Genomic DNA, 144179 nt, shown 5'->3' with positions numbered 1-144179 from the left:
GAAAGGGTAGCGTAGCCAGCTCATTTTAAAAATAAATTGCCATTTATGAAGATAACTATGAATGGATCAAATTCATCGACTCAAACAGTAAAATAGCCCTAATTAGTCCGCCAGTCAAAAAAATAGTTCCAAGTCACTTTTTTATCTTCCCACTTTGGGCAAAGGGAGTTCAGTAGTTACCATTTCTAGAATCAGTGTTAGATTTTGAATCCTATTTCATACAGTTTTGTCAATCAGCAACATCAAATTGAAAAAAATTTGAATGGGTTGGGTCGAACGAATATCTTGAGCCCTCCTGATGTAATTAGGCTCATGGCACCTATATTATATGACCTATGAATTTTATTTTATTGAATAGCTACTTTGCTATTCTTTCATATCTGTACACTCACACTAGCACAAAGAAATGCATTGAAAATGCCTATTTTCTATGCAATGATCCATTTTAATGTATCACTCATACATGTTATATTGACTATATGGATGCATACATATCCTGCCTGCATACAGCCCAGCAGTGAATGTAATGACAATGGGTCCCTAGTAATTGTAAAATAAAGGTGTTTGTAAATTTTGTGTAGATATCAGGATAACAGAACTGCCTCAATCAAAATTACCAGATATACATGAGATTGAATGAGGAAACAATAAAAGTATAAGAACATACTACTTTAGTACATTTGCATTTGACCTATTATTTCAAAATTTTCCTAGGGCTATTGCCTCTCAGATGTAAGAAGGAAGAGATACATAAATATAGATAGAAGAGAGAGAAAAAAAGAGAGATAGAAAGAGAGAGAGAAAGAAAGTTAATTACATAGATGGCATGGCTTATAAAGAGGGGGGGGGGTAGACTGAGATTGGAGCACACAGCCACCCCCCCCATCCCTCCTTAGTTGTGCACTATTAGCCCTTTGATACCTACCTTACTCTGTGCCTTTTTTCTAAATACCTTCTTGAAGGTACCACTCTAGTTCTCTTCAGTAAATTAGTTCTCAAAGCTCCTCTCTACCCCCTTCCTTTTACATGAGCAATTTGTAAAGGTCTCTCTAATATTAAGTATGTGATGTACACTAACACAAACCAATGATGAATCAGAACAAAAAGAGGCATAGACGCTCTATACATTGACCAGTCTACATATAGGCTTACATATACACAGACCTACTAACTTTAGCTGATATGGTCTTGCTAGCCATTAAATCAATTCTTTGCACCTCTTGATGACTAAACATATTGATATCAGTGAGAAATTGTTTGCTACTGAAGAGTTTGGCCAGGAATTCCACCCACTACTAGGGATTTCCCATATTACTTAGATTATATGACCTATGAATTTTATTTTATTGAATAGCTACTTTGCTATTCTTTCATATCTGTACACTCACACTAGCACAAAGAAATGCATTGAAAATGCCTATTTTCTATGCAATGATCCATTTTAATGTATCACTCATACATGTTATATTGACTATATGGATGCATACATATCCTGCCTGCATACAGCCCAGCAGTGAATGTAATGACAATGGGTCCCTAGTAATTGTAAAATAAAGGTGTTTGTAAATTTTGTGTAGATATCAGGATAACAGAACTGCCTCAATCAAAATTACCAGATATACATGAGATTGAATGAGGAAACAATAAAAGTATAAGAACATACTACTTTAGTACATTTGCATTTGACCTATTATTTCAAAATTTTCCTAGGGCTATTGCCTCTCAGATGTAAGAAGGAAGAGATACATAAATATAGATAGAAGAGAGAAAAAAAGAGAGATAGAAAGAGAGAGAGAAAGAAAGTTAATTACATAGATGGCATGGCTTATAAAGAGGGGGGGGGGGTAGACTGAGATTGGAGCACACAGCCACCCCCCCCCCCCATCCCTCCTTAGTTGTGCACTATTAGCCCTTTGATACCTACCTTACTCTGTGCCTTTTTTCTAAATACCTTCTTGAAGGTACCACTCTAGTTCTCTTCAGTAAATTAGTTCTCAAAGCTCCTCTCTACCCCCTTCCTTTTACATGAGCAATTTGTAAAGGTCTCTCTAATATTAAGTATGTGATGTACACTAACACAAACCAATGATGAATCAGAACAAAAAGAGGCATAGACGCTCTATACATTGACCAGTCTACATATAGGCTTACATATACACAGACCTACTAACTTTAGCTGATATGGTCTTGCTAGCCATTAAATCAATTCTTTGCACCTCTTGATGACTAAACATATTGATATCAGTGAGAAATTGTTTGCTACTGAAGAGTTTGGCCAGGAATTCCACCCACTACTAGGGATTTCCCATATTACTTAGAGGTATCACGCGCGTAAAACATTCCCCATAGACTTGTGTGTTAAAATGGCACTTTTGAAAAATTCATAAAAAATAAATGTGAAATTAGAGGGTGGAATGTTTACTACCATTGGATAGGATATATATCTGGCTTTCCATATCTGACCAGGAAAGGGTAGCGTAGCCAGCTCATTTTAAAAATAAATTGCCATTTATGAAGATAACTATGAATGGATCAAATTCATCGACTCAAACAGTAAAATAGCCCTAATTAGTCCGCCAGTCAAAAAAATAGTTCCAAGTCACTTTTTTATCTTCCCACTTTGGGCAAAGGGAGTTCAGTAGTTACCATTTCTAGAATCAGTGTTAGATTTTGAATCCTATTTCATACAGTTTTGTCAATCAGCAACATCAAATTGAAAAAAATTTGAATGGGTTGGGTCGAACGAATATCTTGAGCCCTCCTGATGTAATTAGGCTCATGGCACCTATATTATATGACCTATGAATTTTATTTTATTGAATAGCTACTTTGCTATTCTTTCATATCTGTACACTCACACTAGCACAAAGAAATGCATTGAAAATGCCTATTTTCTATGCAATGATCCATTTTAATGTATCACTCATACATGTTATATTGACTATATGGATGCATACATATCCTGCCTGCATACAGCCCAGCAGTGAATGTAATGACAATGGGTCCCTAGTAATTGTAAAATAAAGGTGTTTGTAAATTTTGTGTAGATATCAGGATAACAGAACTGCCTCAATCAAAATTACCAGATATACATGAGATTGAATGAGGAAACAATAAAAGTATAAGAACATACTACTTTAGTACATTTGCATTTGACCTATTATTTCAAAATTTTCCTAGGGCTATTGCCTCTCAGATGTAAGAAGGAAGAGATACATAAATATAGATAGAAGAGAGAAAAAAAGAGAGATAGAAAGAGAGAGAGAAAGAAAGTTAATTACATAGATGGCATGGCTTATAAAGAGGGGGGGGGGTAGACTGAGATTGGAGCACACAGCCACCCCCCCCCATCCCTCCTTAGTTGTGCACTATTAGCCCTTTGATACCTACCTTACTCTGTGCCTTTTTTCTAAATACCTTCTTGAAGGTACCACTCTAGTTCTCTTCAGTAAATTAGTTCTCAAAGCTCCTCTCTACCCCCTTCCTTTTACATGAGCAATTTGTAAAGGTCTCTCTAATATTAAGTATGTGATGTACACTAACACAAACCAATGATGAATCAGAACAAAAAGAGGCATAGACGCTCTATACATTGACCAGTCTACATATAGGCTTACATATACACAGACCTACTAACTTTAGCTGATATGGTCTTGCTAGCCATTAAATCAATTCTTTGCACCTCTTGATGACTAAACATATTGATATCAGTGAGAAATTGTTTGCTACTGAAGAGTTTGGCCAGGAATTCCACCCACTACTAGGGATTTCCCATATTACTTAGATTATATGACCTATGAATTTTATTTTATTGAATAGCTACTTTGCTATTCTTTCATATCTGTACACTCACACTAGCACAAAGAAATGCATTGAAAATGCCTATTTTCTATGCAATGATCCATTTTAATGTATCACTCATACATGTTATATTGACTATATGGATGCATACATATCCTGCCTGCATACAGCCCAGCAGTGAATGTAATGACAATGGGTCCCTAGTAATTGTAAAATAAAGGTGTTTGTAAATTTTGTGTAGATATCAGGATAACAGAACTGCCTCAATCAAAATTACCAGATATACATGAGATTGAATGAGGAAACAATAAAAGTATAAGAACATACTACTTTAGTACATTTGCATTTGACCTATTATTTCAAAATTTTCCTAGGGCTATTGCCTCTCAGATGTAAGAAGGAAGAGATACATAAATATAGATAGAAGAGAGAGAAAAAAAGAGAGATAGAAAGAGAGAGAGAAAGAAAGTTAATTACATAGATGGCATGGCTTATAAAGAGGGGGGGGGGGTAGACTGAGATTGGAGCACACAGCCACCCCCCCCCCCCCATCCCTCCTTAGTTGTGCACTATTAGCCCTTTGATACCTACCTTACTCTGTGCCTTTTTTTCTAAATACCTTCTTGAAGGTACCACTCTAGTTCTCTTCAGTAAATTAGTTCTCAAAGCTCCTCTCTACCCCCTTCCTTTTACATGAGCAATTTGTAAAGGTCTCTCTAATATTAAGTATGTGATGTACACTAACACAAACCAATGATGAATCAGAACAAAAAGAGGCATAGACGCTCTATACATTGACCAGTCTACATATAGGCTTACATATACACAGACCTACTAACTTTAGCTGATATGGTCTTGCTAGCCATTAAATCAATTCTTTGCACCTCTTGATGACTAAACATATTGATATCAGTGAGAAATTGTTTGCTACTGAAGAGTTTGGCCAGGAATTCCACCCACTACTAGGGATTTCCCATATTACTTAGAGGTATCACGCGCGTAAAACATTCCCCATAGACTTGTGTGTTAAAATGGCACTTTTGAAAAATTCATAAAAAATAAATGTGAAATTAGAGGGTGGAATGTTTACTACCATTGGATAGGATATATATCTGGCTTTCCATATCTGACCAGGAAAGGGTAGCGTAGCCAGCTCATTTTAAAAATAAATTGCCATTTATGAAGATAACTATGAATGGATCAAATTCATCGACTCAAACAGTAAAATAGCCCTAATTAGTCCGCCAGTCAAAAAAATAGTTCCAAGTCACTTTTTTATCTTCCCACTTTGGGCAAAGGGAGTTCAGTAGTTACCATTTCTAGAATCAGTGTTAGATTTTGAATCCTATTTCATACAGTTTTGTCAATCAGCAACATCAAATTGAAAAAAATTTGAATGGGTTGGGTCGAACGAATATCTTGAGCCCTCCTGATGTAATTAGGCTCATGGCACCTATATTATATGACCTATGAATTTTATTTTATTGAATAGCTACTTTGCTATTCTTTCATATCTGTACACTCACACTAGCACAAAGAAATGCATTGAAAATGCCTATTTTCTATGCAATGATCCATTTTAATGTATCACTCATACATGTTATATTGACTATATGGATGCATACATATCCTGCCTGCATACAGCCCAGCAGTGAATGTAATGACAATGGGTCCCTAGTAATTGTAAAATAAAGGTGTTTGTAAATTTTGTGTAGATATCAGGATAACAGAACTGCCTCAATCAAAATTACCAGATATACATGAGATTGAATGAGGAAACAATAAAAGTATAAGAACATACTACTTTAGTACATTTGCATTTGACCTATTATTTCAAAATTTTCCTAGGGCTATTGCCTCTCAGATGTAAGAAGGAAGAGATACATAAATATAGATAGAAGAGAGAGAAAAAAAGAGAGATAGAAAGAGAGAGAGAAAGAAAGTTAATTACATAGATGGCATGGCTTATAAAGAGGGGGGGGGGGTAGACTGAGATTGGAGCACACAGCCACCCCCCCCCATCCCTCCTTAGTTGTGCACTATTAGCCCTTTGATACCTACCTTACTCTGTGCCTTTTTTCTAAATACCTTCTTGAAGGTACCACTCTAGTTCTCTTCAGTAAATTAGTTCTCAAAGCTCCTCTCTACCCCCTTCCTTTTACATGAGCAATTTGTAAAGGTCTCTCTAATATTAAGTATGTGATGTACACTAACACAAACCAATGATGAATCAGAACAAAAAGAGGCATAGACGCTCTATACATTGACCAGTCTACATATAGGCTTACATATACACAGACCTACTAACTTTAGCTGATATGGTCTTGCTAGCCATTAAATCAATTCTTTGCACCTCTTGATGACTAAACATATTGATATCAGTGAGAAATTGTTTGCTACTGAAGAGTTTGGCCAGGAATTCCACCCACTACTAGGGATTTCCCATATTACTTAGATTATATGACCTATGAATTTTATTTTATTGAATAGCTACTTTGCTATTCTTTCATATCTGTACACTCACACTAGCACAAAGAAATGCATTGAAAATGCCTATTTTCTATGCAATGATCCATTTTAATGTATCACTCATACATGTTATATTGACTATATGGATGCATACATATCCTGCCTGCATACAGCCCAGCAGTGAATGTAATGACAATGGGTCCCTAGTAATTGTAAAATAAAGGTGTTTGTAAATTTTGTGTAGATATCAGGATAACAGAACTGCCTCAATCAAAATTACCAGATATACATGAGATTGAATGAGGAAACAATAAAAGTATAAGAACATACTACTTTAGTACATTTGCATTTGACCTATTATTTCAAAATTTTCCTAGGGCTATTGCCTCTCAGATGTAAGAAGGAAGAGATACATAAATATAGATAGAAGAGAGAGAAAAAAAGAGAGATAGAAAGAGAGAGAGAAAGAAAGTTAATTACATAGATGGCATGGCTTATAAAGAGGGGGGGGGGGTAGACTGAGATTGGAGCACACAGCCACCCCCCCCCCATCCCTCCTTAGTTGTGCACTATTAGCCCTTTGATACCTACCTTACTCTGTGCCTTTTTTTCTAAATACCTTCTTGAAGGTACCACTCTAGTTCTCTTCAGTAAATTAGTTCTCAAAGCTCCTCTCTACCCCCTTCCTTTTACATGAGCAATTTGTAAAGGTCTCTCTAATATTAAGTATGTGATGTACACTAACACAAACCAATGATGAATCAGAACAAAAAGAGGCATAGACGCTCTATACATTGACCAGTCTACATATAGGCTTACATATACACAGACCTACTAACTTTAGCTGATATGGTCTTGCTAGCCATTAAATCAATTCTTTGCACCTCTTGATGACTAAACATATTGATATCAGTGAGAAATTGTTTGCTACTGAAGAGTTTGGCCAGGAATTCCACCCACTACTAGGGATTTCCCATATTACTTAGAGGTATCACGCGCGTAAAACATTCCCCATAGACTTGTGTGTTAAAATGGCACTTTTGAAAAATTCATAAAAAATAAATGTGAAATTAGAGGGTGGAATGTTTACTACCATTGGATAGGATATATATCTGGCTTTCCATATCTGACCAGGAAAGGGTAGCGTAGCCAGCTCATTTTAAAAATAAATTGCCATTTATGAAGATAACTATGAATGGATCAAATTCATCGACTCAAACAGTAAAATAGCCCTAATTAGTCCGCCAGTCAAAAAAATAGTTCCAAGTCACTTTTTTATCTTCCCACTTTGGGCAAAGGGAGTTCAGTAGTTACCATTTCTAGAATCAGTGTTAGATTTTGAATCCTATTTCATACAGTTTTGTCAATCAGCAACATCAAATTGAAAAAAATTTGAATGGGTTGGGTCGAACGAATATCTTGAGCCCTCCTGATGTAATTAGGCTCATGGCACCTATATTATATGACCTATGAATTTTATTTTATTGAATAGCTACTTTGCTATTCTTTCATATCTGTACACTCACACTAGCACAAAGAAATGCATTGAAAATGCCTATTTTCTATGCAATGATCCATTTTAATGTATCACTCATACATGTTATATTGACTATATGGATGCATACATATCCTGCCTGCATACAGCCCAGCAGTGAATGTAATGACAATGGGTCCCTAGTAATTGTAAAATAAAGGTGTTTGTAAATTTTGTGTAGATATCAGGATAACAGAACTGCCTCAATCAAAATTACCAGATATACATGAGATTGAATGAGGAAACAATAAAAGTATAAGAACATACTACTTTAGTACATTTGCATTTGACCTATTATTTCAAAATTTTCCTAGGGCTATTGCCTCTCAGATGTAAGAAGGAAGAGATACATAAATATAGATAGAAGAGAGAGAAAAAAAGAGAGATAGAAAGAGAGAGAGAAAGAAAGTTAATTACATAGATGGCATGGCTTATAAAGAGGGGGGGGGGGGTAGACTGAGATTGGAGCACACAGCCACCCCCCCCCCATCCCTCCTTAGTTGTGCACTATTAGCCCTTTGATACCTACCTTACTCTGTGCCTTTTTTCTAAATACCTTCTTGAAGGTACCACTCTAGTTCTCTTCAGTAAATTAGTTCTCAAAGCTCCTCTCTACCCCCTTCCTTTTACATGAGCAATTTGTAAAGGTCTCTCTAATATTAAGTATGTGATGTACACTAACACAAACCAATGATGAATCAGAACAAAAAGAGGCATAGACGCTCTATACATTGACCAGTCTACATATAGGCTTACATATACACAGACCTACTAACTTTAGCTGATATGGTCTTGCTAGCCATTAAATCAATTCTTTGCACCTCTTGATGACTAAACATATTGATATCAGTGAGAAATTGTTTGCTACTGAAGAGTTTGGCCAGGAATTCCACCCACTACTAGGGATTTCCCATATTACTTAGATTATATGACCTATGAATTTTATTTTATTGAATAGCTACTTTGCTATTCTTTCATATCTGTACACTCACACTAGCACAAAGAAATGCATTGAAAATGCCTATTTTCTATGCAATGATCCATTTTAATGTATCACTCATACATGTTATATTGACTATATGGATGCATACATATCCTGCCTGCATACAGCCCAGCAGTGAATGTAATGACAATGGGTCCCTAGTAATTGTAAAATAAAGGTGTTTGTAAATTTTGTGTAGATATCAGGATAACAGAACTGCCTCAATCAAAATTACCAGATATACATGAGATTGAATGAGGAAACAATAAAAGTATAAGAACATACTACTTTAGTACATTTGCATTTGACCTATTATTTCAAAATTTTCCTAGGGCTATTGCCTCTCAGATGTAAGAAGGAAGAGATACATAAATATAGATAGAAGAGAGAGAAAAAAAGAGAGATAGAAAGAGAGAGAGAAAGAAAGTTAATTACATAGATGGCATGGCTTATAAAGAGGGGGGGGGGTAGACTGAGATTGGAGCACACAGCCACCCCCCCCCCCCATCCCTCCTTAGTTGTGCACTATTAGCCCTTTGATACCTACCTTACTCTGTGCCTTTTTTCTAAATACCTTCTTGAAGGTACCACTCTAGTTCTCTTCAGTAAATTAGTTCTCAAAGCTCCTCTCTACCCCCTTCCTTTTACATGAGCAATTTGTAAAGGTCTCTCTAATATTAAGTATGTGATGTACACTAACACAAACCAATGATGAATCAGAACAAAAAGAGGCATAGACGCTCTATACATTGACCAGTCTACATATAGGCTTACATATACACAGACCTACTAACTTTAGCTGATATGGTCTTGCTAGCCATTAAATCAATTCTTTGCACCTCTTGATGACTAAACATATTGATATCAGTGAGAAATTGTTTGCTACTGAAGAGTTTGGCCAGGAATTCCACCCACTACTAGGGATTTCCCATATTACTTAGAGGTATCACGCGCGTAAAACATTCCCCATAGACTTGTGTGTTAAAATGGCACTTTTGAAAAATTCATAAAAAATAAATGTGAAATTAGAGGGTGGAATGTTTACTACCATTGGATAGGATATATATCTGGCTTTCCATATCTGACCAGGAAAGGGTAGCGTAGCCAGCTCATTTTAAAAATAAATTGCCATTTATGAAGATAACTATGAATGGATCAAATTCATCGACTCAAACAGTAAAATAGCCCTAATTAGTCCGCCAGTCAAAAAAATAGTTCCAAGTCACTTTTTTATCTTCCCACTTTGGGCAAAGGGAGTTCAGTAGTTACCATTTCTAGAATCAGTGTTAGATTTTGAATCCTATTTCATACAGTTTTGTCAATCAGCAACATCAAATTGAAAAAAATTTGAATGGGTTGGGTCGAACGAATATCTTGAGCCCTCCTGATGTAATTAGGCTCATGGCACCTATATTATATGACCTATGAATTTTATTTTATTGAATAGCTACTTTGCTATTCTTTCATATCTGTACACTCACACTAGCACAAAGAAATGCATTGAAAATGCCTATTTTCTATGCAATGATCCATTTTAATGTATCACTCATACATGTTATATTGACTATATGGATGCATACATATCCTGCCTGCATACAGCCCAGCAGTGAATGTAATGACAATGGGTCCCTAGTAATTGTAAAATAAAGGTGTTTGTAAATTTTGTGTAGATATCAGGATAACAGAACTGCCTCAATCAAAATTACCAGATATACATGAGATTGAATGAGGAAACAATAAAAGTATAAGAACATACTACTTTAGTACATTTGCATTTGACCTATTATTTCAAAATTTTCCTAGGGCTATTGCCTCTCAGATGTAAGAAGGAAGAGATACATAAATATAGATAGAAGAGAGAGAAAAAAAGAGAGATAGAAAGAGAGAGAGAAAGAAAGTTAATTACATAGATGGCATGGCTTATAAAGAGGGGGGGGGTAGACTGAGATTGGAGCACACAGCCACCCCCCCCCCATCCCTCCTTAGTTGTGCACTATTAGCCCTTTGATACCTACCTTACTCTGTGCCTTTTTTCTAAATACCTTCTTGAAGGTACCACTCTAGTTCTCTTCAGTAAATTAGTTCTCAAAGCTCCTCTCTACCCCCTTCCTTTTACATGAGCAATTTGTAAAGGTCTCTCTAATATTAAGTATGTGATGTACACTAACACAAACCAATGATGAATCAGAACAAAAAGAGGCATAGACGCTCTATACATTGACCAGTCTACATATAGGCTTACATATACACAGACCTACTAACTTTAGCTGATATGGTCTTGCTAGCCATTAAATCAATTCTTTGCACCTCTTGATGACTAAACATATTGATATCAGTGAGAAATTGTTTGCTACTGAAGAGTTTGGCCAGGAATTCCACCCACTACTAGGGATTTCCCATATTACTTAGATTATATGACCTATGAATTTTATTTTATTGAATAGCTACTTTGCTATTCTTTCATATCTGTACACTCACACTAGCACAAAGAAATGCATTGAAAATGCCTATTTTCTATGCAATGATCCATTTTAATGTATCACTCATACATGTTATATTGACTATATGGATGCATACATATCCTGCCTGCATACAGCCCAGCAGTGAATGTAATGACAATGGGTCCCTAGTAATTGTAAAATAAAGGTGTTTGTAAATTTTGTGTAGATATCAGGATAACAGAACTGCCTCAATCAAAATTACCAGATATACATGAGATTGAATGAGGAAACAATAAAAGTATAAGAACATACTACTTTAGTACATTTGCATTTGACCTATTATTTCAAAATTTTCCTAGGGCTATTGCCTCTCAGATGTAAGAAGGAAGAGATACATAAATATAGATAGAAGAGAGAGAAAAAAAGAGAGATAGAAAGAGAGAGAGAAAGAAAGTTAATTACATAGATGGCATGGCTTATAAAGAGGGGGGGGGGGTAGACTGAGATTGGAGCACACAGCCACCCCCCCCCCCCCCCCATCCCTCCTTAGTTGTGCACTATTAGCCCTTTGATACCTACCTTACTCTGTGCCTTTTTTCTAAATACCTTCTTGAAGGTACCACTCTAGTTCTCTTCAGTAAATTAGTTCTCAAAGCTCCTCTCTACCCCCTTCCTTTTACATGAGCAATTTGTAAAGGTCTCTCTAATATTAAGTATGTGATGTACACTAACACAAACCAATGATGAATCAGAACAAAAAGAGGCATAGACGCTCTATACATTGACCAGTCTACATATAGGCTTACATATACACAGACCTACTAACTTTAGCTGATATGGTCTTGCTAGCCATTAAATCAATTCTTTGCACCTCTTGATGACTAAACATATTGATATCAGTGAGAAATTGTTTGCTACTGAAGAGTTTGGCCAGGAATTCCACCCACTACTAGGGATTTCCCATATTACTTAGAGGTATCACGCGCGTAAAACATTCCCCATAGACTTGTGTGTTAAAATGGCACTTTTGAAAAATTCATAAAAAATAAATGTGAAATTAGAGGGTGGAATGTTTACTACCATTGGATAGGATATATATCTGGCTTTCCATATCTGACCAGGAAAGGGTAGCGTAGCCAGCTCATTTTAAAAATAAATTGCCATTTATGAAGATAACTATGAATGGATCAAATTCATCGACTCAAACAGTAAAATAGCCCTAATTAGTCCGCCAGTCAAAAAAATAGTTCCAAGTCACTTTTTTATCTTCCCACTTTGGGCAAAGGGAGTTCAGTAGTTACCATTTCTAGAATCAGTGTTAGATTTTGAATCCTATTTCATACAGTTTTGTCAATCAGCAACATCAAATTGAAAAAAATTTGAATGGGTTGGGTCGAACGAATATCTTGAGCCCTCCTGATGTAATTAGGCTCATGGCACCTATATTATATGACCTATGAATTTTATTTTATTGAATAGCTACTTTGCTATTCTTTCATATCTGTACACTCACACTAGCACAAAGAAATGCATTGAAAATGCCTATTTTCTATGCAATGATCCATTTTAATGTATCACTCATACATGTTATATTGACTATATGGATGCATACATATCCTGCCTGCATACAGCCCAGCAGTGAATGTAATGACAATGGGTCCCTAGTAATTGTAAAATAAAGGTGTTTGTAAATTTTGTGTAGATATCAGGATAACAGAACTGCCTCAATCAAAATTACCAGATATACATGAGATTGAATGAGGAAACAATAAAAGTATAAGAACATACTACTTTAGTACATTTGCATTTGACCTATTATTTCAAAATTTTCCTAGGGCTATTGCCTCTCAGATGTAAGAAGGAAGAGATACATAAATATAGATAGAAGAGAGAAAAAAAGAGAGATAGAAAGAGAGAGAGAAAGAAAGTTAATTACATAGATGGCATGGCTTATAAAGAGGGGGGGGGGGTAGACTGAGATTGGAGCACACAGCCACCCCCCCCCCCCATCCCTCCTTAGTTGTGCACTATTAGCCCTTTGATACCTACCTTACTCTGTGCCTTTTTTCTAAATACCTTCTTGAAGGTACCACTCTAGTTCTCTTCAGTAAATTAGTTCTCAAAGCTCCTCTCTACCCCCTTCCTTTTACATGAGCAATTTGTAAAGGTCTCTCTAATATTAAGTATGTGATGTACACTAACACAAACCAATGATGAATCAGAACAAAAAGAGGCATAGACGCTCTATACATTGACCAGTCTACATATAGGCTTACATATACACAGACCTACTAACTTTAGCTGATATGGTCTTGCTAGCCATTAAATCAATTCTTTGCACCTCTTGATGACTAAACATATTGATATCAGTGAGAAATTGTTTGCTACTGAAGAGTTTGGCCAGGAATTCCACCCACTACTAGGGATTTCCCATATTACTTAGAGGTATCACGCGCGTAAAACATTCCCCATAGACTTGTGTGTTAAAATGGCACTTTTGAAAAATTCATAAAAAATAAATGTGAAATTAGAGGGTGGAATGTTTACTACCATTGGATAGGATATATATCTGGCTTTCCATATCTGACCAGGAAAGGGTAGCGTAGCCAGCTCATTTTAAAAATAAATTGCCATTTATGAAGATAACTATGAATGGATCAAATTCATCGACTCAAACAGTAAAATAGCCCTAATTAGTCCGCCAGTCAAAAAAATAGTTCCAAGTCACTTTTTTATCTTCCCACTTTGGGCAAAGGGAGTTCAGTAGTTACCATTTCTAGAATCAGTGTTAGATTTTGAATCCTATTTCATACAGTTTTGTCAATCAGCAACATCAAATTGAAAAAAATTTGAATGGGTTGGGTCGAACGAATATCTTGAGCCCTCCTGATGTAATTAGGCTCATGGCACCTATATTATATGACCTATGAATTTTATTTTATTGAATAGCTACTTTGCTATTCTTTCATATCTGTACACTCACACTAGCACAAAGAAATGCATTGAAAATGCCTATTTTCTATGCAATGATCCATTTTAATGTATCACTCATACATGTTATATTGACTATATGGATGCATACATATCCTGCCTGCATACAGCCCAGCAGTGAATGTAATGACAATGGGTCCCTAGTAATTGTAAAATAAAGGTGTTTGTAAATTTTGTGTAGATATCAGGATAACAGAACTGCCTCAATCAAAATTACCAGATATACATGAGATTGAATGAGGAAACAATAAAAGTATAAGAACATACTACTTTAGTACATTTGCATTTGACCTATTATTTCAAAATTTTCCTAGGGCTATTGCCTCTCAGATGTAAGAAGGAAGAGATACATAAATATAGATAGAAGAGAGAAAAAAAGAGAGATAGAAAGAGAGAGAGAAAGAAAGTTAATTACATAGATGGCATGGCTTATAAAGAGGGGGGGGGGGTAGACTGAGATTGGAGCACACAGCCACCCCCCCCCCATCCCTCCTTAGTTGTGCACTATTAGCCCTTTGATACCTACCTTACTCTGTGCCTTTTTTCTAAATACCTTCTTGAAGGTACCACTCTAGTTCTCTTCAGTAAATTAGTTCTCAAAGCTCCTCTCTACCCCCTTCCTTTTACATGAGCAATTTGTAAAGGTCTCTCTAATATTAAGTATGTGATGTACACTAACACAAACCAATGATGAATCAGAACAAAAAGAGGCATAGACGCTCTATACATTGACCAGTCTACATATAGGCTTACATATACACAGACCTACTAACTTTAGCTGATATGGTCTTGCTAGCCATTAAATCAATTCTTTGCACCTCTTGATGACTAAACATATTGATATCAGTGAGAAATTGTTTGCTACTGAAGAGTTTGGCCAGGAATTCCACCCACTACTAGGGATTTCCCATATTACTTAGATTATATGACCTATGAATTTTATTTTATTGAATAGCTACTTTGCTATTCTTTCATATCTGTACACTCACACTAGCACAAAGAAATGCATTGAAAATGCCTATTTTCTATGCAATGATCCATTTTAATGTATCACTCATACATGTTATATTGACTATATGGATGCATACATATCCTGCCTGCATACAGCCCAGCAGTGAATGTAATGACAATGGGTCCCTAGTAATTGTAAAATAAAGGTGTTTGTAAATTTTGTGTAGATATCAGGATAACAGAACTGCCTCAATCAAAATTACCAGATATACATGAGATTGAATGAGGAAACAATAAAAGTATAAGAACATACTACTTTAGTACATTTGCATTTGACCTATTATTTCAAAATTTTCCTAGGGCTATTGCCTCTCAGATGTAAGAAGGAAGAGATACATAAATATAGATAGAAGAGAGAAAAAAAGAGAGATAGAAAGAGAGAGAGAAAGAAAGTTAATTACATAGATGGCATGGCTTATAAAGAGGGGGGGGTAGACTGAGATTGGAGCACACAGCCACCCCCCCCCCCCCATCCCTCCTTAGTTGTGCACTATTAGCCCTTTGATACCTACCTTACTCTGTGCCTTTTTTCTAAATACCTTCTTGAAGGTACCACTCTAGTTCTCTTCAGTAAATTAGTTCTCAAAGCTCCTCTCTACCCCCTTCCTTTTACATGAGCAATTTGTAAAGGTCTCTCTAATATTAAGTATGTGATGTACACTAACACAAACCAATGATGAATCAGAACAAAAAGAGGCATAGACGCTCTATACATTGACCAGTCTACATATAGGCTTACATATACACAGACCTACTAACTTTAGCTGATATGGTCTTGCTAGCCATTAAATCAATTCTTTGCACCTCTTGATGACTAAACATATTGATATCAGTGAGAAATTGTTTGCTACTGAAGAGTTTGGCCAGGAATTCCACCCACTACTAGGGATTTCCCATATTACTTAGAGGTATCACGCGCGTAAAACATTCCCCATAGACTTGTGTGTTAAAATGGCACTTTTGAAAAATTCATAAAAAATAAATGTGAAATTAGAGGGTGGAATGTTTACTACCATTGGATAGGATATATATCTGGCTTTCCATATCTGACCAGGAAAGGGTAGCGTAGCCAGCTCATTTTAAAAATAAATTGCCATTTATGAAGATAACTATGAATGGATCAAATTCATCGACTCAAACAGTAAAATAGCCCTAATTAGTCCGCCAGTCAAAAAAATAGTTCCAAGTCACTTTTTTATCTTCCCACTTTGGGCAAAGGGAGTTCAGTAGTTACCATTTCTAGAATCAGTGTTAGATTTTGAATCCTATTTCATACAGTTTTGTCAATCAGCAACATCAAATTGAAAAAAATTTGAATGGGTTGGGTCGAACGAATATCTTGAGCCCTCCTGATGTAATTAGGCTCATGGCACCTATATTATATGACCTATGAATTTTATTTTATTGAATAGCTACTTTGCTATTCTTTCATATCTGTACACTCACACTAGCACAAAGAAATGCATTGAAAATGCCTATTTTCTATGCAATGATCCATTTTAATGTATCACTCATACATGTTATATTGACTATATGGATGCATACATATCCTGCCTGCATACAGCCCAGCAGTGAATGTAATGACAATGGGTCCCTAGTAATTGTAAAATAAAGGTGTTTGTAAATTTTGTGTAGATATCAGGATAACAGAACTGCCTCAATCAAAATTACCAGATATACATGAGATTGAATGAGGAAACAATAAAAGTATAAGAACATACTACTTTAGTACATTTGCATTTGACCTATTATTTCAAAATTTTCCTAGGGCTATTGCCTCTCAGATGTAAGAAGGAAGAGATACATAAATATAGATAGAAGAGAGAGAAAAAAAGAGAGATAGAAAGAGAGAGAGAAAGAAAGTTAATTACATAGATGGCATGGCTTATAAAGAGGGGGGGGGGGTAGACTGAGATTGGAGCACACAGCCACCCCCCCCCCCCATCCCTCCTTAGTTGTGCACTATTAGCCCTTTGATACCTACCTTACTCTGTGCCTTTTTTCTAAATACCTTCTTGAAGGTACCACTCTAGTTCTCTTCAGTAAATTAGTTCTCAAAGCTCCTCTCTACCCCCTTCCTTTTACATGAGCAATTTGTAAAGGTCTCTCTAATATTAAGTATGTGATGTACACTAACACAAACCAATGATGAATCAGAACAAAAAGAGGCATAGACGCTCTATACATTGACCAGTCTACATATAGGCTTACATATACACAGACCTACTAACTTTAGCTGATATGGTCTTGCTAGCCATTAAATCAATTCTTTGCACCTCTTGATGACTAAACATATTGATATCAGTGAGAAATTGTTTGCTACTGAAGAGTTTGGCCAGGAATTCCACCCACTACTAGGGATTTCCCATATTACTTAGAGGTATCACGCGCGTAAAACATTCCCCATAGACTTGTGTGTTAAAATGGCACTTTTGAAAAATTCATAAAAAATAAATGTGAAATTAGAGGGTGGAATGTTTACTACCATTGGATAGGATATATATCTGGCTTTCCATATCTGACCAGGAAAGGGTAGCGTAGCCAGCTCATTTTAAAAATAAATTGCCATTTATGAAGATAACTATGAATGGATCAAATTCATCGACTCAAACAGTAAAATAGCCCTAATTAGTCCGCCAGTCAAAAAAATAGTTCCAAGTCACTTTTTTATCTTCCCACTTTGGGCAAAGGGAGTTCAGTAGTTACCATTTCTAGAATCAGTGTTAGATTTTGAATCCTATTTCATACAGTTTTGTCAATCAGCAACATCAAATTGAAAAAAATTTGAATGGGTTGGGTCGAACGAATATCTTGAGCCCTCCTGATGTAATTAGGCTCATGGCACCTATATTATATGACCTATGAATTTTATTTTATTGAATAGCTACTTTGCTATTCTTTCATATCTGTACACTCACACTAGCACAAAGAAATGCATTGAAAATGCCTATTTTCTATGCAATGATCCATTTTAATGTATCACTCATACATGTTATATTGACTATATGGATGCATACATATCCTGCCTGCATACAGCCCAGCAGTGAATGTAATGACAATGGGTCCCTAGTAATTGTAAAATAAAGGTGTTTGTAAATTTTGTGTAGATATCAGGATAACAGAACTGCCTCAATCAAAATTACCAGATATACATGAGATTGAATGAGGAAACAATAAAAGTATAAGAACATACTACTTTAGTACATTTGCATTTGACCTATTATTTCAAAATTTTCCTAGGGCTATTGCCTCTCAGATGTAAGAAGGAAGAGATACATAAATATAGATAGAAGAGAGAGAAAAAAAGAGAGATAGAAAGAGAGAGAGAAAGAAAGTTAATTACATAGATGGCATGGCTTATAAAGAGGGGGGGGGGGTAGACTGAGATTGGAGCACACAGCCACCCCCCCCCCCCCCATCCCTCCTTAGTTGTGCACTATTAGCCCTTTGATACCTACCTTACTCTGTGCCTTTTTTCTAAATACCTTCTTGAAGGTACCACTCTAGTTCTCTTCAGTAAATTAGTTCTCAAAGCTCCTCTCTACCCCCTTCCTTTTACATGAGCAATTTGTAAAGGTCTCTCTAATATTAAGTATGTGATGTACACTAACACAAACCAATGATGAATCAGAACAAAAAGAGGCATAGACGCTCTATACATTGACCAGTCTACATATAGGCTTACATATACACAGACCTACTAACTTTAGCTGATATGGTCTTGCTAGCCATTAAATCAATTCTTTGCACCTCTTGATGACTAAACATATTGATATCAGTGAGAAATTGTTTGCTACTGAAGAGTTTGGCCAGGAATTCCACCCACTACTAGGGATTTCCCATATTACTTAGAGGTATCACGCGCGTAAAACATTCCCCATAGACTTGTGTGTTAAAATGGCACTTTTGAAAAATTCATAAAAAATAAATGTGAAATTAGAGGGTGGAATGTTTACTACCATTGGATAGGATATATATCTGGCTTTCCATATCTGACCAGGAAAGGGTAGCGTAGCCAGCTCATTTTAAAAATAAATTGCCATTTATGAAGATAACTATGAATGGATCAAATTCATCGACTCAAACAGTAAAATAGCCCTAATTAGTCCGCCAGTCAAAAAAATAGTTCCAAGTCACTTTTTTATCTTCCCACTTTGGGCAAAGGGAGTTCAGTAGTTACCATTTCTAGAATCAGTGTTAGATTTTGAATCCTATTTCATACAGTTTTGTCAATCAGCAACATCAAATTGAAAAAAATTTGAATGGGTTGGGTCGAACGAATATCTTGAGCCCTCCTGATGTAATTAGGCTCATGGCACCTATATTATATGACCTATGAATTTTATTTTATTGAATAGCTACTTTGCTATTCTTTCATATCTGTACACTCACACTAGCACAAAGAAATGCATTGAAAATGCCTATTTTCTATGCAATGATCCATTTTAATGTATCACTCATACATGTTATATTGACTATATGGATGCATACATATCCTGCCTGCATACAGCCCAGCAGTGAATGTAATGACAATGGGTCCCTAGTAATTGTAAAATAAAGGTGTTTGTAAATTTTGTGTAGATATCAGGATAACAGAACTGCCTCAATCAAAATTACCAGATATACATGAGATTGAATGAGGAAACAATAAAAGTATAAGAACATACTACTTTAGTACATTTGCATTTGACCTATTATTTCAAAATTTTCCTAGGGCTATTGCCTCTCAGATGTAAGAAGGAAGAGATACATAAATATAGATAGAAGAGAGAAAAAAAGAGAGATAGAAAGAGAGAGAGAAAGAAAGTTAATTACATAGATGGCATGGCTTATAAAGAGGGGGGGGGGTAGACTGAGATTGGAGCACACAGCCACCCCCCCCCCCCCATCCCTCCTTAGTTGTGCACTATTAGCCCTTTGATACCTACCTTACTCTGTGCCTTTTTTCTAAATACCTTCTTGAAGGTACCACTCTAGTTCTCTTCAGTAAATTAGTTCTCAAAGCTCCTCTCTACCCCCTTCCTTTTACATGAGCAATTTGTAAAGGTCTCTCTAATATTAAGTATGTGATGTACACTAACACAAACCAATGATGAATCAGAACAAAAAGAGGCATAGACGCTCTATACATTGACCAGTCTACATATAGGCTTACATATACACAGACCTACTAACTTTAGCTGATATGGTCTTGCTAGCCATTAAATCAATTCTTTGCACCTCTTGATGACTAAACATATTGATATCAGTGAGAAATTGTTTGCTACTGAAGAGTTTGGCCAGGAATTCCACCCACTACTAGGGATTTCCCATATTACTTAGAGGTATCACGCGCGTAAAACATTCCCCATAGACTTGTGTGTTAAAATGGCACTTTTGAAAAATTCATAAAAAATAAATGTGAAATTAGAGGGTGGAATGTTTACTACCATTGGATAGGATATATATCTGGCTTTCCATATCTGACCAGGAAAGGGTAGCGTAGCCAGCTCATTTTAAAAATAAATTGCCATTTATGAAGATAACTATGAATGGATCAAATTCATCGACTCAAACAGTAAAATAGCCCTAATTAGTCCGCCAGTCAAAAAAATAGTTCCAAGTCACTTTTTTATCTTCCCACTTTGGGCAAAGGGAGTTCAGTAGTTACCATTTCTAGAATCAGTGTTAGATTTTGAATCCTATTTCATACAGTTTTGTCAATCAGCAACATCAAATTGAAAAAAATTTGAATGGGTTGGGTCGAACGAATATCTTGAGCCCTCCTGATGTAATTAGGCTCATGGCACCTATATTATATGACCTATGAATTTTATTTTATTGAATAGCTACTTTGCTATTCTTTCATATCTGTACACTCACACTAGCACAAAGAAATGCATTGAAAATGCCTATTTTCTATGCAATGATCCATTTTAATGTATCACTCATACATGTTATATTGACTATATGGATGCATACATATCCTGCCTGCATACAGCCCAGCAGTGAATGTAATGACAATGGGTCCCTAGTAATTGTAAAATAAAGGTGTTTGTAAATTTTGTGTAGATATCAGGATAACAGAACTGCCTCAATCAAAATTACCAGATATACATGAGATTGAATGAGGAAACAATAAAAGTATAAGAACATACTACTTTAGTACATTTGCATTTGACCTATTATTTCAAAATTTTCCTAGGGCTATTGCCTCTCAGATGTAAGAAGGAAGAGATACATAAATATAGATAGAAGAGAGAGAAAAAAAGAGAGATAGAAAGAGAGAGAGAAAGAAAGTTAATTACATAGATGGCATGGCTTATAAAGAGGGGGGGGGTAGACTGAGATTGGAGCACACAGCCACCCCCCCCCCCCCCATCCCTCCTTAGTTGTGCACTATTAGCCCTTTGATACCTACCTTACTCTGTGCCTTTTTTCTAAATACCTTCTTGAAGGTACCACTCTAGTTCTCTTCAGTAAATTAGTTCTCAAAGCTCCTCTCTACCCCCTTCCTTTTACATGAGCAATTTGTAAAGGTCTCTCTAATATTAAGTATGTGATGTACACTAACACAAACCAATGATGAATCAGAACAAAAAGAGGCATAGACGCTCTATACATTGACCAGTCTACATATAGGCTTACATATACACAGACCTACTAACTTTAGCTGATATGGTCTTGCTAGCCATTAAATCAATTCTTTGCACCTCTTGATGACTAAACATATTGATATCAGTGAGAAATTGTTTGCTACTGAAGAGTTTGGCCAGGAATTCCACCCACTACTAGGGATTTCCCATATTACTTAGAGGTATCACGCGCGTAAAACATTCCCCATAGACTTGTGTGTTAAAATGGCACTTTTGAAAAATTCATAAAAAATAAATGTGAAATTAGAGGGTGGAATGTTTACTACCATTGGATAGGATATATATCTGGCTTTCCATATCTGACCAGGAAAGGGTAGCGTAGCCAGCTCATTTTAAAAATAAATTGCCATTTATGAAGATAACTATGAATGGATCAAATTCATCGACTCAAACAGTAAAATAGCCCTAATTAGTCCGCCAGTCAAAAAAATAGTTCCAAGTCACTTTTTTATCTTCCCACTTTGGGCAAAGGGAGTTCAGTAGTTACCATTTCTAGAATCAGTGTTAGATTTTGAATCCTATTTCATACAGTTTTGTCAATCAGCAACATCAAATTGAAAAAAATTTGAATGGGTTGGGTCGAACGAATATCTTGAGCCCTCCTGATGTAATTAGGCTCATGGCACCTATATTATATGACCTATGAATTTTATTTTATTGAATAGCTACTTTGCTATTCTTTCATATCTGTACACTCACACTAGCACAAAGAAATGCATTGAAAATGCCTATTTTCTATGCAATGATCCATTTTAATGTATCACTCATACATGTTATATTGACTATATGGATGCATACATATCCTGCCTGCATACAGCCCAGCAGTGAATGTAATGACAATGGGTCCCTAGTAATTGTAAAATAAAGGTGTTTGTAAATTTTGTGTAGATATCAGGATAACAGAACTGCCTCAATCAAAATTACCAGATATACATGAGATTGAATGAGGAAACAATAAAAGTATAAGAACATACTACTTTAGTACATTTGCATTTGACCTATTATTTCAAAATTTTCCTAGGGCTATTGCCTCTCAGATGTAAGAAGGAAGAGATACATAAATATAGATAGAAGAGAGAGAAAAAAAGAGAGATAGAAAGAGAGAGAGAAAGAAAGTTAATTACATAGATGGCATGGCTTATAAAGAGGGGGGGGGGTAGACTGAGATTGGAGCACACAGCCACCCCCCCCCCCCCCCATCCCTCCTTAGTTGTGCACTATTAGCCCTTTGATACCTACCTTACTCTGTGCCTTTTTTCTAAATACCTTCTTGAAGGTACCACTCTAGTTCTCTTCAGTAAATTAGTTCTCAAAGCTCCTCTCTACCCCCTTCCTTTTACATGAGCAATTTGTAAAGGTCTCTCTAATATTAAGTATGTGATGTACACTAACACAAACCAATGATGAATCAGAACAAAAAGAGGCATAGACGCTCTATACATTGACCAGTCTACATATAGGCTTACATATACACAGACCTACTAACTTTAGCTGATATGGTCTTGCTAGCCATTAAATCAATTCTTTGCACCTCTTGATGACTAAACATATTGATATCAGTGAGAAATTGTTTGCTACTGAAGAGTTTGGCCAGGAATTCCACCCACTACTAGGGATTTCCCATATTACTTAGAGGTATCACGCGCGTAAAACATTCCCCATAGACTTGTGTGTTAAAATGGCACTTTTGAAAAATTCATAAAAAATAAATGTGAAATTAGAGGGTGGAATGTTTACTACCATTGGATAGGATATATATCTGGCTTTCCATATCTGACCAGGAAAGGGTAGCGTAGCCAGCTCATTTTAAAAATAAATTGCCATTTATGAAGATAACTATGAATGGATCAAATTCATCGACTCAAACAGTAAAATAGCCCTAATTAGTCCGCCAGTCAAAAAAATAGTTCCAAGTCACTTTTTTATCTTCCCACTTTGGGCAAAGGGAGTTCAGTAGTTACCATTTCTAGAATCAGTGTTAGATTTTGAATCCTATTTCATACAGTTTTGTCAATCAGCAACATCAAATTGAAAAAAATTTGAATGGGTTGGGTCGAACGAATATCTTGAGCCCTCCTGATGTAATTAGGCTCATGGCACCTATATTATATGACCTATGAATTTTATTTTATTGAATAGCTACTTTGCTATTCTTTCATATCTGTACACTCACACTAGCACAAAGAAATGCATTGAAAATGCCTATTTTCTATGCAATGATCCATTTTAATGTATCACTCATACATGTTATATTGACTATATGGATGCATACATATCCTGCCTGCATACAGCCCAGCAGTGAATGTAATGACAATGGGTCCCTAGTAATTGTAAAATAAAGGTGTTTGTAAATTTTGTGTAGATATCAGGATAACAGAACTGCCTCAATCAAAATTACCAGATATACATGAGATTGAATGAGGAAACAATAAAAGTATAAGAACATACTACTTTAGTACATTTGCATTTGACCTATTATTTCAAAATTTTCCTAGGGCTATTGCCTCTCAGATGTAAGAAGGAAGAGATACATAAATATAGATAGAAGAGAGAGAAAAAAAGAGAGATAGAAAGAGAGAGAGAAAGAAAGTTAATTACATAGATGGCATGGCTTATAAAGAGGGGGGGGGGTAGACTGAGATTGGAGCACACAGCCACCCCCCCCCCCCCCATCCCTCCTTAGTTGTGCACTATTAGCCCTTTGATACCTACCTTACTCTGTGCCTTTTTTCTAAATACCTTCTTGAAGGTACCACTCTAGTTCTCTTCAGTAAATTAGTTCTCAAAGCTCCTCTCTACCCCCTTCCTTTTACATGAGCAATTTGTAAAGGTCTCTCTAATATTAAGTATGTGATGTACACTAACACAAACCAATGATGAATCAGAACAAAAAGAGGCATAGACGCTCTATACATTGACCAGTCTACATATAGGCTTACATATACACAGACCTACTAACTTTAGCTGATATGGTCTTGCTAGCCATTAAATCAATTCTTTGCACCTCTTGATGACTAAACATATTGATATCAGTGAGAAATTGTTTGCTACTGAAGAGTTTGGCCAGGAATTCCACCCACTACTAGGGATTTCCCATATTACTTAGAGGTATCACGCGCGTAAAACATTCCCCATAGACTTGTGTGTTAAAATGGCACTTTTGAAAAATTCATAAAAAATAAATGTGAAATTAGAGGGTGGAATGTTTACTACCATTGGATAGGATATATATCTGGCTTTCCATATCTGACCAGGAAAGGGTAGCGTAGCCAGCTCATTTTAAAAATAAATTGCCATTTATGAAGATAACTATGAATGGATCAAATTCATCGACTCAAACAGTAAAATAGCCCTAATTAGTCCGCCAGTCAAAAAAATAGTTCCAAGTCACTTTTTTATCTTCCCACTTTGGGCAAAGGGAGTTCAGTAGTTACCATTTCTAGAATCAGTGTTAGATTTTGAATCCTATTTCATACAGTTTTGTCAATCAGCAACATCAAATTGAAAAAAATTTGAATGGGTTGGGTCGAACGAATATCTTGAGCCCTCCTGATGTAATTAGGCTCATGGCACCTATATTATATGACCTATGAATTTTATTTTATTGAATAGCTACTTTGCTATTCTTTCATATCTGTACACTCACACTAGCACAAAGAAATGCATTGAAAATGCCTATTTTCTATGCAATGATCCATTTTAATGTATCACTCATACATGTTATATTGACTATATGGATGCATACATATCCTGCCTGCATACAGCCCAGCAGTGAATGTAATGACAATGGGTCCCTAGTAATTGTAAAATAAAGGTGTTTGTAAATTTTGTGTAGATATCAGGATAACAGAACTGCCTCAATCAAAATTACCAGATATACATGAGATTGAATGAGGAAACAATAAAAGTATAAGAACATACTACTTTAGTACATTTGCATTTGACCTATTATTTCAAAATTTTCCTAGGGCTATTGCCTCTCAGATGTAAGAAGGAAGAGATACATAAATATAGATAGAAGAGAGAAAAAAAGAGAGATAGAAAGAGAGAGAGAAAGAAAGTTAATTACATAGATGGCATGGCTTATAAAGAGGGGGGGGGGTAGACTGAGATTGGAGCACACAGCCACCCCCCCCCCCCCCATCCCTCCTTAGTTGTGCACTATTAGCCCTTTGATACCTACCTTACTCTGTGCCTTTTTTCTAAATACCTTCTTGAAGGTACCACTCTAGTTCTCTTCAGTAAATTAGTTCTCAAAGCTCCTCTCTACCCCCTTCCTTTTACATGAGCAATTTGTAAAGGTCTCTCTAATATTAAGTATGTGATGTACACTAACACAAACCAATGATGAATCAGAACAAAAAGAGGCATAGACGCTCTATACATTGACCAGTCTACATATAGGCTTACATATACACAGACCTACTAACTTTAGCTGATATGGTCTTGCTAGCCATTAAATCAATTCTTTGCACCTCTTGATGACTAAACATATTGATATCAGTGAGAAATTGTTTGCTACTGAAGAGTTTGGCCAGGAATTCCACCCACTACTAGGGATTTCCCATATTACTTAGAGGTATCACGCGCGTAAAACATTCCCCATAGACTTGTGTGTTAAAATGGCACTTTTGAAAAATTCATAAAAAATAAATGTGAAATTAGAGGGTGGAATGTTTACTACCATTGGATAGGATATATATCTGGCTTTCCATATCTGACCAGGAAAGGGTAGCGTAGCCAGCTCATTTTAAAAATAAATTGCCATTTATGAAGATAACTATGAATGGATCAAATTCATCGACTCAAACAGTAAAATAGCCCTAATTAGTCCGCCAGTCAAAAAAATAGTTCCAAGTCACTTTTTTATCTTCCCACTTTGGGCAAAGGGAGTTCAGTAGTTACCATTTCTAGAATCAGTGTTAGATTTTGAATCCTATTTCATACAGTTTTGTCAATCAGCAACATCAAATTGAAAAAAATTTGAATGGGTTGGGTCGAACGAATATCTTGAGCCCTCCTGATGTAATTAGGCTCATGGCACCTATATTATATGACCTATGAATTTTATTTTATTGAATAGCTACTTTGCTATTCTTTCATATCTGTACACTCACACTAGCACAAAGAAATGCATTGAAAATGCCTATTTTCTATGCAATGATCCATTTTAATGTATCACTCATACATGTTATATTGACTATATGGATGCATACATATCCTGCCTGCATACAGCCCAGCAGTGAATGTAATGACAATGGGTCCCTAGTAATTGTAAAATAAAGGTGTTTGTAAATTTTGTGTAGATATCAGGATAACAGAACTGCCTCAATCAAAATTACCAGATATACATGAGATTGAATGAGGAAACAATAAAAGTATAAGAACATACTACTTTAGTACATTTGCATTTGACCTATTATTTCAAAATTTTCCTAGGGCTATTGCCTCTCAGATGTAAGAAGGAAGAGATACATAAATATAGATAGAAGAGAGAGAAAAAAAGAGAGATAGAAAGAGAGAGAGAAAGAAAGTTAATTACATAGATGGCATGGCTTATAAAGAGGGGGGGGGGTAGACTGAGATTGGAGCACACAGCCACCCCCCCCCCCCCCATCCCTCCTTAGTTGTGCACTATTAGCCCTTTGATACCTACCTTACTCTGTGCCTTTTTTCTAAATACCTTCTTGAAGGTACCACTCTAGTTCTCTTCAGTAAATTAGTTCTCAAAGCTCCTCTCTACCCCCTTCCTTTTACATGAGCAATTTGTAAAGGTCTCTCTAATATTAAGTATGTGATGTACACTAACACAAACCAATGATGAATCAGAACAAAAAGAGGCATAGACGCTCTATACATTGACCAGTCTACATATAGGCTTACATATACACAGACCTACTAACTTTAGCTGATATGGTCTTGCTAGCCATTAAATCAATTCTTTGCACCTCTTGATGACTAAACATATTGATATCAGTGAGAAATTGTTTGCTACTGAAGAGTTTGGCCAGGAATTCCACCCACTACTAGGGATTTCCCATATTACTTAGAGGTATCACGCGCGTAAAACATTCCCCATAGACTTGTGTGTTAAAATGGCACTTTTGAAAAATTCATAAAAAATAAATGTGAAATTAGAGGGTGGAATGTTTACTACCATTGGATAGGATATATATCTGGCTTTCCATATCTGACCAGGAAAGGGTAGCGTAGCCAGCTCATTTTAAAAATAAATTGCCATTTATGAAGATAACTATGAATGGATCAAATTCATCGACTCAAACAGTAAAATAGCCCTAATTAGTCCGCCAGTCAAAAAAATAGTTCCAAGTCACTTTTTTATCTTCCCACTTTGGGCAAAGGGAGTTCAGTAGTTACCATTTCTAGAATCAGTGTTAGATTTTGAATCCTATTTCATACAGTTTTGTCAATCAGCAACATCAAATTGAAAAAAATTTGAATGGGTTGGGTCGAACGAATATCTTGAGCCCTCCTGATGTAATTAGGCTCATGGCACCTATATTATATGACCTATGAATTTTATTTTATTGAATAGCTACTTTGCTATTCTTTCATATCTGTACACTCACACTAGCACAAAGAAATGCATTGAAAATGCCTATTTTCTATGCAATGATCCATTTTAATGTATCACTCATACATGTTATATTGACTATATGGATGCATACATATCCTGCCTGCATACAGCCCAGCAGTGAATGTAATGACAATGGGTCCCTAGTAATTGTAAAATAAAGGTGTTTGTAAATTTTGTGTAGATATCAGGATAACAGAACTGCCTCAATCAAAATTACCAGATATACATGAGATTGAATGAGGAAACAATAAAAGTATAAGAACATACTACTTTAGTACATTTGCATTTGACCTATTATTTCAAAATTTTCCTAGGGCTATTGCCTCTCAGATGTAAGAAGGAAGAGATACATAAATATAGATAGAAGAGAGAGAAAAAAAGAGAGATAGAAAGAGAGAGAGAAAGAAAGTTAATTACATAGATGGCATGGCTTATAAAGAGGGGGGGGGTAGACTGAGATTGGAGCACACAGCCACCCCCCCCCCCCCCATCCCTCCTTAGTTGTGCACTATTAGCCCTTTGATACCTACCTTACTCTGTGCCTTTTTTCTAAATACCTTCTTGAAGGTACCACTCTAGTTCTCTTCAGTAAATTAGTTCTCAAAGCTCCTCTCTACCCCCTTCCTTTTACATGAGCAATTTGTAAAGGTCTCTCTAATATTAAGTATGTGATGTACACTAACACAAACCAATGATGAATCAGAACAAAAAGAGGCATAGACGCTCTATACATTGACCAGTCTACATATAGGCTTACATATACACAGACCTACTAACTTTAGCTGATATGGTCTTGCTAGCCATTAAATCAATTCTTTGCACCTCTTGATGACTAAACATATTGATATCAGTGAGAAATTGTTTGCTACTGAAGAGTTTGGCCAGGAATTCCACCCACTACTAGGGATTTCCCATATTACTTAGAGGTATCACGCGCGTAAAACATTCCCCATAGACTTGTGTGTTAAAATGGCACTTTTGAAAAATTCATAAAAAATAAATGTGAAATTAGAGGGTGGAATGTTTACTACCATTGGATAGGATATATATCTGGCTTTCCATATCTGACCAGGAAAGGGTAGCGTAGCCAGCTCATTTTAAAAATAAATTGCCATTTATGAAGATAACTATGAATGGATCAAATTCATCGACTCAAACAGTAAAATAGCCCTAATTAGTCCGCCAGTCAAAAAAATAGTTCCAAGTCACTTTTTTATCTTCCCACTTTGGGCAAAGGGAGTTCAGTAGTTACCATTTCTAGAATCAGTGTTAGATTTTGAATCCTATTTCATACAGTTTTGTCAATCAGCAACATCAAATTGAAAAAAATTTGAATGGGTTGGGTCGAACGAATATCTTGAGCCCTCCTGATGTAATTAGGCTCATGGCACCTATATTATATGACCTATGAATTTTATTTTATTGAATAGCTACTTTGCTATTCTTTCATATCTGTACACTCACACTAGCACAAAGAAATGCATTGAAAATGCCTATTTTCTATGCAATGATCCATTTTAATGTATCACTCATACATGTTATATTGACTATATGGATGCATACATATCCTGCCTGCATACAGCCCAGCAGTGAATGTAATGACAATGGGTCCCTAGTAATTGTAAAATAAAGGTGTTTGTAAATTTTGTGTAGATATCAGGATAACAGAACTGCCTCAATCAAAATTACCAGATATACATGAGATTGAATGAGGAAACAATAAAAGTATAAGAACATACTACTTTAGTACATTTGCATTTGACCTATTATTTCAAAATTTTCCTAGGGCTATTGCCTCTCAGATGTAAGAAGGAAGAGATACATAAATATAGATAGAAGAGAGAGAAAAAAAGAGAGATAGAAAGAGAGAGAGAAAGAAAGTTAATTACATAGATGGCATGGCTTATAAAGAGGGGGGGGGGTAGACTGAGATTGGAGCACACAGCCACCCCCCCCCCCCCCCATCCCTCCTTAGTTGTGCACTATTAGCCCTTTGATACCTACCTTACTCTGTGCCTTTTTTCTAAATACCTTCTTGAAGGTACCACTCTAGTTCTCTTCAGTAAATTAGTTCTCAAAGCTCCTCTCTACCCCCTTCCTTTTACATGAGCAATTTGTAAAGGTCTCTCTAATATTAAGTATGTGATGTACACTAACACAAACCAATGATGAATCAGAACAAAAAGAGGCATAGACGCTCTATACATTGACCAGTCTACATATAGGCTTACATATACACAGACCTACTAACTTTAGCTGATATGGTCTTGCTAGCCATTAAATCAATTCTTTGCACCTCTTGATGACTAAACATATTGATATCAGTGAGAAATTGTTTGCTACTGAAGAGTTTGGCCAGGAATTCCACCCACTACTAGGGATTTCCCATATTACTTAGAGGTATCACGCGCGTAAAACATTCCCCATAGACTTGTGTGTTAAAATGGCACTTTTGAAAAATTCATAAAAAATAAATGTGAAATTAGAGGGTGGAATGTTTACTACCATTGGATAGGATATATATCTGGCTTTCCATATCTGACCAGGAAAGGGTAGCGTAGCCAGCTCATTTTAAAAATAAATTGCCATTTATGAAGATAACTATGAATGGATCAAATTCATCGACTCAAACAGTAAAATAGCCCTAATTAGTCCGCCAGTCAAAAAAATAGTTCCAAGTCACTTTTTTATCTTCCCACTTTGGGCAAAGGGAGTTCAGTAGTTACCATTTCTAGAATCAGTGTTAGATTTTGAATCCTATTTCATACAGTTTTGTCAATCAGCAACATCAAATTGAAAAAAATTTGAATGGGTTGGGTCGAACGAATATCTTGAGCCCTCCTGATGTAATTAGGCTCATGGCACCTATATTATATGACCTATGAATTTTATTTTATTGAATAGCTACTTTGCTATTCTTTCATATCTGTACACTCACACTAGCACAAAGAAATGCATTGAAAATGCCTATTTTCTATGCAATGATCCATTTTAATGTATCACTCATACATGTTATATTGACTATATGGATGCATACATATCCTGCCTGCATACAGCCCAGCAGTGAATGTAATGACAATGGGTCCCTAGTAATTGTAAAATAAAGGTGTTTGTAAATTTTGTGTAGATATCAGGATAACAGAACTGCCTCAATCAAAATTACCAGATATACATGAGATTGAATGAGGAAACAATAAAAGTATAAGAACATACTACTTTAGTACATTTGCATTTGACCTATTATTTCAAAATTTTCCTAGGGCTATTGCCTCTCAGATGTAAGAAGGAAGAGATACATAAATATAGATAGAAGAGAGAGAAAAAAAGAGAGATAGAAAGAGAGAGAGAAAGAAAGTTAATTACATAGATGGCATGGCTTATAAAGAGGGGGGGGGGTAGACTGAGATTGGAGCACACAGCCACCCCCCCCCCCCCCATCCCTCCTTAGTTGTGCACTATTAGCCCTTTGATACCTACCTTACTCTGTGCCTTTTTTCTAAATACCTTCTTGAAGGTACCACTCTAGTTCTCTTCAGTAAATTAGTTCTCAAAGCTCCTCTCTACCCCCTTCCTTTTACATGAGCAATTTGTAAAGGTCTCTCTAATATTAAGTATGTGATGTACACTAACACAAACCAATGATGAATCAGAACAAAAAGAGGCATAGACGCTCTATACATTGACCAGTCTACATATAGGCTTACATATACACAGACCTACTAACTTTAGCTGATATGGTCTTGCTAGCCATTAAATCAATTCTTTGCACCTCTTGATGACTAAACATATTGATATCAGTGAGAAATTGTTTGCTACTGAAGAGTTTGGCCAGGAATTCCACCCACTACTAGGGATTTCCCATATTACTTAGAGGTATCACGCGCGTAAAACATTCCCCATAGACTTGTGTGTTAAAATGGCACTTTTGAAAAATTCATAAAAAATAAATGTGAAATTAGAGGGTGGAATGTTTACTACCATTGGATAGGATATATATCTGGCTTTCCATATCTGACCAGGAAAGGGTAGCGTAGCCAGCTCATTTTAAAAATAAATTGCCATTTATGAAGATAACTATGAATGGATCAAATTCATCGACTCAAACAGTAAAATAGCCCTAATTAGTCCGCCAGTCAAAAAAATAGTTCCAAGTCACTTTTTTATCTTCCCACTTTGGGCAAAGGGAGTTCAGTAGTTACCATTTCTAGAATCAGTGTTAGATTTTGAATCCTATTTCATACAGTTTTGTCAATCAGCAACATCAAATTGAAAAAAATTTGAATGGGTTGGGTCGAACGAATATCTTGAGCCCTCCTGATGTAATTAGGCTCATGGCACCTATATTATATGACCTATGAATTTTATTTTATTGAATAGCTACTTTGCTATTCTTTCATATCTGTACACTCACACTAGCACAAAGAAATGCATTGAAAATGCCTATTTTCTATGCAATGATCCATTTTAATGTATCACTCATACATGTTATATTGACTATATGGATGCATACATATCCTGCCTGCATACAGCCCAGCAGTGAATGTAATGACAATGGGTCCCTAGTAATTGTAAAATAAAGGTGTTTGTAAATTTTGTGTAGATATCAGGATAACAGAACTGCCTCAATCAAAATTACCAGATATACATGAGATTGAATGAGGAAACAATAAAAGTATAAGAACATACTACTTTAGTACATTTGCATTTGACCTATTATTTCAAAATTTTCCTAGGGCTATTGCCTCTCAGATGTAAGAAGGAAGAGATACATAAATATAGATAGAAGAGAGAAAAAAAGAGAGATAGAAAGAGAGAGAGAAAGAAAGTTAATTACATAGATGGCATGGCTTATAAAGAGGGGGGGGGTAGACTGAGATTGGAGCACACAGCCACCCCCCCCCCCCCATCCCTCCTTAGTTGTGCACTATTAGCCCTTTGATACCTACCTTACTCTGTGCCTTTTTTCTAAATACCTTCTTGAAGGTACCACTCTAGTTCTCTTCAGTAAATTAGTTCTCAAAGCTCCTCTCTACCCCCTTCCTTTTACATGAGCAATTTGTAAAGGTCTCTCTAATATTAAGTATGTGATGTACACTAACACAAACCAATGATGAATCAGAACAAAAAGAGGCATAGACGCTCTATACATTGACCAGTCTACATATAGGCTTACATATACACAGACCTACTAACTTTAGCTGATATGGTCTTGCTAGCCATTAAATCAATTCTTTGCACCTCTTGATGACTAAACATATTGATATCAGTGAGAAATTGTTTGCTACTGAAGAGTTTGGCCAGGAATTCCACCCACTACTAGGGATTTCCCATATTACTTAGAGGTATCACGCGCGTAAAACATTCCCCATAGACTTGTGTGTTAAAATGGCACTTTTGAAAAATTCATAAAAAATAAATGTGAAATTAGAGGGTGGAATGTTTACTACCATTGGATAGGATATATATCTGGCTTTCCATATCTGACCAGGAAAGGGTAGCGTAGCCAGCTCATTTTAAAAATAAATTGCCATTTATGAAGATAACTATGAATGGATCAAATTCATCGACTCAAACAGTAAAATAGCCCTAATTAGTCCGCCAGTCAAAAAAATAGTTCCAAGTCACTTTTTTATCTTCCCACTTTGGGCAAAGGGAGTTCAGTAGTTACCATTTCTAGAATCAGTGTTAGATTTTGAATCCTATTTCATACAGTTTTGTCAATCAGCAACATCAAATTGAAAAAAATTTGAATGGGTTGGGTCGAACGAATATCTTGAGCCCTCCTGATGTAATTAGGCTCATGGCACCTATATTATATGACCTATGAATTTTATTTTATTGAATAGCTACTTTGCTATTCTTTCATATCTGTACACTCACACTAGCACAAAGAAATGCATTGAAAATGCCTATTTTCTATGCAATGATCCATTTTAATGTATCACTCATACATGTTATATTGACTATATGGATGCATACATATCCTGCCTGCATACAGCCCAGCAGTGAATGTAATGACAATGGGTCCCTAGTAATTGTAAAATAAAGGTGTTTGTAAATTTTGTGTAGATATCAGGATAACAGAACTGCCTCAATCAAAATTACCAGATATACATGAGATTGAATGAGGAAACAATAAAAGTATAAGAACATACTACTTTAGTACATTTGCATTTGACCTATTATTTCAAAATTTTCCTAGGGCTATTGCCTCTCAGATGTAAGAAGGAAGAGATACATAAATATAGATAGAAGAGAGAGAAAAAAAGAGAGATAGAAAGAGAGAGAGAAAGAAAGTTAATTACATAGATGGCATGGCTTATAAAGAGGGGGGGGGGTAGACTGAGATTGGAGCACACAGCCACCCCCCCCCCCCCCATCCCTCCTTAGTTGTGCACTATTAGCCCTTTGATACCTACCTTACTCTGTGCCTTTTTTCTAAATACCTTCTTGAAGGTACCACTCTAGTTCTCTTCAGTAAATTAGTTCTCAAAGCTCCTCTCTACCCCCTTCCTTTTACATGAGCAATTTGTAAAGGTCTCTCTAATATTAAGTATGTGATGTACACTAACACAAACCAATGATGAATCAGAACAAAAAGAGGCATAGACGCTCTATACATTGACCAGTCTACATATAGGCTTACATATACACAGACCTACTAACTTTAGCTGATATGGTCTTGCTAGCCATTAAATCAATTCTTTGCACCTCTTGATGACTAAACATATTGATATCAGTGAGAAATTGTTTGCTACTGAAGAGTTTGGCCAGGAATTCCACCCACTACTAGGGATTTCCCATATTACTTAGAGGTATCACGCGCGTAAAACATTCCCCATAGACTTGTGTGTTAAAATGGCACTTTTGAAAAATTCATAAAAAATAAATGTGAAATTAGAGGGTGGAATGTTTACTACCATTGGATAGGATATATATCTGGCTTTCCATATCTGACCAGGAAAGGGTAGCGTAGCCAGCTCATTTTAAAAATAAATTGCCATTTATGAAGATAACTATGAATGGATCAAATTCATCGACTCAAACAGTAAAATAGCCCTAATTAGTCCGCCAGTCAAAAAAATAGTTCCAAGTCACTTTTTTATCTTCCCACTTTGGGCAAAGGGAGTTCAGTAGTTACCATTTCTAGAATCAGTGTTAGATTTTGAATCCTATTTCATACAGTTTTGTCAATCAGCAACATCAAATTGAAAAAAATTTGAATGGGTTGGGTCGAACGAATATCTTGAGCCCTCCTGATGTAATTAGGCTCATGGCACCTATATTATATGACCTATGAATTTTATTTTATTGAATAGCTACTTTGCTATTCTTTCATATCTGTACACTCACACTAGCACAAAGAAATGCATTGAAAATGCCTATTTTCTATGCAATGATCCATTTTAATGTATCACTCATACATGTTATATTGACTATATGGATGCATACATATCCTGCCTGCATACAGCCCAGCAGTGAATGTAATGACAATGGGTCCCTAGTAATTGTAAAATAAAGGTGTTTGTAAATTTTGTGTAGATATCAGGATAACAGAACTGCCTCAATCAAAATTACCAGATATACATGAGATTGAATGAGGAAACAATAAAAGTATAAGAACATACTACTTTAGTACATTTGCATTTGACCTATTATTTCAAAATTTTCCTAGGGCTATTGCCTCTCAGATGTAAGAAGGAAGAGATACATAAATATAGATAGAAGAGAGAGAAAAAAAGAGAGATAGAAAGAGAGAGAGAAAGAAAGTTAATTACATAGATGGCATGGCTTATAAAGAGGGGGGGGGGGTAGACTGAGATTGGAGCACACAGCCACCCCCCCCCCCCATCCCTCCTTAGTTGTGCACTATTAGCCCTTTGATACCTACCTTACTCTGTGCCTTTTTTCTAAATACCTTCTTGAAGGTACCACTCTAGTTCTCTTCAGTAAATTAGTTCTCAAAGCTCCTCTCTACCCCCTTCCTTTTACATGAGCAATTTGTAAAGGTCTCTCTAATATTAAGTATGTGATGTACACTAACACAAACCAATGATGAATCAGAACAAAAAGAGGCATAGACGCTCTATACATTGACCAGTCTACATATAGGCTTACATATACACAGACCTACTAACTTTAGCTGATATGGTCTTGCTAGCCATTAAATCAATTCTTTGCACCTCTTGATGACTAAACATATTGATATCAGTGAGAAATTGTTTGCTACTGAAGAGTTTGGCCAGGAATTCCACCCACTACTAGGGATTTCCCATATTACTTAGAGGTATCACGCGCGTAAAACATTCCCCATAGACTTGTGTGTTAAAATGGCACTTTTGAAAAATTCATAAAAAATAAATGTGAAATTAGAGGGTGGAATGTTTACTACCATTGGATAGGATATATATCTGGCTTTCCATATCTGACCAGGAAAGGGTAGCGTAGCCAGCTCATTTTAAAAATAAATTGCCATTTATGAAGATAACTATGAATGGATCAAATTCATCGACTCAAACAGTAAAATAGCCCTAATTAGTCCGCCAGTCAAAAAAATAGTTCCAAGTCACTTTTTTATCTTCCCACTTTGGGCAAAGGGAGTTCAGTAGTTACCATTTCTAGAATCAGTGTTAGATTTTGAATCCTATTTCATACAGTTTTGTCAATCAGCAACATCAAATTGAAAAAAATTTGAATGGGTTGGGTCGAACGAATATCTTGAGCCCTCCTGATGTAATTAGGCTCATGGCACCTATATTATATGACCTATGAATTTTATTTTATTGAATAGCTACTTTGCTATTCTTTCATATCTGTACACTCACACTAGCACAAAGAAATGCATTGAAAATGCCTATTTTCTATGCAATGATCCATTTTAATGTATCACTCATACATGTTATATTGACTATATGGATGCATACATATCCTGCCTGCATACAGCCCAGCAGTGAATGTAATGACAATGGGTCCCTAGTAATTGTAAAATAAAGGTGTTTGTAAATTTTGTGTAGATATCAGGATAACAGAACTGCCTCAATCAAAATTACCAGATATACATGAGATTGAATGAGGAAACAATAAAAGTATAAGAACATACTACTTTAGTACATTTGCATTTGACCTATTATTTCAAAATTTTCCTAGGGCTATTGCCTCTCAGATGTAAGAAGGAAGAGATACATAAATATAGATAGAAGAGAGAAAAAAAGAGAGATAGAAAGAGAGAGAGAAAGAAAGTTAATTACATAGATGGCATGGCTTATAAAGAGGGGGGGGGGTAGACTGAGATTGGAGCACACAGCCACCCCCCCCCCCCCCATCCCTCCTTAGTTGTGCACTATTAGCCCTTTGATACCTACCTTACTCTGTGCCTTTTTTCTAAATACCTTCTTGAAGGTACCACTCTAGTTCTCTTCAGTAAATTAGTTCTCAAAGCTCCTCTCTACCCCCTTCCTTTTACATGAGCAATTTGTAAAGGTCTCTCTAATATTAAGTATGTGATGTACACTAACACAAACCAATGATGAATCAGAACAAAAAGAGGCATAGACGCTCTATACATTGACCAGTCTACATATAGGCTTACATATACACAGACCTACTAACTTTAGCTGATATGGTCTTGCTAGCCATTAAATCAATTCTTTGCACCTCTTGATGACTAAACATATTGATATCAGTGAGAAATTGTTTGCTACTGAAGAGTTTGGCCAGGAATTCCACCCACTACTAGGGATTTCCCATATTACTTAGAGGTATCACGCGCGTAAAACATTCCCCATAGACTTGTGTGTTAAAATGGCACTTTTGAAAAATTCATAAAAAATAAATGTGAAATTAGAGGGTGGAATGTTTACTACCATTGGATAGGATATATATCTGGCTTTCCATATCTGACCAGGAAAGGGTAGCGTAGCCAGCTCATTTTAAAAATAAATTGCCATTTATGAAGATAACTATGAATGGATCAAATTCATCGACTCAAACAGTAAAATAGCCCTAATTAGTCCGCCAGTCAAAAAAATAGTTCCAAGTCACTTTTTTATCTTCCCACTTTGGGCAAAGGGAGTTCAGTAGTTACCATTTCTAGAATCAGTGTTAGATTTTGAATCCTATTTCATACAGTTTTGTCAATCAGCAACATCAAATTGAAAAAAATTTGAATGGGTTGGGTCGAACGAATATCTTGAGCCCTCCTGATGTAATTAGGCTCATGGCACCTATATTATATGACCTATGAATTTTATTTTATTGAATAGCTACTTTGCTATTCTTTCATATCTGTACACTCACACTAGCACAAAGAAATGCATTGAAAATGCCTATTTTCTATGCAATGATCCATTTTAATGTATCACTCATACATGTTATATTGACTATATGGATGCATACATATCCTGCCTGCATACAGCCCAGCAGTGAATGTAATGACAATGGGTCCCTAGTAATTGTAAAATAAAGGTGTTTGTAAATTTTGTGTAGATATCAGGATAACAGAACTGCCTCAATCAAAATTACCAGATATACATGAGATTGAATGAGGAAACAATAAAAGTATAAGAACATACTACTTTAGTACATTTGCATTTGACCTATTATTTCAAAATTTTCCTAGGGCTATTGCCTCTCAGATGTAAGAAGGAAGAGATACATAAATATAGATAGAAGAGAGAGAAAAAAAGAGAGATAGAAAGAGAGAGAGAAAGAAAGTTAATTACATAGATGGCATGGCTTATAAAGAGGGGGGGGGGTAGACTGAGATTGGAGCACACAGCCACCCCCCCCCCCCCCATCCCTCCTTAGTTGTGCACTATTAGCCCTTTGATACCTACCTTACTCTGTGCCTTTTTTCTAAATACCTTCTTGAAGGTACCACTCTAGTTCTCTTCAGTAAATTAGTTCTCAAAGCTCCTCTCTACCCCCTTCCTTTTACATGAGCAATTTGTAAAGGTCTCTCTAATATTAAGTATGTGATGTACACTAACACAAACCAATGATGAATCAGAACAAAAAGAGGCATAGACGCTCTATACATTGACCAGTCTACATATAGGCTTACATATACACAGACCTACTAACTTTAGCTGATATGGTCTTGCTAGCCATTAAATCAATTCTTTGCACCTCTTGATGACTAAACATATTGATATCAGTGAGAAATTGTTTGCTACTGAAGAGTTTGGCCAGGAATTCCACCCACTACTAGGGATTTCCCATATTACTTAGAGGTATCACGCGCGTAAAACATTCCCCATAGACTTGTGTGTTAAAATGGCACTTTTGAAAAATTCATAAAAAATAAATGTGAAATTAGAGGGTGGAATGTTTACTACCATTGGATAGGATATATATCTGGCTTTCCATATCTGACCAGGAAAGGGTAGCGTAGCCAGCTCATTTTAAAAATAAATTGCCATTTATGAAGATAACTATGAATGGATCAAATTCATCGACTCAAACAGTAAAATAGCCCTAATTAGTCCGCCAGTCAAAAAAATAGTTCCAAGTCACTTTTTTATCTTCCCACTTTGGGCAAAGGGAGTTCAGTAGTTACCATTTCTAGAATCAGTGTTAGATTTTGAATCCTATTTCATACAGTTTTGTCAATCAGCAACATCAAATTGAAAAAAATTTGAATGGGTTGGGTCGAACGAATATCTTGAGCCCTCCTGATGTAATTAGGCTCATGGCACCTATATTATATGACCTATGAATTTTATTTTATTGAATAGCTACTTTGCTATTCTTTCATATCTGTACACTCACACTAGCACAAAGAAATGCATTGAAAATGCCTATTTTCTATGCAATGATCCATTTTAATGTATCACTCATACATGTTATATTGACTATATGGATGCATACATATCCTGCCTGCATACAGCCCAGCAGTGAATGTAATGACAATGGGTCCCTAGTAATTGTAAAATAAAGGTGTTTGTAAATTTTGTGTAGATATCAGGATAACAGAACTGCCTCAATCAAAATTACCAGATATACATGAGATTGAATGAGGAAACAATAAAAGTATAAGAACATACTACTTTAGTACATTTGCATTTGACCTATTATTTCAAAATTTTCCTAGGGCTATTGCCTCTCAGATGTAAGAAGGAAGAGATACATAAATATAGATAGAAGAGAGAGAAAAAAAGAGAGATAGAAAGAGAGAGAGAAAGAAAGTTAATTACATAGATGGCATGGCTTATAAAGAGGGGGGGGGGTAGACTGAGATTGGAGCACACAGCCACCCCCCCCCCCCCATCCCTCCTTAGTTGTGCACTATTAGCCCTTTGATACCTACCTTACTCTGTGCCTTTTTTCTAAATACCTTCTTGAAGGTACCACTCTAGTTCTCTTCAGTAAATTAGTTCTCAAAGCTCCTCTCTACCCCCTTCCTTTTACATGAGCAATTTGTAAAGGTCTCTCTAATATTAAGTATGTGATGTACACTAACACAAACCAATGATGAATCAGAACAAAAAGAGGCATAGACGCTCTATACATTGACCAGTCTACATATAGGCTTACATATACACAGACCTACTAACTTTAGCTGATATGGTCTTGCTAGCCATTAAATCAATTCTTTGCACCTCTTGATGACTAAACATATTGATATCAGTGAGAAATTGTTTGCTACTGAAGAGTTTGGCCAGGAATTCCACCCACTACTAGGGATTTCCCATATTACTTAGAGGTATCACGCGCGTAAAACATTCCCCATAGACTTGTGTGTTAAAATGGCACTTTTGAAAAATTCATAAAAAATAAATGTGAAATTAGAGGGTGGAATGTTTACTACCATTGGATAGGATATATATCTGGCTTTCCATATCTGACCAGGAAAGGGTAGCGTAGCCAGCTCATTTTAAAAATAAATTGCCATTTATGAAGATAACTATGAATGGATCAAATTCATCGACTCAAACAGTAAAATAGCCCTAATTAGTCCGCCAGTCAAAAAAATAGTTCCAAGTCACTTTTTTATCTTCCCACTTTGGGCAAAGGGAGTTCAGTAGTTACCATTTCTAGAATCAGTGTTAGATTTTGAATCCTATTTCATACAGTTTTGTCAATCAGCAACATCAAATTGAAAAAAATTTGAATGGGTTGGGTCGAACGAATATCTTGAGCCCTCCTGATGTAATTAGGCTCATGGCACCTATATTATATGACCTATGAATTTTATTTTATTGAATAGCTACTTTGCTATTCTTTCATATCTGTACACTCACACTAGCACAAAGAAATGCATTGAAAATGCCTATTTTCTATGCAATGATCCATTTTAATGTATCACTCATACATGTTATATTGACTATATGGATGCATACATATCCTGCCTGCATACAGCCCAGCAGTGAATGTAATGACAATGGGTCCCTAGTAATTGTAAAATAAAGGTGTTTGTAAATTTTGTGTAGATATCAGGATAACAGAACTGCCTCAATCAAAATTACCAGATATACATGAGATTGAATGAGGAAACAATAAAAGTATAAGAACATACTACTTTAGTACATTTGCATTTGACCTATTATTTCAAAATTTTCCTAGGGCTATTGCCTCTCAGATGTAAGAAGGAAGAGATACATAAATATAGATAGAAGAGAGAGAAAAAAAGAGAGATAGAAAGAGAGAGAGAAAGAAAGTTAATTACATAGATGGCATGGCTTATAAAGAGGGGGGGGGGTAGACTGAGATTGGAGCACACAGCCACCCCCCCCCCCCATCCCTCCTTAGTTGTGCACTATTAGCCCTTTGATACCTACCTTACTCTGTGCCTTTTTTCTAAATACCTTCTTGAAGGTACCACTCTAGTTCTCTTCAGTAAATTAGTTCTCAAAGCTCCTCTCTACCCCCTTCCTTTTACATGAGCAATTTGTAAAGGTCTCTCTAATATTAAGTATGTGATGTACACTAACACAAACCAATGATGAATCAGAACAAAAAGAGGCATAGACGCTCTATACATTGACCAGTCTACATATAGGCTTACATATACACAGACCTACTAACTTTAGCTGATATGGTCTTGCTAGCCATTAAATCAATTCTTTGCACCTCTTGATGACTAAACATATTGATATCAGTGAGAAATTGTTTGCTACTGAAGAGTTTGGCCAGGAATTCCACCCACTACTAGGGATTTCCCATATTACTTAGAGGTATCACGCGCGTAAAACATTCCCCATAGACTTGTGTGTTAAAATGGCACTTTTGAAAAATTCATAAAAAATAAATGTGAAATTAGAGGGTGGAATGTTTACTACCATTGGATAGGATATATATCTGGCTTTCCATATCTGACCAGGAAAGGGTAGCGTAGCCAGCTCATTTTAAAAATAAATTGCCATTTATGAAGATAACTATGAATGGATCAAATTCATCGACTCAAACAGTAAAATAGCCCTAATTAGTCCGCCAGTCAAAAAAATAGTTCCAAGTCACTTTTTTATCTTCCCACTTTGGGCAAAGGGAGTTCAGTAGTTACCATTTCTAGAATCAGTGTTAGATTTTGAATCCTATTTCATACAGTTTTGTCAATCAGCAACATCAAATTGAAAAAAATTTGAATGGGTTGGGTCGAACGAATATCTTGAGCCCTCCTGATGTAATTAGGCTCATGGCACCTATATTATATGACCTATGAATTTTATTTTATTGAATAGCTACTTTGCTATTCTTTCATATCTGTACACTCACACTAGCACAAAGAAATGCATTGAAAATGCCTATTTTCTATGCAATGATCCATTTTAATGTATCACTCATACATGTTATATTGACTATATGGATGCATACATATCCTGCCTGCATACAGCCCAGCAGTGAATGTAATGACAATGGGTCCCTAGTAATTGTAAAATAAAGGTGTTTGTAAATTTTGTGTAGATATCAGGATAACAGAACTGCCTCAATCAAAATTACCAGATATACATGAGATTGAATGAGGAAACAATAAAAGTATAAGAACATACTACTTTAGTACATTTGCATTTGACCTATTATTTCAAAATTTTCCTAGGGCTATTGCCTCTCAGATGTAAGAAGGAAGAGATACATAAATATAGATAGAAGAGAGAAAAAAAGAGAGATAGAAAGAGAGAGAGAAAGAAAGTTAATTACATAGATGGCATGGCTTATAAAGAGGGGGGGGGTAGACTGAGATTGGAGCACACAGCCACCCCCCCCCCCCCCATCCCTCCTTAGTTGTGCACTATTAGCCCTTTGATACCTACCTTACTCTGTGCCTTTTTTCTAAATACCTTCTTGAAGGTACCACTCTAGTTCTCTTCAGTAAATTAGTTCTCAAAGCTCCTCTCTACCCCCTTCCTTTTACATGAGCAATTTGTAAAGGTCTCTCTAATATTAAGTATGTGATGTACACTAACACAAACCAATGATGAATCAGAACAAAAAGAGGCATAGACGCTCTATACATTGACCAGTCTACATATAGGCTTACATATACACAGACCTACTAACTTTAGCTGATATGGTCTTGCTAGCCATTAAATCAATTCTTTGCACCTCTTGATGACTAAACATATTGATATCAGTGAGAAATTGTTTGCTACTGAAGAGTTTGGCCAGGAATTCCACCCACTACTAGGGATTTCCCATATTACTTAGAGGTATCACGCGCGTAAAACATTCCCCATAGACTTGTGTGTTAAAATGGCACTTTTGAAAAATTCATAAAAAATAAATGTGAAATTAGAGGGTGGAATGTTTACTACCATTGGATAGGATATATATCTGGCTTTCCATATCTGACCAGGAAAGGGTAGCGTAGCCAGCTCATTTTAAAAATAAATTGCCATTTATGAAGATAACTATGAATGGATCAAATTCATCGACTCAAACAGTAAAATAGCCCTAATTAGTCCGCCAGTCAAAAAAATAGTTCCAAGTCACTTTTTTATCTTCCCACTTTGGGCAAAGGGAGTTCAGTAGTTACCATTTCTAGAATCAGTGTTAGATTTTGAATCCTATTTCATACAGTTTTGTCAATCAGCAACATCAAATTGAAAAAAATTTGAATGGGTTGGGTCGAACGAATATCTTGAGCCCTCCTGATGTAATTAGGCTCATGGCACCCGTCATTTTGACCTATTTTTTCTCACCAGCTTGCGTCTCCCTCTTTGGGTGGTAATACACATGACGTCGAAAGTGGACTGAAACGGATGCCGACGTCGGAAGCGGCTCGAAGTATGTCTCACACCCCACCCGCCTTTTTTTAAAGCCGGACTGACGCCGGCTCGGACTGAGTCCACCTCTGGATATTGTTTGAGGCCGGTGTCACTCTGGCTTCAGTCCTGCGTAATATGGTATGTGTACGTACCACCCCCAAGTGGACTCAGGCCGGCTTGACCACTGAACTAGAAATAACGTACAATCGTTATAGCTAATGAGCCGTGCAAGAACACCAAAAATGTTTACGCGAATACTCAGGTGACTCGTATCACGTGACTTGGCGACGTGAAGCCGGCTTAAAGGTCAAGTCCACCCCAGATATAGGTTTATTTGAATAAATAGGGAAAAATCAAATGAGCAAAACGTTGAAGATTTCATCAAAATCGGATGTAAACTAAGACATTTAAAGTTTTGCTTATTTTCACAAAACAGTGATATGCACAACTCAAATAAGACAGTCGATGATGTCCCTCACTCACTATTCATTTTGTTTTTTATTGTTGAAATTATACAATATATCATTTTTTATAGATTTGACAATAAGGACCGACTTGACTGAGTATTAAACAATACTCATTCCACATTTTCAGGGATGAATTAACCATTGTTTCACTTGACAATGAGGAGAAAAATAGAATATTCCCTATTTCATATAATAAAATACAAAAGAAATAGTGAGTAGATGACGTCATCAGTCTCCTCATTTGCACATCCACCAGGATGTGCATACCCTATAACTGTTTTGTGGAATTAAGCAAAACTTTAAAATGTCATAACTTTCTTATTTTACATCCAATTTTGATGAAATTTTCAGTGTTATGCTTGTTGGATGTTTCCCTTTTCATCCAAATCAACTTTTTGTTGGGTTGGACTTGTCATTTAAGTACAGACCACAGACACATAATTGCAGGCCGCTGACCTCGTGTATCAGTGGGCACAGTGATCTCGAGGCGGTTTCAAATTGCAGGCGTAAAGGCGGCTCCAAAGCCGGCGTCGGGACCGGCTTCAAACCAGACGCATGTGTATCAGGGGCCTTTGTCACGATTGCTCTGTTGCGTGTTCTAAGAAATTTAAGGAATATCGTAATAACCATCAACATATCAATATCAAAGGAAGTAGCTGAAAGAGTGAAGTGATGGGGTAAAAAGTTTAAATAAAAAATGTAAGAAAAGGTAAAGGAATATTATCAATATTATGTCATTATTCTACGCTTACACCTGCTTCATAAAGGATCTTGTTTGCGAGGGTCAGACCGTCATGCCCGTCATGATGGCGAGAAAGAAAATATGTACTCCTCCCACCCCCCTCCACCAGCGATGCGAGCCAGCAAATGTACGATCTTTTATCTAATTTTAAGTAAAACGAAATTAAGAGTAAATGCCCCACCCCTCCGCTTTCACTAGATATAGCAAGAGTGGTATTGGGATATAGAGATATGTCCTGATAATACTGTACACTGCCCTTATAAGACCACTGGCATATAATGGGGGCATGGGGGCTTTGTTCCCATCCTCATAATTTCCACGACAAAAAAGAACAAGGAGGAAAAGAGGGAAATAAAAGAAAATAGGACAAATATGATATTGTTTGCTCAAAATCATATCAAAATCTTTCATAAGATTAGTTTTTTATTTTAAAAAAGGCCGAAAATGTTCTCGCAGGCTCCGGTCACCGTCTGGGGGTAAAACTTCAAAATTTATCAAATGTTTAGAGTCTTTCATTTCATTTATCAATTACTACAGACTGAGTCTTTGCGCTCATCTACTTCTGGCTACCTTGTTATTCCAAAATCTTGGGGGGGGGGGCATATGCTTTTGCATGTCCCACTTTGTGGAATAGCCTTCCTGGAGACATAAAAAATGTACCTATGTCGAGACTTTAAAAAGTCTTCTAAAAACGTTTTTATTTAACCATTCGCTCTTTAAGCGCCCTGAGCACTCTACAGAGTGGATTTGGCGCTTTATAAGTCACATTATTATTATTATTATTATTATTATTATTATAGTAATCATTGTTATTATTATTACCATCATCATTACTGCCAATCTCTCGTGCACTCCTTCAATACAGGTATTTAACAATGCATGCTATATACCCAGTATCAGAGCTTTAACATGTTAAGGTGGTCTGGTTTTTCGCATGAATTCTTTATTCATCTCTCTCTCTTCCTCTCTCTTTCAACTTCCCCCTATCTTTCATATTCAATATCTCTTCATCTGGCGCATTCTCCCTTCCTCTCTCACCCCCTCCCTCCCTCTCTCTCTCTCTCTCTCTCTCGCCCGGCCCCAATTTTGTTTCTAGGGTGGTATTTCCACCATGTCCTGATATATTTTCTGAATCGACAGAAACAAACCTTTCACATTATCTGATATTATCTTCCAACTATTCACCCCAATCCCCACCCCGCCCCTCCCCTCCTCAGGGGAACTACTGAATATGCAATGTTGGCAGCGTGTTATACATGAAATGATACACTTTTTATCGGTGAATGTAGAGAGAACCGAATATCATGTGCCTTTTATTCTCCCGGAAATTAAGCCTGGAGAGTGATATTTTCAGGTGCAGAAGGAACAATAGTCCCATTAATAATGATTTGTGTACCGAACGCCACGCGACACAATAGCCACCGTGAGAGAGCATTATTCACCCACCACCAAAGCAGCAGTATATACAACCGAATGCAAAGCCAATGAAATATTCAACGCTTTGAGAGACTTAATATAGTTCACGCCACAATAAATGATACTGTAATTAAAAAAAATAAATGCAAGATTTATACTAGGTATGATGCTAACGGTTTGGTAAATTTACTGATCGCCGATCCGGCATAAAATTCAGGAAAACCCAAGGCAATGATGATAAAGTAACATTAGAAAAAAAACACGCCCAAAACATAGGGCTTCTGCTTCATGCTGACCCTCGTCGAATAAAAGAAGAAATATTGATTTCGGCGAGCAGAAAATTAGTATGATAGGGAGAAAATTTACAGAAAAAAAATTATGTACAAGGCCAATCCCCAAATTACCTCACTGCTAAGAATACGAAAGGATTTGACAAGATAGCGAACAATAAAAACATTTAAGGGAATGTCCAAAAAATGTCATTGCCTCTTTCACAACCACCACGCTTCGAATGAAATTAAAAATTTATAATTGAATCAATTTGCTATGATCACATCACATTTTGGAGCATAGGGAAAAGCTATGTTATTTTTATCTTAAGGAGTCACGGTCATAATCCCATAATTGGGGGCGCCCCCTTCCCGGAATTAAAAAAAAAGAACAAAATATATTCATTTTTATTCGGAAATGGCGCAACAACTTATAATTCTACATCCCAGTTGCTAGTACCCAAAGGGTGGGTAGTGTTGCGTCGGAACCCCAAAATTCCTCCAACCCCCCCCCCCCCCGTTTTGCCGTAAGGGTGCATTGGGACTTTTTCTCATGTAATATTGAAGTTGAATAATTTTTTTTTTGAAATTCGTCACTATGATTACTTTCACCGAGTTTTTAATCGATATTCAAACTCAAAACGCCCATATCAAAGTCGCTATCGTCAGGATCGGTTTATTACCACTTGGTCTACTGCGATTTGGTGCAATAGACAATTGGTCTAACAATATCAGTCGGTCTAATAACCAGTTGGTCTAGTCATTTTCGTTCATTTACTATTTTGTCTAATGGTTATTTAGGTTTAATTACTATTTGGTCTCGTTTTTATCCTTTGGGTCTATTACTATTTGGTCTAATTCCCATTTTGTCTACTATCATTTTTTCTAATTGCCATTTCGTCTACTCATCAAATACCGCTTTGGTCTATGCATCAGTTGGTCTTACTGCTATTTCGTCTAATCAAATGGTGAGAAATAAATTAAAACATTTTTTTCTGATACCAATGTGGTGTATATATCATCATTTTGTTGGTCTATGTCCCAGTTTGTTAAACCTCGGCGTATCAGTATGTCGTCTACACCCATTGAGTATAATAACCACTTGGTCTAATTGTCATTTGGTCTAATAATCACCATGGTCTGTAGTAGCATGAGGAAATATGGCTACGATCAATTTTGACGATCAGTTGTAACTCTTTGGTACATGGTTTATCATGGAGATACGATTGATATTAATCGTAAGATTGGCTCTATTTTTGTATGAGAGCCCCCTGGTCTTATTACCATTTGGTCTCATCGTTGTTTTGTCTATACTGACAAACTGTGCATTCTTTTGTGTTTGCCTCTTTCCTACGACAACTGACTGCCCTCTGACCACTGTCTTGACCGAGAAACAGATTCTCATAAACATGACTACAGGATGCGGGTTAAGATTAGCCCCCCCCCATAGCGCCAACACGGTACACCCCATTACCTTGACTATGGATTAGTCACTGATTATCCACATGATCCATGTCCTGTCTTAACGCTTGACATCAGAACAAATGGATACTAGACTGAACAAATATTAGATCAAATGAACGTTAGACCAAACGGTTATTTAGACAACCTGAGAGTTAGCCCAAATGGTCATCTCCGGAAGGCATTCATGTAATCTAGAAATTGATTAGGAATTCATGAAAAGGATACGTATCGGTATAATGCGAGTACGAAGCGCGAGATGATTTTTTTATATTATATCATCACCTAAAAGGGGACATTTTAATGAATGTTTGTACAGAAACTAATGAAGAGGATTTGTATTACTCTTATCAAATCAGCCCGTGATGAAAGCTTTGACAATTAAACCAGAAATATATGGAGACCTATTTCAGAACTGTTGGTGTGAATTAATGAATGGTAACGTATCAAAATGCAAACCCGCAAGCAGAGATGGAAAGGTATGATACTTGCGTTTGAAAATGGTATTTAACATGTTTAAAGGGGAATCCAGCCTTGGCCATAAAATGTTGTGTCGGGAAGGAGAAAAATAAATTAAACAGAATGGTGAAAGTTTGAAAGAAATTGGACAAGAAATAAGAAAGTTATAGCTGCTTTAAAATTGAGATCACTAATATTATGTAGATTTCAAATTGGCAACTCAGTAAGTAAATTATTACAAGGGGCAAGGACAACTTTCTCATAGGACATGTACTTTATTATCAGGGATTTGTGGTTTTCTCCAAAGTACCCATTCCCCTGGGGCAGTAATCTAAATATAACCCAGGTAGTATATTGTTTTATGTCCTCATGAAAGAAAAATATAATTTGAAATAAAACTTTTGGGAAAAATGACATTTTAGTCAAAATATGTATTGGAGTACATAGAGGAATAGTCCTTGCCTTACATCACTATGACATCCCATATGCGGCCAATTTGAAGTCTCCATGGGTATAGTGATTACCAATATTTACAACTTTTAAAAATTCATAACTTTCTTGTTGTTTGTCCAATATTGTTCAAACTTTCACCTATCAACTTGTCTGATTTTTATTTTCCTTATAAAAACAATTTTTTATTTGGGTTGGATTCCCCTTTAAGGACTGTTTGTTGGAATTCTTGGAGAGAATTAGTATATCGCTAATCAAAAGTTGGCACAAACATTCATCCATGGGTGAAGACTTGAAAGATTTCATTTTCTAAGTGTTGGTATTAATCACCTTCAGTGGTATTCCCTTTCTGCGCCTATATTCCTTTGCCTTTTCTCTTATTTTTTCGCGCCCCTGAAAGTGGCGCCCGGGGAACGTGACCCTTGGCCCCCCCCCGCGATACGCCATTGCTTAAAGCATATCCAGTGAAGTGCCTTCTTAGTTAAAAACTCACACGCAATTCATTTACGTTTGACCCCTTTGAGTTCAACGCTCATCTCTCGAACACAGATACCAGCAATCATCTCCGATTCATGCCCCCCCCCCCTCTCGCCCCTGACCCAGTTCTGCCAAGGGTGACAAGGATGCACCCATACTCCTCCCTTTGTGACCGCGCCCATGATACGACAGGCATCCACTTACCTCCTAAACTTTAAGCGGGTGCAATACCAGGGTACTTCATCAGCGAGCATGATCCGAAATATATATGATCCACGGAGCACTGAGCTGGCGATGTTTTCTTTTCATTTTCATCTGAAGACCAAACGATTTCATACACGCATCACCACCGAAAATTAAGATCATTTACGATGCTTGTGAAAAAAAATTATGTTTCCAATTCCAATGTTTTCAGCAAAAAAAAAGTGATATTGCCAAAGAGTTAAGTTAAGATACCTCGAAGAGCTGGGGAGTGCAGTTTTTCACGTTCGTCACAGTTTGCACGGTTCGTGTAGGGAAACGCCGCACCGAAGGGTGGCAAATAGAATGACAAGCATTGATATCGTTGCATTGCTCTACGCAAGCCGCTGCGTGTATGCACAGACCTCTCCTAATAATGATATGCCTTCGTTTTCACTCCGAAGTAAAGAATCAAGCAAACAAATATTTATTATCATGGCAAGCGCCAGCGTTTTTGTTCGTCAAAAGGCCAATTCAACATAACGTTATTATCACCAGGCCTGATAAAACATCAGAGCGATAGAAAGAATAGAAAAGAAACGAAAGGGGAGGATATGAGAGAGAAAAAAATAAGAGAAAGGCCGACCAGCTTTGACTAGCAGGGACTTTCAATAGATCCCGTGGAAATAAAAGATTGATTCGTTTTGCATACAGAGTTGGACAATGTCATATTCATTGCCAATGGAAACTGAAAGACAGTGTAAAGAAGAATAGGGTATTCGTAAATTCATGAAGGAGATGATATTGCAGAGGGCACATGATTATAATTAGGAAAGAAGAGAGAGAAATGGGAGGAAGAGAGACAGATAAAGGAGAGGTGGAGAAAGAAAAGAAAGGAGGGCCCTAGTCAGGAAAAGGAGAACAAAACAAAATATAAAGAAAGAGAAGTAGTATAAAACATAGGGATTGTAACAATGTATTGATGCGATGAAGATATAACTTTGCATACCTAACAAAAAAAAATAGAAATTGAAGACAGATATTTAAAGATAAAGAGAAAAAGTGAGAGAGGGGGAGAGAAGTAAAAATAGAATAAAACATCAAATAAATCAAATAAAACATAAATAAACAAATGATTGGATGATATACACAGACGAACATCAAGAGAGGGAACGAGACAGATTATGGAAGCAAGGTGTTTACCTTTTTGCGTAAATACACTATATAAAAAAGGAGAAAGAAAAGTGCATAGAACCACTTTTGGAATAAAAGTGCATTCGGAAATAAGTCACCAGTTACAGAGAGGGACGAGGAAACGTCATTGAAAAAGGTAGAGGGGGGATAAAAAAGTGAAATGAAATAGAGTCCGTTACTCATTTGTTCACTATTGTTACTCAAACAGATGTTTCTCTCAGTCTCATGAAAAGCGACTGAGTTTCCTTTCTGATATATTTTCATTTCAAAAGGCTGGATGTCGATGAATAGCGCGCACGTCGAAAGCAGAGGAATGAAAGTATCAATTCATTGGGACACGATGAAAAGAAGGCTACGCGTTTACTTCCTCCACCATAGTATGTGGCTTTTTACCACATACGGAAGCATAAAGCGCATTATATTATTCAAGAGGCACCAGAAACATGTATCATCGCTTTTGTGTGTGAAATTGAATAGAGTGACTGTGACTAAACCACTTTTACCCGGGAGACGACCTTTAACATGTTTAATGTAAGCTACTGTTTTGCGTTAAGCATTTTTTTTATTTTGTTGCAAATTTTTTCAATATCTAATGTTGTAAGAATTCGTGTGGAATCGATACTTGATCCACAGCAGAATCAGAAATCCATTTATTACTCAATAATCCGAATATACTGTAAAAAAAGCATGAATTCTGTCTTTTAATATGCCTACCGATTTAGAGTAATAATTGAAAATTATCCCAAACGTGCGCACACAATTGAGCACCCACTTGCGTTGTTCAATTAAATATGCATTGCCTCGTACAAAACAAAACGAAAAGGAAGGAAAGTTACATTGAAAGAAATATACCCAAAACAACAAACGGACCCGATGAGATGAATTGCATTTTTAAATTTAATGACTGGATACAGAAGATAAGTTCTGATACACCTTTACAAACAGTGGGTCATGGCATGGTGGGGCACCAGCAAAAATGTTAAGGCACTTAGATGGCGTGCGAAGCGCGCTCAATTGCCAGTTATACTGACCCAATAGAGATATTTTATGGACTGTCCCATGGAACGGATATGTATCTCACTGATCAAATAATGCGAGCGCGAAGCGCGAGCTGAAAAGTTTTGATATTCAGACCTAAAAAAGGACATTATAAGCAAATGTTTTTAATCATGACACGTAAGCCTACCTCTCTCACAAAACAATGCGAGAGCAAAGCGCGAGCTGAAATTTTTTTTGCATATACTGACACCCCCAAAAAAGAAGACATTTTTTTAGGAATTCATGAAGAGCATACATATCACACCATAGTCATCTAAAGTCTTGCAAGCACTTGCTGATTTTACTATAGAATTACACATAACCCATGAAACATTTTTTGTTGTCAATTCAATCATGAACATGATACATATCTCACTAAACAAATATTGAAGAGGGGCATTCTGAGGCTTGTTTGTAGGAATTCACTAAGAGTCGTATTTCACCGACCAAATGATGCGATTACGATACATGTCTCACGAATCAAATCTTGATATAATAAACAATAATTTCTTATTCCCCCTTTACGTATCTCTTTCTTTCTCATTCTTTTCCCCTTATTTTTTAGCCAGCCGATATTGCATTCATCTAATCATGTATGATCCTGTTGATGGTTTTGCGTTTTAATGCGTCCATATTGAAATTCAATCAATTTCTTAAAACCCCTTGATTTTCGCTCCAGCATGGCGGACGACGGATTCAAGAACATGGAAAATGTATTGTCAAACGCCCTTCATAACAAATCAAAACAAAGAAGACTTTGCCGAAAAGTGGTGAATCAAATCAACAGTTTCTTCCTGGACTCTGGGCAAACGACATAATTCGCAATTTTTCGTCAGCTCCGAAACGTAGGACGAAACTGGTGTTCCGGTTCAGCAATTTTTGACAAAGACCTACCAGCGGTTCTTTGTCATTTGACGGGCATTGTTAATACATTTACTGTGTTCTTGAATCCATCCCGTTGCGGTTGCGAAAACTCTCTATTGTAGGCCCATGGTTACCATGTTGTCTCCCAAGCTAATGGTGCACGCCCATAGTCTGATGTTAATACTTCCGTGTTAGTCCATCTCACCGGTGTAGTAGTAGCAGTAGTGTATCTTATGATCGCTGTCCTCACCGGTGTTATAAGGTGTACTTCCACCAACGTAGTCCCTAAGCACCACGCGATCGTCCTCCCCGTCCCACCGGAAGAACTCCTCGTTAACACTCATCCCAAACACCTGTTGGCACGTCGAAGCTTTCTGGTAAAGGAAGAAGTTGTCGTCGGTCGGGAGGAAGACTTCGGTCGAGGCTGAACCGTCTTCACGACAGCAGAAGTACATCAGAGTGTCGCGATCGTACTCGCCCTCGGGGAGCTCACCCGTAGCTCGGTTGGAATTGAGGACGTCGCTGTCATCCCAGAGGACCCAGCCTTCGTCAAAACCTGTCGAATAAAAGTTACTGAATGCCAAGGTACTGAGATCGGATTTCACATCTTTAAATGAAAAGCTGAGTTTCTAAGCGAACCTAACAACACTACATACGCCATAATTCTTCAAAAGCAAAAACATGGCCTATTCCTTACTCTTCAAGAAGATAATACTCTTTTCTTAGCGTAATAATAGTACTAGTTATACACAAATCCAAGAGAACCGATGTTCCCCCTGCGAGAACACATTGGCTACCCTCCTCCAATAACCACACCTTTATAACCAAACCACCTTTCCATTCAAATGAACAGTTGATGTCACAGGTCTAGCTTGCAGGTCATGTCTCATCAAACTGTGTGACGATTTTTCAAGCCATACTTCTCCAACACCAAGTTCTCCGTAAGAACTTGAAAATAAGCCAATTCTTTTCAAACGAGTAAGCAACCATGGTAAGAGCTTTCACCGGACGGCCCCTCGGCACCCTTCTTCAGTTTTCAGGATGCAGCACTCTCACAGAGGCCTCTCCCAACCATGAAGAACCCCATGGTAAAAAAAACTCTCACCTGAGAGGCATCCGGCACTCTTCTCCAGGATGCAGTATCCATGTTAACCGCCACTCTCAAATACACACAACCCCATTCTAAATTCCCATTAAACTAATCATGATGATGGAAAGAACTCTCACCTGAGGGACACTCGGCGCCCTTCTTCAGGATGCAGTATTCTCCCTGAGGCCACTCCCAGTCGTAGTCATCCTCTGCAGGTACGGTCTTGGAACAGAAGTTCTGCTCGACGTTGTAGAAGTGGTAAGGACCCTCCAGATGGCATGGGTCGGACCAGTAGTTGTTGGGTAAGTACTTCTCGGTGTCCTGGAAGCGTGAGCCTGTAACCAAGGACACATCAAAGGGGAACCACCGATAGAGGCATTCTGCTTAAAACGTTGATAGGCATAGCTACGACTAATATAAATTGTATAAATTGTAGTGGTTGTTTCATCTTTTTCCTGGTTTGCAAACTTGACCACAATCAGTGGTTCCGGAATATTCTGGCAAAACTAAGCCTTTCGGATTGTACATCAACAGTTGTTTGATAAATAGTTCACCTAGTTCCCGGGGAGGTTTTTAGCAACAGTTAAGGTCATATAGGAAAAGCAATGATGAATCATTTTTATCAAGATCTGATGACCAAACAAGTCAAAGATTACAGGATTGTTATTCGGAAAAGCCGACAATTCTCAAGAAACCCTCTCAGATATTCAAAATAAATAGCAGTCGTAATTTGATCGGTAAAAAGCTAATAATTCTCAAGGAACCCTATCTGATATTCAGAATGAACAACAGTCGTACTTGGTCATTGCCATTATTGAGAAGATCTCGTAATTTGGGACCCAGTTGTACACAGGTGGGTGATGGATTGCAAATATCAAAACAAACAATTTTGATTTGTTCCTGGTTAGTATCTTTAACAAAATGTTAATCTCCATTCAAAAAATGATCTTGATTCGCCAATGCTATATATTAGTACATGCAAGCTTTATGTTTCGGAGCCCTAATGCGACGAAGGTCAAGCAGATTTTAAGAAAAGTATCATTACCTGTTCTCCAGTAGAAATGTGCGACGGGGCATCCAACCTTAGGCATGGGAAGGGTGTAGGTACCATATGGCCACGTCAAGGGAACCTGTATCACAGGGTCTGAAATATTGAAGGATGTTTTAATACGATATCATTGCTAATGGCATTGGATTTAGAGATTAACTCTCTGACCACTGAATTATGTATTCCCCTATATTAAGACCACCCTGCTCCAGCGGGCAAAGGGTTAACCCGTTGATTACCTAATTCAGGTGGCGTCAGTTTCGTTTTGTCTGCAGGCGCAATCCCTGATCGATTAAGCTTTGATTAAAAAAAAGTGGGTCCCACATAAGACTAGCACAATTACAACGTGCTGTTTCGGGGCATTCAGTACAAAAGTATTTGTAGGCTGCGCATGCGCACCCCTTTATCATGTTTATAACCCGAGTAAAGGGTTTGCACAGCAGACTAAGCTTTGTTGGTATGAATATTTCATTTGATAGTCTGACACGATGAAATAATTTGACAATAAAGCCGATTGTAAAGATGATGTTTATCTGACGATACCGACTTTAAAAATTATATTCAACTACATTACTATGACAGAGATAGTAAATTGTAATAGAATTGATGAATTTGTCACCCTTTGCCATTTGAGCGTTGTTCCGACCGGCGAACTGTTCTAGTGCACGTCTGATGTTACTGCGTACCCCCGCCATCCGGGTTTTGAAAGTGACGTCACAAAGTCCATCTGTTACGTATTCATCCAACAGCTGCCAAAAGACATCTGTAAAGATCTATGAGGATAGTTTAAAAAAAAAGGGATGGTAACCGGGAACATTGATTTCCAAACGTCAAGTTCTGCATTAAGCATGTTACCAACTGTGGCACCCATTTCAATACCTTGCATATTCAATTGTCAAATAATTGTCCTGAAAATCATTTGAAAGAAGCCGTCTCATACCCCAACCATTCCGACAGGATTTTAAGCCATTGTGAAGCTAGCATCTCGTAAATCATTTAGATATGAAAATGGGAATTAATTGTTATCAGAGGAGTTTCATTGTATTAGAACCCCATCCCAAGTAAAATCTGTACCAGCCAAAAGAGAATGAATAAAATAAATAAAATAGATAACCAAAAGTCCAAATAATAAAAAGACATAAATGAGTAGATAAATATGAACAGATAACAATGAGTAGATTATGAGTATTATTTTAAAACCTAGATTCGAAATCTTATCCGTCGAATTTGAAATATTCTAAATTCAAAAGCCTACCTCATGAATGCCTATGACCTTGATACGGATTGGTTCCGGTCGGTCATATCCTCCGATGCGAAGCGTCTCCGAGTGCTCTCCGAAGAAATCCGGGCTATCGAGCTTTGACGAGATTGCACCAATGTCTACAACCACAGAACTGGAATATCCCATGTAACCGCCGCCAGACTTGAGCGCTTCCGGATACTACGTGTAGAAAGTTATTCATATTCAATATATACATACAGTGCTTCCCAGAACAAAGCAAACCGGAACTTCCGATTTCTTTCTACAAACTTAGCAAAATGATCAATATTTTAATTGCATTACCACAAAATTAAGATTTTGGTATATTATGAAAACATCAGGGTTTAGGGAATAGTTAACGGGATGATTTCCGTGCTCAATCGTTCCTGAAAAAAGAAAGATGCCGATCTGTTCGAGTCGGTTCCATGACATTTGCTCTGGCGGCAATTGCTCCGCTCTTAATTCCACACACTAATCGAAGGACCAACTTCAACCCTGGGTTTAACACTACACCCTACCACAAAGCTCACCCTAAACCTAACATAAAATACTATAACAACCCTAACCCTACGTCTCAGACGACATTAAGCCAGGTGCAACTGTCGCAGGACCAAATGACGTGTCGCCGTTCGGATCACGCAAGGGTTTTCGAGAAAAAAACACCGCACAAGAACAGAATACAAGGTTTTCACGACTGTCCAAGAGTAACTGACTGAGGCTTAGCCAAATTCTATCTACAAATGATTGTTTACCTTTTTACTAATGTGCTTTACAAAATCGGTGTCAGATGACCTGAATCGCTTAATAACCTTCGTACCGACCTCAACGTCGACGACCACACCCTGTAATGAACAAAAACAAAACATACATAATCGAGAGACACGGGGGCCATTTCGTCATCAATTATCGTCCGACAAGTTGGCAGGTCTGACAGCTATCCTTGATTTCGATTGACTGTTACTATGGTAACTGTCCTTTCATGAAATCCAACCCTGTAATTCAAGGTTGAAATTTATAAAACGATGTGACCAGAGACAACAGCCACGTGTAGGGGGCGAAAATTGTATGCAGGCTCCGCAGAACTCGCGGGGGCTGAAGCCTCAACCCCTTCCCACTTTTCTTCATCACTGTGTACAAAAACGTAAAAACTGCCATCTGATAGTGATTTTTTGGCATGCTCACCCCCCATCTCCCCCATTTTCAAAACCTCTCCGCGATGCCTGGACCTTGGGTACCTAAAATGCTTATTTCCAACAAAAGAGCAAAATCCAGGAAAAGTGCAGTAAACATGTGGCATGACATAATAAGAACCCCACAAAAACAAACATGTCTTGAGTCGGCCTCATGTCTCGATCGACTTTTGGCTCTAAATTCGATCGTTGCCCTAAAAATCACACAACTTCTTAATCAGAAAAAAAAATGTGAGAATGATTGACTCACAGTTCCCCATTTATGCAAGAACGACCTGTAATCCGCCACTTTGAAGTAGGCTGGTAGTGCGCATGCGTCGATGACAAACGATCTTGAGAGAGGATATCTGTCAGCTTCAGCCATCGCGTTCTTGTATCGTGCCTCGCCATGGCTGCAAATGGATTCTTCTTCGAAGTAAACGAAGTTCTTTTTCTCGCCTCTCTCTAGAATAGATTGATAACCTTCAAAATGAAAAAGAAAAAAAGAGATGAGAATGCAATGAATCACTGATTCAGCACCGTTACATCAAGGGGCGCCGCCAAAGAATTTTGATGGGGTGGAAGAGACCTAACAAGAAGGCATCATTTTTTTTTACTAACAATTCAATAATATTGGCATTATTAGAGTGACACAATCAAGACCTCTCTTTTTATATTCCATCTTTTTCACTTGCTCTCTAGATTCTTATCTCTTTTCCTTTCCCTCTTTTTTAACTACTTGAAATATCATGAGGGGCTATAGTCACCACCCCCAAGACCTGGGGTCCATCTTACAAAGAGTTGCGATTGATCTGAACTATCGCAACTATGGAAAGCCAGCAACGTCAACACCTGAAATACATGTTTGTCCAAAATAATTACTAGAAATGATGTTTGTCCATACATTGATATTCATTACACTTTCATAAATATTCAATTACAGGAATTGAGCAACAGGACGCTAATATTGCGAAAAGTTTAAAGTGCGTTTTCAAAGAAGTAGAAGATTCGAAAAACACGTCCGCTCTTTGAAAACTGGAAACCGGCGAACAATCTTCTGAGCTCAATTTCTGTTGATATTGACATTAATGAGATAAACATGAATAACTAAATTAAAACCGTTTGTTTGGGAAAACTTGGTAAACGTCAATCACGATTTTACTCTAAAAAAACATTATAATAGTTTAATATCTTATGAAGATTTCAAATTGTTGAAGGCTTGGATAATAATCAGATAATGAACAAATTCTATAAAATAACATAACCTCTGGGAGGTAGAAACTATCAAATTGATCTTTCCATTATGGATACATTATCATATTGCAGAAAGTATGTATGTTCTTTGAATTTTCATGAATAGCTCAATAAATGGCTCAATAACAATTTATTCTATTAAGCGCTCAATAAATTTCACATAAACCATTGCATTGTTTAAACTGGAAAGAACTGGCTTTTTACCAGTTTATTCTACTCCAGTCCAAGAAAGGGGACTGGGGATCGAAGCAATGTTTATATAACTCTTATTATGCTTTATGGAAGGATGAGTATTCCATTGTTTCCACAGTTTAAGAAGTGAATCGAACCTGTTCCAAGATAAAGTTTCCTAAGACTTTGAGAATCGTCTCCACATTTAATATTTATTTTCTTTCATTTCAGGCATATTGATCTAAAACAGAATCATAAATGAGTGGATTGTTTTTATCTCTTAATCAATCCGTATCACACATAATGTTCACTAGGGCTATGCCCGAATCCGACTAATATTAATAAATTGTCTTTTGTTATGTATAAATGAAGCTCTCAGTTGAAAACTACCATACAAATTAGTTCCATGCAAGGCCTTACTGGTCGAGTCTTACCGTCTAGCTCAACATCATTCTCCAGCTTTTCCTGGTATGTTCTTGTATTGTGGAACACGTGACTGTCCTGTGTGCAGCTGTCACGTGGTGTAACAATCACCTGATCAGGTATCTGATATCGGCCGTCCAATGAGAGCTCACCGTTGCCATACGTCATGTCTAGAATCCGCCTTGTCATTAACAGTCCTGGGTCGACTTCACCGTTTGTGACGTCACCGCCATCCGGGTTGCCTTTCGTAAAATGTATGTAGACATGTCATGATGTCGAGTCATAACAAAAATTAATGACCAGCTTTAAAGTTAAAGAAATGGTTAGAAATATTGCCCGGTATAATGTGATATCGTAACGATAGTGCCCCCAAGAACCCGGTCACTTCTAACCAATCAGGATCGAGAGATGGCCGACATAATAATGCTGAAAGCCTGTAATAGTGTGTCAGTCAATTAATTGAGGGAATTGCCAAACCCATCCCCCTAAACACATTAAGTTTAAAGTTTAGCAATATTTTGTGAAAACAGTCGTCATGAATATTCATTAGGTGCGGATGATGATGTGACATCCTCACCTTCCGTTTTCTTATGTTATTACAGAAAATCATATTTTTTTCATTATTTCATACTTGTGTGAATAATATGTCTCCCTTATGAAGACATAAGCTGCTTGCAGCAATAAATATCTAAAGCACTAGATCAGTTGTCGATCCAATTTTTCTAGTTCTTTAGCAAAAAAAATGAATAAACCTAATTTCATATAATAAAAACAACAAGTGGGGATGTGACATCATCACCCCACCTAATGAATATTCATGACGACTTTTTTCACAAAATATTGCTAAACTTTGAAATTCAATAACTTTGTTGTCACCGATTTTATGAAATTTTCAGCATTTTCTCAATTCATTAAGCTATAGATACGCTCAGCCCGGACCATCCCTTTAACGAAAGAGAATGACCAGTTAGATTTCTTCAAACAAGATTATCATGATTATGAGCAATATACCTTTAAGATACCTTTAAAAAGAGCAGGCTTGACATTGTACCCCCATCTCCCCCTTTCACCATCTCATCCCTTTCCTTGCTCACTACCCACTCCCTTTTTTGTATGTCTCTCACTGTCTCCATCCTCTCTCTTTCTCTTCCTCACCCATTTCTCCCTATCCATGTCTTCATCACTTTACCTGAGAGTATGTTATAGCCAACACCAAGAAAGTTGATAATGCTAGGAGACAAGTCGAGGCTCACATCATCAATAGGAAGCGATGACGTCACAATGAAGAAGCATGCTGCCAAACTGGCAAACAATGAGCCAGTCGTTGCCATGGATATCTAGAGGTATATCGTTTGAACAAACTGCAGTTTTATTCAGAGTAATCAATCAGTTATTGAAATATTGGTTATTTATGGAAATATAGGACAGACTGAGACAATTAAAACGAAGACAATCAATATTTGCTTCGCTTCACTCTCAAAGTGATGTTATATAATTATTATAACAATCATTTTTGTATTGATGCGTAATATCATCGTTTGTTTGACTCAGTTACTTGCAACGGCAAAATTAGGCCCATTATTATTTAAGAACTTGCAAATTATAGGCTATGCATTTAGTGGCCTCTCCAATATCACAAGATATACATCTAAATGTTTCTTGAATTTATATAATATATATAATTCTCATTTATTATTATTTGCTACGCAACTGTTACGCAATTCTTAGTTACTCTCGCATTTCCTCAAGACTGAATGATAATAAAACATGACATCAATGCATTCAAGTTTCTGAAAAAAAGAAATACATTTTCGTTATTTTCTTAAATATTCACCCTTGGCCTTTGCACTCTGCAACGGCAACAGGTGTACTGAAAGCGCTTATCTTTCCAGAAGCCAAACCGCGAGTTGATGATTTTAATCCGTTTAAATTCTGATTAGACCCTCTCAGTTACTAAGGTCATTTTGATCAAACAAATGACGTTTATTGAACTGAATCACAAGTTATTACATTTGGGGGGATTTTTTTTCTTTTGCCTGTGACGGTATTATACAGAACTATTTAATTATTTATAATTAGTTGTCAATTTATATGTATGTTTTGTCAATTCCAATTTCGAGATAAAAATGTAATAGAAATGTTTTTTTGTGTGTGTGTGTGTCCGGATGCACTATTACATTTGATCATGCTGAAATAAGGAAAGAAATTTTTTATTATTATTTTTAAAACAATTTTTTGAAACAATGATGTCCTGGACCTTTGGCGCTTCCCTTTTACTGATGATGATGTGGAGGATGAGAATAATGGGTGATTCCAAGTACGGTGTTGACCTTTTGGTGTTGGTGTTAGGTCAATTTTTACACGATTATAACGCCAAACTTAAAATGAAGATGGTCCAGAAAAGTAACTAACTAGTTGTTGAGGTGTCGTGAATGTGATCTGGATCAGTTTTGCAAACTATGAAGAAGTTTTGGAGCCAGGGGAAGCAATCCAAATTTCAACACCAACACCAAGGCCAACACCGGACTTGAAATCACCCAATGAATCATGGTGACAAAAATGATGATGAGTCCATGGTGATCATGGTGATGACAATGATGGTGATGGGGATGATGATGATGATAATAATAATACACTGTTTAAAAATGAATTGCTAATTTAGCACTTACAGTGCTTGTACTACGAGTGCTGATTTTCTAGTTTAAATTTGAAAATCAGCACTCGTAGTACAGTCACTATACAAGCACTGTAAGTGCTAAATTAGCACTTACTAAATTAGCACTTACTGTTTACAGTGTAATAATAATGATACTACTACTACTACTAATAATAATAATGTTTAATTTACCCAGGGTAGCCACTTCAGTTAGAAAACTGCTCTACCAGGGGCCCTTCATAACATAATAATGTTATTATTACCCTTCTCCAATCTAATTGCTGAGCGCCAAGCAAGAAGGCAGAAGGTCCCATTTTTATAAGTATTTGGTATGACTCGGCCGGGAATCGAACCCACGACTTCCGGCTCATGAGGCGGACGCTCTACCACTGAGCCACCATGACCGATTAGAATGATTAGGTTGAAGATAATGATGTAGTTGATTATGATGATGTTAATAACAGTGATGTTTATAGTGATGATTTCTTTTTTGTTACGATGATGTATGTGGTACTGATGATGTTTTGATGATGATGATGATTACGATGATGATTTGGTGGTGTTTATGATGATGATGCCAATGGGGTGATGGTTGTAATATTATTTTCGCCATTCGCTTTAATTATTATTGCCCATCTCCCGAAAGAAAACAGATTCTAACCAAATTAAATAACAAAATTTACTTACCTAAAATAAAAGCGAATGAAATAATGCGTGCTATGACCATCCAGAGTACTCCACTACTGCAGATAGATGCAACGAATGACTCGCTTCATCATGATATATTAAGGATATCATCTGGCCTTCCTTTTATCTGTTATTAACGGATTAAATTCAATCTTCGCGGAACTTTACATCCGGATTAATAAAATAAGCCGTATGAAATAGAATGTGCAACCTTCATGACCTTAGTTCTCATGAATTTTCTGCCACAATCACACTCCAGACCGATCAAGGTCCAATATGTCAAATTTTCCATTGCTCGGTTTGCAGTCAGTTTTGTTGGTGTGGCGGGAGAATTTCTTTGTGTTCAGTTCTCTCTCTCTCTCTCTTTCTCTCTCTCACACACACCCACACCCACCCACCAACACACCCTCACCCATTGCTCCCTCACGCAGTCCCAAAGACATCCTTCCAAGCACACCCACAACCACAACCACCCCAACACACTTGTAATTTGAAAATCGGGGACTCATTTATCATTAATCGTCAAAGTGGGGACGTGTGTGTGTGTGTGGCCTCATACTTCCAAAATTTGAATTACTCCACGTACTCGACTCATTTACAGACAAAACATGAGCATAATCAGACAACTGGGGACGCTTCCTACCCCTACACACACAACGTGAGTTTAATTGACCGATGGGGATCTTTTTTTAATAGAAATCATGCGTTTACTATATAAGACAGTTCGAAATGAGATGAGTCACCGGGGACGTCCCCAGTTGATGTATAAAACGTAAAAAGACTGGTCGCAAGAATTAACTAATTACAAAATCGCACTTAGATACACACACACCTACATGTATTCATATTAATGATATTGATAAACATATAATGGCGCATCAACCAAAGTTCGTTTATTCTATATTTAATGATTATTGTCAAAAGAAATTTTATAATTTCAAACTTGCTAATTAGAAACAAGAATAATATTTCTTTAGGAAGAAAATGTAAGAGTTTGAGAAATTAAACCATGCTGGGGATTTCAAATACAGCACTAAAACGTCAATATGCTGTAATGTTTTTTCTTGTCTATTTTTATTTAAGTTGATTTGATTTGTCTTGATTTTATTTTACCAGTTCGTTTAAATTTAATTTCATTTTATTCTCTTTTATCCAATTTCCAGCAAGATACATGAGCAATAGTCAATACAACATCAATTATCAATGAAATATTCAGCTTCAATATTCAATGTAAATAATAACGCAAATGATCAATACAACATAATGCAAAGTACAATAATGTAGGAGTGAAAAGCGCGAAACACGGAACTCTAATACCTTCAGATTCCCAAGATAAATATGATTATGATTCACCTCCACCAAGACGCAGTTCAACATAATGGATCAAATACTCTACACACAATAATCGCATATTCAATTTCTGTATCAAAACGGCAGATATTGCTGGCACTTTAAATCCAACAGCTTTAACCCGATATAGAAATGTCATCTTTTTTTCATTTTAGATTAAATAATCGATGTTTACTGCATGTTTATATGTAACTTGTTTTGAAACTCTACAGGCACTGTGTCTCGAAAGAAATTGTTAAAATGAAAAAGGAATTTGAAGAAAAAAAGTACCTCTGATTGAGGAAATAAAAAAAAATCCAACACAGTCACACTCCGTTCTTAGAATCAAGGACAGCCTCAGGTTGGAATATTTTGATGATGCTACCAACTATAGGAATACATCCAGTCACCAGCACCTGGATGTGGTTCCCGCCATCGAAATGATCGTCTGACTTCGGCGCCAGCGATTCCAGACGCGAAGGGGTATCGTCTATGCCGCCCACAAGCCATTGAAGAGCCGTTGACGTCGACGGGAATTCCTTGATGATAGGCGTCTCCTGATTGGTCGGAGCTCTCGATGCACGAACGTTCTCAAAAATCGTTCGAGTTTGGTGAGAGAAGAGAAGCTCTTCTTTGGGCGTGCGTTGGTATGCCGGGTTGTAAAAGCGCGTGGCTAATAAGGGAAATATACAGTAAAAAAGAATACAGTTAATTAAAAATTGTTTAAAAAATAAGAATACAAAAAAAGATTTTGCATTGAATATTGATTATTACAAGAAAGTGCATTTACTGTTTTCTTTGTCGAGCACACTTTGGATGAATAGTGCGTTACAACAAATGATGCGAATTACGATGTGCATAGTTGGGAATGGCTCTCGAAAGACAATCTTCGTTTTTTCCTAGAAGCACACTTTCTCGGAAATATCTTTTCGAAGAAAATAAAAGTACTCGGTCACTTTCTTTAGGTCTTAGAGAGTTGTGGTGATCAGTAATACTCTGTTATGTCAATAAATATAAATTTTTGCGTGGACTAATGAATGTCAGAAGCGGATCTAGAGGGGGGTTGGGGGTTGCAATCCCCCCCCGAAAAAAAAAAAATCCGGGGACTTTTTTTTAATCTTATCTTTTATTTTAAACTTGTAATTTTATTTCAGTGAAAAGCTGTTCACAATAAAAGTATTAGGCTAACAGTGCTTATTCCAAGGTCCCCAATTCTTTGTATCTGTGTTGCTAACTGGCCTTACATTGCAGGAACATGCAACTTAATTTTCATGGGGGTTAATTTGGCAACGACCTCTATACCAAAAATAGTGGTGTTTTAGATGCAAGAAAACGCCATTTTCACACACAGATTTTCAAAAATTTTCCCTACTGTGGGAGGGGGGACACCCCCCTCCCACACCCCCCCTCGCTCGCTCCGCTCGCTTGAACTCGGTCGCTTAGCTCCCTCGCATACCACCCCAACCCTTTATAAAAAGCTGGATCCGCCCCTGAATGTCTAGCTAGCTCTCGGCAATTTCTTGATGTTCTGGGAATTTCTAGGACAAGACAAGACGCCACTCTCCCATACACATACCCACTATACAGTTTAGAAATTCGACTTTACTGTGCATGACTGTGAGAAGAACGAAACGTAAAGGACAAAAGATACCAGGTCATCATGGGCTACTGACAACCCCCCCCCCCCAAAAAAAAAAAAGAAAATTGAAAAAAAATCACAATCTGTTATTAAATAGTATTATCACAGTACTCACTATGTGCTTCGTCAAGTTCGCCAAATCTTGTCCAACTCGGAGAAAACAGAGCTGCGTCAAAATCAATTCCCTGTGAGCATAGAAGACATAAAGCGACACCATGAGTTCTCATTAAACTTACCGTTCTTTTGTGTTCGACTTAATTGCTATAATGTAAATACATACTTATAATATGAACATCTTACCGTATCTTTTTGACAAATGGTATGGCTTGGGTGTGTGGTTAAGCTTGTATATGTCACATGGGCCCAAATTTAGTTAGCATAAATGAAAACTAGTCTTTCCCAAATGAGATGAGATGATGACTAAGTCGTAACTAAGCCACAAGGTTAGTAGATGGAATAGATGTACGTTCGACGAGACCCAGACGTGCAGACATTTGGGTGTAGACCTAGCGGTGGCTATGCACCTTTTCAAAGGCCCCAACGGTGCTGTCTCCCCCTCCCCCTTACACCTACTTAAAAAGATCGTAGGTAGGACTGCAGGCTGCAGGTAATTACGTTCTGAATGTATCAACCGTGTACGATGTATATAAATATGAAATATAAATTTACTTCATTAATTATTTAACGTGATATGAATTTGAAATGAAAAAGAATTGTTCTTTCAGTTCGTATTCAACTTCAGCATGTTTTTTTCGAAAAACAACGATCAAAGTGTATCATTACCAAAAGCTGAGTAAGAATCTCAGGTGAATGTTGTTTGGGCCTCATGGAAAACATAAGGACACGGGTTACACGTCCATTGATCCCTTCCCTCTCAGTGTCAGCTTTAGACAAATACCATTTAGCACAGGAAGCCATGCTTTTGACCGTGTGAGCTACATCGCAGTAGAGAGTGATCTGATTACCTCGGATGATATGGCATCTACCGCTTAAGGAGCATCGCTTGAGAGCTGCATAAGTGCGAAAACACAATCATATTTCATGTTAATTTGTTGATTTTTATGACAATGAACTCAAATTTTATTCCATAACTGTAGCAAAATCACAATAAGTTGATTGGCCACATAGCATGAATAGAGAGAAATGATAAAATGATGGGATCGAAGATTGCACCCAATCACATTCAAGGAAATCACCCCCCCCAAAAAAAAAGTACGTCGCATTCCCCTATATCTACAATCCATAACCCATTGTCCGGTGGTTCCCATATACTGTAATGGACACTGTGCTTTAGTGCGCACTCTATGACCTTATGCAGCATAGGTATATTTCACAATGGCCATTTCCGTACTGGATTTGAAAAGATTATACCAAATGACTACAGAGGCAATGACGGTTTTTCTTTTTTTTTTGCATTTTGGCTCAACCTAACTTTGGTCAATAACAATGATTGACAGGGGTGACGTGGCCGGATGGTCTAAGGCGCCTGACTATACATGGAAAGTCCGATGTTCGAACCCTGGCCGCGGCACCTATGCCCGCGAACAAGGCAATTATTGGCAATGCGCTTTTATCCTACATTCAAATAAATTGAATTACTATACCGGTACGCATTCTTGGTAGCTAGGTGTGTACACCCAGATTGGCGGATGTACTCATTAAAATGTGTATTTGTGCGAAGTTATATTCAGAATTAAAGAAATGCATTGACTCATTGACTTTCATTATTCATTAATATTTCGCATTCTCCTACATGGACTTTCCAAGATATTGTGAGCAATGCGCTCCTGTAGAACATTTCCTAATATGTCAATAGCGAGAGGTGCCGAATAAGATCAAGAAACATATCAACATACCAAGAAAAAGAAATACCGCCCCCTCGCGCCAAAAATATATGTTGTAGAATATCAGAGGAGTACTAACCTTTCTTGAACTGGTCAGGTAAGCTGAAAGGCCTTGCGAAAGGTATGTCTAGTATTGCACCTCCGTTATCCTCAATGGATATCTTTGACTGCTTAGTAGCTAGATAAAGAAACAACAGATGACATAACAAACAGACAAACGGACAAAATACACAAATCTATTCCAATTTTACAAGCAAAATACGCATTGCCAAATGGTTGGTAGTATGTGTCCGTTCTCTTTAAGTAGGTCAACTTATGGGCTAATTTCAATAGATTTAAAGTTAACAGATTCGTCGAGTTTATCTCTACCACCTATGACATTTCTCTTGGTTGGCTTGGAATTATAAGGATATTCTTCTCTTCCAAGATGTTATTGAGATGGTTAATAATATTGTTTGCATGTTTGTAAACACATCTATGTGGATATAGATGAGACGCTAAAATGACTTCATGATTGTTAATTTCTTCTGTCTATGTTTTTTTTCTCTATATCCATGTTTTGATTTCTCGTTTTATTCATTTATATTCATTAATGGCATAACAATGTTTTAAATAAATGTCATTCTTTTGTGCAGAAAAGAAACCATGAGTAACTTCTGAATCACGTACCCGGGCCACGAGTGTCGCAATTTCGTACTCTAAAAAACTGCACGAAACCTCAAGTATAGAACGTCATCAAATATTAATATTTCGTTGAGAATGTTTCTTGTAACAATAATTATTGCAAAAAAATGTGAAAGGGTAGAGTGTCTCATTGAGCCCATACATATTTTATGGCTAAGGAACCTGTATTGTGTACAAAATAAACTGAACAGTATATTGTAAACAATATTTCTTTTTGTATTTGAAATTTTTTGCGGTATTTTTGTAAATAAAGTACATGTATGTTTAAAGGCGACCGCACACCTTACAATTGGTCTGCGACCCGATTTCAGAATAAAATCTAGTAGAATTTAATGCTAATATTGAGACTTTGAATATCTTTCTGTGTAATTTTCTAAATCATCATACGAATACCTATGTTCAAATCTGTGACAATGCTCTCATCCTTCTTATAATAAAAGCGAATCTAATATCTAGTCGTAATGACGTCATAGCAGTCGTACGATTGGCTACGATTTGAAACTTATTTGGGCTTTACTCCAAGTTAAAGGCTTACAATCTTTCAAAATGGTTATATTAGTATTATTTCAATTAATTTTAAACTCAAATGAAATGATGTTCCATTCACATTTTCAGAAAATGAGCAAACTGCCATTGTTTCAAACTCGGATGGCGAACAGTCGTAAGGCGTGCAGTGGCCTTAAAAGATGGTAGTCTTTTTATTATATATCTCATTGCGTGGCTTTGAACTATGTAAGATCATTATACCATTGAATGAAAATCGACCGGGGTCTTCTTCTTCAATCCAATGTCGGGCTAACTGTATAGCAATACTGGCGTTAATGAGCTGGTGATCGCCCTCCGGTCCGACCTCGACGGGAGATCCACCAAAGTCGTGCTCGGTCAGCGGTGGACAGATCTCCAAAATTGCCTGAGGAAAACACACTTTGGAGTAATTTATGTCATAATATAAATCATATAAGCTTGGTTCCCAAATGATTATAAATAAACCATCTAAACAAAGGCACAATTAATCCAGTTGTTACACATGGCAAAGGAACTAGGTATACTTGAGCTGTATGGTGATTAGGTAATTTGGACCAACAAGAACCATTTTGTTAACAAACTCTGCTATTGGAGACGGATAAAGGGCCTATCTGAGCCCCAATCCCTCATTTCTACGGTTAGAGGGGTACAGTATGTTGCCCTCAAACAAGTGCATGAGTGAGAAGCTCACGCTTACACTAACCGTCTTACCTCAAATTGCACTTTACAGAAAGTGTTTATTATGTTCCACTGGAGTGGTACCAGTCACTATGAACACGAGCAGGAATTGCTCTCGTTTTACTCTCAATAAAACGAGAGCCACTTCTCCCGAAAAAGTGTCTCATTTTGAAATATTTTTAACGGATTTTCATCTCAAAATTTTCGAGAGAAAAGTTAGTTTTTATGATCCTCTCGAAGGCCACACCTAGAATTTAATGGCCGTTTGGCCCTGAATGGCCCAAGCGAATCACTTCGCTGATGGGATTTACGATCCTACAGGGAGTATCCGTTCCCTCTCGATCGTGGCCACTAGTGCGCTTAATCTCAGTCCCAGGCTTTCATGAAATTTAAAAAAAAGTGCAGGCTTATGCAGTGAACTGTACATAAAAACCGATATAAAAAAATTATTAGAATAAGTTTGAAATTGAAAAGAGCTTTTGATAGACGGTGTTCTGCAGCATCCTTTGGCAGTATCACGTTTGTGTTGTTTTATACTTCTGCGGATCTGAAAGGCCCAGAATTTTGTGGCACCGTCGAACAGGAAAGAAAATTGTGCTGTTAGATAGTGGCTGTTCTCATATCTGAAATTTACTAGGAAAACTCTTCATCATAATTGTCTTCGAATAGTATCATATCACAGCATGACTTCAATAATATTTCATGAATTTGTAAATGTTATAACTTTATCACATTTTAAATCAATAACTGTTCTGTGCTATTTTCCACAGATCCCTGTAGAAAGCGTAATGGCAAAAAAGGGTTAAAAGTTACAGTTGATTTTTCTTCAGTTCTTGTAAATTGAAAAAATAGATGCAAAAAAAAATACAAAGTATACCCAAGTATATTTTTGCTTTGTAAAGTACATACTGCATGCATTCATCGCATCTGTGGCTGAACAATCATTATTCGCAGCGAATAAAAAAAATAAAGGAAACATTAGCTCAGACAACACCCTAAAGAATTATTACTCCCAGTTTTCACCTATTCGTTTTATTTTCAATTTTAAACAAAGTCAACAAAGTTAATGAGCGTACAGATGCAAATCATCGTGTTATAGCAAAGCAAACTCAATACAATAATCTCATATCGACATTTTCATAAGATAAACTAAACAATTCTGAAATTAGGCATATATGACATATTGAATGAATGCGTTTAAAATGAGATCAACAGCAAAGGAGCGAGAGGCTTATAACACTCAAAATGAACGCAAATATAAAACGGACGAAATTTTTTAGCAGATGGCCATGGATAAATGGAGTGGGGCTTCAATAAAAGAGAGAAAATGATACAACAGAAGAAGGAAACAACAATAATGGAGGCATCTAATCAAGGGGGCACGATCAAGCTACAAGCTAGTTCTATTGACAGGAAGCATTGGGGCGTAGTGAGTATAAACGGGCGTAGTGAGTATAAACGGGTCCTACGTAAATGTTGTAAGAGTTCTTTGCAGGCAGGCGACACTTTTTCTCAAAATAAATTGTTAAAGGGATGATCCAGACTGGAGATATTTATATCTTGAAAAATAAAGTAAAATTCACAAAGCAAAATGCTGAAAATTTCATCAAAATCGGATAACAATAACGAAGTTATTGAATTTTAAAGATTTGCATTATTCCAGTGAAACAGTTCTAGGCATGTCTTTATAACATTCGGTAAGCTGATGATGTCATATCCCCACTTCTTCTTTTGAATTTTATTATATGAAATCAGGTTTATTCAAAAATTTTCTAACATGAACTAAAACAATTGGATGGACAACCGATTAAATTCATTACATGTAGTTATTTACTGCCGCAACTTATTTTATCATAAATGAGAGACATGCATCATTTACACATGCATGGAAAAATGAAACACTTATGATCTCATGTAATAACACAAGGAAAAGGGAAAGTGGGGATGTGACATCATCGGCCACCCCATGACGATGTGCATATAACTGTTTTCACAAAATATTGATAAACTTCAAAATTCAATAACTTCGTTATTTGTTATCCGATTTTGATGAAATATTCAGCATATTGCACTGAAAATTTCACTTTATTTAGTTAGATATAAATATTTTCAGCCCGGACCATTCCTTTAAGTAGGGTAATTCTTGGTGGTTATACCCGAGTATATATGGCAAGATTCGATCGATAAAGGATGTTTGAATAGAAGAGACTGTCTAGGGAATGTCTAAAATTAAACATACTTATAATCTGCAGAGGTTTCTTTTTGTAAAATCATGGTTCTATAGGATCCATGGTAAAAATTAATAATTCAACATTATGTTGCACTAATATTACGAATATTACGCGATGAGATTTGAGTAGAACTGACGATGAATATAGGTCAAATCCCAGGGTCAAATAATTTGTATGTGGGGGCGGGGTCCATTTGAGTGTGTGATTTGTGTGAGTGTGTTTATTACATATACACCAACATTTGTAAGTATGGAGGGACTATCCCCCCCCCCCTGAATATGGACAGGGGAATCCAGCGTTGATCATAAAATGTCGTGGTAGAAAGGGCAAAATAAATAAAACAGAATGGTGTAAAGGAGTTAGAGAAGCACTTTGTCCGCTATTCAACTTTCCCCTTTCAACTTGTCTGATTTTTCTTTTTCTTAAAGTCAAAACCGTTTGTATTTGGGTTGGATTCCCCTGAAATACTAGTAGGGTCCGTGATTAGCGACATCATCGGGCGCGTGCGACCTTCAACATGCCCACTTTAGATCAGATTCTACAAAAAAAAAACCAGGTAAAGATAAATCTCATCACGTGTAAGCCCTTTACGACATAGTCTGCTGTGCAAACCCTTACTCGAGTAAAGGGTCTGACTTGCAGCCTATATGCCTTGTGTGAAACAGAAAGTTTTGTATTTGCTAGTCTTTGCGTGGAGACACACCTGTTGATCAGTTTCAATCAGGGTCTGTGCCTGCAAACTATTTAGGTCATTGTGTGCAGGGGCGTAACAGGCGTCGTTGGTGGAGGGGGGGGGGGCAAAAATTTACCAGTCATATCATGGTATGAACGGGCAGTGGTTTAAAGGGGAAGTTCACCCTGACAAAAAGTTTATTGTAAAAATAGCAGAAAAAATGATAAAAAATATTGCCGAAGGTTTGAGAAAAAATCATCAAATAATTAAAAAGTTATTAGAATTTCAATTATTTGATGATTTTTTGTGACGTCATATGCGAGCAGCATTCCTACATAGCGAATGGTAAAAAATCAATGAAATGTCATTTTCTCAGAAAATTGAAAATGGTTTTCACTGTAACTTTTGTATATCAATAGACAAATCATTTCACACCCGATCATGAAAAGAAAACAAAATTAAGTCATCATGAACCATACAAAATTTGAAATTCATACATTTTATATTATATAACACATGGGGCAGCTGCTCGTTTATGACGTCACAAATCCAAAATTGTGAAATCTAATAACTTTCTTATACTCTTTAACGGATTTTCCTCAAACCTTCACCAATATTTTTTACTATTTTTACAACAAAGTTTTCTTCAGGGTGAACTTCCCCTTTAATGAGGCAAAATTTTTGAGGGGGTCAGATATGGCGTATCGGAAAGAAATTATCTTTAAAAAAAAGTTGCGATGGAGCAAAGCGAGCAAACAAAAAAGATCAAATTTTGTGATAGATTTTGACATAATATTCAGAAAATAAAATATCATACTTCACCCTTATCTCTTTCCTTTTTTGGTCTTGGCACTCGCATAAGATGGCTATGGTTATATATACAGTAGGCCTATATATTCTTAATGGATTCCTAAACTGTATTCCTCAAATGTCTCTGTTTGGGGTCATACACGAAAATGTCAGGTCGCGCTTCGCGCTTGCATTATTTGTTTAGCTAAACAGGTACGTATCGTGATTACAAAAATTGCTGTAATGTCCCTTTTTAGGTCTGAATATCAAAACTTGAGATTGCGCATCACGCTCGCATTATTTGATGAGTGAGATACATATCCGTTCAATGGCACTGTCCCTAATAGGTCAGTCAAAGTAAATACCTGGAATTTTTGCCGGTCCCCCCCCCCCTTCAATGCCGCAACCCAAGGTATGCCAGTAAAGGAATATAACAATTTATGTGTAGCGTCTCCGGGAGAACTACTCTGTTACAATCATCCACTTCTCCAATATTTTATGTCTTTTTACACCATTATGTACATGTCCCTAGTTCCTGCTTTGTTATTTGTAGTTAATTTGCAAGTTTTCTTTTAAAGGCAATTTAAGGCATACCACCCGCGCACATACACCCATACGCACACCCAAACATAAAATATGATAACTGATCCACTTACCGTGCCGGATAAGTTTTCCTTTGGCAGGGCATTGCACTGTTTTTGCCTCTTTTGGCGGAACGTGGTTGGTATTATTCTCCATATTTCATTAGCTTCAGTACTTAGTAGTCACTGAATGCTGGACTGACCATATTTGCAGGGCAGTGGCTGCTGGCAGAGTGACCGATCGAAAGGGTGTGGATGGGCGTGGCACAATTTTTAATGTATGTGGTTGGAACATGGTCGGAATCACGAAAGCAATCTTGATATTTCTTTGGTTCAGTTCTGCTTTTGAATAACGGTGTACTGAGGGGAAAGTGTCCTTGACTTTTAAAGGCCAAGCCGATAACTATTTAGTCCAAGTGCTATATGGAGTAATTGGCTTGAAGCGGAAATGGAAGCCAATCTCCACTTACCGACTTTTAATATGCGTCGTGTAGAGAAATCCGACAGACAATTCTTCAATGTGTCCAATTATTATTGCACGATCCCAGTATTTGTATTTATACGTGTATAAAATATACACAAGATCACACAGATTACCAAAAAATAACTTGACTAGCACAAGCGGTATTTGGGATTTTTCTCTGAGTGAAATGACGGAGAAAAAGGGTAGTACGATAACTGGTATGTGAGATGAAGTGGATGAAGTTTGCTCCAAGTGAGATGATGGAAGTCCACATAATATAAAGCCTGGGGTATAAAGTAATTTGACGACGTTCTCAAAACACGTGTTTACGAAAGTAGGAAACCTTGAGAAGTGTGCCAGAAAAGAAAGTACATGTACATGGAATACTTTTCATCCCAAATGAGATGGAGAATGTAAACAAAGAGAGAGAGAGAGAGAGAGAGAGAGAGGGGTACCAATTCAGAGAATTTATGAGTCACAGGTGAGTGTGCGGTGTTTGAGAGTCACCACTTGTTGGCATGTTTATTGCTAAGGAGTGGAGGTAACCTGTATCCAAGGGTGATGTCCTCTCGAAGATGATGGGCAAATTTGAGAAATGGAAAGCGATAAGATTTTGAAAATACTACAGGCTTTTTAACCAACTGGTTAATATGGTGAGTGGATACATTGGCAACTAGACCATGTGGATAGTGGAAAGGCTGATGGTAAATCATAATTATGATAGACGAGTTGGCAATTGGCTTGAGACTAATTGAAAATAAAGAGCTATAATCTTCAATGCCAAAACTTTTATTCATCCGAGGAAAGCAAATGAAAAACCATGGTTTGTTATTGTAAGAACATGCAAAAAAACAGTGGGACATACTTATTTTTGCCTGTAATATACCTATATGTTCACACCTTTGTCAGCTCGTTCTACAAACGTCGCGGTCTCACGAGATCGCGCGGCCTCCTGATAGAAGCAACATCATAACATGTAGAATGATTTGATTCTATTTTCTACAATACTCGATCGTGTTGACTTATGTATACAAGGCAGTGATTATTGGGGTGCATTCATTTGCAGCCTGTATACATGCTGAGTATCCAATTAAGTAACTTAACGATGTTGCAGATGTATTCGGATGTTCATAAAGTGCTCCAAATGCAATTAAGGTTTCACTTCAAAATGTTTCTACCTGGTCACCACATTCCCTCGTAATAAAAGGGTGTCATTGACATTAAAACCCAATATCTTGCTTTATTCTGTATAATACATTTTTTTGCATTTAAGGGCTCTAAAATATGAGAATATCGCTCTTAAAAAAAACCTGAACGTACCAGTCCCATGAATCCCAGCCCCCCCCCCCCCTATCGTTAAATGCCCTAACACCCATTAGGGTGTTCTCAAGCATTTTGAAAGTTTGATTTTTTTTTCGTCTGTCGGTCGCTACGCTCCCTCGCATATTACAAATATTTTAATGGAGGGGGTGTACAGCTTCTTGGTCAGTATAAGGCTAGCAGCAATAGGTCATTTTCAGTGTAATGAGTAAACCAACGTCAAAATTTTCCCAACTAAGCGCCCCCCCCCTCACCAAATAAAAAAAAACACTTTCGTCTAGAATCGCGCCTGTTCATATTGTGTCTTATGGCTATGGAGAGGCATCAATTAGCACTTGAACGTCTTTCAATAAATGGAAATAAAATTATCCAAATGATGAAATGAGTGATTGATTTGTTTATTCTTATTAAGAAACATGTTCAAACAATAAACCTTTTATGACTCGGTAATGACATGGTAAATAATTGTTAGTCACAGCATAGAGCTATTGTCAAATCTGTAAAGATTGAAATATTGTAGATTTCAAACAATAAAACACAATAGAAGTGGTGAGTGAGGGTGAGGGACATCATCGATTTTGTCATTTGCATGTGACTAAATTGTGCATAGGCCCTATAACTATATTTTGTGAAAAATAAACGAAACTTTAAAATGTCCCCACTTTCTCATTCTACATCCGATTTTGATGTAATTGTCAGCATTATTCTTGTCTGATTTTTCTTTGATTCAAATTACACTATTTTTTAGGTGGACTAGACCTTTAAGTTGTTCCCAATGTATTGCTCTATGGTCACATCATGGACCCTATTACGTGGTAGGGTCCATGATGTAGGTAAACTATTCTCGACCTTAACCCTTAGCCTTTTTATGGGTACTTCAGAGGGAAAACAAAGGTGCCACTAGTCTGCTATGCAGACTCTGAATGGCTCGTGAGGTGGGATCTGCTACTGGTTTGCGAAGCAAACCAGCCTGAAAGGGCGAGCGAAGCGAGCCATTTCATCCATCTTCTGCAGCCTCAGTAGACCTAGTCTGCTGTGCAGACTCGTTGAATCAGCTGAGGTGCAGATGTGGGTCTGCATGTAGACTAAGGTGCCACCGTCTCGAAAGATGGGTGTGTTTGGACCGATCACCATGTATAGTAAAAGTTGTGAACATGATCATGATTTCAAATGAACAGTGAAACGCGAATAAGACCGGGGAATAAGAACCTTGTCTATTTGTTGCTCTGGGATATGAAGCTTCAAATGCCATGGCAGCTAATAATGAACACGGTCCCTTTGCACATGATAGAACAAACGTTTAATACACAGTCCTCTATATGGCTTTGTGTTTTTTTCTTTCTGTCCAAAGAATAAAACCTATATTCTTCTCTCTCTCCATATAAATTTTGGTTTCCATTAGTTCCCACACCTTTTTTCTACTCAGTTTTCCCCTATCTTGCCAGAAATTGTAAAGTATACACGATGTAAGGGTATGAAAAGTATTTTTTTCATTGCACATAAATACACAAAATTTCGGCTCTTCTGTTCGGAGCGGATTAACACTTCCGTCACTCCCCGAGTTCCAAAATACTATTTCTTCCGCTTTTCAGCAAGCAATTTTTGAGCAAAGTATCTGCTCACAGGGGCGGAGGCATTTAATTCGTGTCATGCTACATGAAAATGTATATGTGATGAAACTTTTTATATCGCTGCACATCCATCTCCTGTCTGTTTTGAATAGTGTTTTAATTATAGTTACAGAGGTTTCCATGCCTCGCCTGCATGGAAAAGTAAAAGTCCAGCATTTAGCTTGCATCATGCCGTTCATTATTATGTTGAGCTCTTTTTTTTCTTCGTAATCGAGTTATAAATTTATAGAAAATATCAAAACTATAGAGCAGGTTAGAGTTTCAGAGAAAGTTCTAAAATTCAGAGCTTCAACGCCTTTCGCGGGAAGGAGTATTTGCTCCCATTGCACATTTTACAGACAGATCAAGTGAAGATTATCTACATGAATTACAAAGATAACTGGATATTATGCAATTTGCATGACATCCATTAAAAGTTAATTTGCATATTTGAAACGGATTGAAATAGGAAACAATCAAAGTCGTGTAATTCCCTATCAGAACAACACATCACCGTGACACACTTCCAAACGTATAGGGTTTCTCAAATGTAAGATCTCGATAAATTCAGAGATTCAGTGATATACAGATCATGCAGATGGAGTTATTTTAATTATTGAACCGAAAGCCTTTTAAATGAATTCACATTTGTGAAAGGTGGGCCTGAATAGCAAACAGTTGTCAAACATTGTTGGTGGTTGGCAAGATATGATATATAGAAATGTTTCCCACAATCCTAAAATGTTTGGCAACATGCTGTCCACACAACAATAACTGGTTAAAACTTTTTTTTCAATTTTGTGTAGTTTTAAACCAATAATGTGTGCTTTGGGTGAACGACTGTGTTCATTTTTTTCTTTAATCCGTTTCAAATACGCAAATTAACTTTTAATGGATGTTATGCAAATTGTATACTATCCAGTTTATATCTCAGTGATTCATATAAATAATATTCACTTGATCTGTCTGTAAAATGTGCAAAGGGAGCAAATACTCCTTCCCGCGAATGGCGTTGAAGCTCTGAATTTTAGAACTTTTTCTGAAACTTTAACCTGCTCTAGTTTTGATATTCTTTATATAACTCGAGTACGAAGAAAAAAGAGCTCAACATGATTATGAAAGGCATATACATGCTGCAAGCTAGATGCGGGACTTTTACTTTTCCATGTACACTCTAAATTACAGGGATTTAAAATATTAAGTCCAGATGGACTGTAGTTAGGGACCAATCGATTTTTGGACTTAGTTTTAATCACAAAGACTTAAATTTAAATCTCAAATGATTTAAATTTAAATCTTTCGAGATTTAGAAATGAATCTTAAGGATTCAAACTAAATCCGGAATTCGATTGGTCCCTAACTACAGTCCATGTGGACTTATTTTAAATCCCTGTAATTTAGAGTGTAGGCGAGGCTTGGAAATAACCTCTATATAACTTGGTTAAAAAACTTCAGTGATATTCAAAACAGACAGGAGATGGATGTGTAGATCTCGATAAATTCAGAGATTCAGTCATACAGATGGTGTTATTTCAATTGAACGGAAAGCCTTTTAAATGAATTCAAATTTGCGAAAGGTGGGCCTGAATAGCAAACAGTCGGCAAACATTGTTGGTGGTTGGCAAGACATGTTATTCTAGAATGTTTCCCACACTCCTAAAATGTTTGGCAACACAACAACTGGTTAAAACTGTATTAAATATTGTGTAGTTTTGGGGTGAAAACTACAGTACCGTTGAAAACTATTGTTGGCCAATTGTGTGGACAGTTTGTTACCCAACATTTTACGAGCGTATTTTTAGTTATTATTACAAAAAATACAGTCTTATTCAAAAGAAGATATGGTTGATACTGCTGTATAATGGGGATATGGATCAAGATTATTAACTTTTATTCAAATTATAGCAATTTACAATTTCATTTGGGAAGTCTGTCAAACTTTGGATTGAATGCATGCATTTTACGTGTTTTAGAAGTGTATATACATGTGTGAACTTGTAAATTGAACGAAGGCACTAGTGAAGTATAATTAGACAAGGAAAAACATATTCGCTCTTTTACCAGTACATGCATAATTATAATGAAAAATGTATAGGCCTTTGACTTCAAACATCACAAAATGACCATATTTCAGAAGTTCTTATATATTGTATTCGGTCTTAAAAAGATGGAAAAGGAATACACTATAATATCATTGCATTATGGTATAAAGGCATATCACTTTCAATTTTATTCATACTGAATCAATGTTTAACCATAGAATGTGTAAAATTTCAAAACAGACATATTTGTTTAAAAATCAGTAAATGCAAATAAAATCATACAAATTATGAAATAATTTATTGATTTGTCTAATCAATAAGAATAACAAATCAACCTTGCACGATTTGTTTTTATCGAATAGCGAATACTTTGTTATAGAAGCTTGAGAAAGGTTTCTTACAGCTTTCTTATTTTTTTATTTATTTTCTTACAGCTTTCAAATAACCTCATTTTCATACAGGCCTGGATATGTTGCATGTAATTTCAGAGGAGCAAATTTAACGAAAACCCTGTTGAAATGACATTTGATTATATTGTTAAACGGGACAATCATACGGATCTTATCGAAAACAAGGAGAAAACATAAATATTACGTATGGCATAAAATCTTTCAAAATATCCAGCAGGAATGATGCCCGACCCGGACTGTAATTCCCCCGGAACTCAAGGCGGGATGTGTCAGGCGTAGCCGTAGAAGCAGCAGGCTGGAATTGCCAGGCTTGACATGATTTAGAATTCTTTGCACATTTTACAGAAAAATCAAGTGAAGATTGTTTATATGAATTATAGAGATAACTGGATATTATACAATTTACATGACATCCATTAAAAGTTAATTTGCATATTCATTGAAACAGATTCAAGAGAACACAAACATAGTCGTGTAATTCCCTATCAGAACAACACATCACCGTGACCCTTCCATTTAGGTGGTTCTCAAAGTGTAGGCTAAGGGCTATCTAAGAAATAAAACAGATGTCTATATAATGTATATAATATATAAATGTATTGATGTAAGATCTCGATATATCAAAGATTCAGTCATACAGATGGAGTTATTTTAAATGAACCAAAGCCTTTTAAATTAAATTTGTATTTGTGAAAGGTGTTCCTGAATAGCGAACAGTTGTCAAACATTGTTGGTGGTTGGCAATATATGATATTTAGAATGTTTCCCACACTCCTAGAATGTTTGGCAACATGCTGTCCACACAACGATAATTGGTTTAAAAAAAATTTCAATTTTGTGTAGTTTTAAACCAATAATGTGTGCTTTGGGTGAAACTACAGTACTGGTTGAAAATTACCCAGAATTTGATTTTTTTAATAATTGTTGTGTGGACAGTTTGTTACCCAACAGTTTAAGAGTGTATTTTTAGTTATTATTATAAAAAAATACAGTCCTATTCAAAAGAAGATCTGGTCGATGCCATAACGGGGATATGGATCAAGATTATTAACTTATTCAAAATAATGATAGCATTTTACAATTTCATTTGGGAAGTCTGTCAAACTTTGGTTTGATGCATGGGTGTGTTTGAGAAGTTTATACTACAGTACATGTGTGAACCTGTAAATTTAAAGAAAGCAACAGTGAAGTATAATCAGACAAGGAAAAACATCCCATTCGCCCTTTTACCAGTACATGCATAATGTAATGGAAAAAAGTAGGCCTTTTGACTTCAAACATCACAAAATGACCATATTTCAGAAGTTTTTATACATTGAATCCAGTCTTAAAAAGATGGGAAAGGAATGCACTATAATATCATTGTATTATGGTATAAAATCATGTTACTTTTAAACTATTTTAAGAAAGAAAACTGTTACAATAATTCTATAATATTCATACTGAATCAATGTTCAACCATAGAGGGCGTAAAATTTCAAAACAGAATATTTGTTTAAAAATCATCAAATGCAAATAAAATCATGCAAATAATGAAATAAATTATTGATATGTCTAATTAGTCAGCATAAAAAAAATCAGCCTTGTAAAATTTCTTTTTATCGAATAGCGAGTGTTTTGATTAAGAAGCTGGAGAAAGGTTGATTTTCTTTACAGCTTTCAAAATGACCTCATTTTATAGGCCCAAACATGTTGCATGTAATTTCAGAGGAGCAAATTTAACGAAAACTCTGTTGAAATGACATTTGATTATATTGTTAACGGGACAATTATACGGATCTTATCGAAAACAAGGAGAAAACATAAATATTACGTATGGCATAAAATCTTTCAAAATATCCAGCAGGAATGATGCCCGACCCGGACTGTAATTCCCCCGGAACTCAAGGCGGGATGTGTCAGGCGTAGCCGTAGAAGCAGCAGGCTGGAATTGCCAGGCTTGACATGATTTAGAATTCTTTGCACATTTTACAGAAAAATCAAGTGAAGATTGTTTATATGAATTATAGAGATAACTGGATATTATACAATTTACATGACATCCATTAAAAGTTAATTTGCATATTCATTGAAACGGATTAAAGAGAACACAAACATAGTCGTGTATTCCCTATTAGAACAACACATCACCATACAGATGGAGTTATTTATGAACCGAAGCCTTTTAAATTGAATTTGTATTTGTGAAATTTGTATTTGTTGGTGGTTGGTAAGATATATTCCACCAGTATGATCTGTTTAATATCAAGAATACAAAGTTATCCCACAGCTCTATAACAGCCAAGTTGCAGTGGTAATAATTGGTGGGAAGAGCACCGAAAAATGATTGATTGATTGCATTTATTCTTTTTCATTCCAAATTTAACAAAAGTTACAATGTAAAGCATAACACAAAAATATCATATACAGAAATGAAAAAAGGGAACCCACTGGAAAGCAAAGCTTGTTAGTATGGGTTCCCTGCAATAAATAGTTAAAGTATATCTTTGATCGATGAAATTCAATTCGTAAATTAAAAAGGTTTGTACAATGAAAAAGAATACCAGTGGGGTCAAGCTTTTTATGTTTACTAAATAAGTTACAATTAACAGAAAAAAATGTTATATCGTGCCCCTGCTGTATAAATAAAAAAACCTAAGTTCAGGAGTGTTTGAACAGACAATACTAAAAACAAAACAAAGACAAAAACAAAAACGGCACACACACAAACAAAAAACAAAACAGAACAGGACAAGACAGCAAAAAAAAGGAAAAGAAACAAAATGGCACACACACACACAAACAAAAACAAAACAGAACAGGACAAGACAGCAGAAAAAAGGAAAAGAAACATAACAAAACACACTACAAAACATAGACGGACAGAAAGATTATAAAAGCAATAGAACTAGACATAAAGATGACAGGAAGAGAGAGAGAAAAAAGAAATGTGAGAGGAGAGGGAGAAAGATAAGAAGGAAGAAAATAAGAAGGGAAGAAGAACAAAAGAGGTGGTAGCTGCTTACACAGAAATGTTTGAGTTCTGGGGTTTATACTGAAGGATAAAAATTTTCTTCAACCCTCGACCGAAACTTAAATGTGTTGGTTTGTTACGTAATGATTCTATAAGGGAGTTCCATAGTTTGATACCTGTAAAAATAAATGTTTTATTCAAGAGGATTGTTCTAGCTCTTGGTGGATGAAAGAGCCCGGCAGACCTAGTAGGATAATGATGAATATCGACATTTTTAGTAAACATGGAATAAAAAATATTTGGAAGTTCATTTTTATCTAAACTATACATGAGTTTTCCGAGATTGTATACAAGTCACCAATCTTTAAAATATTATATAAAAAGTTCGTCAGTGTGTGAACGAAAATCAGCATGACAAATAATACGAATAGCCTTTTTCTGCAAAAGTAAAATTCTGTTCAGGAGGCAGTCAGCACAATTCCCCCATGCTGTTATACCATAGTTTAAATGAGGCAGGATCAAAGTTGAATACAAATTAAATAGTATATATAAAATGACTTTATATCAATGTGTTATTATTATTATTTAAACAAAATACAGTCGATCATATTCAAGAGAAAATCTGCATTGGTATACAATAACGGGATATGGATCAAGATGATTTAATTCAAATTACAGCATTTAACAATTTAATTTCAGTAATCTACATCGGTCAAACCATGCGTTTGAGAAGTGTTGTAAAACCCACTCTCGAAACCAATGTGTGCTTTGTTTGAAAACTACCCAGAGTTGGATAAAAATTTCAAATCAATTTTTGTGTGGACAGTATTTTTCCTAACATTTTGCATATGTGTACCTTTAAATTGAAGGAAATCAACGGTGAACTGTCATCAGACAAGGAAAGTCATATTTGGCCCGTATGGCTTAATAAGAGCTCACAGAATTCCAGGGGTGGTGGAGCGAAGTTGAAAAGGGGGAGGGTTAAGGGCACATTTTTTTCCCGAAATGGCACTCACTGCACTCACAAAGCTTTGACATGAAACTAATGTACATAGCTTATCATTTGATTTTAGCAACAGCCTCGTTTTCCTCGAGGCTCGATATAATAGTTAGTAATTTAAAATGTGTGTTTCCAGAATCTTTATACATGTAGTAGGAAAACTTGTGCAAAAGGAAAAGGGACGCTATTAGAACATTATCAAATTGAAAATTTATCAAAAGTAAACAAGGGTATGTTTTAAGACTTTATGCAACGCTGTTTACTATATGAACCTTGCAGTATTTGTTTAACCATTTAAACAATCCTGTTTAATTTATTGAAGATAAGATATTGAAAATTAAACTTTGTTGCTTAAGAGTAAAACACTAACCCTTGTTTAATCATTTTACACAATTACTGTAAGGTTCGTATAGTAAACAGCATTGTATATATTTTTTTTACTATGTAGGACAATCAATAATTTAGAGGTTATAGGGATGAATTTCATTATCAAAATAAATTTGTTCTCGTACACAAAGGCTCGAACAAGATAGAATTTCGATTTCATTACCACTACTTTGAACGCTAAGATTTTATTGGATGTAATGTTAATAAAATTTGCATCAAATGTTATTACAATTTATTTGCTTTTCGGATCGCTACGAATCGTTTTGCACCGCGGGCTTAAGAATCCAGTCTTCATATTTTGTAGTTAAGAAATCTCACTCAACATTCCTTCTGGTTTACAGTCCTTTTCAGGACTATTCTCAAGAAAGAATACTCTATTCTCAAAATCTCCACTTTCTCGCCTATCCACTTCCTCTCTTCTTCTATCCACTGCTTCTATAACACTCCACATGGTGTACCGTAAACCACATCAGCAATTGTACATGCCACCATGCAAACCTTCAAACAACATCTGAAAAATCATTTTGCCTCTCTCGTATGTTATGCAACTTTCTTTTTATTTTGTTTTCTTCTCACTGGTATAACAATCAAGGGGCTATGTTCCGAAAGAGATGTATAATATTAAGTGGTAAGCTTTGAAGCTCCATTTGCACCCCCTCTCCTTCCCTCCATGCATGTATAGCATGTAAAAAAATCGTCTCCTGCCAGAAAGTATAAATGCCTCAGACCATATTAGAGCTATTAATACTAGACCTACCATAAAGCGTGCAGACCATGGGTCAGGGGGTCAAGGCGGGGTTCCATTATTGTTAGCACTGACTTCTAGCAAGATTTTATTGTTTACGAAACACGTCTACAAATTTCATGAAAGAGTTTCCCGACTTCGTTTGATCGCAGGAGATGGAAAGTTTCCTCCCCCCCCCCCTCGACCCAGATAGATTGTGCCTTTATTTATTTGATGGCGTAAATGATAATTATAAATCAATGTGGGAACTAGGCGAGTGAAACAGTTTTCAATTATTACTACATCAAAGGACAGAATTATGTTGTCCAAACCATATTTCAAGTAATGTGTAGTTTACAGTATTTATCACACGCATATGGGGCTCCGTGAACAATAATACTACCATTTCTGAATTTAATATCGTGTTAACAGATAAGGCCTCTCTCGATTTTTTTTTCCAGATGGCTATTGCTATGGAAATTAGATCTTTAGCAGCTAAAGGCAGAATAGTACCTAAAACGTCGTTCAAGGGGTATGTAAGCGAGCGTAGTGAGTGAGCCTTGAAGATTGCTTAGAAAGTAATGTGCATATTATTACAGAAGAAAGTAAGTGCAAGAAGAACGAAAACTTAAAGGACAAGTCCACCCCAACAAAAACTTGATTTGAATAAAAAGAGAAAAAATTCAACAAACATAACACTGAATATTTGATCAAAATAGGATGTAATAAGAAAGTTATGACATTTTAAAGTTTCGCTTCATTTTACAAATCAGTTAGGCCTATATGCACATCTCGGTCGGTAAGCAAATAAAGAACTGATGACATCACTCACTCACTATTTCTTTTGTATTTTGTTATATGAAATATGAAATATTTTTTATTTTCTCATCATTGTCATGTGAATGAAGTTTTATTCCTACCTGAACACGTGGAGTTCCATTATTTTAACATTGTGTGCGTCAGGTAAGGAGGTCCTAATCGTCAAATTCGTAAAAAGTGAAATATTATATAATTCAAACAATAAAACAAAATAAATAAATAGTGGGTGAGTGACATATTCGACTCTCTCATTTGGATGTAACTGGCTCGTTCATATAACTATTTTGTTAAAAATAAGCGAAACTTTGAAATGTCATTACTTTCTTATTTTACATCCGATTTTGATAACATTTTCAGCATTGTGCTTGTCTGATCTTTCTCTATTGATTCAAATCAACATTACTCTGAGGTGGACTTGAACTCTAATAAGAATAGGAAAACGAAATATAAATTAGTTGTTACATCACAGTTGGCAAATAAGGATAAAAAACAAAAACAAATTGCTCTTTGAAGTCGAATCATTTAAGTATTAGGTAATTATTACAAATGTTAATATAATGAGCAGAACAAATTTCCATGTGAACAATAAAATAAAACTAAAATTGAAATGAAAACTAGTTTCCTAACTTTTTAGAGGTGAGATATTTAGACGATGGTTATCGGGTATAGGGATGTCTTATGAAATGATTATGCCATTACAGGCCACAACTTCAAACAAAAAACTTGGAAATATCACGATGATTAAAATGAAAAGGAAAATATTGCGAAAAGGACAGAGTTTGAAAAATCTTTAAAACTATGCAGAGATGATGTAATTACCCTATAAAATGAATAAAATTGTAGAGATATGTCGGAAATGTTGTTGTCCTATCGTATAAGTGTTTCATTAATGACATTGATCATATAAATACACTTAACTGTTTTGAAGTATTAAAAAAAAGAAGAAAAGAATATGTCACTTGCTTCCACACACACCGCTAACATCCACGCCAGTGAATGTCAGGATGGTTCGGTTCATGATCAAAGTTATATTATTAAAGTTAATGAAATCATACAGTTCATATACGGAGCCGTTAATGATAATAAGAAACATGATTGCGGTCATAGACTTAATTGTGCACAATATCATGTACACAGTAACATATGAATAATGAGAATCTGAAATGATTGATATTCACAATAAATAAAAAAAATATGTATACTTAAAAATCGAGATAAAATGAATTAAAAAAAAAAAATATATATCATGATTGACTGCAAAAGCGGAAAGACCGCAGAGGAACTTTTCGTTTTTAGAATGCAAAATAATAGGCAAAATAAAACATTTTGAGTGCATTAAATTATGAATTCACGCGTTATTATTTGAACATTAATCAATTAATATTTTTTCTTTTAAGTACATTTCTCTTCACAAGGTGCGTATTGATTATCTCTAATGAAAATACTATTACTGGCGGGCAATGCTTGCATATTATATTGCCTACTTGGATGTGGAAGTTATATATCCATGTTCTGCATGACACAAGTCATGTCCAGTCCTCCTGGCAGTGGTTGAGAATGGGGCTAATAGCTCCATGGGTCAAGGGTTTTACCCCTAGCTCAAACTACAAGGTCTGAAGTAGATGAAATGAACATTTGTATTATGATTTATTGGTCTAAGGTCATACCGTGGACCATATATTGGACAAAATAAAGACGTCCAGATCTATAGACGAATGACTTTCCTCTATATGGATATTGCCATCCTCCAAGATGGTTGGATCATCTGGCACAAACTTACAATAATGTGAACAATATATGGATTAATATTTTCATTGAACAATCCATCATGCTTTCTCTCTCTCTGGCTCTCCATCCTCTAAACACATGTATGTGTGTATTTTATACGGTGAACCCAGCTGGGTTCACGCAGGGATATAACCCCGGGATGCGCGGATATAACTTTCGCGCGTAACGTGACTGTCAGTGGTGGCGGGAACTATCTCACTGGGAAACTGAGGGAATATGCTTTCGCGCAGGCTTCTGTACATTAATATTGTGATATATATCATGGCGACGAATTGTCCACCAGTAGCATGAATGACCAGCAGAACACGTGGATGTTTGTGAGTATACCTTTTCCCTATAAATTGTATTCGTCCCGAAGGAAAAGTAAATTTTAATATTATAACCACATACAATATATATGTGTTTTCGAAACATAGGTCAACATAATAATGTAATTTTCACATGATTGGCGTCTCATAAATTAAAGCAGCTCGTTTATTAGGCCTGTTGCCTAATAAATCCTGTAAATTGCCATTGTAAATAAGAGTAAATACAATTGAATGAATGAATGAATGAATAAATGAATATGCGCGAGCAGTATGATATCAGGAGGATTCATCATTTTGATGTTTTTGAGCGTTGGTCCCTTTTCCATGAAGGCGGGGGGGGGGGGGGGGGCGGGGAGTCAACATAAACTTTATTCAACTCAGTGGCGTGCATATGGAGAACTTGGCCTTGGGGCGCTTGCTCCTGACTAAAAAAATCACGACCAAGAAAAAAAGAAATTGAAAAGAGAGAAAGGTGAAATACATTTTCTGAATATGTCAAAATTTATCATAATACTTATGTCAGAATTTTTGCTTGCACGCTGACAACTTTTCATAAATGTTGTCTAATAAGCCATGATCCTTTTCACTTTTTATTTTTTACCCCTCATATGATTCCAATTAGTGTATATACATGTTTTTATATATTTATATTGATGTTGTCTCAATGCAATCTGTAGTTTTATCCTGAATTCCTTTCAATATTTTTACACTCTTATATTGTTTGTCCTCTTAAAATTGTATGCGTGCACCAGAATTGTGTGTTATGATGACAGTTTCCAATAATTACATATTCATTTTGAATCATTGTACCTATTTTATTATTCCTTGCTCCTTGTGAAAGCCTTTTCAATAACGTGGTATCAGCCTAATTCATTCAATTTTATAAAATATTTAGTGTAAATTCTTGCCAAACTATTTAATTTTATGATCTTTTCTTATAACAACATATATCATGTCACTTTTGTTATTCTGTTTGATTTACCGTATATGTTCCATATGTGTTTACTTTTTTCTTTGTATATATGGACCCATGAAAGAACAGTATAGTCATGTAGACTAAACTGAAAATGGGCTATCCATCCGTTTTGCATTTTTTTAATATACGGAAAATAAATACTTTACTATAGTATAATATCCAGCCCTTACAAAAAAATGGCTCATTATGCCACTTATTCAATTCAATTAAAGGGGTACTCCAGCCGGGCTGAAAATAATATAATTTAAAGAGATAAATAAAAATCAGGCAAACAATACATTGGATCCGAATGGGATAAGGAATAGTTTCGGCATTTTAAAGATTTGAATTATTTTGGTGAAACAGTAATGTTCTAGGCATGTCTTTATGAATATTCAGTGAGCAAGGTGAAGTCATATCTCCACTTGTTCTTTTGTATTTAATTATATGAAATTAGCTTTATACATTCTTTTTCAAGCAAGAACTGAAAAAAAATGCATTGACAACATATTAAGTGCATCAGATATTCATTGCTTCAACTGATTTCATTAAAAGGGAAACACATCATTTACACGTATTGATTTAATGTAATAACATTTTAAAAAAGACAATAGGGATGTGACATCATCAGCCCACCTAATGAATATTAAACGTGCAGATAACTATTTTCACAAAATATTGATAAAACTTGAAATTCAATCACTTCGTTATTCCTAATCCGATTTTGATTAAATTTTCAGCATTTTGCTCTGTGAATTATACTCTATTCATTTAGATGTAAATATTGTTCAGATTGGAGTACCCATTGAAAAATGAATTGAGAATTAAAAATGATTTATATTCACAATAGTAAATGATAAAGAAGAGAGATAAAATGTGTGCAATTGAAAATATCAATAAAAATGAATAAAAACGAATATGTTTGCTTAATACTATACACGAGAAGGCATAGAATACAGAGAAGCCTTATTGGTGCTGCCACCAAAAGAACAAAATAATGAATCTATATCAAATGTATTGGCATGAGGCTATGCTCAATGTGGAGAAAAGCTTACTTGTCAATTTTCTTGTTCAAAGTTTATCTAAACATAAAATTTCATATTTTATTCATTTTTGCATATTTTTTTCGAAATCGTGTAAATGAGCAATGGAAATAGATTAGCCATCTGTACTTCACCTAGTCCAATGACCTTCTATTTGGACCAGATTTCAGTCGCTCTTGTTTGTCCAGACCAGTCGGGAGGGAATGTCAGTTAAACAAAACAAAAACAATGGCGTTGGTGTTATATTTATTACACTTTGCTTCATTTAATTGCTAATTTAAAAACTGCATATTTAATTTCAGAATAGTTATTGCTGGTCAAATTGGTTGTTGTCATTATCTAGGATGCCTTATGAAATAATTATAATCCACCACAGGCCACAACAGGCTTATATAAATACGTGGAAATAGTAGGATGATTAAAATAAAAATAAAAATTTATAGGACAGATTTTAAACTTATATTCAAAAATGATGCAGTCACCATATATATTGGATACTTTGCAAAGATAATTATATGGGAAATATTGTCCAAACGTAATGTGTCATTAACGGGTTGATTTGATCAATGTAATCTCATCATACACTCTTGATTGCCTTGCAGTATGGGATAGGACTTTTTTTTGTAAAAAATATCATCCGCCTCCACAAAGATGACAGGGTATGACACCACCGCTTACATTCACGCCAGTGTGTCTATACTTTGATTGTTTGTCTATCTGTTTTATATTGGACAAAACGAAGTGTTTAGATCTACACTAGAATAAACAGAAGTTTAATGACTTTCTCTATCAATATTACCATAGAGCTATTAACAGATATTACCACACTCCAAGCTCCAAGAATTGGAACACAAACTTACAATGAAATGCCAACATATGGATTGAATCAATCACGCATCTCTCCCTTTCTCTATCATGCGTGTATTCTCAACGGATGTGTCCATGGCGAAACCAAGGATATACAATAACTCAAAATTTCGCCCTTATAGTGTAACTGCCATAAGTGGTGGCGGGAGTTACCCAATGAAAAAATAAACTGAGGAATTTCAATATGCTTTTGCGCCAGCGTCTGTACATGACTCTCATGGCGATGACAATAATATTTAATGTATACCAACACTGTTAGAAAAAATGAAGAAGTTCCTGCAGCAGAGTCTCGAGAACACCTGTAATCTTACCGAATTGCGTAATAATCATTCTGTAAATTCATAAAACAAGTATTTTTCTGCAATTTAACAGAACAGGTCTGTTTAAAAAGGGGGAAAAGGGTGTTTTATTCAAGGAAATTTGTAAGATTCCATACATCAAATACCAATTTCCTGTAAGATTACGCAATTCGTTAAGATTACAGGTGTTCTCGAGACTCTGCTGCAGGAACTTCTTCTATTTTTTCTAACAGTGAATTCTAGACCTGTACAAATGTAGAATGCATGACCAGCGGAGCGCATTGATGCTTGAGAATATACCTATATATATATATATATATATATATATATATCCTATAGACCTAATATTGTATTAATTTAAGGGAAATCCTTCCTGAAAGAAATATATTTGCATACTACAAGCATACGAATAGAGGTTCTCTAAACAAACGTCAAGAAATAAATGTAATTTTCACATGACTGCGTCTCTGCATTTAATCAAAACAGCTCTTCCGTTAGGCCTGTCCTGAACATTTTCATTGTACATGAAAATAGATAAATGATTGAATAAATAAGTAAATCAATTATTTAATGATTTAAAAATCATTTTTATTATTTTTTTTTCTTGAAAACAAAGCTTGCGTAATATTTTCAATGAATACGGATGCAGTACCATGATCATTATAATAGGTGGAATCGTGTTTATGGTATTTTAGAGCCTTATGCAGTTGGGCCCCTTTTCCTCGAAGTTTGGTGGGGGAGCTCAACTTAAAGCTTTATCATTTCAGTGGCGCACAGATGCCCCCCCCCCTACTTGGGGCGCTTTACCCCCCCCCAAAAGAAATTAAAATCACGATTAAGAATGAAAAAATAGAGAAGTGTCAAATTTATTATTTGAGTATTATGCCAACATTTATCACAATATCGTAAATTTGTTTTGAAATGTTGAAATCTTTTTCATAAATATACCCGAAAAGCTATACAGCTCCCTCATTTATTATTATTATTATTTTTTTTTTGGGGGGGGGGGTCATTACGCCACTGATTTAATTCAATTCAGGCGAGGTTTATTGAAAAAAAAACCCTGCTACAACCACCATAGTGCCAGAATTATTTAGATGTTGGCGGAAATTGCTTTAAAAGTTTTAGTTGGTATAAGCTTAATATTTCTTCATGCGAGAGATACACAAGAAATCGAAATGATTTGTGAAATGAGGAGACAGCTCAGAAGGCAGCAGAAATAGCCTTATTATGGGGCTGCCACCAAAAGAACAAAATAATAAACCGATACCAAAAGTCTTGACATGAGGCTATGTTCCATGTGCAGAAAGTCGACTTCTCGTGCATCAATTTCCTTCGTTTAAAGTTTGTTTTAACATGAAATTTCATACTCTATTCATTTTTTTACATGTTTAGTCGATATCATGTAAATGAGATAGGGAAATAATCATGATTAGCTAATTTCTATACTTCACCCAGACCAATGACCTTCTATTTATATCGGGGCCAGACTTCATAGTCTACGTACAGTTGTTTGTCCAGACCAAATTGGTGGGAATGTCAGATAAAAAAACAATAAACAATGGTGTTGGTGGAAAAATGAATTAAAGTATATGATACATTGATTCATTTCATTGTTAATTCATTAACTATATTACTTGCAGAATAGAAAATGCTGGCCATGTTGGTCGATGCCATTATCATATCCAATCCAATGTATGAATATACAGACTATTTGATGACCTATCTGGGGAGTGAGCGCCCTTCGGCCGCTCGTAAAAAGGGACATTAAATCGGGACGGTTTCTAGTGATTCAGCAATGGTTTACGACCGTTGTCAAAATTTGAGAGGAATTGAAGTTCTCTGACCTTCGCCATTGGCTCAACGATGTATGAAAAATCTCAAATATACCCTTTTTCCAACTTTTTTACAACTACCCCCTTTCACCCTGACGAGATAAAAACGAGTGATTTTGGCCAAGTAGAAAATTAGTCGAATTGGAGGCCATTCGTGACATTGATGAGTTAATAACGAGAGAGTATGGAGAGATTTTGGCCGGGGATCTCATAGTGAGTATATTTTATGGAGTGTGGCAACACCTCCTCAGGCGACGTCGCATACGTAACATTTTTTTTCCTGAATTAATTCATATTGGGCATTTTAGAGTTATAAGACCAAACCTCTTCATTTTATACTCTTCTTTCCTTCCTTTTCTGAATACCCCCTCCTCCACGTTGTGCCATCCCCTTCATTTTCACGGCTTACCCCAAATTCAGCTGCTCTTTCAGCCATTACTCTAAGTGGCCCCGGCTGTTGACAGACTGTGAATAGAGGGCGTCCTTTCTGTTGATAAAATATAAAGAAGATGATCACTGTGACAACCATCTCATTAAACTTGCCTGAAAATTATTTTGTTACACTTTTACGTAAAATATATTAATGTAGATGCATTTTACACCTTGTTATCTTTAAGAACAAACATTTTGCCTTATATTCGTATGTAAAATGATAATAACAAATGAAAGATGCATTTATGAACATTCTAGAATGATACATGATAGTGTTCTTTGAAGGGAATATTAACGGTCATTTTTTTATATAATTCAGTTCAATCCTTACTCTAGCCAGTCCTGATTTATGCCAAGCAATAGTCTCCAGTGAGTCCCCAAGTCTTCCAAGATGATCCAGGTCAAGGGTCGTGATACCAACGCAACATGGTGACCTGTATAGGTTTGAAAAAAAAGTAACTCAGGGGCGGGTCCAGATTTTCACTAACGAGGGTGCAGAGAAATCGGAGAATATTTCTTCAGAATTCTAGAAACAAGCCCCCACGCAACATGCTCTACCTAATGGCAAAATGAGGCTAAAACAAAGTTATCACCCGCTAAAGGAAGAAACTTTTCAACAAAGGACAGAAGGATAGAAAAAAGGGAGTTCGTGTATTCATCAATCCCTTGTTTAAATAAAAGAATTCTGTTATCTACTCATTTCTTGTTTCTTACTTGCGTTACAATATTAGTATAGAATTCACAATGTCTCATTTGTCACGCATTTTGGTTGATGTTCGATATTCTCTCATCATGTTTATGTATATATTCCATTCTTATGCTTTAATTAGTACTGATTATTATATTAAATTGTATTATACTCATTTATGTAATGAATGTCTTGCTAAGATCAATTGTGAATGTCACTTTCAACTTGCCCAGTAACCAGCAAGTTTGGACACTAGAACATGTAAATGTGTACCGTATGTTCACTGAGTAGATTTGAAAATGTCATTTTATGATACAAGTTCTTTGTTCTCTCTCTCTCTCTCTCTCTCTCCTATTCTCTCCCAAATCTACACTTGCTTCCTTTTTTTACAGTCTACTCCGCTCTCGAGTTTCACCCTCTTCTCGTCTTTCATTACTCACTCCTGCTTGATTCTTCTTCAATGTGTATAGTTATAATTCACAAATAATGTTTCTGAATGAATTGACACCTGGATGTTATTTTAATTTTTGTGTCGTTTTGTTATCATGAATTTCTATTCTGCTACCAGTATAAATTCTTATGCATTTTATTTCATGTTGATCACATTAATGTGTTTGTTTGCTATTCTTACGATTGCAATATTGGAGATGATCACTTTTTGTTATTGAATCACAACCACAACCCGCGTGCCTTTATCCTAATCTGTATATTCCTTATTTATGTCAGTTTGTGTATTTGTGTAACAATATGGTTCCCTTTGAGATTTTTGTTTTTTGTTTTAAGGGACGTATAATCTAATTTCTACCACGATATGTTATTGTTATGTTACTGATAGGTCTGCAAGGCAATTGTTGTTGAACAAATTCTCCTTTTCTTTACTCTCTCTCTCTCTCTCTCTCTCTCTCCGGTAGCCACTCCTTGGTTTCTTTATATTCATGCCTGTATCTACCTTTTCCTTTTCACTCTATTCTGTCATCTTCGCACTATATTTTTCTTTTTCCTTTGAATATGAAATGTTGTATCGCTTGTATATACTAGGAAGAAAACAAAAGGAGAGAAAACATTAGGCATATGTACTTTCTATTATTTTGTTCGTGAATTTTTATTGTTTGTGTTGTAATTTTGTTCATAAATGTTGTTAAATTTTACCAAAAGCATATTATCTGCTCAATGTCAAATATTTTCTATTTCTATGTCATCATCCAGTTTTACGTTGTACTCATATTTTAAAGTCTTTTGGTGTACTTTTGAGATTATTTGGTGATTCGTTTTGCTGATTTTCTTATCAGAGTTTTGCTCATAGATTTTGTTTTTTTTTCTGATCAGAAGGAAATTGAGAATATACAGTAGTGCCACACATGTCATATTATTTCCATACCTTTAGTGGCTAGTTTCATGTAGGGAACAGTTTTTGCTGGTACATGTATTTATGTGTCTAGCCTTCATTGGGGATCACTGCGTGCTCTCCCGAGACCCTTTCCTCCTTTTCTCCTCAGTTTTCTTTCTCCTTTCTCTAACACCCATGCAACTTCCATATATATTTTTTTGTCACTTGCTACAGTTTGATTTTCAATACTAAATAATTGTCAGAGTTTGCTCCGCCGCCTGTTTGTATATGTATACTTGTGTTTATAATGTTATCATGTTCAGTTATTTCTATGTATGATCTATTATGCCCAATATATTTCTTTATTCTTGCTGTTTTCCTTCCTCCTATCCCTTTTCTTCATCCTAATTCGTCATTCTCTCTCTCTTTTTCTCTCGCTCTTTCCCTTCTCTATTGTATTCCCATTTCGTCGCTGGGGACAGCGATATCGTCCGTGGGGGGAGAATAGTGTCACGCATTTTGGTTGATGTTCGATATTCTCTCATCATGTTTATGTATATATTCCATTCTTATGCTTTAATTAGTACTGATTATTATATTAAATTGTATTATACTCATTTATGTAATGAATGTCTTGCTAAGATCAATTGTGAATGTCACTTTCAACTTGCCCAGTAACCAGCACACAGCCAAGCCCTCTCTTGTACTGAAACTCTGTATTCTATTTGGCTTGCCTTCGTCTTTCAGAAATGCGAACAGTGCATCTCCCTTCTTTACGACCTTGCATCTACTTTCAGATAGTTTTACTCTCCTCACTTTCTCTTTCTAGTGACTTTCAACCCTCGTTCCTCACTCTCTCTTCCCAGTGACTTTCAACTCTTGTTCCTCGCTTTCTCTTTCCAGTGACTTTCAACCCTCCTCACTTATCCTTCCAGTAACTTTCATCCCTCCTCTCTTTCCCTTTCCAGTGACTTTCAAACCTGTGTAATTCCCTTTAACCTTGCGACTACTTTCAGAAACTCGTTCTTGTTTATTACCTTGGCTACACATTTATGTTCAGTAACTCCCTCCGATCCGCTTTCTCTCTCCTCACTTCGACTTTGCCCTGCCCTTCAGACTTCTCTCCCTCTACTCCTAATGTCCAAACTCCTAGTTTAACCTTGTGGTCAGTGTATTGGTCGTTATGTGCTTATTCTATTACTTGACTTTATCCTATCCTTGTTTGGAATGATTTATCTTCTCTCTCCCTCTCTCTCCCCTCTCTGAATCTGGGTTTTCGCTGTGTGCTGGGGATGACCTTCATGCTATGTCCAGAAAGTGTATATAAGCGAGCAGCATCTCAGTCAAGTGAAGTTCTGAGTTCTTAGTTTGAGTTTTTTGGAGTTCTTAGTTTTAGTTTTTAGTTCAGAGTTTCCTTAATGATTCCAGTCGTATGTATACTTCAGAATTATTACAAGTAAAATTCTTATGATTGTTCCGGCATCGCTCGACGTTATCTCAGTTATCATATTCAATGTATCGCTGGAGTTTGTTTAATTGTCATCATCACATACTCTGTTGCACCTGCATTAAGTTTTGAGCAGTAATAAACTACTGAACTTTAATTTCCTGTGTAATGACTGTTATTCGCTTCAACTGTATCATTTAAAGAGAAATGCCAGTAGTTGCAGTAAACACTGATTTCATGAGAAAGTCTGTAAATCCAGGCTTAATTGTCAGTATATCATCGAGGATCTAGATCTGGTACAGTTACATAAACTGAACTTTGTGAAATCTTGAAATCTACGCTGAAAAATGTTCACACTGAAAATCACCAACACAGATAGGAACACGTGGGACAGTGTATTATTATTGCTGGAATAAAGACCCGACGGAAGTGACCGAATCCGCGCTTATTTTGCTTATTTCTCAGCAATTACACAATTTCTTGAAGAATCCTTTGGCACATATTTTTTATTCATACAAACAGACACTTGGGTGGTCATTATATTAGATTCTGTAAAAAGTCATTTTGAGATCGTTACCAATACTGGAATTTATCTTTAAACCCCCATGTCCATCCTCGACATTTATTTTAGACTCTTATAGGGGTGTCTACAAAACTAAGACCTAAGATCTAAGACCTAAGACCCCATATATATACTACCAAAAAAACTACAAAACTAAGACCCAACCAACTACAAAACTAAGACCCTGTGTAATACTCATTTGTATGCAGCCTAGTCTGTACTCCAGACCCAGTTTGGGAAATACACTTCACCTATCCTATGTACTTCAATACAAAACTACAAAACTAAGACCCAACCAACTACAAAACTAAGACCCTGTGTAATACTCATTGGTATGCAGCCTAGTCTGTACTCCAGACCCAGTTTGGGAAATACACTTCACCTATCCTATGTACTCAATACAAAACTACAAAACTAAGACCCAACCAACTACAAAACTAAGACCCTGTGTAATATTCATTGGTAGGAGTCTAGTCTGTACTCCAGACCCAATTTGGGAGAAACACTTCGCCTATCCTATGTACTCAATACAAAACTACAAAACTAAGACCCAACCAACTACAAAACTAAGACCCTGTGTAATATTCATTGGTATGAGTCTAGTCTGTACTCCAGACCCGGTTTGGGAGAAACACTTCGCTTATCCTATGTACTTCAATACAAAACTACAAAACTAAGACCCAACCAACTACAAAACTAAGACCCTGTGTAATATTCATTGGTATGAGTCTAGTCTGTACTTCAGACCCTGTTTGGGAGAAACACTTCACCTATCCTATGTACTCCATACAAAACTACAAAACTAAGACCCAACCAACTACAAAACTAAGACCCTGTGTAATACTCATTGGTATGCAGCCTAGTCTGTACTCCAGACCCAGTTTGGGAAATACACTTCACCTATCCTATGTACTCAATACAAAACTACAAAACTAAGACCCAACCAACTACAAAACTAAGACCCTGTGTAATATTCATTGGTATGAGTCTAGTCTGTACTCCAGACCCGGTTTGGGAGAAACACTTCGCCTATCCTATGTACTCAATACAAAACTACAAAACTAAGACCCAACCAACTACAAAACTAAGACCCTGTGTAATATTCATTGGTAGGAGTCTAGTCTGTGCTCCAGACCCGGTTTGGGAGAAACACTTCGCTTATCCTATGTACTTCAATACAAAACTACAAAACTAAGACCCAACCAACTACAAAACTAAGACCCTGTGTAATATTCATTGGTATGAGTCTAGTCTGTACTTCAGACCCTGTTTGGGAGAAACACTTCACCTATCCTATGTACTCCATACAAAACTACAAAACTAAGACCCAACCAACTACAAAACTAAGACCCTGTGTAATATTCATTGGTATGAGTCTAGTCTGTACTCCAGACCCGGTTTGGGAGAAACACTTCGCCTATCCTATGTACTCAATACAAAACTACAAAACTAAGACCCAACCAACTACAAAACTAAGACCCTGTGTAATACTCATTGGTATGCAGCCTAGTCTGTACTCCAGACCCAGTTTGGGAGATACACTTCACCTATCCTATGTACTCAATACAAACTACAAAACTAAGACCCAACCAACTACAAAACTAAGACCCTGTGTAATATTCATTGGTAGGAGTCTAGTCTGTACTCCAGACCCAGTTTGGGAGAAACACTTCGCCTATCCTATGTACTCAATACAAAACTACAAAACTAAGACCCAACCAACTACAAAACTAAGACCCTGTGTAATATTCATTGGTAGGAGTCTAGTCTGTGCTCCAGACCCTGTTTGGGAGAAACACTTCGCTTATCCTATGTACTTCAATACAAAACTACAAAACTAAGACCCAACCAACTACAAAACTAAGACCCTGTGTAATATTCATTGGTATGAGTCTAGTCTGTACTTCAGACCCTGTTTGGGAGAAACACTTCACCTATCCTATGTACTCCATACAAAACTACAAAACTAAGACCCAACCAACTACAAAACTAAGACCCTGTGTAATACTCATTGGTATGCAGCCTAGTCTGTACTCCAGACCCAGTTTGGGAGATACACTTCACCTATCCTATGTACTCAATACAAAACTACAAAACTAAGACCCAACCAACTACAAAACTAAGACCCTGTGTAATATTCATTGGTAGGAGTCTAGTCTGTACTCCAGACCCAGTTTGGGAGAAACACTTCGCCTATCCTATGTACTCAATACAAAACTACAAAACTAAGACCCAACCAACTACAAAACTAAGACCCTGTGTAATATTCATTGATATGAGTCTAGTCTGTGCTCCAGACCCTGTTTGGGAGAAACACTTCGCTTATCCTATGTACTTCAATACAAAACTACAAAACTAAGACCCAACCAACTACAAAACTAAGACCCTGTGTAATATTCATTGGTATGAGTCTAGTCTGTACTTCAGACCCTGTTTGGGAGAAACACTTCACCTATCCTATGTACTCCATACAAAACTACAAAACTAAGACCCAACCAACTACAAAACTAAGACCCTGTGTAATATTCATTGGTATGAGTCTAGTCTGTACTTCAGACCCTGTTTGGGAGAAACACTTCGCTTATCCTATGTACTTAAATACAAAACTACAAAACTAAGACCCAACCAACTACAAAACTAAGACCCTGTGTAATATTCATTGGTATGAGTCTAGTCTGTACTCCAGACCCTGTTTGGGAGAAACACTTCGCCTATCCTATGTACTCAATACAAAACTACAAAACTAAGACCCTGTGTAATATTCATTGGTAGGAGTCTAGTCTGTGCTCCAGACCCGGTTTGGGAGAAACACTTCGCTTATCCTATGTACTTCAATACAAAACTACAAAACTAAGACCCAACCAACTACAAAACTAAGACCTTGTGTAATACTCATTGGTATGCAGCCTAGTCTGTAGACCCAGTTTGGGAGAAACACTTCACCTATCCTATGTACTCAATACAAAACTACAAAACTAAGACCCAACCAACTACAAAACTAAGACCCTGTGTAATACTCATTGGTATGCAGCCTAGTCTGTACTCCAGACCCAGTTTGGGAAATACACTTCACCTATCCTATGTACTCAATACAAAACTACAAAACTAAGACCCAACCAACTACAAAACTAAGACCCTGTGTAATATTCATTGGTATGAGTCTAGTCTGTACTCCAGACCCGGTTTGGGAGAAACACTTCGCCTATCCTATGTACTCAATACAAAACTACAAAACTAAGACCCAACCAACTACAAAACTAAGACCCTGTGTAATATTCATTGGTAGGAGTCTAGTCTGTGCTCCAGACCCGGTTTGGGAGAAACACTTCGCTTATCCTATGTACTTCAATACAAAACTACAAAACTAAGACCCAACCAACTACAAAACTAAGACCCTGTGTAATATTCATTGGTATGAGTCTAGTCTGTACTTCAGACCCTGTTTGGGAGAAACACTTCACCTATCCTATGTACTCCATACAAAACTACAAAACTAAGACCCAACCAACTACAAAACTAAGACCCTGTGTAATATTCATTGGTATGAGTCTAGTCTGTACTCCAGACCCGGTTTGGGAGAAACACTTCGCCTATCCTATGTACTCAATACAAAACTACAAAACTAAGACCCAACCAACTACAAAACTAAGACCCTGTGTAATACTCATTGGTATGCAGCCTAGTCTGTACTCCAGACCCAGTTTGGGAGATACACTTCACCTATCCTATGTACTCAATACAAAACTACAAAACTAAGACCCAACCAACTACAAAACTAAGACCCTGTGTAATATTCATTGGTAGGAGTCTAGTCTGTACTCCAGACCCAGTTTGGGAGAAACACTTCGCCTATCCTATGTACTCAATACAAAACTACAAAACTAAGACCCAACCAACTACAAAACTAAGACCCTGTGTAATATTCATTGGTATGAGTCTAGTCTGTGCTCCAGACCCTGTTTGGGAGAAACACTTCGCTTATCCTATGTACTTCAATACAAAACTACAAAACTAAGACCCAACCAACTACAAAACTAAGACCCTGTGTAATATTCATTGGTATGAGTCTAGTCTGTACTTCAGACCCTGTTTGGGAGAAACACTTCACCTATCCTATGTACTCAATACAAAACTACAAAACTAAGACCCAACCAACTACAAAACTAAGACCCTGTGTAATACTCATTGGTATGCAGCCTAGTCTGTACTCCAGACCCAGTTTGGGAGATACACTTCACCTATCCTATGTACTCAATACAAAACTACAAAACTAAGACCCAACCAACTACAAAACTAAGACCCTGTGTAATATTCATTGGTAGGAGTCTAGTCTGTACTCCAGACCCAGTTTGGGAGAAACACTTCGCCTATCCTATGTACTCAATACAAAACTACAAAACTAAGACCCAACCAACTACAAAACTAAGACCCTGTGTAATATTCATTGGTATGAGTCTAGTCTGTGCTCCAGACCCTGTTTGGGAGAAACACTTCGCTTATCCTATGTACTTCAATACAAAACTACAAAACTAAGACCCAACCAACTACAAAACTAAGACCCTGTGTAATATTCATTGGTATGAGTCTAGTCTGTACTTCAGACCCTGTTTGGGAGAAACACTTCACCTATCCTATGTACTCCATACAAAACTACAAAACTAAGACCCAACCAACTACAAAACTAAGACCCTGTGTAATATTCATTGGTATGAGTCTAGTCTGTACTCCAGACCCGGTTTGGGAGAAACACTTCGCCTATCCTATGTACTCAATACAAAACTACAAAACTAAGACCCAACCAACTACAAAACTAAGACCCTGTGTAATATTCATTGGTATGAGTCTAGTCTGTACTTCAGACCCTGTTTGGGAGAAACACTTCGCTTATCCTATGTACTTCAATACAAAACTACAAAACTAAGACCCAACCAACTACAAAACTAAGACCCTGTGTAATATTCATTGGTATGAGTCTAGTCTGTACTTCAGACCCTGTTTGGGAGAAACACTTCGCCTATCCTATGTACTCAATACAAAACTACAAAACTAAGACCCTGTGTAATATTCATTGGTAGGAGTCTAGTCTGTGCTCCAGACCCGGTTTGGGAGAAACACTTCGCTTATCCTATGTACTTCAATACAAAACTACAAAACTAAGACCCAACCAACTACAAAACTAAGACCTTGTGTAATACTCATTGGTATGCAGCCTAGTCTGTAGACCCAGTTTGGGAGAAACACTTCACCTATCCTATGCACTCAATACAAAAGTACAAAACTTTTAATATTTTAATCTGTAATTAATGATTGGAGACACCTTATTCTAATTGTGTACACCTGTATACTGATCTATGGTTTTAATCTACCAGTATCTATGTCCCGGATTTATGTATAATAGTTCAAACTTTCATCGCTACACATAAACAAACTCTCCCCCTCTCTCTCTCTCTCCCTCTTTGGCCCCCGATCTCCTTGCCCTTTCTTCTGCTTTCTTCTCTCCTTTTCACTCTCTCATGGTCTCGGATTTCTTCTTTTTTCCTTCCTTCCATCGTGCTACATTGTGATTAGTCAAAATCCATTGATTTTTATTTTTTTAGATCAAATGAATGTAACAGTTAACTCTCATGTATGCATATACTTAATTTTAATTCGTGCCAATGCCCATTTTTTTTTGCCATTATCTCATCGGCCACACATTCTCTTCTCTTCATTGACGTATTCTTGGCACATTTTTTTAAAAAACTTACTGCTATATTTTTCCAAGGTTAAAACCGGCTTTGCGTCCATATTTTCCTACTATTTTCCCCCCTTCTGTTGGTCTTCTTTTCCATGTTTTGCCTTTATCTGCCCCTCCTTTATCTTTCCTTTTTGTTTCTTTCCACCCACTTTTCCCTTGTCACTCTTTTTCACCATTCATCCTATCTCATCCTCTCTTTTTTTTTCTTTCTCTTCCTTTTCTCATTTGCTTTTTATATTTATGATTCCCGTAATACTGGTTTCCTCTCACTTTCCCTCTCCCTTTCTCTTTTCCCCTTTATTTTTGTTCACATATTACATGGTTATACATGTAATATAGCATTTAATGCCCTAGTTGCATTCTGTTCGAATTACACTTTCACACTTCTTGACGTTTGTCCATGCTTCATTGATTAATATGTTACTTTTTAAAATTTCTTTTTTTTTTCTTTCGGTATATCTTTTATGATTGTGTAATATGATTATCGGTTAGTTGTAATTTTTTGCTTTTGTTTCATCTTTATGATATTGTACTTTGCCTTTGTTTATAGTGTGCACTTGATTTTTCAGTCTTTGGACTGTTTTGCCAGTTTTCTTATTGAATAAATACCATACTACTACTTTATGTTGTTCGGCAGCATGCCATAAATTATGGGTTTTCGTGATAGAAATGCAGGTCATAGTTTAACACAAGCACCATTTCATATGATGTAGAGAATTAGTGTGAATTGAGCTTTACGATTGGATGTTGAATGTTTTTTTTTGTAAAGTGTTAATTTGCGATCAGCTTTTCGACTGATACAGATACCCTTGTTGTAGCAATCCAATTGAAATGAATAAATTAATAAATGAACTTTCTTTATAGTCATAGCATTGTCTTGCCTGTTAAGCAGACAAAAAACATATGTGAGTAGCAATCCCCTTTCAAGTGGTCTCAGGTAGTTTTGTCGCAAGTACAGACTATTAGGATCAAGTGGTAGGTTTGAAGATTTTCTAAATATCATGGTCTGGAAAATAGACTAAGCTGCATACCGTTGTGGTGTGCGCCTGTAATCCAAGCTACATGGGGAAGTAAGAAATTGGTGCAGAGGTTCGAACCCTGGTCGTCACGTCTTTCGGATGGTGGCGTTTAAGGTTGATCCCAGACGTAAATAATCATATCTGATTGATACATGTCTGACAAAACTCAAATACACACACAGTAGGCCTATTACACAAGGTCTTAATTTTGTAGTTGGTTGGGTCTTAGTTTTGTATTGAGTACATAGGATAGGTGAAGTGTATTTCCCAAACTGGGTCTTGAGTACAGACTAGACTCATACCAATGAATATTACACAGGGTCTTAGTTTTGTAGTTGGTTGGGTCTTAGTTTTGTAGTTTTGTATTGAGTACATAGGATAGGTGAAGTGTATCTCCCAAACTGGGTCTGGAGTACAGACTAGGCTGCATACCAATGGGTAATACACAGGGTCTTAGTTTTGTAGTTGGTTGGGTCTTAGTTTTGTAGTTTTGGGTCTTAGTTTTGTAGTTTTGTATTGAGTACATAGGATAGGTGAAGTGTATCTCCCAAATTGGGTCTGGAGTACAGACTAGACTCCTACCAATGAATATTACACAGGGTCTTAGTTTTGTAGTTTTGTATTTAGTACATAGGATAGGCGAAGTGTTTCTCCCAAATTGGGTCTGGAGTACAGACTAGACTCATACCAATGAATATTACACAGGGTCTTAGTTTTGTAGTTTTGTATTGAGTACATAGGATAGGTGAAGTGTATCTCCCAAACTGGGTCTGGAGTACAGACTAGGCTGCATACCAATGAGTAATACACAGGGTCTTAGTTTTGTAGTTGGTTGGGTCTTAGTTTTGTAGTTTTGTATTGAGTACATAGGATAGGTGAAGTGTATCTCCCAAACTGGGTCTGGAGTACAGACTAGACTCATACCAATGAATATTACACAGGGTCTTAGTTTTGTAGTTGGTTGGGTCTTAGTTTTGTAGTTTTGTATTGAGTACATAGGATAGGCGAAGTGTTTCTCCCAAATTGGGTCTGGAGTACAGACTAGACTCCTACCAATGAATATTACACAGGGTCTTAGTTTTGTAGTTGGTTGGGTCTTAGTTTTGTAGTTTTGTATTGAGTACATAGGATAGGTGAAGTGTATCTCCCAAACTGGGTCTGGAGTACAGACTAGGCTGCATACCAATGAGTATTACACAGGGTCTTAGTTTTGTAGTTGGTTGGGTCTTAGTTTTGTAGTTTTGTATTTAGTACATAGGATAGGCGAAGTGTTTCTCCCAAACTGGGTCTGGAGTACAGACTAGACTCCTACCAATGAATATTACACAGGGTCTTAGTTTTGTAGTTGGTTGGGTCTTAGTTTTGTAGTTTTGTATTGAGTACATAGGATAGGTGAAGTGTATCTCCCAAACTGGGTCTGGAGTACAGACTAGGCTGCATACCAATGAGTAATACACAGGGTCTTAGTTTTGTAGTTGGTTGGGTCTTAGTTTTGTAGTTTTGTATTTAGTACATAGGATAGGCGAAGTGTTTCTCCCAAACTGGGTCTGGAGTACAGACTAGACTCATACCAATGAATATTACACAGGGTCTTAGTTTTGTAGTTGGTTGGGTCTTAGTTTTGTAGTTTTGTATTGAGTACATAGGATAGGTGAAGTGTATCTCCCAAACTGGGTCTGGAGTACAGACTAGGCTGCATACCAATGAGTAATACACAGGGTCTTAGTTTTGTAGTTGGTTGGGTCTTAGTTTTGTAGTTTTGTATTGAGTACATAGGATAGGTGAAGTGTATCTCCCAAACTGGGTCTGGAGTACAGACTAGACTCATACCAATGAATATTACACAGGGTCTTAGTTTTGTAGTTGGTTGGGTCTTAGTTTTGTAGTTTTGTATTGAGTACATAGGATAGGCGAAGTGTTTCTCCCAAATTGGGTCTGGAGTACAGACTAGACTCCTACCAATGAATATTACACAGGGTCTTAGTTTTGTAGTTGGTTGGGTCTTAGTTTTGTAGTTTTGTATTGAGTACATAGGATAGGCGAAGTGTTTCTCCCAAATTGGGTCTGGAGTACAGACTAGACTCCTACCAATGAATATTACACAGGGTCTTAGTTTTGTAGTTGGTTGGGTCTTAGTTTTGTAGTTTTGCATTGAGTACATAGGATAGGTGAAGTGTATCTCCCAAACTGGGTCTGGAGTACAGACTAGACTCATACCAATGAATATTACACAGGGTCTTAGTTTTGTAGTTGGTTGGGTCTTAGTTTTGTAGTTTTGTATTGAGTACATAGGATAGGCGAAGTGTTTCTCCCAAATTGGGTCTGGAGTACAGACTAGACTCCTACCAATGAATATTACACAGGGTCTTAGTTTTGTAGTTGGTTGGGTCTTAGTTTTGTAGTTTTGTATTTAGTACATAGGATAAGCGAAGTGTTTCTCCCAAACCGGGTCTGGAGCACAGACTAGACTCATACCAATGAATATTACACAGGGTCTTAGTTTTGTAGTTGGTTGGGTCTTAGTTTTGTAGTTTTGTATTGAGTACATAGGATAGGCGAAGTGTTTCTCCCAAATTGGGTCTGGAGTACAGACTAGACTCCTACCAATGAATATTACACAGGGTCTTAGTTTTGTAGTTGGTTGGGTCTTAGTTTTGTAGTTTTGTATTGAGTACATAGGATAGGTGAAGTGTATTTCCCAAACTGGGTCTGGAGTACAGACTAGGCTGCATACCAATGAGTATTACACAGGGTCTTAGTTTTGTAGTTGGTTGGGTCTTAGTTTTGTAGTTTTTTTGGTAGTATGTATATGGGGTCTTAGGTCTTAGATCTTAGGTCTTAGTTTTGTAGACACCCCTCTTATAGCGAGACTCGTAGGACAAACCGAGTCGTCGTTACACATTATACCTGAATATATTGGTGCAATCCGTTTCACCTCCCATGAAGACCTCGACGATTCCAACATCAACCTGTGAACGATTGAAAAATATGTTCAACGACATTTTCTGCGGCGACAATTGCTCCGATGCAAAATTTGCACGGTAAGTCAAATACAAGAGCCAACCTCCAAAACTAAATAAACCCCAATCCTTATCTTTGCATTATTCCGAACCAAAAACCTGTTACAATCCTAACTCTAACCCATTGCTCTTTGAGATATTAAGACCAGAGCAAATTTCACAGAAGCAAATGTCGAAAGGTTAGTAGATCGACTGAAAACGGCAAATAACTGCTTCCCAAATAAAGAGGAATAAGTATCAATGCCGTAATCTTTGCCTCCCCTGCTGCCGCAAAAGTGATGGGAAAGCAGGCCCAAATATTTATATTGACGTCTGATTTTTTTAAAATTAAACATCCAGTCATACTTTTTAGCACTTTTCATGGCAAAAAATAACATATGATTATCGCAATAAAACGAATATGTACTAATGAACACTGAAGAAAGATCTCGACACAAAAAACATTCTATAAATCGAAGAAGATTTGAAAAGGAAGAGTGGGTAATGCTTATGGGTGAGGGCTCATCCGCGCGGGCTGCGCGTTTCCGTTTTACACCCTGGCGAAGGCATTTTCCGGAAAAGTAGCTAAAAAGCGACTAGTGAAGAGTCTACGTCTACGTTTGTTTACATTATCAGCTGGGCGCGCGATCCAAAGTCCGCACCGAAGTTATCCGCAGAACATACCGTACTGTCTTGCAAATGCAGCTGCATGAGCTTATACTTTCCAGGTTTGATCATTTGCCTTGCCGACTTGCTGATGTCTGTCTTTCTCTCTATCTGTCTATATATCTATCTCTCAAATTCTATCTCTATCTATCTATGTAACTGCAGTATCTATCTAATAATCTTCTCTGTCTCTCTCATTCTTTATCTAACATCTATCTATCTCAAATCTCTCTATCCATCCATCTGTCTGTCTTTCTCTATTTCTCTCTCTCTACCTACCTATGTAACTACAGTATCTATCTGTTAATTTGTCGCTCTTCTCTCTCATTCTTGATCTATCTGACATCTATCTCTCAAATTCTCTATCTATCTCTCTATCCATCTGTCTGTTTTTCTCTATTTCTCTCTATCTATTTATCTATCATTAACTAGAGTATCTATCTATCTGTTAATAATCTTCTCTGTCTCTCTCATTCTTTAATTATCTATTTAATATCTCTCTCTATCTATCTATCCATCTGTCTGTCTTTCTCTTATTCTCTCTATCTATTCATCTATCTTTTTTTAAACTTATCTATCTGTTAATTTGTTAATATTCTTTGTCTCTCTCCCTCTTTATCTAACATCTATCTATCTCTATCTATCCATCTGTCTGTCTTTCTCTACTTCTCTCTATCTATATATCTATCTATGTATCTATCTGTTAATTTGTCTATCTTCTCTTTCTCTCTCATTCTTTATCTTTCTATCTAACATCTATCTCTCAAATTCTCTATCTATTCTCCCTCTCTAGCATTTTTCTCTTTGTCCGTCCATATTTCTGTCTACAACATCTCTCTCTCTTTCTATCTATCTATCTATCCACCTCTCTCTCTCTCTCTATTTCTATCTATCTATCTGTCTATCTTGTCTCTATTTATTTATCAGTCTTCTATCTATCTTTCGGCAGCTTCTAAGTGTATCAATCCATCAAACTTCAATTTGTCTTTCCATTATAAGTATCTGTTTATTTTGATTTTGTCTGTCATTCTATTCATTTAGTTAATAATTTATTTTTATAAAAAAAAACTATCATAAACAACGCGACTGCAAAAGCATGTTCGGATTTCACTCCTGACTGCCGCTCTCCCTGTACATGAAGTGCCAAGGAACTCTGTGCTCTGATCAGTAACTGTGCAAATTGCATGCGGTGGTCATGGTGGTGGACTCGCCTGTGTCGCACGCTGCATGCAACCAGCGACGTGTGTAGACTCTTCACTAGTCGCTTTTTGGCTACTTTTCCGGAAAATGCCTTCGCCAGGGTGTAAAACGGAAACGCGCATCCGACGGGATTATATCAGGTTAGCTTTCCGGCTATGATAACTGTATTATTCGACCAACTATATCGAACATCAGCATGGACGGTGTCACCGAGAATGTCATTCCAATTTTTCTTAACCTTTCCCGTACTAATAGTTAAAAATGGCCATAAATCTGTTTTGCAAACCTTTTCTTGGAGGAAGACGTGGATGCATAATACGGTGAGGTACTGGAAGAAAGCTGGGTGCTTGAAGACTGTACCTTCGTCATTGGTTTCTTCCGTTTTCTCAAGTTGACTCAGGATGCATAGCCCGTATTCTGCAAATTTCCGTTTGCTGAGGACCTTGCCGCCGATACGAACGCGCTCCCGTACCTCCAGGAGAGCTGGAGAGCTGTGAAGAGGGGGCAAAGGATTAAAACAAATCATTCATGCACTCTAAACAAGATTGATTAAAAATTCATCCAATATTGGGTTGGAAGGGGAACATGCATGTTTGTTGGGAAAGATTTTGGCCCATATTAGGCACATGTGCATTTTTTCATGTGTACATTTCTACGCAACATAGGGTAAACAAATCTAAACAGTATTTGGTATCAATTTACCAAACAGACATGCATGTGCTATTTTATCCAATATCGGTCGGGTAATTTTTTTTTCTCTAGAGTAATAGATTATAGTCTAGTCGGAAATGGGCTTCTCGTGCACCATCGGAGAACAATGTTCAACCAACCTTTTTATATTGCCTGACGTGTCTAGTTAATGAATCGTGTCCCATGGGGTTCGAAATTGGCAATTTTGGCGGCCATCTTAGATTTTACGAGAATTAAGTCCTTTGGGCCCCAGCCGGGGCATAACTTCATAAAGCATAAATTCAGCTATATCGAAAAGCCACTTTGATTTTCATTAACCTCCTAAAAGACACAAAGGTTACACTGTTCTACAGGTTAGAGATTTTGGCAAATTAAAGCCTACCCCATTGGAGCCTATAGAAGTTATCCCAAACCTTTATTGACCACATTGAAAAATAACACGTTTTTGGAGCCTCTAATATGCCAAAAAAGTGCGTTTCATGTACATATTAAGGAGTGAAGTAAGCGATGTACTATATTTAAGAGGCAATGCGTTCATGATATAACAGATAGTATGAGCTGTATGTAGCTACATTACTGCGTGAAAAATGATGCCATTCGATCCCAAACTTCAAGTACATTTGATTTATTCAAGGAGTAATTTAAAAGACGCTGGTCGGTTTTCGCAGTTGCGTGTTATCAGGAAGGTTGTTTCACTTTAGTGGCACCAGAATAAAGTACTAGTACCTCTTCTCTCTTTTCGGGAGGATAACAAGTTTAAGTGATTTTAAAGTAGTAATGCCGTTTGGCCTCGTTAGGGCCCCAAACCTAATAGAGTCAAACTCGGGATAGGGGTGGGGTGCCTTTCGACATGCTACTGCGAGGTTAGGCTTTGAGGTGGCGAAATTCAATCTCATGTAACCTGCAGAGCAATCTATCCCCTGACTTTTCCAAGTGGTTTTATAAAAAAGTTGATTTAGTATATGTAGACAAACATATATGCCCATCTCTAAAACTTATGATTCTATTGCTATACGCACAATAATGCATTACGGTGTGTTATTGAAGGGTTCGTCACAACAAAAACGATGCCAGAGTCCGCTTTAAAGTATTATGCTTATCTTAAATGGTATACCGTCGATCGCTTTGTAGAAGGTTCTATCGATGTGACTACTACGTAGAGGTGCCTTTGGGTCTCGTTTTAGCGTAATATCGAGTTAGTATCAAGAAATGAGCGTGAACTGGTTTTATACGAAGTTATATTGCAATCAATTGATTTTTGATATCATGTTAAATGAGTTTTTCCTTTCACTGCTCAAGTAAAGAAACATCCGCAACTTTGATTTGCTTTTGGAAACGGATTGATTCGTAGAAAAATTGACAATGAAACAAATTAATGAGTGGTTTACCTCAATTTGTCGAAATAAACATGATGAAATGTGACAAAAAAAGAAGTGAAATAAAAGTTTAAGTTAATGAGTACTGTTACCTCAACATCCCGGTTTTATAACCACACGTTGTAAGAATATCCTCCACAAAATGACAAGTCGAACCTTTTCCTTTAGTCCCAGTAACATGGATGATGGACAGACTATCAAGGAGCTCCCTCTGGTTCGAAAATGATATTAGAGACGGAATTAGTGCACTGTAAAAACTGTGGTGTTAAAACTGACACCAATTGGTGTTAATAGAGGACCACACCCTGAGATGTTAAAATAACACCCTAGAGATTGAACATAACACCAAAGAGTGTAAATGTAACAACCATAGGTGATGTAATAACACCTATAGGTGTAAAACTAACACCATTAATTTAACACCGGTGAAAAATAACTGGTGTGGTCCTCTATGTACACCGGTTAACACCCCGGTTTTTGATGTGTGCGATTATATGCAACATCCTCAATTAACGACCCCCCCCCCCGAAATTTTTTATAGCTTACCTGTTTTTACTTAAAATGTTCACAAAATTCACCAAAAGTATGCACGAAATCCTTCGATTTCCGATCATGCTTGATCTGGGTTCTTAAAACATGCTTGTTTTGCATTTGAGCGTGAAAGTTTCTGGCAACTCTCCATTACTGACAACGCATTGATAACTCGGCACGCACAGAGGGTGATGATGCCTAGTAATATTATGACAATAATGCATATCAGACGAAAAGAAGACGGACTGCTCAAATATACACAAGCGTAAAGTATACTGCGAATTGCCATTAGTTTTTTAATGGTTTTTAACGATCATTGTTATGCTGTTCTTTGATACAAGAATTTAAAAAAAATAGAATTTACAAAACTTACTCCAATTCCAATTCTATTTAGATATACGACGACATCTTGATGAAATCTCTCGAACTTTCCCTCATATTTTCCCGCTTCTTGGCAATAGATTTCAGCTTTCTTCTGCCAAAGCTAAGGTGTGAGAAAGAAATCTATGAAAATTAACAATATTGGAGGCGGGGGGGGGGGTATTGGGAACGGACCGTTCCCTGGAAAAGGGCACTGTCATTATAGGCATAATGGTTGTTTAAAAAAACAAACTATTATTAAAATATATATATTAGTGACATAAATTTTAGTGCCCCATTCCCAGTTATTGGGGCAGATCTTGGAACCCCTGATCTCGTACCTGACAATTATTTGAAACAGAGTTTTATTCTTAAACTTAAACGCAATTGACAGTGCTTCCACTCCCACAAGATGCAGACATGACGAGATCATGGAGATCCGAGATCTTGTCATCTCATCATCTCTCCCGAGGGATGAAGACATGACGAGATCAAAGATCTTGTCATCTGATCATCTCTCCCGAGGGATGAAGACATGACGAGATCGAAGATCTTGTCATCTGATCATCTCTCCCGAGGGATGAAGACATGACGAGATCCGAGATCTTGTCATCTGATCATCTCTCCTGGGGGATGTAGACATGACGAGATCCGAGATCTTGTCATCTGATCATCTCTCCCGAGGGATGAAGACATGACGAGATCCGAGATCTTGTCATCTGATCATCTCTCCCGAGGGATGTAGACATGACGAGATCCGAGATCTTGTCATCTGATCATCTCTCCCGAGGGATGAAGACATGACGAGATCCGAGATCTTGTCATCTGATCATCTCTCCCGAGGGATGAAGACATGACGAGATCCAAGATCTTGTCATCTGATCATCTCTCCCGAGGGATGAAGACATGACGAGATCCAAGATCTTTTCATCTTATTCTTTTTCCTAAGAGATGTAGACATGACAGGATGATTATATGAACATCTGGGTGGCAATAAGCTTTTATAGATTTTTTTTAATGTTAAAACGATAATTGAAATATTAAAAATTCTAAAATTTTCGTCAGTTGTGGGTATGTGTGATGAAAAATTGAATTACCTGATAAAGATGCTCATCTGAGAACATGTCACCAACTTGTCCTTCCATGTCCATTGCGATTATTCTCGAAGTAGCAGAGGAAATAAAAACTGACAAATTGATTTCAAATTCTAAAAAAATGGAAGTGGCGCGTCGAACAGATTTTATTCTCCAATACCGTACTGCGACCGAATGAAGAGATGAGCCCTGGTCTAATATATCGTGCTTTAATGATTCATTCTATACTTTGCCTTATTTATACCATTTTCTCGGAGCTCACGCATGCGCTACGTCTGCGAATGTAGGCATCGCTTCTCGGCAGCTGTTCTAAAAACTTTTCAAGGAGGTCATATTTCGTTCTTACTACCAGGCCTGCTTACTACCATGGGTGTCAGAGCAGATGATGATATTTTGCGTGGGGGGGGGCAACACTGATGTCCCCCACCCCATGAACAAAGAATAATCCTCTGACGCCCATGCTAAGCAGCTAAGGGACGCACCGTTGGATATCCGGGGGAAGGGGGCCTGGAAGTCCCCCCCCCCCCCCCATCTGAAAGGTGCAAAAAGAACCCCCCAAAAATTGTCTCAATGAGGTAAGGAAAGATTAAATTGCTCAAAGAAGAAGGTAAAAATGCATCAACTCAATCGTCCAGCCCCCCCCCCCCGGTATATAATGGTGCATCCCTATAACTTCCCCCTCGATCCACGCCACTTCCATTTCATAGGGCAGATAGCTCCGAAAAAAAATCAACGTCATTAGAATTTCAACCAATCAGAACCTTGCATATTCAACCTCCTTTGATTTATACACCAACTCATAAATGTGCCAAAACGAAACTCGTGATCAAAATCGTTAGTTTGATAAAGATTGTATGTTAAACATGGCGAAATGGTAGATTTCGCGTCACTTCTGTACAGTGGCGTAAGGTGGGTCACGGCATTGGGGGGACCAGCAAAAATTTTGAGTCACTTAGTAAGCGCGCTCAGTTGTCAGGTATACTGACCTAATAGAGACATTTTAAGGAAGCACTTGTTGTAGTCATTGTAATCATGAATAACATACGCATCAGCAATCAAATAATGCGAGTGCGAAGCGCGAGTTGAACCTTTTTGATATTCAGACCTAAAAAGGGACTTTATAATCAAATTTTTGGAATGATGATACGTACCTGTCTCGCTGAACAATGCGAGCGCGAAGCGCGAGCCGAAATCTTAAGGACTATATTTTAGGAATCTATTAATAGTATACATATCTCACCATAGTCATCTAATGCGAGTGCCAAGCGCTTGCTAATTTTGTTAGAATTACATTTAAACACATATGAAGCACTTATAGTCATTGTAATTTTGAATAACATACGCATCTCACTTATCAAATTTTGCGAGCGCGTAGCGCGAGCTTAGAACTTTAGGAAATTCAGACATGCCAAGAGGTGAAATTTAAGGCTTGTTTGTAGGAATTCGCGAAACCATTCGTATTTCACTAACTAAATGATGCGAGCGCGAATCACGAGATGAAATTTGTGTATATATATTGACCCTAAACAGGATTTTTTAAGGAATCCATTAAGAGTATACATATCTCACCATAGTCATGTAATGCGAGTGCCAAGCGCTTGCTGATTTTGTTAGAATTACATCTGAACACATGAAGCACTTTTTGTAGTCAATGTTATCATGATTATCATACGCATCTCACTAATCAAATATTGCGAGCGCGAAGCGCGAGCTGAAAATTTAGATAATTCAGACCTGAAGCGGGGCAGTCTAAGGCTTGTTTGTAGGAATTCACTAAGACCATACGTATTTCACTAACCAAATGATGCGAGCGCAAAGCGCGAGCTGAAAATTTTGGATATTCAGATCAGAAAAGGGGACATTTCAAGGACTGATTTTCTAGGAATTCATGGAGCGCAGACATATCTCACCAATCCACTGAAGCGAACGTAATCACGGACGGGAAATGTTTTATATTAAGACCTTAACATGGGGCAATCACTTTAAGTAGTCATGAAAAGAAGTATATGTCACTACATAAGACAATAATATATTTGGTGTACATATATTGACTTGAAAACGGGAGGTTTTCGTACAGGTTTATATATCTCTTGAAACAGACAATACGAGCACCAGGAACAATGAAGACATGGACCCTGAGCAAACTGTTTCATAAAATTATGAAAAAAATGTTTCCTATGTAAAATAACATAACATGATTATAATACAATATACAATTATAATGAATAATAATTTCTTCCTTCCCACTATGTTCCTATTCCTTTTTCCCTCTTTTTCTCCTGTTCCTTTTTTTATGGTCAGCCGATTGGGGAGGCACGTACCCCCCCCCCCGTAGTTACGCCACTGCTTCTGTATGATTAGCGGCTATGTATTCTGAAGTCCTCTTTCGTTAGTTTTTGTTTTTAACTTAGGCCATGATCTAACTCTCTCTTTACATAGTGGGAAGCCAAAAGTGTCTAACTTGTATTTATGTTATGTTTCCTAAATCCTCTTTTGGCTTTTCCTCCTCGTTTTAAGTGATGAAGAGTACAACTTCAGTAATTATTCCTGGAAAGTTATGAATGATTGTTATGCATGTGCGCGTCGTGCATCTACGACCCTCTTCAAACAGAGGGTCGTAGGTTCAAATCCTAACCATGGGGTGTTTCCCTTCCGCAAGAAATTTATCCACACTGTGCTGCACTCGACCCAGGTGAGGTGAATGGGCACCCGGCAGGATTAATTCCTTGAATACAGGAGCGCCGAAAGGCAGCTCGAGCTAAAGCTGGGATAATAATAGTAACAATGCGCCTCAGAATAGATTGTTTCTAGATAGATGGCGTCATACAAATGCCTATTGAGTGTCAAATGAACTCTGTGCTTTTAGAGATGCCTGTCGCAATTGGTTCTCAATATACAACGTCAGACTATTAGAGTCTAAATAAAAGCCAAGTTCAGAATACGGGCCAACGGGTTGCATTTGTTCTTTCGGTGACCTAACCAGACGACATCTTCAACATGTTAAAAGATCTAATATGACTGTGTCTCCCTCATTCATGGTGACGGCATCAATCAGAAAGCTATTTTTATAATGAAATGATAGTATTCTTTTTCGCGAGATTTCACTCGATTCTCAGAAGAATGTACGGTACATGTATTAAGTATTTGGTTGATTTGGTTCTTATCTGCCCAATTACATGAAATAATATGATTTGTTTGTATAGTGATGTCTTCGAAGTTGTATATATTGTGATACCCACAAACTAGTTGGGAGACATCCCCACCCACTTTATTTTGTTCACCTTCCCTTTACGTTTAAATATTTTTTTCTGCCAAATAAAGCTTATTTCAGATCAAATTCTTATAGCAGTACCAATTGTGACCCGGATGTCGAAAATGTCATATTTTTTTATCATTATTATTTTTGACTGGTGCCAAAAATGGTGTCCCTGTAATAAGTTTAATCTATAACGGTGAACATGTGTTTGCGTTTTTTTTTTCAAAAATAAATAGAAAATTCTCCATCACTGGAAACAAAGAAATAACATAATGAACATAATTTTTGGCAACATCTTTTGTAATTTTAAATACAGTGAAATATCATATGATTTGGGGCCATTTTTTTATTTAGCCAAAGTGGCATTCCATGGGAAAGCTCTTCTCGGCGCCCGATAAGAAAAAAAACACGATTTCAGCAGACATTCAACCAAACTATCAGTGACGACCTTCTCCAAACGCTCCAGGTGTTTTTGACAATACCTGTACAAAAACAAATCCGAATATGAATCTTAAATCACGTTAATATAAGCACTGCATCGAGGTCGCATGCACGGGTTGCCACGTGATACTTCACTTTGAATTTACGATATTATATGTGTTTCTTTTTATAGTTTATATGTTTTAGTATTTTTAAAGAGAAAATTTCCGTGTATGATATATAATTTTTATATGACTAAGAACATGTTAATCATCATGTTATCATTATGTTTATGTTCGTTATGAAATACTGAACAATTATTGTATTTCTATACATTGTTACTGAAATATGGAAATAAAATCATATCAAATAAAAAAGAAACTTATAGAGGTTGAAACTCCTCTCAAGCCAAGCACTTAATCTATGATTGATGTCATAAAAAGCATATCTAATATCCATGCTGGTCATGCGACAACCATCTTTTATTAGCTAAGTGACATCCAAACTTGATCTTGCGCCATTCAACTAGGAAAAAGGGCATTGTTTAAATATAGACAAAATTCTCTTCAGTCACTTACTATAAAAAAAATTCATTCAATAATCATGAATTATTTTCAGTTCTGCCAAATTCCACCACTTGATACACTTTTCATCCATATAGTCTATTGATTACTTATTGTATTTAAATATGCATTTTGAAGTTTATTGATTTTTAAAATGTATGTTTATCGAAGTATAGTATTTTTATTCATTCATTTATGATTTTTTAAAATTAATTTATCTATTTTTCATTTGTTTTATAATAAGGTCAAATCATGTAATGGAAACAAAGAAATTGAACATAATTTTTGCAACATCTTTTGTACATGTAATTTTAAATACAGTGAAATATCTTATGTTTTCAGGGCCATTTTTTATTTAGCGTTAATTGTATATTTATCTAAGTATAATATTTTTATTCATTCGTTTATGATGTTTAAATTAATTTATCTATTTTTAATTTGTTTTATAAGGTCAAATCATGTAATTGAAATGTGGGAAAATTCTCCATCACTGGAAACAAAGAAATTGAACATAATTTTGGCAACATCTTTTGTAATTTTAAATACAGTGAAATATCATATGATTTCGGGGCCATTTTTTTATTTAGCCCAAACGGCGTTCCATGGAAACGCCCTTCTCGGCGCCCGATAGAAAAAATGATTTCAGCAGACATTCAACCAAACTATCAGTGACGTCCTTCTCTATAAACGCTTCAGGTGTTTTTGACAATACCTGCACAAAAATAAATATGAATCCCATGTAAGCACTGCATCGAGGTCGCACGAGTTGCCACATGATACCTCACTTTCGACTGCAGGCAGAGTAATACCCAATTATTTCTAGTCCAGGATAGGCCCCATAGAAAATTTACTAAACCTTGTTTTTTCATATACACAATATTTTTTGTGGTTTCTTGTCAATTCGAGGGTGCTGATTACGAATCTGAATAATATCACTCGTGTAACCTTGAGCATTTGCCGCAAATTGGCAAAATCCAATATGGCCGCCAAAATATGCAAATTACTCATGAAAATCATAACATTGCCTGCACATTGGCTATCAAATGCATGAAATTGTGTGGCAGGAGTGAAATACTCTCTGAAAAAATAATTTTGGAAAAATAATTTATTTTGTCATGCATGAGATAAATACTATATAGTGAAATTCAAAATGGCCCCTATAGGCCCTAACAGTATTATCTACAATACAAATGGAGACATATAATTTTGTAAGAATTTGGATTTGCTTGACTATGACATCTATATAATCTTGTTCTATGAGTAAAATATTATTTGAAAACGAAATTCGTATGAATTATAGCATTTCTTCTGCCATGTATGTGATAAATATTGTATGTTGACATTCAAAATAGCCGCTACAAGCCCTAACTAAATTATGTAACATGCGTATAGGCCTAGGAGAAACTAATTTTCGCAAGAGTGAGAATCATAAAATTCATGTAACTGTGATGTACGAGTAAAAATATTGTATTTGACATGATTTCTAAACTATACATCACATATTGGTCATGGAGGTAATGTTGTACTTTGAAATTCAACATGGCTACCATAGGTCCTATACTTATTATATACATTGTAGCTTTATAATTTTCACAGAATATGGCTTTGCTTGACTATAAATATTGCCAGGATTGTCTAAAACCACGGTTTCTAACGAGATGTGTCATATCTTGTGTAATTAAGTTGATAAATGCTGCATTTTGAAATTGAAAATGGCCATCATAGGCCCTTTAGAAAATTTTCACGAAATGGCATATGGGCATTTTCACCACAGATGGACACGGAGGCAAAAAAAAAAATAAGTTAACATTTATGTCAAATGCTTTATGTTTTTTTAATAATACAAGACCTGAAGTTTCTGGGACAAATTTTTCTGACTCTGGCAGCCATTTTTTTTTCAAAATGGCCGCCAAAGTATGGATACAAATTAGTGTTGAAAATGGTATATTGATACATATTTTGTTTTGACAGATTTTTAAAGAACAGGTTTGAACATGATGTTTTTCCCTGAGACTTAGCTTGCTATTTAAACACTTTACAAATCCCATAGAAAGAAACACCAGTAATTCATTTATCTGATAGAAAAATATTGAAATATTTGATATGGTATGTAACGTAAGTTACCAAAACATGAACTTTTTTTCTCATTTCCCAGAAAAGGGGATAAATTGTATGAAACTTGGTAGATTTCCTCGTTAGGTAATATCCCTCCCTTCTACACCCAAATCAACGATAATGAATTAACAATTAGGCCATAGGGTACCATTAAATATGTGTAACGTCAGTTACCAAGTTCAAAATGTAACGTCAGTTACCGAGATGTAATGTCAGTTACCATGATAAAACGTTGGTTATCAATTGTGAAATGCAAATGTGGTCAATTTTATGGTGAAGAAATATTATATACTTGTTATTCAAGTCTTTCACTCATTTAAATCACACGAGAAGAAGCCTGCTATACTGACTTTGAAAAGGTATAATTCACAAGGAATAACATATAAAGTCATGAAGGAAGTTGCATTCCCATCGTGAAAAAAATTACTATGAAATTGTTTTGCATACGTACATGTACATTTTCTTACCAAGTGCCTAATTGCAGTGAAATATCACATGATTTGGGGGCCATATTTTTAAATTTCAGTTTCAGTCATTTTTGCCTACAGCATAAACATCTTTTCAATTATTCATGGGGGCTGAGCATTATAAATCACTTGCTATATCAATAAATAACTCATTTTGGGCACAGGTATTGTTGGCCTTTTCACATCTTACCCGCGTTGATGACGTTGCATGTCAAGCCCTTTGGAATAATCCAAACATTAAAATGAATAATAATGTAATATTTTTCAGGTCTTGGTGTGAATGGGGTGCGTTTTGTTAATGATATTTTAGGAACAGATGGAAAATTTCTCTCATATTTTGATTTTCATCGAAAATACAATGTACACGTAAATTTTCTTCGATATCATCGCCTATGCAACGCCTTTCGATATAGTTTCAATAAACATGTAATACCAAAAGCTATGGAACCTATTATTCCAGAAGCACTGCTTTTGATAATAAAAGTTAAAAAAAGGTTGTGCTCACATTTACAATATTTTTTTTTGAAGTACAAGTTGAAAGATTGCAAAAGTCTCATCAAATGGAAACAAACGTTTGACGTTTGACATTGACAACACTATATGGAAGTTTTACCTTTTTACCTTTTTATTCAACTGCAGATGTCAACATGAGGTTTTTTCAGTTCAAAATAGTGAATAGAATTATTTATATGAAAGATGCTTAGTTACTATTTAAATTAGTTACAGATAACTTATGTACTTTTTGTAAAAATAATGAAGAAACTATTATGCATATTTTTTGTTCTTGTCCCCACACAAACGAAATATGGTCTCAACTAGAAATTTGATTTTCTCGTAACAATTTGCACATCAAAATTTCAAACCAGAATAAACTATTCATTTTTTACGGAAACAATAATGGTGCTCTTAATTGTATTTTTATAATCATTAGAAAAGAAATTTTTGCAGCAAAATGCAAACACTGTCTTCCAGTATTCGACCATGTTTTGTCTGAAATAAAATCTTATTATGGTATGGAAAAGTATATAAAACAAATCTGAAAGAGAAGATATTCATAAAAAGGTGGTCGTCTTTTATTTTATTACATTGAATCTCTCAGATATCATTCTAAAATGCATATATATATATATATATGTGTATGTGTGTGTGTGTATGTATGTATGTATGTATATATATGTATCTAGCATGGATTTTTTCTTTCATTTACATTTTGATTTTTCGTTTTTTATACAAATAATACGACGACAATTTCATGGAATATTGTATTGTACATATTCAACCTGTGATATAATATGTTAATTATTCAGTTATGTATTTGAAAATATTCATTATAGTGATTTCAATAAAGGAACCCTGTGGAAGGGATAAAAAGAAAGAAAAAAAATATCAAGCCAAAATGGCGTTAGTTGTATATTTATCTAAGTATGATATTTTTATTCATTCATTTATGATTTTTAAATTAATTTATCTATTTTTAATTTGTTTTATAATTAGGTCAAATCATGTAATTTGAATGGGGGAAAATTCTCCATCACTGGAAACAAAGAAATTGAACACAATTTTGCCAACATCTTTTGTAATTTTAAATACAGTGAAATATCATATGATTTCGGGGCCATTTCTTTTTTTGTTTAGCCAAGGCGTTCCATGGGAAAGCCCTTCTCGGCGCCCGTTAGGGAAAAAAAAAAATTTCAGCAGACATTCAACCAAACTATCAGTGACGACCTTCTCTAAATAAACGATTCAGGTGTTTTTTACAATACCTGTACAAAAACATATCCGAATATGAATCCCATGTAAGCACTGCATCGAGGTCGCACGAGTTGCCACATGATACTTCACTTTCGACTGCAGGCAGAGTAATGCCCAATTACTACTGTCCTGCTATCATTCGCGCCACGATTGAGACAGTGGTCTTCATTGTGGAGTAACCGTAGTGGTCGCATCAGAACGTATCGGAACAGCCGAGGCAATCGTATCGATCGTAGAACATTTTTTAATGGTTCAAAAGTTTTCGCAGTCAGTTACGAAAGGCCTATCGTCACGGTGGTGTTCGTAAAGGATCACAGCGGAGTGGGAACGAGATATTATCCCTATTCCACCTTTAACTATTTTCTTCGGTTTAAACAACTTGATAAATTAATTCCTATACCTGTAACCTTCTTATTCTATCCAGCCTTTTTATCTCCCTTGAATCCCGTCCTATCTATCCTTCCTGTGTATATTCTTGTTCTGGCAACGGTGAAATAATACAGCAAAAAGAAGAGGAAATGAAAAGGGAAGGAAGTATAATATTTTCTGAATAATTATGTTGTCAAAATATATTCGTATTAAGATGGTGGATATTTTCCTAGCTCTCTTCGCTCACTTGCGACCTTTAGAAGTTTTGCTATATACATCATTGGCCACTTTTCATTTCTGGCTCTTTATCCCAATGGGCCTATATATTCTCTCACAATTTTATGTTTCCGTCCCCATTTGATTTGATGCTTTGATGGCCCTTGGCGGTTAACTGCAAAATTATTATTTTCCGTGCAAATAATGTTCAGAGGATTTTCTTTATGTTTTATAAAGAAAAATAGATCACATATAAAAACTACTACTGTATGTCATTGTTATCTATTTTGGCAAAACATTGAGTATATATTAGTAGAGTCCGAGTCAATTTCTTTCTTTTCATTATTCATTTAACATTAATCGTTCAATTAACCGACTTACTATTATGATTTGTGGATGGGTTGAGAAATCTTTAAAAATCATGCATTGTGGTCCCAGATATTATAAGGACAAATAATTCCCGCTATACTTACTCAAAGCCTGGTTTATTTGTATAATATTTCCAAAGATAACGAATAGGCTACATCTTACAGGGAATTCAACTGATTTTCTTGAGTCTTAATAGTCCTCTTTTTACCCATTTAAGCTCAATGTTAAATCAGTGTTATTAACAAAACATCTGATGTAAAAATTGTCAACGTTTCAATTTATTTTATGAAATCATTCCTTCAATCTAATCATCCCCAATATCACCAGCATCTCCATCAACATCATCTCCATATCCTTCATCTTCCCCGTTGTCGTTCATCCTAATAATCTTCATCGTCATTGCTGAAATTATGAACTGATGTTTTTCGTTTAAATACATATTTCCACTCTGCTTTATGCATCTTAGGTTGTCATTTTTTTATCAAGCAATCTGTTCATAATACCAACTATTCTCTTGCAAATTGTGAATGTTATGCTTATTAGGTGGTTAATTTATGTTCGAAAGCTATATTTTTAGTGCACTTAATCTATGATTGATGCCATAAAACCAACATAGGCCTATCGTGTTTTTTTACGTTGTTGAAAAAATATCATATGAATGATATGATTGCGGAAGAAAATAATTAAATGAAATCAAATGATTTTCATGTCAGTAAAATTTACTCTTTTATTGCATGGTATCGCCTAGTGTTCTCTCCCGTCTCCTTTCGAGGCCTCTATCAATTTCAAGCTCCGAGCTTTAGATGGCGGTCTTTCACATTTCAATTACCGATATTATATGTATTTTTTAAAATCGTTTACAATATGCTTCAGCATTTTTTAAAAGAAAAAAAAATCCGTGTATGATATATAATTTATATTTGACTTAGAATATGTTAATAATCATGTTATCATTATGGTTAAGTTCGTTGTGAAATGCTGAAAAATTATTGTACTTCTAACTATTTTGTTATTGAAATATGGAAATAATATCATATCAACTTAAAAATTGATAAACCAGATACTTAGAGGTTGAAACTCCTCAAAAGCCGAGGTGACGTAATTGCCTTGGAAGGAAATAGGCAGGAAATGAAAACCAATTTTGTTAAAATAGATACCATGGTTACAACGGTTGCCTGTCGAGAACTTAATTATCTTACAAGCAAGCCTTGAAGGTAAAAATAAAGAGATGGCAGCAAACAACAATCGTTTCATGAGAAAGCTTTTAAAATCAAGGTTAATTACCACCCTATTTTCATAGATCTAGATCAGGTGGGTGTTTCATAAAGCTGTTCGTAAGTTAAGAGCGACTTTAAGAACGACTGGTGATCCTTTCTTGTGGTAAAGGGTATATTCATTGGCGATGGTCAAGCGCGTAAGAAAGGTTCACCAGTTGTTCTTAAAGTCGCTCTTAACTTACGAACAGCTTTATGAAACGGTCCCCTGGTACTTTGAAATCAACTCATCTATTTGCGGCCATGAAATCTTAGCTAAACAAGTGGAACGCCTCTGGCAATATAGCAACAGTGCTGACTTTGAAAACAGCTATTGAATAATTATTTACAAAAGAAGACAAATAAAGAATAGGAAAATAAGAGGAGGAAGACGAGTGAATGAAATAATGTGGGGGGAAGACTTGCCAAAAAAAAAATCTTTCATGTTACTATATGAAATTTTTGCTTGCGCTTCGCGCCAGAATTGCCTGTTCGATGAGATTCATATCTTGCTCAATAGGCTGATATGGAGCAAGTTTTGAAGTCAATACACAAAAAATATTTTAGCTCTTACATCGACCTTTCATTTTTTTTTCATTTATAAATTTAAGTGCTCTGTAAAATGTCCGTTTTATGGTCTACATACCAGCATTTTAAGCTCACGCTGCGTGGTCACATTGTTTGATTTGCCAAGTTCATATTGTGTACGTGTATTCCATAATGTTCCATTCATTCAGAATGCCCAGATTCTAGGTCTAAATCTAAAACATGCGCAATTTAGCTTGCATGTTCTTTATCTAAAATGTACTTAAATTATCCAGTTTCACATCAGAATGTCAATAATTGTCTGCTCATGCTTCACGATCGCATTATTAATGATACCCAATTATCTATATCCTATTTATGATTTACAAAATGAATAGAGTGTACTGCTTTTCGGTCTAAAATCTCAATTTTCTTCCTCTCGCGCTTCGCGCTCGCATCAATTGTTTAGTTACATACCTATCCCATGTATTAATACAAAAAGTGTTTAGAATGACCATTTTTTAGGTCGAAATGTCAAAAGAATTTGCTCGTGCTTCGCGCTCGCATTATTGAAATATATATACCGTCTTCGTGGGTAACTGCAAGCAGTCCTTAACAGGTCCCTTTTCGATAATGCTAGAACAGTTAATAAAAAATTCTGATTGTGCTTGGCGTTCGCAGTAACCATCTAGTTACATACGAATCTTGTTCAGGATAACACATAACATTGACCAGAATAAATTTTCAGGACAAAATACATGAAAGTAAAAAAAAATCGCTCGCACTTCGCGCTCGCACTTTTTATAAGGCTTATGAGATTATTTCATGTTTATGTTGTTTTATAAGAATAAAACTAAGAAGTGACTGATCGGGGAAAATATAAGTGAAGATAATTTGGTTACACTTCGTATTTCCGAAGCTTCGTAATTCCGAAGGTTCTTTATTCCGAAGGTTCGTAATTCCGAAACACGTAAATTGCCTATACCTCGATGTTCGTTAATCCGAAAACGAAAAAGGGTTCGTTAATCCGAACATTTGTGGCGTAATTCCGACGATTCGTTATTCCGAAGGTTCGATAATCCGAAAACGAAATAAGGTTCGTTGTTCCGAAGGTTCGTTAATCCGAAAACGAAATAAGGTTCGTTGTTCCGAAGGTTCGTTAATCCGAAAACGAAAAAAGGTTCGTTATTCCGAAGGTTCGTTGATCCGAAAACGAAATAAGGTTCGTTTTTCCGAAGGTTCGTTAATCCGAAAACGAAATAAGGTTCGTTAATCCGAAAACAAAATAAGGTTCGTTTTTCCGAAGGTTCGTTAATCCGAAAACGAAATAAGGTTCGTTAATCCGAAAACAAAATAAGGTTCGTTAATCCGAAAACAAAATAAGGTTCGTTAATCCGAAAAATGAAAACCGGGAAAGCAGAGGCAAGGGGAGGGGGCGGGGGACACTGTTGCCGTTCAATTATCATATGAGGATGGGAAGGCAAGGGCGGCCGAACGAATTTTCGTTGGGGGTAAAGCCAAAAAATGAAACTCATACGTCAAAATTGGGACTGTGGTGATGTTTTCACCTTAAGATTATCATCTGCTTGAAGTCAATGTCTGTTTGATAGTGATTAAGTAGAGAATAACTTTTTTGAAGTGACTTCTTATTATGGCATAATGTATATTTAGGCTTTATTTTTCGGGAGAGAGTATAATGAGCGAGCGGCTTGGTAAAACAAATTCAAAGGTGAAGTTGTATAACGTTTTTTGTGGTCAGTTATTCTTAAAATGGCATTATTGCGAGGTGTTGCGAGCGTGAATCACAAGCTAAACTTTAGGTTATTTCAATAAAAAATGAAAATTAGTTTTTAAAAATCCGAGCAGATTTCTGCTGTCATTAAAAAGATGTGCATCTAACTAAAGAATTAACACGAGCGCAAAACGCGAGCTTAAACATACTGACCAGAAAAGGAACCTGTTAAAGAAAGCATTTAGTGACCTCTTTAGGATGCATATTTCACCAATCGAATGAGAGTGCGAAGCGCAAGCTGAAATTTATCAATATTCCAGCCTGAAAACTTAACTTAACTTGTATACTTTAAAAAGAGTATTTTATTTCGAAAAAACATGAAAAACGGCATATTTATTTTTGAAAAAGGAACTTTCCCATTTTGGAAAATATTAATTCCCCTGTTTTTTATTCCATTTTTCATGCCCCCTGCCTCCCTCCCGGCGGATCCAACTTTCGTCAAATAAAGGGGGGGGGGGAATTTTTTTTTAGCCATATTTTCCTTGATCGGCAGTTTAAAGTTGATTTTTGTTTGTTTCTTTGAAAGGGTAGTCCTAACAGTCAATAATTAGCTTTATCCTTATAAAATAAAGTAAATATGTAATAACATGATAAACCCTTTTTAAATAATGCGAGCGCGAGCTATATTTTTGTTAATATGATGGCTATGTAACTAAATTTAGATAATAACTGCTAGCAAGAAGCGCGAACAGAATTTTTAAATATATAAGCTCTGATCTGATCTAAAGGGGACATTTTAAGAACTTTTTGCAGTTAGCCATGAAGACGATCGTGTTTTAGCCAATGGCGGCGGAACGTATTTTTTTTTGGGGGGGGGGCAAAGTAAAAAAAAAAGGGGGCCAATAGGGGCAATTTGGTGCAAACGGATATTTTCACCATTAGATTATCATCTGTGTAAAGAGGTTGTGTGTTTTTGTAGTAACTAAATTGAGCACAATTTTTTAAGTGATCACTAAACATGCTAAAGTTATATATTTACGTTTCATTTCTGCGAGCGTAGAGAGCAAGCGGTTTGGGGGGAAAAGTCAAATCTGAAGATGTAAAATTCACCTTTTTGGTCAATACTGTGAAAAGGGCATCCTTGTGAGATGTTGCGAGCAAATCACGTGCTCAAACTTTTGGAAATTTCATGTGGGCCTAGAATGATGATATTGATAAAGATATAATTTACCCAGGGAAGCCACTTCAGTTCTGAAAACTATTCTCCCAGCTATTATTATTTTTTTTACAAGAATGCTATAGAATGTCCAGTTTTCAGGTTGGAAAATCGGAAAAATTTGGCTCACGTTTCTCGCTCGCATCAAGTATTGTTTATTGAGGAACTCATTCTATTCCTGGTTACAAAAAATAAGTATGAAATGTCCAGTTTTCAGGTTGGAATATCACAAATTTTAAGCTTGCGGTTCGCGCTCTCATTATTTAGTTCGTGAGATATATATTCTATTCATGAGTCACTAAATGCAGTCCTTAAAAGATTACTTTCTGAAGCCTGTTGCATAAAACTTTTTACCTGAGAAAACTCCGGTAAAAACTGAAAACTAAGGTTAGTCTGATTTCCGCCAATTACTTTAGCACAGGGCAAAAACTCCTGTAAAAACAACCTGAGTTTTCTCAGGTAAAAAGTTTCATGCAACGGGCCCCAGGTCAGTATATAAACAAATTACAACTCGCCCTCGCATTAATTCTTTAGAAAGATACACATCTTTCTCACGATTACAAAAAATGCTCCGAATGCTCACTTCACGTCTTGTTACATGAAATGTCTACTAGTTTCAGCTTGCGATTCGCGCTTTCAACATCTCACAAGGATCATTATTAGTATTATTTTTATTTTTATTACCAGCAGAAGCTGTTATTAAAAATGACATCCCCTCCAATACAAATCCTATTATCTAGAGGTTGCTCGCACGCTTCCAACACACTTGATCCCCTGGATCTTTAATTAAACCATTTGCTTATAGGCAGCAATTGCTCAGATAAAATCGAAATTAGCCTATGCTTGATCAGGGTGCAATTCTTAATGAAATACATGCTTTGGCCCCAACACACATCATCGATCGTTATTACTATCATTGCATAATATCGTGTAATCTTGTAATGACAACATCGTTTTTGTTACCAAAATGAATTATTTTCATTTTCGGAAATACGAACCTTATTTAATTTTCGGATTAACGAACCTTATTTCGTTTTCGGATTAACGAACCTTATTTCGTTTTCGGATTAACGAACCTTATTTCGTTTTCGGATTAACGAACCTTCGGAATTACGAACCTTATTTCGTTTTCGGATTAACGAACCTTCGGAATTACGAACCTTATTTCGTTTTCGGATTAACGAACCTTCGGAATTACGAACCTTATTTCGTTTTCGGATTGACGAACCTTCGGAATTACGAACCTTCGGAAATACGAACCTTCGGAATAACCGAACCTTCGGAATTACGAAGCTTCGGAATTACGAATGTATGCGGATAATTTTGGTCCCCGTCCCCTATTGGCGAAATTCGGATCCGCCCTTGTGACACATACACACACACGGAAAAAATGGCCGGTGCCCCCCCCCCCCCCCCCACTGAAAAAGCAAGGACCCCCAAGTGCCCCCCAGGAAAAAAAAATCCTAGCTACGCCACTGGACCTTAGTCATGTGACCTGAACTCAAGCTGTGTGTTCAGTAATGCTTGATTAAACTTATGTCCAAGTACCATGAACTATAGGTCCATATACTTTCTAAGTTATGATGACATTTCAAAAACTTAACCTTGGTTAAGATTTCATGTTGACGACGACGCCGCCGCCGTTAAAAAATCGGCGCCTATAGTCTCGTTCTGCTATGCAGGCGAGGCAAAAACGATAATTCTGATATCTAACACAAAAGGCATATTTGTCGGGACAATGTATTAACATTGCTTGCAAAACAACCCCGATATTTTCTGGAATTCCGTGCTTATTTTGCTCATCTCTCAGCAATTACACATTTTTGGCACATATTTTTTGTACTCATTTTGAGATCGTTACCAAAACTGGTATTTATCTTTAATTATTTTCAAACGCATAGAAATCGACACACCCTTAATACCTTGGCACTCTATTTTCCAAACCACATTGGTCACGTAGCAGACTTTGTTCAAGTAACTAAATTCAAGTTACATAATTCCTCAAATTACATTTTTAAAGTAAAGTCGGTTTCGATGTTTGCGTCCCAAAACAAGCAATACTTAAACTAGCTCATGTACGAATATATTAAGAATGATAAAATCCTTTAAAGGAAAAGCCCACTCCCCCTAAAATATTGAATTGAATAAAACAAGAAAAATCCAACAAGAATAACACTGACACTTTCATCAAAATCGAACGTAGAATGGGAAAGTTATGGTATTTGCTAAATTTCACATACTGGTCAGTATGAAAATGAGGGGACTGATGACATCATCTACTCACCATTCCTTTTGTTACTCGATATAACGAAATATGAAATATTTTAATTTCTCCTCATTGTCATGTGAAACAAAGTTTCATTCCTTTTTCTACATATGGAATGACCGTTTTTTATTACCATCTTGTGGTTCCGTCATTATCATCAAATCTATAAAAATGAAAAATTGTATAATTCAAACAATAAAAAAAAACATAAGAAATAGTGAGTGAGGGACATCAGCGACTTATTGAATTGCATATCACTGAGTTGTGCATATAACTGTTTTGTGACAAAATAACATGAATGAACGAAACTTTGAAATGTCGTAACTTAGTTATTTTACGTCGGATTTTTGATGAAATTTTCAGCGTTGTATAATGTTGTTTGATTTCTCTCTATTGCTTTACACTAACACTTTTTTCTGGGTTCGACTTGACTTTTAGCGGGAAAGATTTTTAGTATGATGAAGGATACCCCCATCTCCTCACGCACAGACTCACGTATCCATTTTACAGTGCGTCCCCGAAAAAAGGAAACAGGGTTTCACGGTATTCCATTAATAACGTAATAAAATCCACATTTTCTCTTTTACTTTAATACCTAATGAAATGCTCATGCATAGATAGAACAACAAAAAATTTCGAAATTGCACTGTCAAAACCAAATTGCGCAGAAGAAATGGGTCAAGAGCTGCTCAGGGTACCACGTACGGCCTGGCGTACGAAAATAGCGTCCTTTTTATAGTATTAAGGACAAGTCCATCCCAACAAAAAGTTGATTTGAATAAAAAGAGAAAAATCCAACAAGCATAACACTGAAAATTTCATCAAAATAGGATGTAAAATAAGAAAGTTATAATATTTCAAAATGTTTGCTTAATTTCTCAAAATATATTCGTATTAAGATGGTGGATATTTTCCTAGCTCTCTTCGCTCTCTTGCGAACTTTTAGAAGTTTTGCTATATACATCATTGGCCACTTTTAATTTCTGGCTCTTTATACCAATGGGCCTATATATTCACCCACAGCTTTATCTTTCCATCCCATTTAGTAAGTTGATTTGATGCTTTGATGGTCCTTGGCGGTTAACTGCAAAATTATCATTTTCCTTGCAAATAATGTTCCGAGGATTTTCTTCATGTTTTATATAAAAAAAATAGATCACATATAAAAACTACTACTTTGTGGCATTGTTTTCTATTTTGGCTAAACATTGAGTACATATTAGTAGAGTCCTAGTCAATTCCATTCTTTTCATTATTCATTTAACATAAATTGTTTAATTTACCGAATTATTATTATTTGGGGATGGGTTGTAAAATCTTTAAAAATCATGTATTGTGGTCCAAGATATTATATTCTACATAAATTAAATTCTGTATGCTGATTGTTCTGAATAGCATTATGTGACCAAACATAATCTTATTATTTTGCGATGATGTTGAAAATGAGACTTCGATCTGATCATCATCAATATCACCCTCTTCCCCTTCATCTTCACCGTTGTCGCTCAGCCTCATCATCTTCATCGTCATTGCTGAAATTACGAACTGATGTTTTTCGTTTGAAGACATTATTTCCCCTCTGGTTTATGCATCTTAGGTTTTCATTTTTTTCCAAGCAATCTGTTCATAATACCAACCATACTCTTGCAAATTGTGCATGTTATGCTAATTAGGTAGTTAATTATGTTCGATAGATATATTCTTAGTGCACTTAATCTATGATTGATGCCATAAAACCAACATATCATGCTTTTCACGTTGTTGAAAAAAATATCATATGAATGATATGATACCGGAAGAAAATAATTAAATGAAATTAAATGATTTTCATGTCAGTAAAATTTACTAATTTATTGCATAGTATCGTCTAGTGTTCTCTCCCCTCTCCTCAGCTTTCGAGGCTTCTATCAATTTCAAGCTCCGAGCTTAAGATGGCGGTCTTTCACATTTCAATTAACGATATTATTTGTATTTTTATTAATCGTTTGCAATATGTTTCAGCATTAAAAAAAAAATCCGTGTATGATATATAATTTATATTTGACTTAGAATATGTTAATAATCATTTTATCATTATGGTTAAGTTCGTTGTGAAATGCTGAAAATTATTGTACTTCTAACTATTTTGTTATTGAAATATGGAAATAAAATCATATCAACTTAAAAAATTGATAAACCAGATACTTAGAGGTTGAAACTCCTCAAAAGCCGAGGTGACGTAATTGCCTTGGAAGGAAATAGGCAGGAAATGAAAACCAATTTTGATAAAATGGATACCATGGTTACAACGGTTGCCTGTCGAGAACTTAATTATCTTACAAGCAAGCCTTCAGCGTAAAATAAAGAGATGGCAGCAAACAACAATCGTTTCATGAGAAAGCTTTTAAAATCAAGGTTAATTACCACCCTATTTTCATAGATCTATATCAGGTGGGTGTTTCATAAAGCTGTTCGTAAGTTAAGAGCAACTTTACGAACGATTGGTGATCCTTTCTTGTGGTAAGAGGTATATTCTTAGGCGATGGTTAAGCGCGTAAGAAAGGTTCACCAGTCTTTCTTAACTTACGAACAGCTTTATGAAACGGTCCCCTGGTACATTGAAATAAGTACCATGAAATCTTAGCTAAACAAGGAACGCCTCTGGCAATATATAGCAACAGTGTTGACTTTGAAAACAGCTACTGAATAATTATTCACAAAAGAAAACAAAGAATAGGAAAATAAGAGGAGGAAGATGAGTGAATGAAATAATGTGGGGGGAGACTTTCTTTCATGTTACTATATGAAATTTTTGCCTTCGCTTCGCGCCAGAATTGTCTGTTCGATGAGATTCATATCTTGCTCAATAGGCTGATATGGAGCAAGTTTTGAAGTCAATATACAAAAAATATTTTAGCTCGGACATCGAGCTTTCATCATATTTTTTCATTTATAAATGTAAGTGCTCTGTAAAATGTCCGCTTTATGGTCTACATACCAGCATTTTAAGCTCACGCTGCGCGGTCACATTGTTTGATTTGCCAAGTTCATATTGTGTACGTGTATTCCTATTCCATTTATTCAGATTGCCCAGATTCTAGGCATAAATCTAAAACATGCGCGATAGCCTGCATGTTCTTTATTTAAAATGTACTTAAATTATCCAGTTTCACATCAGAATATCAATAATTGTCTGCTCATGCTTCACGATCGCATTATTAATGATACCCAATTATCTGTATCTTATTTATGATTTACAAAATGAATAGAGTGTCCTACTTTTAGGTCTAAAATCTCAATTTTCTTCCTCTCGCGCTTCGCGCTCGCATTAATTGTTTAGTTACATACCTATCCCATGTATTGATACAAAAATTGCTTAGAATGACCATTTTTTAGGTCGAAATGTCAAAAAAAAATTGCTCGCGCTTTGCGCTCGCATTATTGAAATATATACCGTCTTCGTGGGTAACTGCAAGCAGTCCTTAACAGGTCCCTTTTCGATATGCTAGAACAGTTAATACAAATTTCTGCTTGTGCTTGACGTTCGCAGTAACCATCTAGTTACATACGAATCTTGTTCAGGATCACACATAACATTGACCAGAATATCAAATTTTCAGGACAAAATACATGAAAGTAAAAAAAAATCGCTCGCGCTTCGCGCTCGCATTTCTTATAAGGCTTATGGGATTGTTTCATGTTTATGTTGTTTTATAAGAATAAAACTAAGAAGTGACTGATCGGGGAAAATATAGGTGAAGATGATTTGGGCCCCGTCCCCTATTGGCGAAAGTCGGATCCGCCCTTGTGACACACACCGGAAAAATGGCCGGTGCCCCCCTCCCCACTGAAAAGCAAGGACCCCCCCAGTGCCCCCCAGGAAAAAAATCCTAGCTACGCCACTGGACCTTAGTCATGTGACCTAAACTCAAGCTGTGTGTTCAGTAATGCTTGATTAACCTTATGTCCAAGTTTCATGAAATAGGTCCATATACTTTCTAAGTTATGATGACATTTCAAAAACTTAACCTTGGTTAAGACTTCATGTTGACGACGACGCCGCCGCCGGTGAATAATCGGCGCCTATAGTCTCGCTCTGCAATGCAGGCGAGTCAAAAACGATCATTCTGATATCTAACACAAAAGGCATATTTGTCGGGACAATGTATTAACATTGTTTGCAAAACAACCCCGATATTTTCTGGAATTCCGTGCTTATTTCGCTCATCTCTCAGCAATTACACATTTTTGGCACATATTTTTTGTACTCATTTTGAGTTACTAAAACTGGTATTTATCTTTAATTATTTTCAAACGCATAGAAATCGACACACCCTTAAAACCTTCGCACTCTATTTTCCAAACCACGTTGGTCACGTAGCAGACTTTGTTCAAGTAACTAAATTCAAGTTACATAATTCCTCAAATTACATTTTTAAAGTAAAGTCGGTTTCGATGTTTGCGTCCCAAAACAAGCAATACTTAAACTAGCTCATGTACGAATATATTAAGAATGATAAAATCCTTTAAAGGAAAAGCCCACCCCCTAAAATGTTTACTTGAATAAAACAAGAAAAATCCAACAAGAATAACACTTACACTTTCATCAAAATCGAACGTAGAATGGGAAAGTTATGGTATTTGTTATACTGGTCAGTATGTAAATGAGGGGACTGATGACATCATCTACTCACCATTTCTTTTGTTACTCGATATAACGAAATATGAAATATTTTAATTTCTCCTCATTGTCATGTGAAACAAAGTTTCATTCCTTTTTCTAGATATGGAATGACCGTTTTTTATTACCATCTTGTGGTTCCGTCATTATCATCAAATCTATAAAAATGAAAAATTGTATAATTCAAACAATAAAAAAAAACATAAGAAATAGTGAGTGAGGGACATCGGCGACTTATTGAATTGCATATCACTGAGTTGTGCATATAACTGTTTTGTGACAAAATAACATGAATGAACGAAACTTTGAAATGTCGTAACTTAGTTATTTTACGTCGGATTTCTGATGAAATTTTCAGTGTTGTATAATGTTTGATTTCTCTCTATTGCTTCACACTAACACTTTTTTCTGGGTTCGATTTGACCTTCAGCGGGAAAGATTTTTAGTATCATAGGATACCCCCCCCCCCTTATCTCCTTACGCACAGTCACACAACAAAAACTGTGGTGTTAACCGGTGTACATAGAGGACCACACCAGTTATTTTACACCGGTGTTAAATTGGTGGTGTTAGTTTTACACCTATAGGTGTTATTACAACACCTTTGGTTGTGACATTTACACTCTTTGGTGTTATGTTCAATCTAATTACACCCTATAGGGTGTAATTTTAACACCTCAGGGTGTGGTCCTCTATTAACACCAATTGGTGTCAGTTTTAACAGCACAGTTTTACGTCCCCGAAAAAAGGAAACTGGGTTTCACGATATTCCATTAATAACGCAATAAAATCCACATTTTCCTCTTCAATTTGATACCTAATGAAATGCTCATGCATGCATGGAACAAGAATAAAGTTCGAAATTGCACTGTTAAAACCAAATTGCGCAGAAGAAATGGGTCAAGAATTGCTCAGGATACCAAGGCCTGCATGGCGTACGAAACTAGCGTCCCTTTTATAGCATTATAAGGACAAGTCCATCTCAGTTAACAAAAAATTGAATAAAAAAAGAAAAATTCAACAAGCCTAACACTTAAAATTTCATCAAAATAGGATGTGAAATAAGAAAGTTATGATATTTCAAAAATTTTGCTTAATTTCTCAAAACAGTTATCATGCACATCCTGGTCGGTATGCAAATGAGGACAATGATGACGTCATCCACAAACATTTTTTTTGTATTTATTGTGTGAAATGTTCAAATTTTCTCCTCATTGTCAAGCGGAACAACGATTAATTCTTCCCTGAACATGTGGAATTGGCATTGTTTAATACTATATGGTTCATTCAAGTTGATCCTTATTTTCAAATAATATGTAAAAAATGAAATACTGTATAATTCAAACAATAAATAAACAAAAGAAATAGTGAGTGTAGGACATCATCGACAGTCTCATTTTGCATGTCACTGAATCGCTGCATATCATTGTTTTGTGAAAAATAAGCGAAACTTTAAAATGTCATAACTTTCTTATTTTACATCCGAATTTGATGATATTTTCAGCATTGTGCTAATTTGATTTTTCTGTATTTATTGAAATCAACATTTTTCTTGGGTTGAATTTACCTCTATTCTCAAAATGAAAGTGGATTCATATTGACACGTAAATTTCTGCGCGAATCGCCCCTGGAGCGCATCAGTATGCCCTCTTTATTTTTTGTAACATAATTATGGGAGAATGACTTACTATCTATTTGGTCTCAACACAACGAATACATTTAACTCTTACTCTTCGTGTCAAATTTGTTGTTAAGTAATTTTTACAATTGTGACAGCTATTTTTGACAACAGGTTTCCCCCTTTTAGGGGCGCATTGTACCCTCACCTATATAGACTGTCGCATTTACACAATCAACAAAATCACACATTGAAACAATTTTTTCATTATTGATAACATAATTTATGCAAAGTAGTGAGTTTTTATTGACACTAGTACAAGATTTGAGATCTTTTCATCAGGTACAGTTATTAACATGTCAAAGATTTTTTGTCATACCGAAATTGCGGTCACACTTGTGTGATAAGGAACAAAACACAACATCGAAAATTCATTTATGATTCGTTGTAAGTGGGACTATACTCCGAGTATATACACTCTAAAAAAGGTTTACCAGACATTGGGTAACATGGGAACATGTATGTTGGTTAGGTAAAACCTAACAATTTAACGCAATTTTGTTGAAATAGCGCAATATGGGGTAAAAAAAAAACCCAGTAAACATGCATGATCCCTTTCTAACAAATATTGGGTAAAGTTTTACTCAGTGTTTTTAGAGTGTACACTTACACCGTTTATAATTTTCTGCACGTTTTTAAACTACAATACATTCAACATGCACTTTTCAGAGGTAACAATTCAAATACTGTCCACGCAACTATTGGCTAAAATCTGCCCAAATTGGGTAATAAAAACAGATAATTGGGTAATAAATTTGCTCAATAGGATAATAATTGCCAAGATAATAAATAATTCATTCATTTATTCATTTATCTATCTATCTATCTGCATGGTAGGCCTGTTCAGTTGTGCAAAACTGCTTTACAAAGGCACCCTGCAGTTTGACAAATACTTCTACATCGATAGTAATTAAATGTATTAAACAAAACAATATAGTAAAACAGGAAACATTATATACATATATAGAGTGAATCAATGAGACAAAGTATCATGGAATCACTACATCAAGTTAATATTATGAATACGCAGTCTGCGTTTTATCGCACTTTTCAGTGGGACTCCGGTTTTGGTGGTTTTCCGGTGATTTTGGGGCCCGCTTGAAATGCGTGAACATGAACGCTTGGAAGTAAGTAACCAGAGGACCGACAGCCTCTCCGAGGGACCTTGTAATGAGGATATATGCTTTATCAACGCGCACACCAAGTGAGAATCGAACCCGGGTCATCCAAATCAAGCATGTCAAGTGGCGTAATGAGTCAAAAAGTTTGAGGGGGCAAGATATGGCGTATCGGGAAAATTTTATCAAAAAAGTTGCGAGTGAGCGAAGCAAGTGAAAAATTTCGACGTTTTCATGACAAAATTTTGATGTGATATTATATTTCACCTGTCTCTCTTTCCCGCTCTATTTTTTTTCTTGGTAGTGAAAAATTTCGGGGGTGGGCAAGCGCCCCCAAGCCCCCCATTTGTACGCCACTGTCCAAATCCTTAAAGCCCCCGCCCACCGTAGAACCGCACCTGAATCTTTCCATGTACCTCTCTCTCTCCCCCTCCCTTCCCTGATATTTTTTTTATTTCATACATACATGTACAGGTAGTTAACACTAAATTTATGATAAATGTAATAATTCATTGAGAGTGACTCCATGACAGCTGAATCCCATATGGTCTAGTGGTTAGGATCCGGCGCTCTCACCGCCGTGGCCCGGGTTCGATTCCCGGTGTGGGAAAAGCCAGTTCTGTTTTTCTTGTAGTATGCAAGTTAAACACGTGTTTACATTTTTTCTGAATTATAATGATAACTAAAGTGCATCAGATTTTTAACCTATTGAATCTTTTTTTAATCACAGTAGGCATGCTTTTAGAACCTGAGGAATGCGAAAGGGTTTAATGTGTTATTAGGAGCTGGGTGGTTGCAACTGTTCGTTTAGAAATATCCGATGTCTTACATGCGAATGTGTATCTCTCTATCGGCTCGTATGTTAACAGACATATAGGTTGGCTAATTCATGGAATTCCTGATTTGATCAAGATTTCAGAGTACGCGATTCAGTTTTAAATTTTGGGAGTATTCTTGTTAAAGGTCAAGTCCATCCCAGGAAAAGTGTTGATTTGAATAAATAGAGAAACATCCAACAAGCATAATGCTGAAAATTTCATCAAACTCAGATGTAAAATAAGAAATTCATGACATTTCAAAGCTTCGTTTATTTTTCACAAAAAAAGTTATATGCACAATTAATCAGCGACATGCAAATGAAAGAGTCTATATGTCCGCAATCAGCATTTCTTCTTTTTTTAATTAAATAATTTTTTTAAAGTTTACGAGGGCCAATTTGACTAAAACATGAAGTGTTTAAACAATGGTAATTTCACATTTATTTATTTATTTAATTTCTTCATATAAAATTTCAAGTTCAGGGTGGAAAAAAAACACAGGGTGGAATAAAACAATGAGGGGAAATTTGAATATTTCATGTAATAAAATACAAATTGTGAATGGGTGAAATAATAAGTCCCATCATTTGCATGTAGACCTGGATGTGTTACTGTTTTGTGAAATGAAGCGAAATTTTAAAATGCCATAACTTTCTTATTTCACATTCGATTGTGATGAAATTTTCATTTCATTTCATTTATTTCCATATCCATGATATCACAAGGTATATAATATAACTCATACATACAAATTACACAATTGATATTACTGAACGATAAAGCATATATATAATGAACAGATTTTCAGTGTTTTACTTGTTTGATTTGTCTCCTTTTATTCAAATCAACTTTTTGTTGGGGGTGGACTTGCCCTTTAATAAAAAAAAAAGAAAAGAATTATACCATAATTTGAATCCCATGATGTGGTCTAGTGGTTACGCTCTCACCGCCGTGACCCGGGTTTGATTCCCGGTGTAGAAAAAAAGATTTCCTTTATTTCCTTCTTCCCTTTTTATGTTTTTTCTTTAGAATTAGTAAGGTATAAGTAGTTAAGTTTAAACTATATTACCCATGTAAAAAAATATCAGTCATATTAAGAGAAAACGAAAGATATTTCCGTCAAAGTAGGCGTAGCTGAATTTAAAATGGAAAGGGTTTGACGTAGAGAAAACCACATTATTTGATGTAAGACATTAACTGACATAATTTTAAAAATAAATTCCCATACCGAATATTGGACCTGTCAACAATATGGCTACAAATGTTGGCTTAAACACCCCTCTCCCTCCCTGCGTCGTTTTACATGTATTTCTTACCAATCAACACTCTGCAAGTGAACAAGCACAATGAGATTTAAGGATCGCTTTCTCACGTTCTCACTCAACGGATGGATTAATTCTTGTGCAACAATCATACATAATCAATAGTAGTTTGCAATGCTTTAAATTGTCAGTGCAGAAATGAATTCAATTCAAATTTCATTATATTGATTCAGAATCTGTACATGAAGCCTTCAAACGTTTCTGTGAATTATAGTACACAAACGACATGTAAATATACATCCAAATCATGCCCACGGTGAAAAGTCGTATACAAATTTGCAAGGGAATTCCCGTAATTTCTATGCGTATATTTTGGGCATTAATTGGCCTTCAAGCAGATGGTCTAATTCTAAGATCGTATAACACCACCATGGCTAAACCTGCAAGGTTAATTCATTTTGGTCTTATTGCAGTTAGTCCAGCTGTAACACGGACTAATGCTAACCTGGTCTTTCTTGCCCAAATGGTTTAATTCATAGTTCGTCCACATATTTTTTTTTCTTTTCAAATAAACACTTTTCATAAATAGTTCTTCTAATCATGTAAAACAATATTGGTATTGGACAAAGTGAATATGGACATAGCTAACTGAATATGGCCTATATAACTGGAACTTAGTCAAAGTGGGAAATAATGGGCTAAATGGTAGTTAGACCTGGTCTAACTACCATTTAGCCCATGTGCTTGTATGTGAACGAGGATCAGACTATGACGGATCGGACCAAATGGAAAGCAGACAATAGAGGGAGTATAGACCAATTTAGAATTTACCATATTTTAGCCTATACAGTGCTGACCCTATAAAAAAATCTGTTACAGAGTATACATAAAAAAATGGCAGTAAATAGTATTATTACAATTATGACAATTTTCTAAACGTTTTTTTTTTATAATGTTATTTGTGTAATCTTCAACATGTTCAATGACATGTTTAACAGTGCAGAGCTAGTGGATAACCCGTGAGAACAAAACATGTATAATATGCTTGCCCGTCGATGTCGTAAGATTTTAAATCAATCCCTCATGGTGACGAGACGACTCTCTCTCACAGGCAGGTTTCGAAAATTTTGAAGGATACATCCCCATACGACCCCCCCCCCTCGCTCCCCATCGCCGTGTGTAAATATCACAATCGTTGGGGTTATTTCTAACGGGATTTCTAATAAAGGTGATAGATATAAATTGAATCGAATTCATTTGAACTTCACTAGCCTTCGCCAATATTTTATTCAAAAGAAAAAGTACCAAATAATACAGAACTAATATACGATTCGAGGAATGTAAGCAGTAATTTGCATTATTGGTCTGGTAACATAGCTCGCAATTGGCGAGAAGGAAAAGGAATGTCCTTGAAAGACCTAGATAAAATGCACCGATATACCTTCCGAAAATCTGCATGTCTGAAGGCATAGATGAGCGGGTTTATTGCAGAGTTGCTCCAAATCAAACAAAAATCAAATATAAGCAGATATGGGTTAGAACGGTTTGGTACGAAGGGAAGAGGTAGAAAAGATACAAGAAACACCGCAGTAACCAAAGCCAAATTCTTTGTGACCTTGACTTCACGAGCCCGAAATCTGTTCTCTGCCATCTGATTGGGACGTTCTTGTCTTGCAGCCTGTCCCTGGTTCCTTGCTTGAAGAGCTATCGGGGGCTGATTCCGAAGTGCTGCTGGGGGTACATCTACGAGGGCGGCTATTCGTCTTGTATTTGCTCTTAAATAAACAATAATCTTGATGTAAGAGATGAATATGATCAAGATAGAAAGAACGACATAAGCTCCATCAGTAATATGGCAAGCAACCGCAGCTATCTTTGATACGGCGATTGCGCTGGGACTGAACAGCCTTGCATCAGAGTCATAACGAAAATGCCTTCCTCCTAAAAAGAAGATCATGGTAGTGATCATTGCTGATAAGGCCCAAGAACCGGCAACGATTGTTGCAATTCTTGGTGTAGTGAAAAGATCGTCGAAGAGACCCAATGGTTTTGTAATCTTAACACACCTCATAAAGGCAATAACAGCTAAGGTGAAGATTGTGTTGGACACTAACACCTTACCCACGACTCCAATCAGTTGTATTAGAATATCTGACATGGGCGGCTCACGGGGTGATAAGAGAGTCACGGCCTGCACTGGAATACACAAGCAAACCAGCAAATCTCCGAATGCCAGGTTGACCACAAAGACATTTGTTTTGGTTCTCAATTTGGCCGATAAGAATACAGAAAGAATGGTTAGACCGTTGCCTACAATACCAGTAATAGATACCAAGATGATAAATGACGCGGAAATGATATACACGGAAGGATGAATCGGTGTCCGATCGCCAGATATTGTTGAATTATCCATAACTTCTACCGAAAAATATATGACTGCTACAAAATGTGTGAAAATAATTTGGTTGGAGTTGTGATACTGGAGTAATAGGATATGTGAACGCAAACGATGTTTCATGTGCTATATGAAGCTAGCGTATATTGCGTTCGTCCACTTCTAGGTAATCGATCGATCTAAGTTTCCTTCTCGATTTTAAGTTAATCTAAGCAGACTTCATAGTCTTATTAAATTCATCTGACCTCTAAAAATCAATTAACAGAGTAATTTAAAAAGCTTTCCAAATAGATTGTAATCTTCTTCAAGCTAGCGGAATCCGTCCATCAACTCAGTGAGTTACCTTGTTACTTTAAAACAACAGCAAATGATGCCGGCTATTACTATCGACGTGGGACTGCAAGGTCATGCAGAAGATTGCTTTTTCTCTCTCCAATTTTCACATATTGGTGTATTTTTTTCGTCAATGACCCTCTTAACTCTGTATGTTACACACGCACGCACGCAAAAACAACACATGCACCCACTCTCCCCCTCCCGCCCGGCCACATCCTTACACCCTCACCCATACAAATGCACCCACACGCACACACTCATCGCACAAATACAGGTAAATGTCACTTCCCGTGTTACGCCCGTCATACCTGACGTATTATGGTATCACGCTCGGTGTCCGTCCGTCCATCTGTCTGTCCGTCCGTCCGTTAACTTTTCCTTGTAAACGCGATAACGTCAGTTTAATTTAACCTGGGCTTAAACAATGTGGTATGTATGATTGTAACATAAATCCCAGGAAGCCGATTGATTTTGAGGTCAAAAGGTCAAGGTCACAGTGGCATGTTTTCATCTTACCCTTCTAAAGTCCCGGTAAACGCGACAACTTCAGCTTAACCATGGAGCTATTAATAGCTCTATGGTTTAACTTAACCTAGGCTCATATAATTTGGTGTGTATGATACTAGCATGGATCCCAAGAATTCTATCGATTTTGAGGTCAGAAGGTCAAAGGTGAAGTCGCCACCTTCCACTTTCCATGCTTGACCAATAACTTCATTTTCCGCATTACTGGCGGCCTTAGCGACACTCTTGTTATCAACAAGTACTCAGTTCCCAACACCCATGAAGAACATCAACAGTTCAAAAAGTAATAAAGCTTATTATAAAAAAAAATGCTTTGTAAATTGCTGTTGGTAATGGAGACAACCACCATGACTCCGCAGCTTATCATCCATTTCGTAGACAAAGTATTTCATATATGGCAACACACCGCTTTTTATCAACAATAATTTTATTTACACTTTACATGCGAGATGCGATTTATACAACCTTTGCAGGGAAAATAGGCGACGTTTTGAAGATAGGCAAATCAGCATCGACAGGATTATTGATGTGAAAAAACCGTCAACATTTTGCCCTGCAGTTCTCCTGTGTCGAATTGTCGTTTTGCGGCTTTCATGGCAACGGAAACAGTCTGTTGACCGAGAGCACCCGGAGTTTTCTTATTTGCGTCCTTAGCATGAACCCCCTTGCCATGCTGCATCGGTTTGCGGCCTGGTGCAACATCAGTCTCCTATTACATAAGGAACATTGATTTCTCAATTAATTTTGTTAACTTGGAGTGATGAAGATGATGATGATTATAACAACAACAATAATAATAATGACAGTAATAATTATAATCACCATCGTGACAATAATAATAATAATGGGAAAGATGTGACTTCACACATCTTTGTCGCATTGCCAATGAAGGATCTACATTACAATAATGATCTACACTTCAAATGCTCATAACTTTCTCATCATCTATTCATTTTTTTCAAACTTTCATTGAGCTGTTTCTTTGATTTCTCTGTTTTCATACAAAGCTATATCTTGTACCAAAGATTTCATTTTCCTTTAAACTGACATGTAATCCCCTCTTCCTTCTGAATAAAAACATGTCTTTAGCCTAGGCTTTAGTGAGACTCGTTTGAGTGTAGTCTGTATACTCGCATCCTACCCCAAAGGTAATTTAACTCACACCCACACCATCACCAAACACACACACACACACAACGTTTAACAAATCGGAAATATTAAACAACAACCCTAAAATCTAAGCAGACTTGCATAATGCTCTAACAGTGCGCATTTGAGTAAAGCGAATTTCTTTGCTCCTTATATACCCGGTCATGCAGGTACGATTGAAATTAAGTTAACCCCATCCTATTCCCCGTCCCCCAAAAGGGAATGACAGCCAAAGAGAGAGAGAGAAAAAAACATTTACCCCAAGTTCTTGCAGGACGTGTTTGAGGGTAGTATGATCCTTTGTCTCCTTCCCGGTACCAATGGATTTCACCCCTCCCCCCCCCCCCTCCCCCCC

At 36.4% G+C, this 144179-nt stretch overlaps 4 protein-coding genes, 1 long non-coding RNA gene and 1 other non-coding gene across 6 annotated transcripts in view; 1 reads left to right on the top strand and 5 right to left on the bottom strand.

Annotated features, from left to right (window-relative positions):
• Nucleotides 1-53256: 53256 nt before the first annotated feature.
• On the bottom strand, nt 53257-58732 carry LOC121429823. The gene is made up of 7 exons (XM_041627064.1): nt 58521-58732; nt 57833-57922; nt 57075-57260; nt 56439-56592; nt 55817-55915; nt 54909-55106; nt 53257-54237 (listed from the first exon to the last, which is right to left on the bottom strand). Exons 1-7 carry the CDS (start codon nt 58632-58634, stop codon nt 53873-53875), a joined length of 1206 nt encoding a protein of 401 aa, XP_041482998.1. The 5' UTR covers nt 58635-58732; the 3' UTR covers nt 53257-53872.
• Nucleotides 58733-60112: 1380 nt separating this feature from the next.
• LOC121430375 lies at nt 60113-63561 on the bottom strand. Its single transcript, XR_005972023.1, has 3 exons — nt 63441-63561; nt 61287-61434; nt 60113-60339 (listed from the first exon to the last, which is right to left on the bottom strand). It is a non-coding gene; the product is annotated as an uncharacterized LOC121430375 (long non-coding RNA).
• Nucleotides 63562-64064: 503 nt separating this feature from the next.
• LOC121429650 (folylpolyglutamate synthase, mitochondrial-like) lies at nt 64065-113617 on the bottom strand. The gene is made up of 12 exons (XM_041626792.1): nt 113368-113617; nt 112284-112394; nt 111472-111590; nt 109600-109804; nt 107356-107417; nt 94000-94102; nt 93646-93723; nt 69684-69846; nt 68332-68430; nt 67192-67418; nt 66524-66593; nt 64065-65442 (listed from the first exon to the last, which is right to left on the bottom strand). Exons 1-12 carry the CDS (start codon nt 113419-113421, stop codon nt 65096-65098), a joined length of 1638 nt encoding a protein of 545 aa, XP_041482726.1. The 5' UTR covers nt 113422-113617; the 3' UTR covers nt 64065-65095.
• A 24260-nt stretch (nt 113618-137877) lies between these two features.
• TRNAE-CUC lies at nt 137878-137949 on the top strand. Its single transcript has one exon. It is a non-coding gene; the product is annotated as a tRNA-Glu (tRNA).
• A 2372-nt stretch (nt 137950-140321) lies between these two features.
• On the bottom strand, nt 140322-141868 carry LOC121430367 (probable G-protein coupled receptor No18). The gene has a single exon (XM_041627654.1). The coding sequence runs from the start codon at nt 141830-141832 to the stop codon at nt 140777-140779; it is 1056 nt and encodes a 351-aa protein (XP_041483588.1). The 5' UTR covers nt 141833-141868; the 3' UTR covers nt 140322-140776.
• A 1311-nt stretch (nt 141869-143179) lies between these two features.
• The window catches only part of LOC121429609, a 2800-nt gene continuing 1800 nt past the window's right edge, over nt 143180-144179 (bottom strand). Inside the window, exon 3 of the mRNA XM_041626727.1 lies at nt 143180-143384. Coding sequence (XP_041482661.1) covers nt 143196-143384 — 189 coding nt within the window. The 3' untranslated portion in view covers nt 143180-143195. The remainder of the gene's footprint in view (nt 143385-144179) is intronic.

Source organism: Lytechinus variegatus, chromosome 16, assembly GCF_018143015.1.
Source record: "Lytechinus variegatus isolate NC3 chromosome 16, Lvar_3.0, whole genome shotgun sequence".
NCBI lineage: Eukaryota > Metazoa > Echinodermata > Echinoidea > Temnopleuroida > Toxopneustidae > Lytechinus > Lytechinus variegatus.
Note: the sequence above shows the minus strand (reverse complement) of the source record. Positions and strands in the feature narration are given on the sequence as shown.

What these genes read in the sequence shown, in the direction of transcription:
- LOC121429650 (XM_041626792.1), bottom strand. Translation starts at nt 113,421, where the DNA reads ATGGACATGGAAGGACAAGTTGGTGACATGTTCTCAGATGAGCATCTT. An exon ending in GATTGCACCAATATATTCAG is followed by an intron (nt 94,103 to 107,355) that starts GTATAATGTGTA and finishes AAACCTATACAG; the next exon opens with GTCACCATGTTGCGTTGGTA. An exon ending in AGATTCTTACTCAGCTTTTG is followed by an intron (nt 66,594 to 67,191) that starts GTAATGATACAC and finishes CTATGCTCACAG; the next exon opens with GGAATTGATTTTGACGCAGC.
- LOC121430367 (XM_041627654.1), bottom strand. Translation starts at nt 141,832, where the DNA reads ATGGATAATTCAACAATATCTGGCGATCGGACACCGATTCATCCTTCC.
- LOC121429823 (XM_041627064.1), bottom strand. Translation starts at nt 58,634, where the DNA reads ATGGCTGAAGCTGACAGATATCCTCTCTCAAGATCGTTTGTCATCGAC. An exon ending in AGGTCATAGGCATTCATGAG is followed by an intron (nt 56,593 to 57,074) that starts GTAGGCTTTTGA and finishes CTATCCTCATAG; the next exon opens with ATCTTTACAGATGTCTTTTG. An exon ending in GGGCGCCGAGTGTCCCTCAG is followed by an intron (nt 54,238 to 54,908) that starts GTGAGAGTTCTT and finishes TTTATTCGACAG; the next exon opens with GTTTTGACGAAGGCTGGGTC.